Source organism: Hippocampus zosterae, chromosome 1, assembly GCF_025434085.1.
Source record: "Hippocampus zosterae strain Florida chromosome 1, ASM2543408v3, whole genome shotgun sequence".
Classification (NCBI taxonomy): Eukaryota; Metazoa; Chordata; class Actinopteri; order Syngnathiformes; family Syngnathidae; genus Hippocampus; species Hippocampus zosterae.
The window spans coordinates 8,449,875-8,567,532 of NC_067451.1; the positions used below are offsets into that span (position 1 = coordinate 8,449,875).

Genomic DNA, 117,658 nt, shown 5'->3' on the forward strand with positions numbered 1-117,658 from the left:
CAATTTCAAAGACAGATTTTTATGTCCGTGCACGAACTGAGAGAAGTTTTATGTGTGATCTCACACAAAACTGGACCTCACGGCGAGCTGCGGTGTGTCCACTCGTTCGTGTAAAGTTGAGCTCAATCACAAAAGGGACAGGAAACAAAGCGTTTGATTTCGGAAGTGAAATACAGTCATGAGTTGAAAGCACATTTCTCCGCTGAAAGGGGACGGTGAACATTTCGAATGTCATGTGTAGCGAAATCCATGTCTACTTGCAGCCTTGGTGGGCCAAGCTAAATTTTCATTGTTAGCGATTTGTTGCTTTACTGTTGTATATGTTAGTTGCTCCATGTACAGCACTTTGTATGCAGCCATGGCTGTTTAAAAGTGCTCAAGAAATACAGTTGAGTTGAAAATTGCTGAAGGTCCGGCCGGGCCAGTTTTGCTCTCTCGAGGATGAAAAAATATGAATAGCCTGCGACTCATGTATTGAAGCCAAAAGCTCCGGATTTTCACTCACGGTGTCAACAGCGCATCAACTCCTAAATTCGCTTTCTCCGGACTTCTAACATTTGATGTTCCGTCCCGTTTATTGTCAATCCAGTGAAAAATTCAAGTATTGCACGGTTGTCCCGCAGAGCCTGCAGCCGTATTTGTACGAAATCAAGTTTATCGTTACGAATTGTACGCGCCTCCCTCTTCTTCGTTCTCTGACTAATTATTGCAAATATTACAGAAGAGCCAAAAGAAGACACTGGAGAAGTGGCCACGAAAGATGTTCGTAAGTTAAAACGTATTCATGTTGTACTTTTGCGGTCGATTTTGGTTGAAAGGATTCTCTGTCGTCACACAAAACAACCTGCGTGCCCCCCCAACCTCCTTCTCCAGGTCTTAAGCTCATCCTCAAGCCCTCCCTTCCTTCCCTTTTAGGACCACATTTCAACCTGCCCGCCCACGTTAATGTCTTCTGTCTGTAAAACACTCAACACGCAACAACATTGGAAAAAGACACATCCTTCTGGGGCTCTGTGAAAGCCGATACCAGCCCAAAGTCACGGCTAATCCGTGAACTCAGTAAAGTGATCCGATCTTGAGACATGCTGAGGGAACTCTTGCCAGATGCTGACTGGCCACGCCGCTGTCCTCGGTGCTGAATGCCATGTCAGTCAACATGCTTCCCTCGCCCAGGAACCGACGCGTTGACGTCAGACGGATGCGATCTTTCGTTTCCTTTGGGTTGTCCGGTTGTTGCTTTTACAGGAAAAGGTCCAAATGTGCTTGAAAGATGGAACTTAATGACGCTATCAGATCATTCCACACTCATGGCCTCGTCCGCGAGACAGGCTTGCTTGAAAAATACCGTATTGGCCCAAATATAAGACGGCCCTGATTATAAGACGATTCCCTCTTTTTCAAGACTCCAGTTTGAAAAAAGACTTTTTGAACGCCAAATTAATTTTTATACAGAAAATAATTGCAGTACATCTGATGCAAATGATTCTAACAATATATTTGAGACAATAAGCATGTTATTTTGCCTCATTCAAATCTTAATATCTGAACATTTAAATATGTAAACTGAAGTGCAATCACATTCGTAAGTGAATGCCTTCCGGCATTTGGAATGTAAATGACATCATAACTTCTCCTCAGCTGCCGTTTAACGTGGCCGATCTTTGACCCACTTTTCTCCATTTTCTGTTATCTCTATTATTATTTTCTTCTCTCTTCTTACCGCTATTTTTATTTTTATTCTTCATGACAAGGGTTCACTTTGGCCTGGGGAGTCAAGTTCAGTATTCGCTTCAATGATATCTGGCGCCATCTAGCGTTGTGAATGGGTATAATGTCTAGACCCCGAATATAAGACGACCCCGTCTTATTTTAATGCAAAACCACCCAAAAAACTCCAAAGTATATTCGGGCCAATTCGGTAAAAGGACCTTCCTGCACTGCCGCCATTCATCTAATTGTATACCCCCCCCCCCCCACACCGATCTTCAAAGAGATGCTACTCCTGAGAAGCGCCCGGGGGGCCTCGAAGAGGGTTTGACTGCGTGCTCCCGCCACATGGTTACAGCTCCCGCCATGCCCCCCACCCCCCTTCCAACCACCAAGGTCCTACCTGCCCAGGCTACACGTCACTGGAGGCCCGTGGTCTGAGCGAGAGGTTGGACGGGACGCAGCCGCAGCAGGCCATCCACAGCGACTTTTGGATGTCCGGGTTTCGAAAGGCGTAAATGACGGGGTTGATGACGGAGCAGCAGGTGGCGGGCAGCGCCGCGGCGTACGTGTACACGGCCGGGTAGCTGGAATCGGCCACGATGGAGTACATGGCAAACGGCAGCCAGCACGTGCCAAAGGCACACAAGATGGCCGACAGCGTGGAGACGCCCTTGGTGGTGGAGATGGCCACGAACTGATGCTGCACGGCGATCTGCTGCGCGTGGCGGAAGGCGATCTTGCAGATCTGCAGGTAGAGCTGCGTCATGAGGCCGAAGACCAGCAGGAAGGCCACGGCGAGTGCCACGGCGTTGCTTTTGGTGACCGGCCTGCAGATGCTGCACGCCGACTCGTCTCTGAGGCAGTTCCAGCCCAGTGCCGGCAGCAGGCCCATGGTCACGCACGACAGCCAGATGAAGAGCACCATCACGTAGGTGAAGGTCAACGTCCGCTCGGTGTGGTAAGTCAGCGCGTTGTACAGCGACAGGTAGCGGTCCACCGTGATGGCCAGGATGTTGAGGATGGACGCCGAGAAGGCCGAGAGCAGCAGTCCCGCCGACAGGAGGCCGAGCAGCTCCGGCGAGCCGTCGGCCAGGTAGGTGAAGACGAAGTTGAGGATGAGACCCAGGCCGGCCAGGAGATCGGCCGTCGCCAGCGAGCCGATCAGGATGAACGTGGGCGCTCTCAGCGCGGGCGTGTAGAAAAGCACGGCGATGACCAGCGCGTTCTCGCAGGAGATGAGCGTCCCCGCCACGCACAGCACCACGTCCCACGAGCTCACCTGCGGGACGGCCGGCCGCGGCCCGGGGCCCATCCGCACCGCCGGCTCAGAAGAGTTGAAGGGCTCCTCCGCGAGACCCCACGACCACGATGAGGAGGACGTGGATGAGTCCGGCGGGGAGGAAGAGTTGAGGTTGCTCATGGCCGCCGCCGCCGCCGCCAGCGACAGGGTCACGGCTGGAGGGAGAAGCCGAAAGGAAGGATGGAAGCTCGTATGGCGGACGCCAAAAACACGTCGGGCTCGGCGCGTGGAGGAAAAAGCCCAAAAACGACGCGAGGAATGCAGAGGGGAGGCTGACGACGGGACCGTGCCATCCCCATCCTCTCATTCAGTCAGTCGTGCATTCACTCATTCACAAAAACAAAACAAAAAAAAAAAAAGCAGCGCACGTAAATCATTCTTCATGCAGTGGAACACACGCGGCGAATCAACATACCGACAAAGGCATCCGTCGGACGGCTTCTATTCCTCATCCTGAGGAATAAGTCCCGGGCATTATCAACAATTGCTATTTTTAGAGCGCCTCTAAAATTGGTGCATGACGTTCTGGGGCAGGCACGATTCTCGAGCTGCGCATATGGGCAATTTATAGAACCGCTTCTACAGCATCGTTGTCTGATGATGATGATGATGATGATGATGATGCAGTCTGGGAAAAAAAAAACAATCCTGCTAATTTTAGCTCAGCGAGCCGCAAACTATCCCGAGCTCCATTCACAAAAAGAAAAGGCATTGAAAAAAAACAGAAAAACGGCTCCCAGCTCACCCCCCCGCCCCTCCCTCAAACCGCTCCTCCCCCTCCGTGTGATTCTGGGAAGGTCACCACGGCCGACAAAGACCCCCCCCCCCACCAACCCATGTCGGTTGCGCGGTGCACATCACTGCGGTAAAAAAAAAAAAAAAGAAGAAATCCCCCCCCTAAAAAAGTAAAATATTCTTCCAGACTTGCCACCCCCCACCCAAGCATTGGGCTTCATGCAGCGGCAACAACAAGCGTGATATTGATAACGAAAGGAAAAAAAAAATCACCTGTCATTCAGCTGCAGCAGTGCGTGAGCGGGAGTACGAGTGGATGGGGGGGGGGGGAGGCGCACGTCACAGCTGAGGGTGGAGGGGGGGGCGGAGAAAATGACCTGCTCACTGTTTGGTTGTCGTTCCCTGCAGGGACGCAGACTTGTTGTCCCCCCCCCCCACCCCCCGCCCCCTCCTCTTCTTCCTCCTCCTCTTTTATTTCTTCTTCTTCCGCTCCCTCTTTCTCTAAGCAGTTCGCATCACGCTGGCATGGTTAGTCGGCTGCCGTCTTCACGTCGCATACGCGTCCTCCCTCCTCCACACGCGTGACGTCACCCAAGTCTCCTCCTGAGCCGCCGGCGTCATCTTGAATCATACCAGGTGCCATGAAAAGAGAGAGAGTTTGCGTGCGCGCTCCTTAGGACTCATTTGTCCCGACTGGTGTGGTTGGGGCACCATCTTGATGATGATGATGATGATGATGATGATGGTGGGACTATTCAGGGTATGCACCACATGCGCTGCGATGTCACAGGACATCGCAGAGGTTACTGGGAAATTCCTGATCCTAGAAATGTAGCCGTGACAAACCTTTGCATCATCAGGACGACGATGACCTTTCCGAAAGGTCGCCCGCGCGGGAGTTTTTGCAGCGCTCTCCACGTAGCCCAACTTCAATGCCATCAATTGCTTGATGTTGCCCAAGTCAAACGCTGGAACATTTTCAGTCGCCAAATCAGTCAAGTGCACGATTTGTTTAAGAAAAAAAAAAAAAAAAAAAGGAGTTTTGAACCATGAATGCCAACATGGGCTGTGATTAACACAAAACAAAAGCACTTTAAAAACATATTGTTCTTTAGCCATTTTGGAAACATCATCTTTGTCTTTCTTTCTTTACTTTCAAGTGTTTTGTTAAATGTTGTGTACGTTCTTTGAGTAAATTTGCAACGCTTTGTTTTCTCAGCTTTTTGGTTGTCTTTGTCAATGCTTTTCGGCGTCGCGTCTGCTCGTGTGAAGCGACCTTGTGTTGCCTTGTGCTGAAAAGATGCCTTGGCATCACATTGTGGAGTTTGTGGTCATTGTTTCATTTGCATTTGCCGACGCTTTTCGGGAGTGAGAATCTGTTCTCAACTGAGCTTTTGAAAGAAATTGCTCTTGGGAGATTTGGTGAAAAACATTTCAATGATGGCTGATGAACGGCTGATGACTTGAGCATGACGCTGATTGCCATTTGCATCGACCATCCATTTTCGAATCCGCTTATCCTGACCAGGGTCACGTGCTTACTGGAGCCTATTCCAGCCATCTTCGGGAAGTAGGCGGAGGACCGGTTGCCAGCCAATCGCAGGGCACACATAGGCGAACAACCATTTGTGCTCACAATCACACTTAAGGACAATTTTGAGTGTTCAATTAACCTGCCATGCATGTTTTTGGACTGTGGGAGGAAACCGGAGTACCCGGAGAAAACCCACGTGGGCACGGAGAGAACATACAAACTCCACACAGGAATACCGGAGCCGGAATCGAACCCTTAATCTCTACAATGTGAGGCTAACGTGTTAACCCTCTTCGACCGTGCCGCCCATTTGCATCAACGTTTTAGGAAAATCATAAGAAAGTCTCGGTAGGACACATCAACTACGCCGCACAGTGCAAAATGTTAAGTGACGAAGAATCCCCACGGCGGACAAAGGCAGAGGGTTTCCCTTGAACCCGTGACCGCTGGGCTTCCCTGCACATTTGTCTTGCACTTGCCATGCAGGCAGTCACGTGACAAAGGGGCTTCGTTTGGCAGTTTTACGACCACCTACTGGCCCCACTATGGCGTTTCCCATGCGTGCTCCTCATGCATGTTCATCAGCTCCACTAGTTGCTGTACGTACAGTTGTAGTAGCTGTGCGCAGCTGCCAGACTGCCGGGGGGTTGTGGGGTCCAAATGTTTTGATTTCCTTATTCTTTTTTTTTCCAGTTGTACTTCACCCCCCAAAAAGCCAGATAATGACACCGGGACGCTCGCTTTGTCTGTCAAAGTTGTACCCCGGCAAAGAGAATGTGCTGCGTCACTGCTCTGATTTTCTGACACTTGCAGCAGTGACTCATCCCTCGCTCCCCGAGCATCATTTAGTGCCACAAACACCAAAGCTCTCTCAGGGGCCCCCCGCCGGATCACGGTCCAGACGTTTGCAGGAACGTGGCGACCGCAGCGAGTCGTATTTGGGATTGATGAAAGGTCTCTAGAAAAGGGCAAGAGGAAGGCGCTGTCGTGGATGCTCAAAAGGAAAACTGCTGGCCTCCTCAAAAGTCAACTTTAATCAGGCTGTCATCGGCGCCCGTCCGCCCTTCTTTCCTGAAACTGAAAGTCCTCAGGATCAGTGCTGCAGTCTTGTCACGAAAGCGCATCACACTCTCACTGGTCCCCCTCGATTTTGTCCTCGTTTTAATTTGGACTGTCACCCGTCATGTTGCCGAATGCCACTAGGGGGCACTATGATTTACTGCGATGCATCTAACCATTGTCCTTTTTTTTCCCCCTTTGACCTTTTTATTAATTTGTCTCCGTAACACGGGATTTAAGAGGGCTTTTTTCCCCCCCTCATGTCCGTATCGCGGACTTTTGAGGGTTCTAAGTCATGAGTCCAAAGAAAAGCGCGTCCGCGCTTCCCATGACCTGCTGTCATTTTATGGTGAGACAAGCAAGAGCGAATGTGAATGCGTGTCTTATCTTGAGACGCGGCTGCTGGAATTCCCTACCGAGAGCTCCTCCGACGCTTTGTCAGCAGTGAGTTAAGTGTGCAATTCGTATGTCTTGCGTCTTATCCCTTTGTTGACAAAATGAGGTCACCTGCTGTTACTTTCTTGACTCCAAGAGGCAACAAAAAGGACGAAAGGAGCGCCATCCCACAATGTACAGGAAGTCAAATGCGGAGAGTAAGTAGAGACGGCAGCTTTGGAGCCGCGACCGTGGACTCGTTTCGTGTCTGCCTTGATGGCTGCTTTCCATGTCACATGACCTGACCAGCAGTTGTTGCCATGGAGGCGAGTCAAGGCCTCCGTTTGGGACAAGACTCGATGGTGATATATTGCAGTAAGACGACGCAGACAGAAGCTTGGATTCCGTCCTCTTCCATTTCTGGAAGTGACCAAGCGAGGTCCCGTGTCGAGATCCGCTGCCCTACTGCGCACGCAAGTGGACAACCAGTCCTTTGCGGTCCATCGTTTGGGAATCTTCCGGAAGCCTTTTTTGTGTTTAAATTGCTTCGAAACACAACGGCTGTTGTTCGTAAAAACCTCGCTCTCACCTTTTTTTGTTCCTTCAATCTCGTGTTGTCACGGTAACCGATTCAATGCTGACCAGTCCGGCACACAGCAGCCTCTTTGTCCCCCCCGCCCCCCTCTCCTCCCTCCTCTGCCTTGCACGTGTGCCGATGTTGCGTTATTGTTTTGGACTTGTCCTCGCGGATTCCATCAAGTGCTGACGTGCAGCCTGGCTGGCACTTGTGGATCAACTTAAGCGCTGCAAGCAGATGACTCAAAAATGCAGCTCATCCGGCCGCCTCACGGCGATATTTATAGCTTGAATAGATGACACGAGAGTGGGCGTCTTCCTTCCCCCCTCCTAGTTTTCAGCATTTCCACGGATTCACTCTGACACGATCGACACACCGACCGTTGCGAAATAAATGCAAATCTACCGAGCAGACTGTCCTCTGCCTCACGAGCGTTCACGGCAATTATCCCGTCCCCTCTGATCAAAAGGGAAAAACATGTGACTTCTTTTAATAATTGATCCGTCACTTTCGCTGTGTTGGTGCCCTTTTCAAACTTCTCCACGCTGAGCGGAGTGACGTACGGCGCCACTAGGTGGCAGCACACGGGGGCCACATCACAAATGAGTTCTGTTGCTACACCCCTTCATCTTCTCATCTTTCACCAAAATGCCAATTAGCTAATTGATGAGCCCTCGTTGCCTGTGGCCTACGAACGACCTTTCAAAATGTACGTGCAAAGGTCACTCCTCCGACTTCAACTGGTGCTTAGCTCCTTATTTACATCATACGCGCTTGCTAGCTATTAGCGTGTTGGTATGTAGCGTGCTTTAAAAATATCCCCTCCAAAGGAAATGTCGAAATCTCTTTGGGGTTGGTTTTGTTTCCCTGTGAGTTGATCGTTATTGCTGTGTTTTTACTTGTGTCCTCCAGGTGGCGTGCCTGCCAGAAGAAAGGAGGAGCTAGGCAGGTTGTGATCAGCCTCCAACGCCAGGACATAAGGTAAAAGTTTCCGAGCACACTGTCATTTTGAACGACTCCTTGTTCAGTACTTTTTCCTTTGCTTGTAGTCCTTGTTCCTTCATCATAATCATGTGAAGCCAAATCGCTTTTTTTTTTTTTTTTTTGGTGGTGATTTTTCGCTAGTAGCTTAGTTTTCTGACGCAAATAAATTACATTTTGGTCGACCCGGTGGCAAAGGTCAGAGCAAGCCTGGCCTAAATGCGACATCACAAGCACGGAACTACATTTTGACACCTAAATTCTTTGTCATTTGTTTTGATTGAAGTTTTTCACAGCAGTTGGTTTTGTTTTTTTTAATGGATCACGAGGCTGTACAATTTCTAGTCCATATTTGTCCAATCAAATTTCAGCTTCTACGTCTTGTGATGTCAATTCAATCTCCCCCGGCCTTCACGCTCAGTTGCGCTAGCCTATGGAACTTGAACCACACACGCATAGACAAATATGTGCATTTGGAATAACAGGAGCATCAATCTACTTGCAGATGTTCTTCAAGCTTTTACCTTTAATGTTCTTGAAGATCATTTTCTTCCGAGTCTCCTGACTTTATCCTTTCCTTTCACCGCTCCGTGTTTAGTGCGGTACGCATACCACGTCACCAAACATCCCAGTGACTACTTGTCATGATTTAAATAATAATAAATTTTGACATCACCTGTAATGCTCCTTCGAGGACGCACCTTGGTTGAACACTTCCCTAGAGTCAAATTATTGTCAATTTTTTCACGGTGCACCATTAAAAAAAAAAAAAAGTAAAAATAATTCTGTTGATCCACAATCCAAAATAAATGTCAAATTTTCATTTATTTATATAATATTACATTTCTCGTATGCAATCTATTTCTGTGACCACTGTGAGTTTTTCCTTCATTAAAATAGGGCTACCGATAATCTTGTCCACGTGTGCATTGCGCTGGTCAACACATTTATATGATTTTGATTTATTCTTTAAATCAGAGATACAATTAATCTTTCAACAATAATAATATAATAACAAAATATACAACACGTAATAGAGTAAAATATTCGGTATTATTTATGAATGAGGGGTTATGTACAGTACAATGCCGTTATTGTGATACTGGTGCTATTAGGAGATGTATACAGTCGGGCGAATCCCAACTGGAAGGCCCACGTACCAAACGCATGGTCCAAGGAGCTCAGCACCCCTAAACCTCTGATCCAAAAATTACCCCTAATGGAATCCGAATAACCATGACAGTTCATTGTATTCGTTAGCAGTGTATACATCTGCAAAGGACTACGGTTGTTATTCTCGCTAGCTCTGCACCAAAAGGAGGACACCTTGGAATGCTGTGAAAATCATCACCTCCTCCCGCTGCTTACGTCATCTTTTTGTTGTTAAGGGCAACCACGGGATGGAGTAGAATGGAGGAACGCTGTCACCTGAGCACAGTAGGTGTATGTTTGTATGCGTGTGCATAACGTGTGTGTCCTCGCGCGAGTGAGTAGTATCTTGCAATTTCACGAGTTGACTGTATGCCGAATGGAGGCGAACACAACAGCCACATAATTAACTCTCACACGTGTTGCAAATGCTGATGTTCAAAAGTCTGCCTAATATCTTGAAGGAATGCGTGTGACAAATTTAGTCTTCGCGAGCAGCCAGAAAAGCGAGTGAAGATGCACGGCGGGGCCTAGTAAGTGCTGTTCTGCTTTGACACGCAAGAGTGCTGAGCTCCATTGACCAAATTGAAGAAGCGTGGCACTCTTGACGTAGACCAAGGGATGTCCAACTCATTTTTGGGGGCGACCTTGTTGTTACAGTTTCCCTCAGAGGGCCGTTAAGACTGCGAAAGCATATAAATGTTTCATGGTCTCGTAGAATTTTAAATGCACACAACAAATTGACGGACCAGAAGCGTGATAGTTTGTTGAAATTACCGTAAATAAAATCCCGACGTCATTGATGACATGTTCACATTTCGGTACAGATTTGGCAAGGATCATGGAAGTTGACGCGATTGTTTGTTTGCGGGCCACATAAAATGATGTGGTGGGCCGGATATGGCCCCCAGGCCTTGAGTTTGACACCCTACCATAGAGGTATTTCTTTTAACCACGAGAGGGAGCCCCGGCGCGCTGAGGACGTGCAGAGCGAGCCGCCAACTTGAACCGAGAGTCCCGGGACACCTTTTGTATTATGTTGCGGTAACTCGTGTCGATTTCGTGACCAGTTTTGACACGGATCGGTTTGCTGCTAACATCAGACATGTAGTTATGATACCATACTTGTAATAATCTCATAATTGGGGTTTTCATAGAATATTAAATCTTAACCAATGGTCTAGTGCCGTTTTAATTTCATATAAGAGCGATCAGCAATAAAGCGACAAGAACGAATTTGACTTTATATGAAATATTGTTTTGTTTTTCTTGTCATCACGGATGTGAAATTGAGCAGGGGTGTCAAACTCGGGAGATGTCAAGTGGGCCGGACCATTAAAATTATATTAAGACCATACTATGCTATAAATAACCAAAATATGTCCTTCCTTTGTTTTGGTCTGAAGAAGCAGAAGAACATAAGGAAAATTCTGACATTTAATGAACATACAGTATCTTTTCCAAAACATGTCATGAAACACCTTAGATTTCCTGAGACAAATGTGCAATTTCCTTTTATCATTCACATATATGCATTGCAACTGATCCCACTGATTGTACAAAGGTACAAAACTTTAACAAGTCGTTGGTATTGAAAAATATAGTCATGCACTTTAAGATTAAACGAGATTTATAAAGAAAGGAATTTTTAAAGCACTTACACATGTGCATTTGAAATCAAATTTGAATTCCTGCCTGCACCTTCCAAACTCAGGAGAGTGCTATTAAATGTGTAAAGAATAAAGTATTCACATGTCCTTGATAGCGTCTGTCTCAGTGACTGCTGTTGTCTTCTACTGTACTCTGATCAAAGCAAGGTTCCCCCTAGTGGATAATCCACAAATTGCACCGTATAAAAACTATTCATTCCGTTTCTTTTATGCATTTTTTCACTTTTAAATGGTCCTGCGGGCCTGATCGAACCTCCTTGGGGGGGGGGGCGGGTTCCGGCCCGCGTGCCATATGTTTGCCACCAATGGATTAGAGCAATAATGCTTTGGAAACACACATTTCAGTGAAGGTCAGCACTGAAATACATGCGGATCTTCCACAGCGGGTTCATATTTTCATCTCTCAACTTCGAAAAGAACTCAGCCATGAACCTCACCTCACCGCATGCACGTCACCGCGAGCAGTTCATAATAATTGCTCACCGCACAATCCTTCCCGTTTCATTTGCATCTGATCGCTGTGCTGCGCGGGTGCGCGTGCGCTCTCAACAGTTTAACCTCGGAACCGCAACTACCGAGGCTTTCTGATCTGTCTCTCACTCCTTCCTCCTCCGCCCTGCCGCCTCGCTGTACTGTCTGTAGAGCCACTCCGTTCGTCCCTCTCTCCCCTCCCGCCTGCCTTCTCTCTGCCTTCCTGATCCGACTCATTTCTGGCACCGCGAGCAACCGCCGCGGCTGCGAAGCCGAGCGCCAGCGCAGGAGGAGGAGGAGGAGGAGGAGGAGGAGGAGCTGCTGGTGGTGGTGTTGGTGGTGGAGGAGGAGAGGGCCGGCCCGGCGGCGAGAACTCGGAACCGGCCAAGGAGCGCTCGCGCGCGCGGCAGGCCGGCGGGAAGGTAAGCCGGCCGACTGCGTCCGCTGTTCCGCGGTGTGTTGTCGAAGTGGAAGGATCCCGTTCGACGGACGGTGGCGGTTCCGAAGCGGCGGGCGGGCGGCCGGGCTTGATTCCGCCACTTTAACCGAGCCCGCTTGCCTTCGAATGTGCAGGGCGGGATGGGGGATCGAACGCGCGCGCGGACCTGCCGCGCTACATCGCAACGAGCGTCATTTTTCTCCCATCTTTGACCATCGTCATCATCACCATCATTGTCATTACCGCCGCGCATGTCGCCATCCCAAAGGACCGTTCTGTAGATCAACAAAGGAGGAACTTGCTGTACAAAAAAAGGTTTGTGTGTGTCTTTGTATGCGTGTGTGCGTGTGCGCATGTGTGTGTGTGTGTGAGCGAGACAGGGAGAGAGAGAGAGAAAGTAAAAGTGAGATGCTTGATTTGATCACCTCTTCTGCAGTCGGTGAGGGATCGAGCTTGACCGAGCGGACCCCATCCGGCGCCATGGCTTCCAAACTGAACCCCAACGTCCTGTACGTGGCCGAGCCGAGCGAGTCGGCCCAGGCGGACGCCGAGAGGACGCCTCTTGTAAGTTGAGATTTGGATTTCAAGGAGAAAACTCAACGATTGCTTCCTCAAGAAGCGAGAAATTATTGTAACACTTAATTTTGAATGACGCTCGCAAAGAGGTAGTCGCTGTGTTTCCAGTTTGGCTGGCGGTTAATTTTTCAAGTCTGTGCATGTAGAGTAAATATTCGAGACAGTTTTCTATGATGCATGATGAAGGTTGAAATTGGCCTCCCGTAGCTCTACAAAAATGTTCTTCAAGCCTAATGGGAGACCACAGCGTGATATAATTCTTGAACTTTTATTTTCCCCAAGTAAAGCAGAACAAATGTTCATTTTCTGGCATTTGACTGCAGAATAAAACGACAACAGTGTTATAGTTAAATACTAAGAACATGACATCGCATCGGCATATGATGTAACAAATGAAAGGTGCCAATCGGGCTAATAACATGGTGCAGATGCTTTAGCCGAACTTGAAAACCGCAAATGAAATGTTGTTCGTGCCGGGCTCAGACGTAGCGTGTGGCAGCCAGAGCCAAAATGGCAGCGCGTCATCTGCACTTTCTTGTGGTTACGCAGGCCGGGGACGCGGGAGACGAGTCGTCCGACAGCGACGGCGAGCAAGAGGAGACGTCGCACAAGCTTATCCGCAAAGTTTCCACCTCGGGCCAGATCCGGGCCAAGGTAGGCGCGTTTTGCATTGGCGATGCTTCCAAGTCATTCTTTTGCCACGGGAGGACGTTCGACTCGCTCCGTTGTCTGACGTGTGGCCAGGTTTCCTCCGGTTTTTACTCTCACGGCAAGGTTTTGAGTGTAAAGCAGGACCCTATCGTTAAATAAGAGAAGCGCCGTTCCATCGGCAACACTCGGCCCAGCTCGGTGTCATTGTGAAATCCAGATCATTATATAGCGCCGCTATCAAGCGTTTTGACTGTAAATCATATTCAGATCTGCGCTATGGACTTCCGCTGCCCTGTTGCCATGGCGATAGCCTCTCATAATAACGACCGCGTCCAACGGGCGGACTGGATAACTTTCGGGGACGGACGGTGAGGCTGTACGTGCTGGAAAAATGAAAAAATGCGAACCTTTGGCATGAAGTAAAGTTGGTGACCCAACGGCAAAAGAGGCTTAGATACGCAGGGGCGGAGCTACGGGGGATCCAGGGGGGGGCAAGACCACCCCTTGTCATTCTGCGGAGGGGAACATTTTGATATCTGTGATTTTTCTCCCATTTTCACATGGATGCAGTGACCTTTTGACCCCTTGATACGCTGCCTCAAGTTATTATTAAGTTATTATTTTTTAATAACTAGGTTTAAAGAATCAATTGTTCTGAATGCTAACGGTAAATAATCTGTAAATTCTCGGTCAATCAAAATCATTATTTTCTCACCAGAGTAAACAAACAACATGGCAGAGAAGTCATTGTTTATCATACCATCCACATTCGCGGTTTCATGACAAAATAAATGCGCACATATACCAATCTTGCGCATGCACTCATAATAATAATAATAATAATAATAATAATAATAATAATTAAAATGCATCTTTTAGGATAGCAAATAGGACTAGCAAATTTCCGGTTATGCCCCCACAGATACACCTCGGTGATGTCACGTAAGCTCCATGAAGAGAGTCGCCATGTTTTGTTCGCGTTTCCTGCTCGGATGTGCGTCATACGCGTTGGTGATGTCACGTAAGCTCCATGAAGAGAGTCGCCATGTTTTGTTCGCGTTTCCTGCTCGGATGTGCGTCATACGCGTTGGTGATGTCACACAAACTCCGTGAAGGCAGTCGCCATGTTTTGTTTGCGTTTTCCCGTGAGGACGCGTGTCATAGCGCGTCCTCGACCTCTTCCGCTGTGCCTCGTTATGTCGGCCGCCTGTTAGCTTACTCGTTAGTGTGCGCCACTTGTTGAGGATGTGCTAATTCCTCAACGCATCCTCGCGTCTGTCGGATTAACGGGCCCGCCTCACGCAACTAGTTGCGAAGCTCCTCACCGATGCGATCTTACCCCCCGCTCGATTGTTCATTTCATCGGCTGAATCCTTTTTACACCGGGCAGGCCCCGCCCATCAGCGGCATAGACTCTTGGCACCGTATGTCAGGTCGTCACCGCGCTCACCTTGACGTGACCTTGAAGGCTCGCGCAGCCTCCTTGACGTTTAAGATGGCTGAGTTTGATTCACACTTCTCGTGTCCAACGAAATCGTGCCTCGTTCTCTTCCCCCTTTGCTCCACAAAATTTGGCTTACGTTACATAAGGTTTCACATTCTTTTGTTTTATCAGTTCTCATGTAGCGTAGGTGTGCCTCGGGCCTTTATTCGCGTGCCCCACACTTGTAAACCGGCATGTCCCTTAATGATGGTGACACATGATAATTACGATATCCCTTAAGCGGGCACGCTGTTTCGTTTTCCGCTGCCCTTCACCTACTTCAAACAAATGATTGGCACGGTATGAAAAGCATCGACGCAGCTATTAGCATGACTCAAAGTTTTCCGACGGCTGGAGCTACCCGAGGTTGAGGTACGCGAATGGAGTCAGTTCCAAAGACGCCGCAGACGTGCGCGTCGGAGCATTTTGGCTTCGGGCCAGATGAATGCGGAGATTCTGCTGGCAACAATGAGCTGGCATGTCGCATTTGTACCAAGACCAATCGCGACACGACAAAGGCCAAAGTCAATTTGAAACGCAACCGTGACCACTCAATTTTTACAGCTGGTCACCAAAGAAAAAAAAAAAACCACAGGTCACAGAGGGCTGTTCGTTTCTCAACAGCTTGCAATTGTAATGCTCCGGATCAATGAATTATACTACCAGTGGTGAGAAAAAACAAAGAGCAAAAACAATATTATCGTCAAATGTGTTTTTGGGAAAATTAATCCCCCATGCAAAAAAAACACAACAAACGAGCAAAAAAAAATAAAACCCCCTCGCCAGGCCTCCATAGCTTCCTCTCCTGGATGATTTCCCGCTTGCCTCTTGCGCCCTTTCTCCACTCTGCCCTCCTTCAGCTGAGGAACGACTCATCTTCATCTATTTGGTTTCGTTCTTTGCCCTCCGAGCGACACAGTTGTATAATTGCCTGGCGTCCGGCGGAGCTCAGAAGTGTCACACTGAACCGCTCTGAAATCTTAGTTGAAATAAAGTCCACTTTCCAGGAGCCATTAAGAATAACTGCTGTTATCGGCCATTTTTTTTTTGGGGGGGGGGGGCGTTGAAAACTTCCCTGCCGCAGATACGCCGCTACGAAAGCGCTATTTTTCCCATCTATGTTTTGGCCCCATCGCATTTATTCACGTTCATCCGCCTCTCGCTTGCCCTGCAGAGCGCCGCACCACTCGATGCGTGTGGGTGTCGACTGCAGCCAACACGAGGACGAGTTCTAGGTGCGCGTGTGGGTTGGCGAAAGAAACGCACCCGCCGTTGTGTGGGATTGCCGACGTTGTGCCCAAGTATCGTTTTGTGCGCGCATTTTTGATTTATGCCCATGGCTGGATGCGATACCGTCGCGGCGCTAACGCTAGGGTCGACATTGAGAGAAAGGCGAGCCGCGGAGACGAAAAGCTGAAGCTGGGAATATGTTGTCGGAGTGGAAAGTACACCGCAAGTCTCCTGATGTTAATTCAACACCCCCCGGGGTGTTCATTTTAACATGAGAACTTGTCGGGATGCGGGAACACTATATTGCGTTACCGTAACATTCGGGCAAGTGTTACATGTTCAACGCTCAATAGTGTGTTACGGCAACAACAGCCCTCCTCAAAACTCACTTGTATTCTCAGCATGACTTAGATTTGTTCTTGATTTTACTGCTTGGTGCTTTCTACCGCCTTTATTACGGATTCGTCTTACTGTTTATTGTGTATGTTAAATCGCTCCATGTACAGCACTTTGTATGCAGCGATGGCTGTTTGAAAGTGCTCGAGAAATACTGTTGACTTGACTTGACAGTGCAGTAATAATGACACAATTGAGTGTTAAATTAACACTAATGAGTGTTATAAAAAAAAAAAAAAAGTTCCTGAAAGTTGCTAATTCATTTCCAGTGCCCACACATGCAAAAATTCCAGCATTTTTCCTCACAGGAGGCAGTGGCAACGCTAGACATGACATATTTGACAAGACCCCCCCCAACACCATGTCTGGATCGTGTAGCTCAGGGGTGCCCCAACTTTTTGGATCAAAGATCTACTTTTCGATCAACTAACCTCACGGGATCTACCCTTACCGGCGCGTGCACGCACACACACACACAAATTTAAGATTTACCTGCTTTATTTTATTTTTTAAATATTTTTTTGTGTGAAAATGAGACTGATTAGTGTGCAGTGTATATTAACACAAAAAATATATTACTAACTTGTACAAAGACACACAAATGGTTGTTTGTTTTTTTTCTTCTCGACACTCCTCGGATCTACTTGGGACCCGTCTTAGATCTACCGGTAGATCAGGATCTACCTAATGGGCACCCCTGGTGTAGCTGGTTGGATGCATTGATCATCGGGTGGATCTTTGGACCACCATCAAAATCAGATGGCAGCAAAACAGAAAGAAGAATATGGACACAAGACGATTAACGTGACATACTCAAGGCCATTTCCTGTCGGCCTAGATAGCCAAATGACAAAAGACCAAAAGTTTGCATAATTTGGCACTCGGATAGCAAGTTGGTGACGCCTTGTCGACGAGATTGGAGAAAGAACGCTTGGCTTTTTGTATCATCTAATTTTTGTTTACATTTTGCAGAACAAATACATGGTTTGGGTGCGGTAGAGGGCTCCGACAAGTTCACACATACGCGGGATTCGGTATCCATCCATCCATCCATTCTCGGATCCGCTTATCCTCACGAGGGTCGGGGAGGGTGCTGGAGCCTATCCCCAGCCCGTCTTCGGGTAGTAGGCGGGGGACACCCTGAACCGGTTGCCAGCCAATCACTGGGCACACACAGAAGAACAACTATCCGCGCTCACACTCACGCGTAGGGACAATTTTGAGCGTTCAATCAGCCTGCCACGCATGTTTTTGGAATGCGGGAGGAAACCGGAGCACCCGGAGAAAACCCATGCAGGCCCGGCAGGATTCAGTAAGAACCATAATTCAAGGCGAGTGAAAAGCAAAGTTTGAATCAACATGCAGCTCATCGCTCTTAAGATGCCGACATCTACTTGGACCAAAACATGTTCAACACCGCGTTAAATGAACCCGCTTGGCCGTGTGGCCCATGTGGCATCACAAAAACTACAACGATGATTGGCCAAGTGGCCCATGCGACTGGTCAAGATGTCCACATGATACGGAATTGGAATTATCGGCTAATTAATGTGGCGGCCCGGTAGTCCAGTGGTTAGCACGTCGGCTTCACAGTGCAGAGGTACCGGGTTCGATTCCACCTCCGGCCTCCCTGTGTGGAGTTTGCATGTTCTCCCCGGGCCTGCGTGGGTTTTCTCCGGGTGCTCCGGTTTCCTCCCACATTCCAAAAAACATGCGTGGCAGGCTGATTGAAGGCTCTAAATTGTCCATAGGTGTGAGTGTGAGCGTGGATGGTTGTTCGTCTCTGTGTGCCCTGTGATTGGCTGGCAACCGATTCAGGGTGTCCCCCGCCTCCTGCCCGAAGACACCTGGGATAGGCTCCAGCACCCCCCCGCGACCCTAGTGAGGATCAAGCGGTTCGGAAGATGAATGAATAATTAATGTGACCTGTTATCTCACTGGTGAACTTTGATGACATTAAGGGCGTGATTTCATTTCCAATCGAGGGTTGAATCCAGGCGACAGCGCTTTTTCACAACGTATCAGTTGTGAAAGCCCCGGGGTGATGTTACAGCAGCAGTCCAACAGTCCGTTTTGAACACCGTCCACAAACTTTTAGCACCGGTCGATTTGCGGCGTAGTGTTTGCGATTTCAAGTGGAAGCAAGTAGCCGCTCGCTGTAAAGAGGAACCGAGGGAGGAACGTGCGGAGCAATCAAAGCAAATGCGGGAGGATGTCAAACAAAATGTTTCAGTGCAGCACCGCGCACGCCTCCATGCCGCTTTTGTGATTTCCGTGGACTCTTCCTGTCACCAGCCCGGGTTGTTCTGCCTTTCAGCCTCAGCGTGTTCCGCTCGCGCTCCTTTTTGTCCTCTTCTTGTCCTTCACATCCTTATCTTGTATCCTGTCTTGTCCCACCGCTGCTGCTGCGACATCCCTTTTTATTCATCTCTTGTTCTCTCCTTGCCTCCCCGGGCGTCACTCTCTCTCTCTCTCCTTTTTTTGTCTTTTCCCTCTCCGTCACGCCCTGTCCTTTCTCCTCCCACAAGGCCTCAGCCTGCAACAACCCCATTAACGAGAGCGCGCGTGTCACGCGCCTGTGACCGCATGAGACCAAAAATACAGCTAATGAGCTGATCTTCAGCGCCGGTGTCAAACTGCTGTCACTCACTTTGAAATTGGGCTCGTGACACGGAAAGAGCAACGTCTCTCCGCACGCCGGCGCGCGGCTTGAACTGAAGACGGGTGCTCTCAGTCAGTCGCTGTTGTGCGTTTGTGTGTTCACTAATGAGCCTCGGCCTGACACGTGCGCTTGTGTTTTTCGTAGCCGTCCGAATGAGTGTTGATCGATAACTGCCGGCCGTTTGTGTGTGCGTGCGTGCGCCGTTGTGGGCGCGCGCGTGGATCGATCACTCGCCATCTCCTCTTTGATACCTAATGGAGACTGACAGCACAACTTTGACCCGCGTTGTGTGTTCGTAATATGAGCTGCAGCGCACAAAATGCCGTGAGAGAGAGAGTATTTGCACGCTTTTCAAATTCTTTTTCTGCAGCGTGACCACTTTAATGTTTAAGGTGATGAAAGAAATGTAAATGCTAGGCAAAGACCACCCAAGTAAATATGAAATACACGTGTTTCGTGTAATACACGTGTAATTAATATTAAGAGGGTAAAGTGTTCAAAGCTATTGCTCACTGTGTAAAAAAAATAATTAATTAATTAATTAAATGTACTTGCAATGTTTCAAATGAATTCCACTCCACTTTTCCCAACCGACATCATCACACGACATGCAGCGAGTATTGATGACGTCAGTCTCGAGCCGCCTTTCTTTTTCCTTTTACCCCATGCACATTTCTGCATTTTATATTTTTAGTTTTTTTTTTGCTTTTTTTTCTGTGCGGATCATCTTTTACAAATGAATGAGCCTGGCAAAAGCTGCAGCCCAACCACACTGAATCAAATTGTAACCCCGCTGAGTCAAACCGAAGCGAATCGTTCCACTGAAAAAGTACTGCTCTTGAATTGAATCTTTTCATACCCCAGGTATCGTATTCATGTCTTTTATCGGCGAGATACGCCCCCCCCCCCCACCCTCTAAGCGAGAGCAAAGAGTCTTCAAACGTTTGTAGGCAAATTCTTATGTTCACAAGTGCAGGTTTCCTTATATGCTGTTTTGTACTTAAAACACTCCCTCTCTCTCACACACACACACTTGCACACACAGACACACACACACACACACACACACACACACATACTGTGGTCTGGGGTTCAATTCCGAGTTCGGGCCCTCCTGGGTGGAGTTTTCATGTTTTCCTCGTTCTTGTGTGGGTTTTCTTTGGGTGTTCTCCCAACATTTCCCAAAACATTCTTGACTTTGACTTGACCTTGACTTTGACTCTAAATCACAGGTGTCAAAGTCAAGGCCCGGGTGCCAGATCTGGCCCGCCACGTCATTTTATGTGGCCCGCAAAAGCAAACCAAGCAAGTTTTCCATGATGCTTGCTAAAGTCTGAGCCGAAAATTTCAAATTATCACACGTAATCCACAATAACAGTCGTTATTCGTGACTTCTGATTTTAAAACTAGTCATCCATCAATTTATTGTGCGCTGTGTATGTAACATGTGGAGGCGATTAAACATTGATATGGCTTCCCAAAATTCATAACGGCCCTCCAAGGGAAACCGTAACTACAATGTGGCCCGCGACAATATTTATTTTGACACCCCTGCTCCCAATTCTGCCTAAGTGTGATAGTGAGTGCAAATGGTTGTTTGTCTGTGTGTGCCCTGCGATTAGCTGCCAACTGGTTCAGGGTGGTACCCGCTTATTGCGCGACGGCTAAGATAGGCTCCACCCCGTAAACTCGCGGGTAAATGTGAGTAATACAGGACATCTCCTATCCTTTAGTAAAGGTTATTCCGGAGTTTGCTAAAGGGTGCACGGAGGCACCTTTCCAAAGTGCATTTCGAGTTCCGACGTACTTCCGGGTCATCTGGTTCATTTAGGGAAGGGAAGTTGTGAAGCTACGAGCAGAATATAAAGAAGCCCAGTGAATCATCTTGCAGACAGGCTTTGGCGCAGCCCCCCCACACTCGTTTTCCTTTCGAGTGTGCAAGCTGGGTAACGAGGCCGCCGTGTGCACGATTCGCAAAGCGCCTGCAGTCCGCCGGCCGGGCGACCACATCCTTCTAAAGCGAGGCCTCTGCTCATCAAATATTTGTAATGGGGCAGGTAGCGGCTTTTGACAGAACCTTTACTTGCATTTTCAGGGGTCTAGGCACCAAATTTACTTCACATGGACCACGAGGTGCCCTCAACTCGAATTACCCACGGTGCACATAATCCTGGGCCTGGCCAGACTGCGCAGAGATGAATTTTATCGGCGAAATGGCCGTGGTGAAAAGGCACATTACTTGACAGAGCCCGTTGGTGATAAAAGGGGCGGCCTTAGCGTGTGCTCCTTTCCGAGAATAACCCATTGGGCTCCTCCTCCTCCTATGTGGGAGTGGGGGTTGCTCTTAGGAGCTAATGAACGCAGAGGCCTAATAAATCTGAATGAGGTCATGCCTGGTCTCGAAGAAATCTCCAAAAATGTCTCAAAATAATGTCGCGGCGTAAATGAATGTGGAATACAAATGGCAACGAAACGAGCTCTTCTTTATCGAGCGGGTCAGAGGTCAACTGATGGTTCAAATGGCCGAGTGGAAAAGGGATGAGCTGAAAAATTCTTCCTCTCATTTGGGGATGCTTATGAAAGATGTAGCCAGTTGCGGGAGAGCCACTGCGCGCAAATCGTGTCATGCCCGATCCCACCTCGGCTGATGACTATTTGAAACCACCGCTAGCTATTCGCAAAATGTTCTTTGCATCGCAAATGATTCAGTAGCGTGCAGGTCTAAAATTTCCATGACGTCTGAGACAATGCGACGGATTTTGAGGCACTTGCTTTTTTTTTTTGGTTGCTTTTTTTTTTTGCAGCATTACAAACACAATTCATGTAGCAATCAACAACAACATGCTAATCACATCAGGACATTCGAGACAAGCGGCTGTCATCACTCTCCTTTTCCTGTGCGTGCGTGCGTGCGTGCGTTCGTGCATGTGTAAGGATTATCCAGCAGCGCACCAGAATCAGATTTGGTCCGTATGCTCCGACGAGCCACAAACCCGCTTCCATTCACCCTCCTCCCCGTCACTAGCAGGAGATTAGGTGTCCTTTCATGCACAAACCCTTACAGGCAGAATCCCAAAAAGGGGATGATAGTTCAAAATGACATTAACAGTTTAAAAAACGTGCGTTGCTCTACCCGAGTAGACACTCATCCGTTTCTTTTCCTGTACAAGTCATGTGTGCTATGTGTGTTGGAGTGTCTATAAATAAATACACGGGGGTGCATGAGACAGGATGTGGTCGCCATGGTGCAAAGTCCTCCCACGCCTTGCTTTAACTGTGCCTCCGTGCTAGCGGTCAGAGCTACATGTTTGCGCATGACGCCCCGATGCGAGGGTGTGTCTATTTCAAGCCTCCCAAATATTTATTTTCTCTCTCACTCTCGCTCTCGCTGCCCCCCGCTGGGCAACGTGCACAAGTGCCCCTTCGAGGTCCGGGCCTGGCGCGATGGCAAAAACATGAGCAAGCGTGTGTGAAAAGGTCACAAGGTGCCGGCGTGTGTGCCTGCATTTTGATGACTAAGCAGCTAGTGAACAAAATCGCCGGCAGCTATTTACGAGATTTATACAAAAGCTTTGTGGTGTCATCAGGCGTTTGATTTTCAGCTTTTGTTTGTTTGTGCTTTTTAGTCGTCCTTCTCAAGGATGTTGGAGTTGAATGGTCTTTTGGGGGGTGGAGGGGGTTCCCGGGAGTGGTTGATTTTGGGGGTCGTTCAACGCGGGCGTAGATCCGTCCAGACGTAGCTTTTTTTTTTTTTTTCCGGTTTTGATTCAAGACAACGTATCAGTTTGTGAATAATGCTTTGCCGGTGCCGCTGATCAAATCTGATGGTGATCTGAGTAACCGCACAACAACAATATTTGATATTTTTGTAACAAATGACATGGAGACACTAATGAGTAGTGTTGGGGATTATGTGTTAACCCCCCAAAAATTAATAATAATAACATGTTGCAATAATATATTACATTTAGGTGGCAACAAAGTAGTAACATAATGAGTTATTTCTCTTTTTGTAATATTATTACAGTTGCTGAGTCCAGTAATTTTGTTACATTGTCGCAACACAAAACTAGATGCAAAAAAAAAATAAAGACATGAAGAGAAAGCAGCCCATTGAGAACATAGATTGTACAATCGAGATTTATTTAATTATTGGACCAAATATCAGTTCCAATATTTGTCTTTAAAAAGAAAATCTTGATCATTGTAGTTAAGGATTAATTAGACGACGTAGTTAACTAGACGTAGTTAAAGATCCTCATTACAAGTTAACTTCATCCGGCTACTGTCATAAAGTCGGCATTTTCCTTTTAACTCATTCAGGACCAGCCAATTCTAGACCAAGTCTAAAAAGACGTTTAAAAACGTCTTTGGGAGTGAATGAGTTAACCCTTTCGGGGACAGCGGCTACTGCAGTGGACGGCGTAACGTGTGATCAGGTTGCAGGGTACATGAAAGGGTTCAAATGTTCAAATACATAAATCGCAGATCCTTTTTTTTTTTTAAGTCACTTGAAAATAGTGAGAAACTCAGACGGTAATATCGTAAAGAAACGTTGCAAGTAACTGATAATATGAATTGTATTACATTGCAACATGTCAAAAAATGACGTCATTTGAAGAGGCCCCTACAGAAATTCCACTTTGTCTATTTTTTTTTAACCTTTTGTTTTTAATCGAGTAAAACTGGCCGAATAAAACAAAGGTAAGATCGTTGATTGATATGAAATGGCGCGATTGTTTGATTGAAGTCTAAGAGCGAGTCACAGCGTTGAAGCTTGGTTAAAAAAAAAACCCCAAAAAAACAGAAGCGCACGTGATGTGCGTATGTACACACCGACGCACACGCACGCACGCAAACACACCAGAGGGGAGTGGTGCGTATGCGTGTGTGTGTGTGTGTGTGTGTGTTCAGGTAGGAACAAGCCTATTTCCTTGTGGCTATAAATATATTACTCGTGGAACCTGTCTAACTGGCACCGATAGTAAACACACGCAGACGCTAAAATGAGGGGGAGGGGGGGGGTCCTTTGAGCACACCTGCAGGGGTGTTGCCAACTAACAAGGTGTGAGAGGCAGGAAGTGACCGCGTATTGTTTGAGGAGCCGCGAGCGTGGAATGCGAGTTGCGGGCTGGTCCGGTCTGGCAGCAGCTCGAGAGCTGTCATGCCTTGCTTGACCTTTTTCTGTTAGTTTCGTTTGTTACTTTTTCAATCATTTGCTAAGTAACTAAAAAAAAAAAAAAGGAATAATTAATCCACTGAGGTCCATGCCGCGCATCGCCCGCCGATGCTGGCCCTCTGCCGAGCGAGGTGGTGCTGCTTGTCTCCCGCGTGGCTCGGCGAGGATGAGCAGCTAAGCCAAGAGGACCGACCGGAAGCCAATTTGGTTCAGAGCTTCTATTGGAGCCACTCTGTGGAAGAGGTCAGTGTGACCGCGGAAAGGAACGCATGCTTAGTTCGGTTGTGTCGGGTGCAGGAATAGCAGTTCTGGTGGTTCTGATTGCTCACTTTGGACTTGGCCCTTGTGCGCTCGTGCCGCTTTTGGAACAAAGTCCAAGCAAGCCATAAATGGGAATGCCGCAAGATAGCTTGCGGTGCTCAACTCAGCACTCCTTGACAACCTCGCAAGTGTCACTTTCTGAGTACTTTGGACCCCCCCCCCCCACACACACACACACCTAACTCATTCAGTACCAGCCAATTCTAGACCAAGTCTGAAAAGACGTTTAAAAACGTCATTGGGAGTGAATGAGTTAACTAGCAGCCTCCATTATTTGCACGCTGAGTCGACACGAGTGCCGGTGATGTGCAAAGAAAGCCCCCCCCAGGAATCACATCCAAACATTGACGGCAAGGGCAGATTCCAGCCCGCGTTGTTGTTGTTGCTTCTGGAAACTGCTGTCTGTGTTTGTCGAGTATGCTGAGACAGAAACCGCTTCTCAAGGCAAACAAGCAGAACAGTTTCGCCATCCGCCTTGCTCGGTTGGTCGAGGAAATCAAACCCGGTGTTTGGCTCGAGTAGATGTAATTACGCATAGTCTCTTGACGAGAAAGTGCTCCGTTGTGCGTTCGCCGGCTGCCTCATGTGCGTTGTCTTCCCTTATATGTGCTTGCGCAGAAGAGCGTGAAAGAGGGAAACCTGTTGAAGCAGACGAGCTCCTTTCAAAGGTGGAAGCGCCGGTACTTCAAGCTCCGTGGAAGAACGCTCTACTATGCCAAGGACTGTAAGGTAATTGCCTCTGTCAGCCGCCAAAAAAAAAAAAAAAAAACGCTTCCCCGTTCAGAATTACTGCCAAACCGTCGTCGTCGCTGCCCATTTTTGTCAACGTGTTTTTTTTTGTTTTTTTTTTAAAGTCTCTTATTTTTGACGAAGTCGACTTGTCCGATGCCAGCGTGGCCGAAACCGGCACCAAGAACATCAACAACAGCTTCACGGTGAGCGTCACCTCAAATGATGCCGCCCGTGACTTCTCGGTGAGGCTGCGTTGCTAATGCCTCACCTTTCCTCAGGTTATCACTCCTTTTCGCAAATTGATGCTGTGTGCTGAGAACAGGAAGGAAATGGAAGACTGGATCGGGGCCCTCAGGTCTGTCCAGAAGTGGGAAATCTACGAGGTGAGTGTTTTTTGGTGGTTTGGGGGGGGCATTTGGACGGACCCTTCGCGCACGCTTTCTTCCTCCCGTTCTCCGTAAAGCAACGTCCTTGTAGCGGCAACTTACTATCCTTTTGTCGCTATGTCACCAGCGCATGTAGGTTTTGACTCGTGCTTTTCTTCGACGGGCTTTTCCTTTCCACGGCGACAACAAGGAATACACTAGGCCGCCATCGTTGATCCAAAAAAACCCCCGAATCTCTTTATTTTCTTGAACACAAATTAAGGCTTTATCAAATGGATTAATAAAACTTATACAATACACTTAAACGAAATACGAAATCAGTTCCCATAAAGTACGAATTAAGCAAACATGAAGTACGAAATAAGCAAACACGAAGTACGGTCAAAAAAAGGTGTTGCTCCATGCCCTACTGTCTTCCTAAAGATGTTTACATAAATCTAGCCTCTTAACAGACTAAAAACAGGACAACCAATGGAGCCCAGATACTTCGATGTTCTTAATAAATTTGTTCTAATAAAATATCAAATATAAACCAAACGCCTTGCATCTATTAAATTCTAATTATTCAAAAGGCTGCATTTATAATTTAACCAAATTTTCCTTATGGCTCTAACAGTCCTTTTCAAGGCAAAGCACGCGTTTGTGACGGCTTCCTTCTCCGTGCAGGCCAGCCAGTTCAACGTGGAGCATTTTTCGGGAATGCACAACTGGTACGCCTGCTCGCACGCCCGGCCCACCTTCTGCAACGTCTGCAGGGAGGCCCTGCCGGGCGTCACCTCCCACGGCCTTTCCTGCGAAGGTACGCTTCCACGCGCGCGCCACGTTTTCCAGGAGACGTGAGCGCCACTTTTGACTTGCCGTCTTGCCAAAGTCTGCAAGTTTAAGGCCCACAAGCGCTGCGCCGTCCGCTCCACCAACAACTGCAAGTGGACCACGCTGGTCTCGATCGGCAACGACATCATTGAAGATGAGGAAGGGGTGTGTGTTTTGTTTTTTGTTTTTTTTTGGGGGGGGGGGTGATATCCTGACACTGTGGTGGGTTTTTTCCCCCAGGTGTCCATGCCCCACCAGTGGCTGGAAGGCAACCTGCCCGTCAGCGCCAAGTGCGTGGTGTGCGACAAGAACTGCGGCAGCGTTCGGCGGCTGCAGGACTGGCGCTGCCTCTGGTGCAAAGCGATTGTAAGAGCGACTCGCGGTTCCATCGACTCTCGCTTTGCCGATGCCAATTAGAATGAAAGAAGATACGAGATGATGTCAACTCCATCCCACGCTTGGACTTCAAAAGGCACGCGTCGGTGTTTTGGTCCGATGAGACGGCCGTTCCTAGCGTACACAAAAACACACGCACTAAAAGCACTGGTATTTGTAAAGGTTAGCCGAGTGTCATCGGTTGCATTTCACATTTGCGCCGGAACACGGAATTACTCTGGAGACCGCTTATTTTCCTGACGTGCGTGTATTTGTGTTTGGAAACACATCAGGTCCACAGTAGCTGTAAAGAACAAATGGACAAAGTCTGCCCCCTGGGTCAGTGCAGAGTTTCCATCATTCCTCCCACTGCACTTAACAGCATCGACTCTGATGGTGAGAGCCCCCCCGCCTTCCACCCCCACACAATGTCTTACCGGCCTGTGACCCTCGCCGTTTTTTTTTTTCTTCGAAATCAACTCGCTGCTCGTTAGGCTTCTGGAAGGCCACGTCTGCGTCCTGTTCCAGTCCTCTCCTGGTTCTCGTCAACTCCAAAAGCGGGGACAACCAGGGTGTCAAGTTCCTGCGCAAGTTCAAGCAGCTCCTCAACCCGGCTCAAGTCTTTGATCTGATGAACGGCGGTCCGGAACTCGGGTAGGGGGTTCTCGCTCTGCTGTCCGTGCTCAACGTTAACGTTTTGCACCACGGGCGTTTCCCTCATCTCGTTTTGTGTTCCAGCCTGCGCCTCTTCCAGAAGTTTGTGACGTTCCGAATCTTGGTGTGCGGGGGCGACGGCAGCGTGGGCTGGGTGCTTTCGGAGCTGGACAAACTCAACCTCCACAAGCAGGTGAGAGCCGAGAAAGAGAGCGATGAGGGCGGGTGAGGGCGTGATGTCACAACATCATCAGCAACGGTCCGTTTTGTCGTTCGACGAGCTTTTGGTTTGAAAGAACCATATGCTAATATGCTATATTAGCAAGGTAGAGCGACACGAATATAATTGTCAAGTAGTCGCCTATAGGACCCGAGACTAAATGTGTTTTCACACCTGCACCGTTTGGCCGACTTGATGAATATGAAAATGCCAACATGTTTCCTGTTTGATTTTTTTTTTAAATGCACTTTATACATTTGCGTGTTCCGAAAGAGTGCGACCAGTGCGCAATTGCACACACGTACTTCTTAGCGTGAATATTTCTATTCCCTTTTTGCATGCCCTCATTAGGGGTGTTCACACGGCACACATATTTGCACCGACGTCTTTTGTTGCGATATTTCTTACGCCGGAGCAAATTTTGTGGAGCGTTCACACGTAAAAAGCTGCTGACTAAAGCGACGCGTGTTTACCCCGGTGCAGCCGGCACTTTCTGCGGCCATGCAATACGATTAATACGACTAATTACAATTAATACGATTAATACGGAAATAAAACAAAGAGCTGTCGTGTCGGTTCCTTTTACAACATACACTTTATTCATTTGTTTAACTCAAGCAACGACAGGCACGTCCTTTTCCTTCTCGGTCTCTGTGCCTTCTGCTCGAGAGGCATTCAATGACCGCCCCCGAAAATCAACGATGACTTCAATGACACTCAGAAAAGCAAACATCACGCACCAAACAGAAAATCAAGAGAGGAAATCACAAAAGAAATTCTACACAAACAACTCTGAGACAGTCCAGTCCCCTGCAAAAGGAAAGATGACGGAAGTACAACAGAGAACGAAAGCAACGCATTCTCCCCGTACGTAATCAACTCTTCTCATGCGTAGCGAGGCTACCGCTGTAGCGTTCACACATCCCATTTTTTACATCGGTGCTGCCCCGCAAACGAGCATTTGCTCCGGAGCAAATGTTTAAACCACCTCCTCAAGCAGTGTTCAATTTGCTCCGGTTTAAGTCAAGTCAAGTCAAGTCAACAGTATTTATAGAGCACTTTCAAACAGCCATCGCTGCATACAAAGTGCTGTACATGGAGCGATTTAACATATACAATAAACAGTAAGACGAATCAGTAATAAGTAATAAGTAATAAGGCGGTAGAAAGCACCAAGCAGTAAAACCAAGAACAAATCAAAGTCATGCTGAGTCGAATGCCAAAGAATACAAGTGAGTTTTGAGGAGGGCTTTGAAGATGGGCAGCGAGGAGGCTTGCCGAATGTTCAGTGGGAGGTCATTCCAGAGAGAGGGACCAGCAACAGAAAAGGCTCGATCCCCTCTGAGCCTCAGTTTAGTTCTTGGTACGTCTAGCAAAGACTGGTCCACAGACCTGAGGCGCCGGGCAGGGGTGTAGGGGCGTATGAGCTCAGAGAGGTAAGGTGGCGCGAGATTATTCAGAGATTTGAAAACAAAGAGGAGGATCTTAAAAATAATTCTAAAATGAATGGGGAGCCAGTGAAGGGATGCCAAAGTAGGAGTTATGTGCTCCCTCTTACGAGTACCAGTCAAGAGGCGAGCAGCGGCATTCTGTACCAGCTGAAGGTTTAAGCCGTTTTCAGGGGCTACACCGGAGCAAAAGTTGCCGTGTGAACCCCCCCCCCCCCTATTAACTGATGAACCTTTTCATGCACCAAGAAAAAGAGAACCTGTAACCTGATAACTTGATGGGCTGTCCCTGAAAACGGTTCGTTTCGTTGTGCCGTCGATGTCATTCAAATAAGCCTGTTTGTATTTTGCCCCATTAGGAAGCTCTCCAAATCCCAACAGCTCACGATGGCATCTGGTTGTGGTCGTGGTGCCAAGTCAGCCGCAGGGCCCGCCGGCCCACAAAAGCTCATAAGCTGCTGTTTTCCGACAGCCGCGCATTCTTGTTGCGGTGCTTAGTCCTTGATACGGGGCAATGTCAGCCGTCTCTCGGGGCGCCCTTCAGTTCTGGCCCCTTGGGAGGCAAGCCTGGCGCTTGCCTCCCCCTGTCAACTAGATGCCCCTTTGACGCCAGCCTTCCCCCCCCCCCCCTTTTTACTGGTTCACTTCCCTGTGCGTGCGCACCTTTGGAGTGAAAGTAATTGTAAAATAAATGTTGTCATTTCATCTCATCGGCACTTTGGATGAGTGTCCGGCCGGAAAGACTGATTACATTTCGGCTCAACTTTCACACCCGTGATGTGTCCATTTACCGGGAATGCGCTTTGAGATCATGTATGACGCAGGTTTTGCTCACGCACGCTTGTGTCAACATTTCCGGGCATATGTTCATACCGTGGTGTGACTTCCCCCCTCTGTCGCTCTTCCGCCTGGGCAGTGCCAGCTGGGAGTGCTGCCGCTGGGCACCGGGAACGACCTGGCCCGAGTTTTGGGCTGGGGGGGCCTCTGCGATGACGACGCTCAGCTGCTGCAGATCTTAGAGAAGCTGGAGAGGGCCACCACCAAAATGCTCGACCGGTGAGCAACATTGTACTCAAAAAAAGAAACTTCCTGTCAAAAACTGGACTTATCCTTCCATTGAATGCAATTTTGAGGCCATCCTTCCTCCTATTTTTGACCTGTGTGTGTGTGTGTACGGTCAGATGGAGCGTGATGACCTACGAGGTTCCGCCCACCTCAAAACGCACGCGATCGACGAAAGAAGAGGACACCCTCGATTCTCCTCTGCAGGTGATTGAAACTGATGCTGATCAGCAGCGTCGCCATCATCCTGAATATCATCTCAGGAATATCTTTTGCTTTTTTTTTTCTTTTCTCTAGGTTCATATCACTCAATATGCCGATTCTGTGGCGTCCCACCTGGCCAAGATCCTGGATTCAGATCGACACAGCGATGTCATTTCCTCTGCAAAGTATGCGTCCAATGCATCATCCTGCGCCTACTGTGTCACATGACCACCAACCCCCCCCCCCCCCCCCAATCCTGCCTCCATCGACAGGTTCCTGTGTGGGACGGTGAATGAGTTTGTGGCGGAGGTGGGCAAGGCCTACGAGAGAGCCACGGAGAACAAGGAGGAAGCGGACGCTATGGCAAAGAAGGTTCATGTTATGCAATGGCTTTTATAACAGCCACATGAGTGTGTGTGTGCGTGTGTGTGTGTGTTGTGTTCAAAGCTCAGCCGTGACGCCACAAGTAGGTAAAAAGTCAATATGCCCTCGAGCAGAGTTTCAGCATATTTGCGGCTACGGCTTTTACTCTTCTGGAAAGATCATCGAGAAGCTTTAGAAATTTTTGCACATTCATCAAGAGGTCCTTATCCAAGCGTGCCTCGATGGAGCTGGTTTGGTGTATTGGGAGATAAAAAGAATCTTTCTCCAAACTGTTCCCCCCAAAAAGCACAGTGGGCGACTGGTTAGAAACGTCGGCCTCACAGTGCAGAGGTTCTGGGTTCGATTCCGGATCGGGCCTCCCTGTGTGGAGTTTGCATGTTCTCCCCGTGTGCCTGCGTGGGTTTTCTCCGGGTGCTCCGGTTTTCCTCCCACATTCCAAAAACATGCGCGGCAGGCTGATCGAACACTCCAAATTGTCCCTAGGCGTGATTGTGAGCGCCAATAGTTGTTGGTCTGTGTATGCGATTGGCTGGCAACCTGATCAGGGTGTGGCCCGCCTACTGCCCGAAGACAGCTGAGATAGGCTCCAGCAACCCCCGCAAGCACTTGTGAGGATTAAGCGGATTAGAAAATGGACGTTTCCCCAAAATTGGAAGCTGAAAAGATAAAGTGAAGACTAATTTTCCTCTGTTCTCCCAGTGTGCTTTGTTGAATGAGAAACTGGATTCCCTGGTAAAAGCCTTAAGTGAAGAAGCTGAAGCTCAGGTAATAGAAGGAGCAACTCCAAGCGCTACCTTTTGTCAAGGGCAAAACAAAGACAAAAAAAAATTAAAAAATCCTGATTTTTTTATTTTCCAGGTTGTTCCAGCGGGTTCCTCCCAGGCCAGCCCGGACGGTGATGGCTCAGGCCTCGAAAAAGATGCAAGCAACGTAAGCTCAGATGCTCAAACTTACCGCTCGAAGGAGCAGCTGATGCTGCGGGCCAACAGTCTGAAAAAGGCACTGAGGCAGATCATCGAACAGGCTGAGAAAGGTGAAAGAGGAGCGGGGTTTGTTTGGGGGCGGGGGGGCGGGGGAAGGGGCAGCCCGCTCACTCACGTCTTTTGGGTTGTTTTTTTTTTTCTTTCAGTGGTGGATGAGCAGAACCGACACACTCAGGTCCACAGGATGTGGTCGTCTTCTTCCATCAAGCGGGAAAACAGCGAGGAACTCAAGGATGCGGACATGCGTACGTGCAAAGCCAAATCTTTTTGTCCACCAATGACCGTCTTGTGATTGGCGGCGTTGGCCTTTGGGACAGTTGGAGTCCCCCACCTGTCGCTTCCCACATGCGATGCTCTCATGAGCATGTTTGTTTGGAAGAAACGGTTGAGCCCCCACCCTGCATGACAAATTACCACTGAGCATTTTTTTAAACAAGCCTGCCTCCTAATTTAAGAAAGAAAACCTTTATTAGTCTCGCAATGGAGAAATTCCGGATTCACAGCAGCAAAGTTATGAAAGGAAGAAGTAGAACAACAAAAAAATAGGAGCTGCTGGAAAGGCAGCCACTCTCGCGGCGCCATTTTGAAGTCAAAATAACAAAAATAACACAAGACAACTTGAGTGCTTCCCAAGAAAAAAAAATCACCATGTATATAAAATGGGACTTAAAAAAAAAAATCAAGTCGTTCTCTCCATTCTCAAATGCTGCGGCCATGGCCGCTGAATGTGCCGGCTATCAACGGAATTCCAATACTCACTCTGGGAAAACGAATGCGATTTCGTTTCGCAATCTTTCCCCGATGCCGAGCCGCTAACGACAAATTGTAGCTGCAAAAATATTCCCACTTCGAGCCTTTGGTGGCTGGAATAAAATCAACCCCCGCACATTCGCAGTGCAGCAATCGCACAAAAGTAACGCAGAAAACCCCCCACCGATCTCAGTTTTTCTACGTCATGGTCAAAATGTCGGAGAATTATTTGGTTTACTTTAACGTTATTTGCGTACAGTATCTACCGTACCTTTGGAGAACAGTGAGTAAGTTAGCATATAAATGTCCACTTGTGTTGGGGCTAGTCTGCGGTTTATCGATTCGGTCATGTCGCGAAGGCTACTGCGGGAGTGGAGTTAGCTAGCGAGTTAACTAAAAGGCGGGATTTTTCGGGATAACCACTGATGCGAATGATGGCGCTGAAGTGGGTCGTTCGTGGCTGAGGGGCGACTCGCACTGGTGTCCAAAGTTCATCACTCGGTCTATAAGGGAGAACTACATACAGTAGCTGTCCCAAAACACAACAAAGGACTTCATCGGGCGGGTATAAATACAAAAAGGTCTCAGACTGGCCTAGGCAATTGCTGAGCATGCATTTTGACCGGCTGAAGAGGAGACGGAGGGAAGAGACTTGACCTGAAACAAACAAGAACTGAGAGAGGCCGCAGAAGAGGCCCAGAAAAGTGTTTCCAATCAAGTCAATGATGAATGATCAATGAGTCGCGGGCCTGATGTGGTTGTATGATACCTTTTTTGGCTTTTACTTTTACTTTGGACTCAGCCAGTCCTCCATTAAGCGCCTTCAGCTGGTCCAGAATGCCGCTGCTCGCCTCTTGAAGGGTACTCGTAAGAGGGAGCATATAACTCCCACTCTGGCATCCCTTCACTGGCTCCCCATTCATTTTAGAGTTATTTTCAAGATCCTCCTCTTTGTTTTCAAATCTCTGAATAATCCCGCGCCACTTTACCTCTCTGAGCTCATCCGCCCCTACACACCTGCCCGGCGCCTCAGGTCTGTGGACCAGACATTATTTGAAGTACCAAGAACTAAACTGAGGCTCAGAGGGGATCGAGCCTTTTCTGTTGCTGGTCCATCTCTATGGAATGACCTCCCAGTGAACATTCGGCAAGACTCCTCGCTGCCCATCTTCAAAGCCCTCCTCAAAACTCACTTGTATTCTTTGGCGTTCGACTCAGCATGACTTAGATTTGTTCTTGATTTTACTGCTTGGTGCTTTCTACCGCCTTTATTACCGATTCGTCTTACTGTTTATTGTGCATGTTCAATCGCTCCATGTACAGCACTTTGTATGCAGCGATGGCTGTTTGAAAGTGCTCGAGAAATACTGTTGACTTGACTTGACTTTTGCTCACTTGAAAAGTGGAGGCTGCGCTGTCCTGGATTGTTTCACACATCAAGATGTAAATCCTGTGCAATCAAAGCCGGAATCCTGAACTTTTTGTGTGATAGTCACCTTTGGATCTGAAACCCGAACGTCTTCAAGAGACAAGAAAAAACTAAAGAAGTGTCTTTGCCATTTGCAATACATCTGGAGGGGGACTATCGTGTATTTAGAAAAAAAAAAATCAAACTCTGAATGAATGAATGAATTCACTGTACGGGATCTTCAAAATTGCTCATGTGACTGTTTTACTTTTCCACGTAAAAGTAGAGTGCGGGTTGGGGTTTTTTTTCTCTTACCCGAGCTTCCTCCTCTGTCCAGGCATCAGAAGTCTCAGTCCATCTTCGCCCATCGTCTTGGAGAAACCGGCGAGCCTCCACACGGTCAACTTCAACGAGGACTCAGTGTAAGCGCTCATCCACTCATGATCCGCCCGCCGCCGCCGCGCTGTTTTTTATTCTCCTCACGGTAGCATCGCCCCGTTTGCGCGCAGGCAATGCTGGGAGAAATGCGTCATGAACAATTACTTCGGCATCGGCCTGGACGCCAAGATCTCTCTGGAGTTCAACAACAAGCGCGATGAGCATCCGAAAAAGTGCAGGTAAGCAAAGAAGCCGTTTCGCATCCCTCTTGGCGGGGTTCACAAGGTGAACGTTAGCAAAAGAGTCGACCTTTTGAACCGCGCCGTGCCGAAGCGGCTGTTAGCCACACAAAGGAAGGGAGCGTCAACAATGACAACAAGAGGGACAGCAGGAAAAAAAAAGTCCGCATAGGACTTTTTTTTTTAATTATTTTATTTTTTAACTTTATGAAGAATACAAAGTGTGGAGTCTGCAAAGAGAAAAAAGATTAACCCTTTGAGGGACAGCTGTTACTCCAGTGGACAGCTTCTCATGTTATCAGGTTGTAGGGCGCATGAAAAGGGTTCAATTTGTTTAGCTTTCAAAAAGTTAAAATGTTCGATTATTAAAACGTCAAAATCGTTTCGTTGTGTTTTTGTGCTTTTTTTTCCTTTTCTTTTTTTTTCTTGGAGCTGTATGTAGAGCAAGTCACTAAAGGCATAATTTGTAATAAATCAATGTTAGAAAATGACATTGCAGCAGGGGTGGGGGGTTCTATTAAAAAATCGATTTATCTTTGCTTCTAGACAAGAAAAAGTTTGCAGTGAAACATAATGCAAAGTTAAGAAGTGAAAGCTGCTGATTCGGTGAACAAAAAAATTGTTGATTTATTATTTTTATTGCGTTCATGAAAAGCCTTGCTTCAGTTCCCCGGGATTCACCTGTGGGGACCGGAAAAAAAATTGCTCCCTGAATGAGACAGACCATTAATTTGCGAGTCCGCCCCGCGTAGAAAATCATACTAATAATAATTTCGAGCCGTGCCATAAATGGGACATTGGAAGCAAAATTGTTTGCACAGAAACGGTCACGGTCCATTCCCTTTTTCAAGCAGGAAATGCAGATTGTGTTCATGTTTTTTTGTTTTTTTTTAATTATTCGATGGGGGCAAAATCAGCAAAATCAGCAAGTAATCGTCGTAAAGACTCCACACAAATGCTCGCCGATGATGAAAGTGTGTTGATTGATGTCCCGCAGCAGTCGCACGAAGAACATGATGTGGTACGGAGTTCTGGGGACCAAAGAGCTGGTCCAGAAGACCTACAAAAACCTGGAACAGAGGGTCCAGCTGGAGGTACGCCATTTCCAGGACGATACTTAGCTTTACAAGAAAGCCCAAATTCTGGTTCTGTTTCACACACGCACACAATCTTCTCCGTTCAGTGCGACGGCGTCGCCGTTCCGCTACCAATCCTCCAGGGCCTGGCGGTGCTCAACATTCCCAGCTACGCGGGTGGCATCAACTTCTGGGGGGGCACCAAGGAGGACAACGTGAGCACCTCTGGGAGTAGGACGATCGAAAACGGAAGGGCCGTCCGTCTTTGTTCACCCTTTGGCTTTTTTTTTTGTCGGCTCGTATCGCAGAACTTTGGCGCTCCGTCTTTTGACGACAAGAAACTGGAAGTGGTGGCCGTGTTTGGCAGCATGCAGATGGCCGTGTCCCGAGTCATCAATTTGCAACACCATCGGATCGCGCAGGTGACACGCACACACGCCGCAATTTTCAGTAGCAGTCTGAAATGGACCGAGTCTGAAAAGACGTTTAAAAACGTCTTTGGGAGTGAATGAGTTAAGACGGACCTTTTTTAGGTTTGCCTTTGTTGATTTTTCTGCTGACGTCGTCTTATTTTGCGCTCAGTGCCGCCAGGTGAAGATCACCATTTTGGGGGAGGAGGGCGTCCCCGTGCAAGTGGACGGCGAGGCCTGGATCCAACCACCGGGCATCGTTAAGATACTCCACAAGAATCGAGCGCAGATGCTCACGAGAGACAGGGTAGGTTGAGACGACACATGTATGTTGATGGTGCCGGGTTTTTTTTGGGGGGGGGGGGGTGAAAGCTCTCAGGTTAGGACGATTGCTATTTCCGAGTTCTCCTCACCTAACTGAGGTCATCTGTGTCCCAGCCGAACCACCCCCTCACATGTCCTTTTGAAATATCCTCACGGTCTATTGCTGTCCGCCTCCCACACCCCAACCGGCGTGCGGCCAGGCGTTCGAGAGCACGCTCAAGTCGTGGGAGGATAAATTAAAAGTCGACAGCGACCGTGCCAACAGACCCCGCCTCAACTCGCAGCAGTCCATGGAGTACCTGACGGAGGAGGAGTGTGCCCAGGTGCAGCAGCTGGGCATCGTGGCCGACACGCTCATCAGCAAGTCAGTCAACGCCCTTCCGCCCCCCACCACCACCCCACCCGCGGGGAGATTAGCGGTCTCGTCTCATGACAACCCAGTGGGAAAAAAATAAATAAAATCTTCATCCGCTCTCGCTCTTCGTCCCCCGCAGGATCCGCGAGACTGCAAAGACCCACAAGCTGGTGGAGCAGGAGCTGGCGCACGCCGTCAACGCCAGCGCCATGGTGCTGACTGAGGCCAAGCTGTCCAGCCCCGAGGTAGGCGTGCCAGATGGGGTCCAGACGGGGTGGACAGATGGCCCCCGTTGGACCCACGCGATGCACGTTTGTACATGACATGTGCGGCGACGCCGTCGGGTGGCAAGTCTTAACCGTCCTGCGCTCATTCCGAGACACATCGCGGGCGCGCCGGGTGGATTTCGTACCATATTCGAATGCACACGGGTGTCATGGCTGTTTATGTTTCCATTTTTGAGAACTAAAAAAATTTTTTTTTTTTGTGGCAGTTTCTGAGTCGCAGCACAGCCGTGGAAATCGTCAACAGCAGCAAAGTTCTCCAAGCGGAGACGACCATGCTTCTGGATGGACAACATCTGGTAAGCTCTCTGGCCGCACGCCGCCGCCACCTTTCGCCATCCGGTCGCTGACGCGCCCCGCGTCTCCGTCTGCTCCTCCTCAGTCCGATTCCCCCGAGGAGGCGGAGCTGCGCTCAACCCTGAACAGCCTCAGCGCGGAGCTCCACAAGCTGGTCGACATCCACTGGATCTGTCCGCTGATGCACTGCGCCGAGGGGGTAAAAAAAAAAGGGCCGCGGCGCATTTTGTCGCGGGTGCATCGGCGCTCCGATGACACGGATGATCGCGTGTGCGTGCAGGAGTCGGGGCGTCCCAGCGGTAAAAGCAGCATCAAGCTGAAGATCATGCCCAAGGCCAAGAGGGAGAAGGAGAAGCTCTACAAGCAGAAGTCCAACAGCTCACTCTCAGGTTGGAACGGCCGACGCAAGACACTCAAACTCATCTGTCAGGCGAATTGGGGAAGCCTCAAAGCGCTGCCGATATTCAATTGACGGCAATGGCTGCGGTCGCTGAAGTTGGACTGCTTTGAGCATGTTAATTTGCTTCCCTCTAGTGGCCGGGTGAGGTATAACGTGCGGCTACATCACAAGCTGCTTTGAGAGGCCAGGGTTTTATCCGCCGCTCCCTTTGGAACGTCAGCCTGCGGGCATCTGATGTCAATTTCAATATGACATCAAAATCCAATACTCAACATCAAATTGGGGTCACGTGCCCACCGGGGACCCAACAAAATGGCTACGAGCGCTTTGTGCAATCTACGATGGTATTCAAAACTAAGTGGCGGACTGTACGCAGGACTTTTTTTTTTCTAAATATCTCCCCAACAGACCCAATCAAAGCGTAGCGTTACTGTGTTTGGATACATACATGATAGATGGGCCATACATTGCAGATGTGCCGTTTTCCGCTATGTTTTAGCCCGCAAGTTTATATACCGTTCCTACAATCTGAGGCAATCGTTATGGAATCACCAGTCTCGGAGGATGCTCATTCCATTTACTTTTGTAGGGGTGGAGGCGTGCAAAAATGATTTCAAATGGCAACTTTCTGCCTTAAAGTCTTTCATACCACAAGACGGACTTGTACGTCTTGTGGAATGTGTATTTGGACTCTTGGTTCCAAATCCGCGTCGGCGCTCTGCGCAAACGCTCCTCTCTCCTCATCCTCAACTTCAGCAGCCATCCATCCAGCCGCACCAACGCCGACTGTCCAACAACGCCGACATATCCACTGAACAAATCGGGGTTGTGAAAAATGCTGCCCATTACAGGCGCAAAAAACACAAGCGCCCCAGGACAGTCAATGGCGCCGACATTGCTCCCAATCAAAATCTGTGCTGGTACAGGCGTGCTGCCGAGAAGGCGCAACCACCAAGCACTATGACGAATGTCGTGGACTAAAAAACGCTGAAAACAGTCCATATCAGGTCCACACGATGAAACAACAAACAACATGTTGACAAAACAAAAGACAAAAACAGCAAAAAAGAACAAAAAAGCAAAGCTCTTGAAGAGCACTTGCCGAAGGCTGCCTAGTCAGGCGCCATCTTGGAAATTTTTTTTTTAAATTGCTTGATGATTCCCCTTCTTGACAAAGTTTGACAATCCTCTCCTTTGTTTCAGTCGATGTCTCTCGTGTTGGAGCCACGATGCATGCCGGTCCACCCGTTGCAGCGGATCTCCAAGGTGCGATCACGCCTGTTGACTCGGACTAACGAGCAGCTCGCACCTGATGCGGGTGTTAGATTGAGTGATTCCAGTTTTTTTTCCCTCTGTTTTGGCGTGAAAAAAAATGTCACTGTTACTAAGGTGCGGCCCAGTGGTTAGCACGTCGGCTTCACAGTGCAGAGGTACCGGGTTTGATTCCAGCTCCGGCCTCCCTGTGTGGAGTTTGCATGTTCTCCCCGGGCCTGCGTGGATTTTCTCCGGGTGCTCCGGTTTCCTCCCACGTTCCAAAAATATGCATGGCAGGCTGATTGAACACTCTAAAAATTGTCCCTAGGTGTGAGTGTGAGCGTGGATGGTTGTTCGTCTATGTGTGCCCTGCGATTGGCTGGCAACCAATCCAGGGTGTCCCCCGCCTACTGCCCGAAGACAGCTGGGATAGGCTCCAGCACCCCCCGCGACCCTAGTGAGGATCAAGCGGCTCGGAAGATGAATGAATGAATGTTACTAAGGTCATGTTCCTGTTCCTGTGTGCATTTCCAGCAGGTGGCAGTGGAGGGCTTTTCCTCCAGCGTGCACACCCGCTGCCAATTTGATCACGTTAAGACATGTATTTAAGGATTTACCAAGACCCGCGTCGGCGTCCGAGTATTCTAATACAATTCGGGGGTGACTGCTGATCGCATCCCACGAACGTAGACACAAACAAAAATCTGGACAAAAATATTTATTGAATACAAAAAAAACGTACTGACAGAGTATAAACAAGAAATCACTTGTTAAAACGAACCAGGAGAAGCGATACATTAATAAAAAAGTGCTTGCAAAGATACCAAAATCGAAAATCCGAGATTGTACACGAAATGAGTCGAGTTCAGTTCCTCAAAACAATAACATGAGTGAAATCAAAGATAAAATAACAAATACTTACAAGGCGAGAGACAAGAGAGCAAAAAGGATTGAGCGGTCCAGAGCACAGCTGTCAAAGTCAAGGCACGGGGGGGCCAGACCTGGCAGGGCAGACCTAAGACGAACAACCGCTCACAATCACACCTAGGGACAATTTAGAGTGTCCCATTAACCTACCCAGCATTATTTTTGGAATGTGGGACAAAACTGGAGAACCCAGAGAACACGCAGGCACAGGGACAACAAACAAACTCTACACAGGAAGGCCAGAATCAAACCCATGACTTGTACAATGCAATATACAGTATATTTATTGAAACACTGAGTTGAAATTGATCATGTTAAATGTGCTTTCGACCACAGGTGTCAAAGACAAGGCCCGGGGGCCAGATCCGGCCCGCCACCTCACTTTATGTGGCCCGCGAAATCAAATGAAACATGGCAACTTCCATGACGCTTGCTAAAATGTGGACCCAAATTTAAGATTCTCACATGTAATAAATAAGAGAGACATTGTAAAAATTTTGTTGTTGCTAAACACCTCACTACAGTAACTTCAACTATAGTTGAATAAACTGTTATTCTTGACTTCTTGATATGATTTCAGTCATAATGGCCCTCCGAGGGAAATGGTAACTAAAAATGTGGCCCGCCACGAAAATGGGTTTGACACCCCCTGGTCTCGAGATAACACTTTAGCGAGAGCGGCGACAAGGTCAATAATCCGACGCCGACTTGGCGCTTGGGAAATCCTTCAAAACATGATTTAACATGATGCTCAAATTGACAGCAGGTGTGCACGCTGGAGGAAAAGCCCTCCACTGCCACCTTTCCGAAGACACTCAAGAACAGCAACATGACAACTAACACCTGATTTCTCCATTTCTTTTTGCGTTTCTTAAAGCCAAAGAGTTTCCATTTTAAAAAGACCTTAGTTTTGCGTTCCTTTCTGCGACCTGCTTTATTTCTACAAATTGAAACACCTCAATTAACATCCTCTAAGAGTTGTGATTCCATTTTTTTTCTTTGCCAGCGGTTTGTGGGATACATTTTTGGTTGTGCAGGAGCGAGCATCCATTTGGAGGTTCTAATTGTTTGTCGTCACTCTGCTTTAGGAACATCGGACGTCAAATGCGCAACTCCTGAAGCAGAATCTTCGGGCAACTGATGATCTTTTCCGGCCTCTCACCTTGACCGCCGCGGGTGGCGAGACACCTTCCTTCCTCCCGCCCGCTGGCCTGACCGCCGAGAGCCGCCGATGAGTGATGAGCACTACGTCTTGCGTTTCCCTGCTGTACATTTGATTTCGGAAAGGGTCTGCTAGTCTCGTGGTATCGAAAGCCTACAACGAATGTCTTTATTTATTTTATTTTTTTGTCAGAAACAAAAGTGTTTCTGTTGCTTGCATGCCGAGTGCAGCCATCTTTTTCTGGACCCGCTGAGAACGGAAGCGGCCTCAGATTCTAGTAAAGACTTTTGGGCACGACTTCCATGACAACAGGATCTTATGTGCGGAAAAATCGTACACGTTGCGGGTGAAGAGAATAAGAAAAAGGAAGAAAAAAAAAAGATGGTGAATGTATTTTGTGTGCTGAGCTGTGAACTTTACTACTGATAAGAATCCTAATAGTGATAACGTGCACATTCAAGGTTCATTCAAGTGGTTCTTAGTTTGTTTTGCTTGTCGTGGCCTCAGCAGGTACTCAAGAGGTCAATGGGTTGACTAACAAACAGCTGATTGTAGATGTAACGCGCCAAACGTGAGCCTTTTGCTTTGCCAGCGGTTCCCAAATTCTCTTGCGGCTTTTTGCTGCCTTCATGAGCGGGAGGGGAGAACTCATGAGGCCGAACAGTCAAACTAAACTTGCCTGAAGCGTGTTTCAGATAAGTAGATGCTTGTTGTTGAGGGGCGAACAAAACAAAACAAAAAAAAATCATACTGCGTGGTATTAATTTCTTATCAGGAATATGCTTGTTTCCACTCATGCTCGAGCGTTCCTTCGCTCGCTCTGCTGTGGTCGGATGCTGCGAATGCATCCATAAGTATGCTGCCGCCTTTTCGCCTTTCGAGGCTTTTGTGGTGTTGTGCCAAGTCGAAGGACGCCCTCCTGGCAATTTGGAGGGGTAACGTGGCGTTCATTTCAAGTTAACTGTGTCTTGCCTTGCACTTTACAGACTACTTCATGGGGTTGGGGGGGGCAGTATGCGAATGCATGCGTGTTTACATCCGTGTGTCAAACTAGGTGAAGAATATAAAAATGTATTTATAAAAGATGTGAGACGAACACACACGCGCACGCATGCCCGTTGATGACGTGTGATGCGTGTCGTTCCTCCCGCTGCTCCTTCGTCAGCTGTCGCACCGGTCCGACATGTAAACTAAAGGTTAACCATGTTCACCAGATGAAGTTTGAAGCCAAAGCTTGATTCATTAACTGTTTGTGTACAAGACCGTGTAACTTTTTTTGAAATGGTATCATCGACTTGTTTTGAATATATGATTGCAACGTGTGCGTTTGGTCTTTAAACGAAAGCTTATGCATATTTAATTTTGATAAATGATTGTTTTTATGTCATTTAACGGGGGTTGCAGATGATCCCGCAATGTGCGCGCGGCTGCCAGTTCTGTCTGCTCTGTAGTGCGCCACGGCGTGTAACAAAAAAAGAAGCTTCAGAGATTAAACGGATTTAATGGTGTGTGTGGAAAAAAAACATTGGTGCGTCTGCTTCTTCTTGCAATATGCCTGACTGAAAATTTCGCGTTATTAATTCTGTTCCGTTTGTCTAAAGATGTTGCCGGCACCAACAAATGTCATGTCATTTTCCCTATTGAATTATTAATTGAGGTCTTTAGAATAAGGAGCGACAAATGAGTTATTTCATATACAGTGCTGGTTAAGCCGCTTTCCCTGAGACAACACTGCCCCCTACATGAGCATTGGATGATAGGCCTGATTCAAACGTCTCATGTGTGTTTGGTGAGTCATCTGTGAATCCTTCAGGTAAGGGATTGCTGCCGCTCACCAATGAGTCATTGGAATATTTGCCACCAAAAACTAAACGTGAATAACTTTTAAATAGTTTATACTGAATTTGAATTACGTGAATTGAAGGTCAGTGGTTCGGATAATGGATGGATTTGTATATTTTACTCTGAATCATATTGAATAACTGAATCTGAATTGTACAATCTGAATTTGAAACGCTATACCTTTTTTTTCTTTGAAACTGTATTTGATCCTCGCTGAAAATTAAATTTTGTTTATTTTCATATTCAGTCTTACAAATACAAAACAACGTTTTTTTCAACGTCAGATTTTGTTTTTGAATTGAGATACAAAGTTTTAAATTAACTTTATGGTCAAGTATGAAGTATCCGGTTTGTGTTGCAGCAAACGGAATGAAAATTAATTTCATTTCAGTGCAGAAAGGGTTCTTTTTGGCAGCACCTCTGACTGTTCAATCACCTACATTTTCACAAGTGATGTGTCGGTCGCGAACGAGCCGGTACAAAGAGTCGGCTCTTTGAAGTGAACGATGAGCCGTTTTTAGCCGAAAAAAACGACCATGTATCGTCAGGCGTATTAACCCGAAAATAATGACCATGTATAAGATTAAGATTAAGATATCCTTTATTTGTCCCGCAATGGGGAAATTACAATCAGAATTCAGAAAGGAAAATTCTGAATTTTCGGCGTTTTAGCCGGAAAAAAACGACCATGTATAGTAAGGTGTTTTAGCCGGAAAAAAAAGACCACGTATCGTCATGCGTTTTTAGACGAAAAAAATTACCATGATTAGGAAGGCGTTTTTAGCCGAAAAAACCGACCATGTACAGTAAGGCGTTTTTAGACGAAAAAAATGACCATATATAGTCAGCCGTTTTTAGCCGAAGAAAACGACCATGTATAGTAAGGCATTTTAACCCGAAAGAAATGACCATTTATAGTCAGGCATTTTTAACCGAAAAAAAACCGACCATGTATATAGTCAGCCGTTTTTAGCCAAAAATCATGATCATGTGTCGTAAGGAGTTTTTAGCCGAAAAAAACGACCACGTATAGTAAGGCGTTTTAACCCGAAAAAACGACCATTTATGATAAGGCATTTGTAGCCGAAAAAAACGACAATGGGTCATAAGGCGTTTTTAGCCAAAAAAAACACGACCATGTATAGTAAGGCGTTTTTCGACGAAAAAAACTGACCACGTATAGGAAGGCGTTTTTAACCCGAAAAAAATGACCGGCGTTTTTAGCCGAAAAAAAAAACGACCATGTATAGTAAAGCGATTTAACCTGAAAAAAACGACCATGTATAGGAAGGTGTTTTTCGACGAAAATAACGACCGTGTATAATAAGGTGTTTTTAGCTGAAAAAAAACCAACCATGTGCAGTAAGGCGTTTTTAGCCGAAAAAAAGGACCATGTTTAGTATGGCGTTTTTAGCCGAAAAAAAACAACCATGGATATAGTAAAAAACGACCATGATAGTCAGGCGTTTCTAGCCGACAAAGATGACCATGTAGTGTATATAGTAAGGCGTTTTTAGCCGAAAAAAAACGACCATGTATATAGTCAGCCGTTTTTAGCCAAAAATCATGACCATGTGTCGTAAGGCGTTTTTAGCCAAAAAAAAAACAACAACCATGTATCGTAAGGCGTTTTTATTGGAAAAAAAGGACCATGTATAGTAAGGCGTTCTGAGCCGGAGGGGGGTGGTGGTTTCGGCTAAAAAGCGTTACTATACATGGTCGTTTTTTTTCCCGTCTAAAAACGGCTTATGAGACATGGTCTTTTTTATGGCTAAAAACGCCTGACTATGCGTGGTTGTTTTTTTCGGCTAAAAACACCTTACTATACATGGTCGTTTTTTTTCCCGTCTAAAAACGGCTTATGAGACATGGTCTTTTTTATGGCTAAAAACGCCTGACTATGCGTGGTTGTTTTTTTCGGCTAAAAACACCTTACTATACATGGTCGTTTTTTTCGTCGAAAAACGCCTTACTATATATGTTCGGTTTTTTCGTCTAAAAACGCCTCACTTATACATGGTTTTTATTTGGTCGAAATACACCCTACTATACATGGTTGTTTTTTTTCGGCTAAAAACGCCTTACTATACATGACTGGTGTCAAACTCATTTCACATGGTGGGCCACATTCGGGCTCGGTATATGTCAAGTGGGCCGGACCATTAAAATGATACCATACTTTGCTATAAACAACCAAAACAACATGTCTTTCCTTTGTTTTGGTATAAAGAAGCACAAGAACATTTGGAAAATGTTGAAATTTAATGAACGTATCTTTTACAAAACATTTCATGAAGCACCTTACATTCCTTTCAACAAATGTGCAATTTACTCTTGAGAGTGTTTCTAAAAGTCCAGTCCATGAGATTGTTTTTGATCTTGCTACGGGCATCCTTCACTTCATGGTGAAAGTCCTTGTGTAGCTATGAAATCCGTTCCACTTGATTTAATAGAGAACGTCCTTATTAGTGGCCCATTATTATTACCAGTCCATTATTTCTCAGCGACCTTGCTTGCACTGGTCACTTCCACGATTGCTTGTGAAAGACGGGAAATTCAAAGCATTCAAGAGATGACAAAAAAAACGGTGTATGGACAAAAGGCTTTTCAACTAAGTCTTCATCAATGCTGGTACGAGCATTTAGCGCTACCAACTAGCTTGTGAATTAGTCTGAAACGACTTAGGATCTTAGAGTGAATTTTATGCACGATTGACATGCGGGCAACTGGCACAAGGGTTCCTCAACACACTCCCCCCAAAGAATTAGGCATTTGGATTTCGTAAAAACAACAACAAAAATTATAAACGAAAACGCTTGCTGGCATATTATGCTAATCAAAAAAACAGCAGGTTCCTTGTGCATTCAAAAACCAACAAGATCCTTAAAAATTCGTCAGACAAAAAAGACCAGACAAATGTATTTTCTCTCCCTTCAACTTTATTAGCACATTTGGTATTGGAGTAATCCAAAAGTAATTACAAGTTAGATTACTTTGATATTTTGTTACTAACATTATGTGACCAACTATTTTTTTTAATCAGGTGTAAACCAGTAACTATTGGAATACATTTTGAAAGTAATCCTCCAAACCCTGATGGTGGAGGACTTAATTTTGGTTTGGGGCTGCTTTGCTTTCCCTGGGCCTGGACAAAAAAAAGGAAATGTTTGAGATTCGAGAGCATCCATTTGCCAAATGAAGACTGGACAGAAGACAGCCGAAACAAAGGGGGAACCATGGAGCGCTTTATGCAAAAATTCAAGCAATTACAAATGCTTTTTTTCTCTCTTTTTTTTGCAAGTGTTTCCGTGGTCGAGTATTTGAGAGCTTCAGTTCCTGAGCGGGTGACGGATAAAAGATTTACATTTGAAGGAGTGTCTGCCAAGTGGCTCCTTGTTCAGGCGTACGGGAGAAAGGAGTGTGCACGCATCCTCACTAAGCACGGGTATGAATGTCGACACGTGTGCGCGGCCATCCACTCCAAACTGGTCCACAAGTTGGAACAAGTTGAATGCTTCCAAAGTGGTTTCTGCGATGACGTGAGTTTACCTATGTGTGTGCGCATACATGCAAGTGCATTCGTGTGCGCTGTCTTTTTAAGCAACGATTGTATTTCAAGTTGTACTTCCTGCCCCCAAATTGGTCTTTGCAGTTGGGAAGATGAGAGGGGGTGGGTGGGGCAGAGAGGGGTGGTGTCTATGAGCATCTGCCAGTCTTCCGGCAACCAACCAGACACTCACGCAATGGAAAGCTCCACCCCACTGTCGCACACACCACTGTCCAAACGCCCGTCCTGTCGTCCGACGTCCACCTTGAGGTCCTCCAGCTGAGCGCACACCACGCCGTCACTGTCGCCGCCATCGCCGCCGCCATCGCCGCCTGCAGGTGTTGGCAGGAAGTGTCATTTCATGGTTGCAAAGAGCCGGAAAATGGGATGAGGGCGGTTGCCATGGAAATGCGAAAGGTTGAGCCACAAAGGCTTTCGCTCACCCGTCTTCTGGTCACACAGCGCCTCCTCCAGGACGCTCAGCGCTCTGCACGAGCCAACTGATTTGAGAGCAGCTCCAAGGTCTCGCACCGTACCGCCAGACACCTGAAACGCATGCGTGCGCCTTCATACTCCATAATCATGATGTGTACTTAACATGTATTAAAATATATAGACAGGAACCGGGCCAAACCATGAATAGCGAAAGTTCAGTTCTTGCTTGAATCATTCGAGTCATCTTTTGTTTGCAAATGTTCTTTGCGGCGCCACGGTTACCTCATAGGAGTCGATGAGCGTCTTGGCGGGGTCCGAGCTGAGTCTGAATGCGGTCTTGAGGATTCCCAGACCGAGAGCATCAGCCAGGTTTTCCCAGCACGCGTCGTTTGCCACGGCGCCGCAGAGCGTCGTCTTCACCGAGGTTCCCAGGCTCTGAAGGTCGCCTGGGTCACAATAATGGGTCGGGGGTGGGACCAAAACGCATTACGTGTATTCAGCCTTCATCTTTGTGTTGTTGTTTTTTTCTTTTTTTTTTAACATTCATTCATTCATTCATCTTCTGAGCCGCTTGATCCTCATTAGGGTCGCGGGGGGTGCTGGAGCCTATCCCAGCCGTCTTCGGGCAGTAGGCGGGGGACACCCTGAATCGGTTGCCAGCCAATCGCAGGGCACACAGAAACAAACAACCATTCGTATTCACACTCACACCTAGGGACAATTTCGAGTGTTCAATCAGCCTGCCACACATGTTTTTTTGGAATGTGGGAGGAAACCGGAGCACCCGGAGAAAACCCACGCAGGCCCGGGGAGAACACGCAAACTCCACACAGGGAGGCCGGAGCTGGAATCAAACCCGGTACCTCTGCACTGTGAAGCTGACGTGCTAACCACTGGACTACCAACAATTGCACCTTAATGCAGCCAATTATGTAACAACCAGACTTTGACAGATTAATTGTACAAGGACAGTACCGGACGCTCTTTTCTGTCAGTTGGTTCCCGGTCCATTAAATCATGCTCTATGTGTGTGTGTGTGTGTGTGTGTGTATGTTCAGAGTGAGTGATTAGGGATGGGTACCTTTCATTCTGTATTTCGGTTCAAATGTTAACGGTAGCAATTTAACTGATTTACAGTGTAGTATACACTTATGTTTACGCCACACCTGTGTGACAGACGTATGATGTCATGGTGATCGCTTACAAGACTGCAAGTGAAAGTATTGAATATGGAATAATTGTCGTAGATCAGGGGTGCCCATTAGGTAGATCCTGATCTACCAGTAGATCTAAGACAGGTCCCAAGTAGATCCGAGGAGTGTCGAGAAGAAAAAAAACAACCATTTGTGTGTCTTTGTTCATGTTAGTAATATATTTTTTGTGTTAATATACACTGCACACTAATCAGTCTCATTTTCACAAAAAAAAATATTTAAAAAATAAAATAAAGCAGGTAAATATTAAATATGTGTGTGTGTGTGCGTGCGCGCGCCGGTAAGGGTAGATCCCGTGAGGTTAGTTGATCGAAAAGTAGATCTTCGATCCAAAAAGTTTGGGGACCCCTGTCATAGATCAACAGGTTTCCATATGAATGAAGGCGTCATTTGCCTTCACCTTAGCATCCTACGATGCATAATAAAGCGGATATCGTTTGTTGTCCGAAAGATGTTGCAAAAGCACCTGAAAAAGAATCATCACAATCTTGACGAAAAACAAATTAATAAAATAAATTTGCAATGAGATCATTTTCCAAAATCGTTCAGCCCTAATTTGTGAGTGCGTTGGTATACACGAGCGTGCGTGTGCAACATCGCTCCACAAACTCACCGTGAGGTGGGAGAGCCACACTGGGACATTTGGGATGGTACTCATGACCGCTGAGAAGCTCCAACACCTGACAACACACAAAAGCGTGATCGTCTTGCCTCTTCCCTCTCAAGACATCATTTTACTTCTCCGGTATTCATTGCTCGTGTTTCAGCTCAAATCGAGTATAGCTGGATCCACTGGAATCTGCTAGTTGTAAACAACGTTTCATTCCTGACATTGTTGACATTGCACTTGTTCGGGAAATTTCTAATGAAAGTGAATATTTTCCAAATGGGTGTGAGCTGCGTACCTGCTCGGAGGCGGCCATGTTGATGGGGCTGGTCCCGGGAACGCAGCCCTCATCATCATCTTCGTCATCATCGTCTTCATCCTTGTAGAAAAGCGGCTCGAGGTTCTCCTTGTGAGGATCTGCGCCTGAACACGCACGCAAAAATGTCACGCTGAGCCGGATCATCAGTAAGCTAGACTGTGTGCGTGCGTGCACATAGGCGTACCCGCCGCCATGAGTAGCGCCGTTAGCTTGACGAGGCCCCGCCCGGCGGCAACGTGTAGGGGTGTGGTGCCGTCGTAGGTGCAGCAGTCCACCTTGGCATTGCCCTGTTGACCACAAAGGTGCGGGGTGATGACATCACCAAGCGTGGGTTGTTATGACATCATCAGAGGGCATGCGTTGCGACGACGAGATGAGCGCGCCGTCACCTCGAGCAGCAGGCAGCCGGCGAGCGATACGTTGTCGGCCTCGGTGGCGAGGTGCAGGGCGGTCTTTCCGCTGCCCCGCTCCTGAGCCTCCACGTCGGCCCCGCCCTCCAGGAGCTCCCGCAGCGACCGCAGCTGATTGGACGCCACGGCCAAGTGGATGGCGCACAAACCTGCTGACGACAACCAAAACACTCAACCAACAGCGTGTGTAAGTGTGCAGTCAGTTGCTTGTGTGTGCACGGGTGCGTACCGGCGGTGTTGCAGTCGTCGACGCTTCGTCTGACGGCGTGCTGACGCAACAGCAAGCGCAGCATGGAACCCCCCTGCCGCGCGGCCAAGTGCAGTGGCGCGTCGCCGTGGCGGTCACTGAGCGTGGGGTCGGCCCCGGCCGCCAGCAGCGCCTGCGCCACCGCCGGCTGCTGCGTTGTCACCGCCAGGTGGAGAGGGGTCTGATCAAAGTGAGATGGGGCGCACACATGATGACCTCGTATGCGATGGATCTTAACATGGCATTTTTCACACTGGCAACCAGCCTGTTGTTTGCCTACATGTGCCCCGAGTTGCGGCCATGGTTATTAAACATTTTCATTCATTAAAAAAAAAAAAAAAAAAAAAATAGAAATTACATTTTACATTTCATAAAACTAACAAAATAAAAACAAAAATCCTTTTAAAAATGGAAACTGAAGTGCATCTTACATTTTTTATTTAAAAAAACAAACTATAATTCCAGCCAGAATGAACTTTGCTTCATTTTTGTCAAATAATTTCATAAATGACAAGGCACAAAAGAACTTTCATTCTTTGAGGAGTTTTACTTGATTACACAATACATAGTGGCCTTCCGCCCACCCCCACCCCACCTTTCACTCAACAAATGGTTAATATATTGAGAGAAAAAACTAAAACTAATACTAAAACAAAGCATTTTCAAAAAAATAATTTAATACAAACTCATCAGCGGGTTACAAAAAAACAAACCTGAACCCGAAAAAAAAACGACACTGTCCATCATCCATTTGTTCCAATTATGGAAGCCCAGACTTGACTTTTCCCAGTCCATGCTGTGTCTACATGTGACCTGACTGTCACTGTCCAATGTTACATAACTGCCTGCCGACCACTGTTTTCTGTGGTTTGTATGTGCAGTTACATCGAGTGATGCGGTCTGACCTGGTAGAGATGGTTCCTCATGTCGAGAAGTCGGTCTCCCGGCGGCAGCGCTGCGAGCACCCGGGTGAGACTGTCCAGTGCCCCCTGCTGGCCATGCAGGACTGCCAGGTGGAGTCCCCTGACACACACAACACGCAGCGGCCACGTTCAACGTTCCGACAAACACCTGAGCGGAGATGACATCAAGGCGCACTCACGTGTCTCCGTCGTCGTCTTGCGCCGCCATCAGGGGATGCTGTGAGGCCAGCAGGTACGCCGCGTCGCCAGTGGCGGCATACAGGAAGACGGCCGATGCGTGCTTGCTGGTCGCCTCGTCGTCGTCGACATCTTGCTGCAGTTGCTGTTGCTGCGGTGGGCGCGTCACAGCGCGGGCTCCTGACCCGTCATCGGGATCTTTGTCGGTGTCATTGTCATGTGCCATGTTGCCAGGAGAATTCTCTAAAAGATAAAAAATGTCCACAATTGAAACCGGTATCTTCTACATGTGTCTTCCTCAGACTTCAAGAAAAAAAGTGTTGAGATCTGACTGCATCTATGAGGCAGCATTTCATCACCATAGGATGCTTCAACTATTCCAACTCCAGACTGTTCAACTGATACACTTTCCCAAAATTCATTCATTTTCAAAATAAAAGCCTTAAAAAAGAAAAACAGTTTTCTTGTTCCCCAGTCCAACTTGAAATTCAATTGTTGTTCCATGGCTTTTCGCAATAAATTCCTTCAGTGAGGGCGGGATTACATAAACCATCCCAAATGTGGTGTCACAATGAATCACGACGAGACCACGAAAGTCCGCCGTTTAATTTCCCAGTGGGCAGGCGGGCAACTCGCAGCCGAGCACGTTTCTCACCATTTTTGACTCCGCCTCCTTCAAGACTTGTCGCATAGCCGGTGGGACAAGCTCCGCCTCCAGCTCCTCTCCCGTAACTGAACGCGGACAAACCCTGGAAGTAACCTACTGGAACAAAAGCCGTGGTCAACACTGATGATGTCACGGCTAAGCCCTCGTTTTCCACACCTGGCAGTGACACATGCGATAGGGGCTAAAGACCAGCGAGGTAGGTTTTACCGCCTCCGGCGGAGCCTGGCCCTCCTCCTGGTCCCGGGCCTCCTCGATACAGATTGCCGCCGACTCCTCCGCCGCCGCCGAGGCCGCTGAAGTCCTGGAAGTTAGGTAACGTCTTCTGACGCTTCCTCTGCACCTCCTCTTTGTCTACACACGCACAAGACAAAACTGCGCTCAACACTTGTGTGCTGTATGATGGTTTTGTGGCACCGCTGACATTTTATGGCATTTTTGTTTGCCGGCGTCGCGGCGACGGATAGGACGTACCGATGATCTGCGGGTGGTACGTGAAAGGCTTGGGCTCGCTGGTCTCGCTATCCGACTTTCTCTTGAGCTGCACCATAACCGGCGTCGGCTTCTGCAGGTTCTGGTCACGATACTTGGGCGTCTTGAACACGATGGCAAACTGAGGAGGCGAAGTATGTCGCCGCGGTTACCGGGGCTTCCAATGGCTTGCGATTTGTCATTACAGGTATTTATTTATTCATTCATTCATTTTTGTGAGCAAGTTTCTTATTTTAAATGTGTTTTTATTTTTTCAAAAATATTTGGTGCATTGTTGAGCACAAGATAAAAATTAAATTAAATTAAATAAAAATTAATGAAGTATTGTGTAACTACAATACTTCAACAAAATTTCTTCTTTGAAATGGAAAAACATTTTTGGTTTATTTTATTTTGTTCACAAAATGCTTTTTCAACCATTTTGCTAGTTTTTATTAACGATAATAACCTTTAGTGGTTACAACGGGTTGCGTGTAAAGGCGCTAACCTGTCTGTGCACGTCCGTGGGAGAGAAATCTCCCAGAGCTTCCCAAGTGAGACCTGAGTCGTCTTCCTCGAAAAAGCGCACCAGGATGTCATCTGCGGCACACACACACACGCACACGTTCGTCACGTGACACTCGGGGAAAGCTCAACGTGCACTTTTTGTGCGTGCGCAACCTTTCTGGACTTTGTCACACAGAAGGTAGACCTCCTCTCCACCGCTCACGCAACCTGCCGTACGGTCCATGCGAACTATCTTCAAGTTTGATGCGTTGGGAGCCTCTGAGGACAAAAACAAACAAAAGAAAACAAGTCAGGTCTGATTATCATCTACCAGGAAATTATTGTTTTCCTTGTAAAATCACTCGTTACTCTTAATACAGCTTTCTTCTTGAATAAATACTTTAGTCTCATATACGGTTTTTTTTCCGGGGAGGGGAGGCTGGGTGGTGGGGGGGGGGGGAAGGGGGGAATACATAATTGTTGGAAAACAAGGACTTCTTTTTTATTTTTAAACAATTTAAAACAAATTATTTTCATCTTGAGAAATGATGACTTTACTCTTAGTCATAACTTTATTGAAAAAGAAAAAAAAATCAAGTCCACTTGACAAAACATTCTCACAATGACTTGAAATAGGGACAAACTTGATTTTTAACTCTTTTAAAACTATTGAGTCACAAGTAACAAAGACTTTTTTGGGGAAAATAAACATCTATTTTTGTTTACTTCTTTTTTTGATACTTTTCTATTTTACTATTCACATTACAGATTTTTTTAATTGGAAAAAAAAATCATGTAAACCTAAAAAAACAATTCACATTTTTTAAAATAAATCTGTGATATTTGTTTTCTAGAAAAAAAACATTTGTGAATTTTTTTTCCAGCAACTCAAAAAGTACGACTTTCCTAATATGATTATTTTTCTTGAAAAAAGGTACTATTGTAAAATTAGGACTTTTTTTATGTAAACTTTCTTGAAACTGGCTTTTTTTCTTTTCTTAGTCTATGTGTGTATGTGGCTTTGTGCGTCAATGTATGTCTGTGTGTGCATGTTTGTGTGTGGCGGAAGTACGGCTCGTGGAGCCCATGTGTGCATGGTGAGGTTATTAGGTGAGTGTGTGAACTGACTGCTGTCGTAGATGGGGTGCGAGAGGACGGGGTGCAGCGGCCGGGTGAAGGCGCCGTCGCTGTCGGGGAGGAAGGCGCTGAACATGAGGCGCACCACGCTCAGGTCCATCTCTTTGGCCTGCACACATGCCGCGCCGCAGATCGCGCCACGCTGCTGCTCTGCACACGCCACAACACAAGATTACGCTCGTTTGCGCCGCCTGCGAGAGGCGGTGGAACTCTGCGAGAAAAGCGCTGACACTTGAGAGGCAGCAGAAGTCAAATGTGTGGATCGGGGAACGCGGAAAAGCTTGTCTGGCTTGTCCAGTCCAAACATAAAACAGTGAGAATCACACATTTAATACAAGGAAATTCCTTCAGAACAGCCTGCTCGTTCACTCCTGACAAATATAAAATGCCATTGAGATGCTAACAGTGACCGGATATTGGAACATCCATCCATCCATTTTCCGAACCACTTGATCCTCACTAAGGTTGCGGGGGGTGCTGGAGCCTATCCCAGCCGTCTTCGGGTAGTAGGCGGGGGACACCCTGAATCAGTGGCCAGCCAATCGCAGGGCACAGAGACGAACAACCATCCACACCCACACTCACACCTCGGGACAATTTAGAATGTCCAATCAGCCTGCCAAGCATGTTTTTTGGAATGTGGAAGGAAAGCGGAGCACCCGGAGAAAACCCACGCAAGCCCGGGGAGAACATGCAAACTCCACACAGGGAGGCCGGAGCTGGAATCGAACCCGGTACCTCTGCACTGTGAAGCCGACGTGCTAACCACTGGACTACCGGGCCGCCCGGATATTGTAACATATATGGTGAAATGACGCCTGTTGACAGATAATGGAGCATTACTCACAGACGTATATTCTTTACCGTCTGTAAAAAGCAAGTATTAATACAGCATTTTCGTGAGGGTTAGCAGAAGTAGAAGTCTGTTCTTCAACTGTGTCTGTATGACTGGACGGTGTTATACTGGCCCTCAGTGGCCAAGGTGAGTACACCAGAAGTGGCGGCATGAAATTATCAGTGCTTTACATTCGATTGAATTCTTTTTTTGACAATTTACCGGCTCATGTTGGAACAGATGACAACACTGATGTCATCACTGGGTGATGCGAGCTCTCACTCTTGGCACTTTCACGCTGCAACTCGGCATCTCGCAATCACTTCCTTTCACACAGACAACATCCCACCTATGTTCGCCTTGGGAAGGCATCAAATTACAACCAATTTTGCCTTTCATGCAGAGCACAGCCAACATTGCAGCAACTGTGTGCACATTCACATACGTCAGTAAAGTGACGATCAAGAGATGATGTTGACAATTGAGACGTTCCGCTAACGCCTTTCATATGGCTAGTTTTGCAAACTGGAAATTTGTGGGTTGAATTTGCCCCATGTGCTGTGTCAGCAGCTTTCACATAGTGACACGAGAAAGAAGAGACGCACGCGCGGACGGTTGGACGGACCGGAGAGCTGTCGGGGCACGCGGGCTTCGGCGCATGGGGTGTCGACATCTGGGTGGATGGAAACCCCGAAGTTGTAGCCCATGCGGACCGCCTCGCACATGCGCTCCTCCAACGTCTTGGCCACATTTTTCTTTGTCACGTGCTGGATGCCCAAGTTTTGGAATCTGAACACACACAACAAACGCATATGTACCACTGCGTGTGTGTGTGTGTGTGTGTGTGTGCGTGTGATGGCCATCCCTACGCGTTATTCTGCTTGGCTCTCGACGAAGGCGGACGATTTTTGCACTGCTCCTCCTGCCCTCACCCCACCCTTTCTGTGCTCGCCACTTAGTCCTTGTGCTGTCTTTGTCTAACTTTTTTCCTAGCCTCTTACCGTATTTTTCATCCGAAGAACTAACCATAGAATTAGTTGGCTGGTCTCTCGATGTAATTGACAATTTTTTTTCGACGAAAACAGCGGGCAGTGGGGAGCCTGCTTGCCCTCCGGGGACACTTACAGCCGGATACGCCCTGGATCCATAGAGAAAGTGGAGACCGGTGTGCCTGGCAGTACTGACGACATCTACATTATTGGCCTTTTGATAACAGTTATTCTGCTGTTTGGTGTTGGCAGCTTTCTGTTCTATCGCAAAATTCAACTGACGGGAGCTGCTCTATTGGAAGTGAAGAAGCTGCCGGTCACTCTGGATGGCTTGGCGCGAATGTCCAACACTCAGACTCAAGCGGTGACTGAGCTCAACCGCAATATTGTTGCGGTTTTGGAGCGACTCCGCGCGATCGACAACACCATGGAGAAGTTGGAATCCGCGCTGTGGAAAGAATTTTCGGATCCGACTGATCGGCGCCAGTGAGGAGATACAGACCAAGGACTCAAGGCTGTCTGGAATTGTTGGCGGCCGTCCCTCCAAAACAAACAACGCTATCTGGCCTTTCCCCTAGATGGAAGTACGCATGGAGTCTAGGGGCCCCCACCACCACCCCCCTCCTTCTTGGCCATGGACTGATAAGCCGGGACTGTCTTCATGATGAGCAGACCTCGACGAAGCAGCTATGACCTGTACACGCATACACCTACACAACTGGACAACCACACGCGCATACACATCCTTGTTATCACTGTCTTCATCGCTCCGATTCTTTTTTCCCCCGTGACGTGGTTCGATATGCGGAGCGCAACGGTGACCGTGCAGTTGGTCATTTCGGCCGCGTCGCGGTTAACCCCCCCCCCCTTCCCATTCATCCTCCCCCCTTATTACATTTTATGTCTTGTGACTTGTTGTAACTGTCATATGCTTATTTATGTGCAAGGGTCTTTTTTTATCTTGGACCTTAAATTATCCTCGGAAGAGGATAGTTCGAGCGTGTTTTTTTTTTTCCCTCTCCCTACCCAGCGTTTTCCTTTCTGAAATCTGATTGTAATTTCCCCATTGCGGGACAAATAAAGGATATCTTAAATCTTACGTGATGCTGTCGTCTTTGGGGGCCACGTCGAGGATGCAAACGCCCTTGTCGCACTGCTTTCCCACTAGACTGTGCGCATGCAGTCGGGGGAGAGGCGTCAGCGCCGTCACCAGCTGGACCACCACGCGGGCCGGACCCTGGTAGTGACAAATCTACGCAAAGCACACCCACCAAAACTGTCACTCGCTCATCCGATGTAATGCCATGACAACCAGGAGAAAGCACGTTGTAAAAAAAAAAAGGGTTGCGTTGCATAGAACTGGGATTCAGATTAACCCCTCAGCTCAACGGTGCGGCACAAATATTACTCATTCCACGCAGAGGATAAATAATACATATCTGGGAGCTTTGTTATATTGTTCACGTAGTTGCTGCACTTTGTTTCCAATCTGTTGCTTAAATGACTGAAGCAATGAAAAATAGATTTTATCTTCGCATTAAGATAGCAGACTGAAAAGCATAGCTAAAAGATTGTTTCAAATATACAAGATGCAATTGTTACCTTGACGGCGGGATACGTTTTCTTGTTCTTCTCGCTGGTGGCTCCAGGCAGGCCGCCGTGAGACGGACCCTCGCAGCCATAACGGAAGCGGAAGCCTCGCTGACAAAACGCAAACACACAACGTTGGCGGTCCGTCACGTGACAACATCATGCTCACGAATGAGCGCCCTCATCTTCCAATATTTACACAACATACATACAACAGTAATACACATGACCTGTACAGGTGTCATATACATCTGTATGTTATAAGGAATACATGTTTTGTATCCAGTGGAAATTGAAAATGTGAAACATCTGGAAAAAGGAGTCGCACATCTGAGTGTGTAACATGCGTAACGTCTGCATGTTGCCAATATTACGGAGCCCGCTAACCCTTGTGGCAATCTCGCCAAACGCAGGGAAAATCCACCTTCAATATAAATTGAATCCATTCTCAGAAGTGACACCTGAGGGACACCCTCAGGGTAATTATAGTGACAAACATTTTATAACTGCAAAAATATCTGGTTAACACTTAAATGGAAAAGCTGCCAAGGATTGAAATGTAAAGCAATGTCTAATTAAAATGAACACAAATTATGCTTCTTAAAATGTTTTTTATACATACATCAAGCTAGCTAGCTAGCATTTTCCTGCGTCAATCAAACCATGGCGGCATTCACTTTTTATCCTTTGACAGTATACAATCACATTTTTAGTCATGTGTTAACCTTTAAATTGTCTAGAGTAGGGGTGTCAAACTCATTTTTGTCGCGGGCCACTGTAGAATTACGTCTTCCCTCGGAAGGCCGTTACGACAGTGAAACCGAATAAATGTTTAATCATCCCATCATATTATGACTTGTACACAAAAAACAAAAAACAATGGCTCACTAGTTTTAAAATCAGTCAAGTATTTGTTCAATTATTATCCAAGTGAGTGTAAACCGGGTCACAAAGTTAGTGCGAAATGTCAGAGTTATTTATTACATATGACAATTTGAGATTTCAGTACAGATTTAAGCAAGGGTCATTCATGGAAGTTGACACATATGATTTGCTTTTGCGGTTCACATAAAATGAGGTGGCGGGCCGGATCTGGCCCCCGGGCCTCGTCTTTGACACCTGTGGTCGAAAGCACATTTAACATGATCAATTTCAACTCAGTGTTTCAATAAATATACTGTATATTGCATCGTACAAGTCATGGGTTTGATTCTGGCCTTCCTGTGTAGAGTTTGTTTGTTGTCCCTGTGCCTGCGTTTTCTCTGGGTTCTCCAGTTTTGTCCCACATTCCAAAAATAATGCTGGGTAGGTTAATGGGACACTCTAAATTGTCCCTAGGTGTGATTGTGAGCGGTTGTTCGTCTTATGTCTGCCCTGCGATTAGCAATGATGTTTAAAACCAAATTATCACTTGGATTTGTGTTACAAGCGTATGCGAAAGGCCAACAGATGGTACGCCACAACGAATGTCACATCGGGAGCGCCAGCTTTGTTGTAAAATATAGATTTTGTTTGAAAAGGCACTTTGAGATCGAGACTCATCTGCAATTACAACTCAAAAGGCCTTCCGACCAATATGACGGGAGACGGGTGTTGTGTAGTTGACGTATGCCGAGCGCGTACCTGTTTTGGCTGCTCCAGAATGTGGAGGAAGGGGCCGTCCCCTGAAAAGCAAAACACAACTTCTTCAAAACGATGAAGTCAATTTCCCCATCATGGTGCAATAGCGTAATGGAGACTTGGATTGTTTGTTACAGCGCTTGGGTCTTTTAATTGTTTTTTTGTATTTACTGATATCTTGAAGGCTAGCCGCAAATCGGATGCTTATTTTTGATTGTTGTTGCAATCATAAAGATTTAAAATATATATTTGGATCTTCACATGATCACTGTGAGACATTTTTTTTTAATCGGATTAATTGCACAAAAAAAATAAATAAATCAACAGTTTCAATCACTCTCCTCAAATAAGTGTTATTTGAAACGATCATGACACAATGCATAATTGGTGGCTACTTGTCAAATTTCCTCTGTTGCAAATTTGCTGGACCAGGACGCAACCCTGTGATCAAGCAGGCGTCGCTGTACTGAACGTTTCTGGGGAACAGGAAAAGGTGGTCTCCCTGGAAACAGTCAACTTGAGTGAAGGTGACTGTCGTAGTTTCTGCGTGGGCTCCAGTGATGACTTTGCATGTGCAACTTTTTTTTTTCAATATAAAAAGTCGCACTGTTTCGTCAACATCCAGCGTGCATCACGTCAACGCCAAAGTGTGAAGGCGGCCTGGCGTCAAGAGCGACAAACAGGAAGTGAAAGCGTAGGGACGCCGCCCGCTGCTGTCACGCCACGAAACTTCTTTCACCTTCCCACCACCACAAAGTATCGCTTGAAACTCAAACTTTCATTTTGTTTTCTTTTTGAACTAACTTCCTCTCTTTCAAGTGAGTACGAGACAAAAACAGGATTTCATGTTCAGGTTGAGAGTTTCCGCACTTCATATATGATGAACTAAGAACGAGTGAAAATGTCTTTCAAGCTTGTGGGAGTGCCAAAACTATGAAATAAAACATTTTATTTATATTTTAAAAAACAGTTGGCCGATTGTATCGTCTGGTATTGGACCTTTCCAGAATAATCCTATCTGCCTGATAGGATATTCGTACTTTCTCATGAAACGGTAAATGCTGTTTAGTGCGGGAGTCACTCCAAATTATGTCCTTGAGTTGTTTGTCCACTAGATGGCGCTCCAAACCCATTGCGCGTTCCAATACACGTCTGAGGGAGCCAAAGACTCAGTTCTAAAAATCCTCATGGGAGTCGTGCGCAGGAACATTGACACCAACAATGAGGAAGTTAATGTGTTCCGTTGGTGCCAAAGAAGCTCTTGAGCACGACTTTGCTTTGACAGCAAAATCTTCCGCTTGTTGCAGTCAACAACAAGTGGAACAATATGGAGCTGGTCTTCTAAAAACTACCGCATATATTAGGAAAACGTGTTTTCCTAATATAAGTTGATTTTTTTCCCTGCAGGCAAATATTAGACTCGGCCTCCCAAAACTCCAGACAGGTTGGCCACCAGTCTCCGTGCGAGTGGGGATCACGTGTTTGAGCGAAGACAACAACTTCTTGTGTGGGAGGAAGTGATGCGCTTACCCATCCTGGTGGACGCCGGGTGCGACTGCAGCACAGGGAATTGTGGAATGTCCCACGAGGGATCCATCATTAGCGAGTCCAGGATCTGACGCCGCAAACAAATCCAAACATTTGAAATGAAAAATTCAAGACATTGTTTACTTTGATGTAACATGCGTGCACACCTGACTGCCGACAGGAAGGAAGTGCTCGTCTGCCGCCATGTTGCCTGAAAAGAAAGAATAAAGCGATTGTTTATTAACTTGGTTGATTCTGTCGTACTATGTTGATGACTAAGAAAATGACACACAATCATTTCCAAAAGATGTTCAACCGATATTGAATTGAACATACTACAAATACAAGATATTTAACATTCAAAAGGATCAACTTTGTCTTTTGGAAATAATCATTAACCGATTGTTTTGGTTGGCCCACAATTTAATGGGAGCAGCCCATCAGTCCATTTACAATATGGACAGCACACTGAACTAATCAACATCACAGGCAAATCTATGTGGTAGCCAGGTGTGGTCAAGAACAATGTCCATCTATACATTTTCAGAAGAATTTCTCTTCCAAAAGAATACATCTGATTCTTACAGTCAACTCTGTCCAACATTTTCACAACAAAGCAAGCAAATGTGACTGAGAAGTGATTGTTTATCATACCATCCACAGTCATAATTTCATGAAATAAAAAGCACACAATTCCACAACTTTGCTGAACACATTCATAATATACGCAGGAAGCTCAAGTTAAAAAGTAAAGATAATAATTGTGAAGAATGAAGATGTTGTTCTTTTTAGATATGATTTCAATGAAATGGCCATTAAACACAATATGCAAAATACATGTTTCCTTTCAGAGGTGGGGAAACTTAAAACATGCAGGACACTGGCCTTGGAGAACAAAGGTTTGACACACAAGCAAAGCAACGGCAAAGAAATTTTGTCAATTAAGATCAGCAAAATATTATTACTTAGACTTGATCATGCTTGGATTATGTATGTGTCTTGAGCAAAGGTTCCGGATGTGTGTGCATTATATTTCATGAAACACTGACTGTGGATGGTATGACAATGATTTCTCCGTTAGATACAAGGTCGCAAGAATGTGCAGGTGTCCGTGTGGGCTGGTCAAAGTCAAAATACCAGGGTCGATTTTTTTTGTGCTAGTCCAGTTCTGGCTGTAGATGCTCTCCCCACCCCGTGTGGACATCTCCCCCCCCCCCCCCCCGCCCCATTGGCCCCACCCTCTGCACGCCCCTGAATACAATCCATGTCAATTCAGTAATAATAGCTTGAAAGATTTTAAAGTACCTTTTGAATACGTCGGTATTTGTAAGCCAACTACATGCCAAGTATGAGTGAATTCAAGTATTGCTGACTTGACATTGAAGTGAAATTGAATAATAACAAATTGGCACTTGCGGGTTCCAGCCCACAGTTGAGGAGCCCAGCAATTTGCTTGCCGTACATTTTCATTTTGTACAAGTGGGTCTCAATCAACCTTTAAATCCGAGCAAAACGACGATGACGAAGTGAACCGAATTGAGTTGGGATCGACGCTGCCTTCCCCAAACCCTTTCAAACTTCTTGCCGGTGGGAGCGAGGGAGCTAAATACGCACAATGTTGTCCCTTCCAGTCTTCCCGGGGACCCTTTTCAAACCCGCGCCCTATCCTTTTGCGATTGACCAACTTTCCCGAGTGGTCCGCCTCCAGACATGAAAACGTTTCGTGGCTTTTGGACGAGTTGGAGCGCAGCAATCGACTTTCAAAGCGACTTGAATGAGGAAGTGAGCGCGCGACAAAAGGACGCTTGTTTAGCGAGGGGACTTTGGCCAACGTTCGTCAACATTCGCCGGTGAAAGTCGCAGATGAAAGCGTGTCGTTACCTTGTAGGTGGACCGGATTCGCCTCACTCGCTTCTTGGCATTTGTGTCAAATTGACGACTTGATTGACACGCGCAGCGCCGCCATTGCAGTCACAAGCCGCCGTGACGTCATTTCGCACAACAGCACGGAAACCAGGAGAAAGAGACAGAAAAAGATTTGGGCAAATTTCTACCAGAACACTTGCTTTACTTGTTCTTCACTGAAAAAAACAAACAAAAACGAAACAAAACATGCAAATCCCCGGCATTAAAGCTCAACTTGCTTCCCGTCGGGAAATTCCCCGTGCCTTGACGCGCTGCAGAGATTCACACCAATGTCGACGTGTCACTCTGTTTGGCCACAACAAACGTCTCGACTTGATCTCATCATTTGGGGTATTTCTTCAGCAAAGTAATTTTAGGTCCATTATCAAGCCATCCGTCGATTATCGTTTTCAATTAATCGGATTTATAAAAATACCTTTTTACAATGATTTTTGTAAAAAAAATAAAAATAAAAAAATCTAATGGATATCGCGTTCATGAAAACAGGACATGAATTTTACCCGATTGCTAATTGGAAAATGCACGAAGAGAAATTATTGTCTTTCAGGTTTGGTTTGCAATATCTGTCTGAAAATCAGACGAAGCACTTTTCGTTTTGTGGAATCAAAGCAGATGTTTGCACGTCTCAAGATAACCACGACTCCAGAAATCTGAGCTTCCCCATTAAGAGCCTGAACTTCTAAATATTTCAGTTACAAGATCACGAAAAGAAAAATCAACTAAGTAGGTGTCTATTCATTAATTAGTTTTCAATTCATTCATGAATAGTTGCACTTCTAATAACAGTCCCATTTACACTTATAAAAGAAACAAGTACGAGGTGGGAGGAAATCCAATCTCGAAGGACGACCAAATAGGTCAAAGTGGACCAAGCGCACATGACGACATGAAATAATGTCGCAAAAAGTGGCAAATGTTGATTTCCCCCGTTTTGCACTTTGTCAAAAGTCCTCCACTTCACATTGGTTTGCAATTTGCCATACAGAGTGAGCTCTCTTCGCACGTTTTGAAGATCTTCACTGGGGGAACCTCCTGCACCCTGCTGGTCAACTATGGCAGCACCGCAACTTCTACTTTTTTTTTTTTTATTAAACAAACTCACGATCAGTTTTCAAGCAAGGTTAAGTTTTAAAATTCAGATTTCACCCCCGGATAAACAAAATTCAAGTCACGGTTAGGGTTTCAATGTGGAGTCTTAAGAGTTCTGCTTTCAAACAAGGGAGCAAGCAAGTTATGGTTTTCAGAGTTGACGTTTCAAATTTCTAATTCATGTCCCGGTTTTGAAGGTTAGGGTTTCAAAGTAGGCTTTTAGGTTGCGGTTTTAAACAAGTGTTAGGGTTACACGTCAAGGCTATTCTGAGCAAGGGTTTTAAACAAGGGTTATGGTTTGAAGGAAGCGTTCAAGATATAAATTGGGGTTTCAAGTCAGTGTTAAGATTTTAAAGTAGGGGTCCGGTGTGAAGGTTTCAAAGTAGGGTTTCAAGTGACAGTTCGGGTTTCAAATTAAGATTTTAACCCTGGGCTAGGGATTTAAACAAAGTCAGGTTTCAAGCCTGGCTTAGTGCTACCTGATATCAATCACAACAAAAGTGGTGGCTAAACTAACATTGTTGTTTATGTTGCCGAGCTGAAAGACAACTTTGACTTTTGACGCCCCGGGTGGATAACAACATGAAACAGACAGGCATGCACACGAATAATTTTTTTATTTTTAATACTTCCAGCAACATTCCACAATGTCGAGACAGTAAAACAAAGCAAATGTGACGCCATGAGCACACTATGACGTCATCGGTGGTTTGGAGTGAGTTGCTCTTTATTGTTGACAAATGTTCATGACAATTTGCATCGGTCAGGCACTGCTCACCAGTTGTTGAGAGCCCTTGCAAGCATTGCTTCCATATCACTTGTAAGATGTAGTTGTCCAAGTATGCCCAGTGCCCAGTATGACATTTCTGCATACTGTTATGGGGGAGTACGTTGAACACAGTTGTTCTACTAGTCCGCTGAACTGTCTCACTAGTGAGGCCGAAGAATGTAGTAGTGGATGGATCTGATATCAAGGCAGTTGAATGAATGCTGTGTTCATAATAGTCATCATACTAGTGCAGTGTTTTTTTTTTATCCCACGAAATAGATATGATGGGGGTGGGGCTTAATCACCACAACCAGGATGGACGGACAGATGGATGGACACTATTATCCTGTAGTCTTCATTACGTTATGAAAGCACATGAGCAACAAGATGTCAGCAACACAGCGGCGGAGTGCGCCACTTTAGTGTTGGCGGACATTTCCAACAACTCGCAGTTGCAAACATGACACAACCGATTTAATCCGCCGATATTAGCTTTTAAAATTGGCATTTTTTTTGATCGAGATAATGATTTTGTTTTTGCCAATTTTTCTCTTTTATGTACTAGAAGACAAAGTATTGTCAAATATTCTGATTGTAATGAATGTTTATGGTTATGAGTGTTAAGGGGTAAAAAAAAAAAAGCTATTTGGTTGATTTATTTTTAAATTAACCGGCAGATTAATTGGTTATCAGAATTTTATAACACTCAATATCAGAATTCCCCCCCCCCCAAAGAAAATCCATATCGGCCAGACCCTAAAAAGAACAATTACGACATTTGTTGAGGTCACGTGATAGCTAATAAACGGGACAGTGTTCAAATAACACTTGTAAACACACTACCACTTTTCCCGCTCCCATTCACGTGTCACCACTTGGCTAACGCACTAAGCGACATGTAAGTAAAACAAAGGTAAACAAGATGACCATTTCAAGTAAGGGGGGAGGTTACAAATCCAACGTGACCTACGCTCATCTTTCTTCTTGGAAGTGTTGGCACATTTCAATTACACACGCTAATAACTTGCTAAAACCAAAAGCCCGCACATTCGTTTAGAGGGGCCACCAATATTCCCAGAAAATATGTAGAATGTTAAGATAAAATGAAATTCAGTTTTAAATTAATTGAAAAAAAAGTTGTAAAGTTATGAGTATGGTCCTATTTTTAAAAAAGTCATGTTCGAGGAATAGGAATTCCAAAAAGTTGGAATGTTTTATATATATATATATATATATATATATATATATATATATATATATATATATATATTAAAGTCAAAATGACAAATTAATATTTTCTTGTAAAAAGAAAAGTTGCAGTCTTATGAGCACAAAGTTGTGTTTTGTCATGAAATTTGATCAAGATAAAAATTTGTAATCTCACGATACGAATTTTTCTTTTCGTAAAAGATTACAATATTCCAGAATAAAATATATTTTGTAAAAAAAAATCATTTTTCCAACAATAAATTCGATAAATGTAATAATTAAATTGAAATAATTTTCTAAAATTTAATTGTGACAATTAAGTTAAATTCAAACTTTACCAGGGGAAGAAATTCACTTTTTTAAGAAATGAATCTGAAAAATAAAATTTTATTCTGAAAAATAAAATTTTATTCTCAGAATATGATGTGCCTTTTTGGAAAAATAAAATTTTATTCTCAGAATATGATGTGCCTTTTTGGACATTTATTCCTGAAAAATCTGTTGTTTGTTCTTGGGGAAAAAAATAGTTTTTCCAATTTACATGATGGTAGGTCCCAATCATATCAGAGCTTTCTATTGTGAAAGTAGGGAAGCATCTTTGCTTAATCTGTCTTGTTAACGGGCTGGCTGGTACCCATCAGGGGGTGCAAAGCACCAAAATATGTGTGTCATTCACGTCCACATAATTGCAAAATACAAAAAATAATAATAATAATTACCGCCCCAAAATTCTTCAAGGAATATAACACCAAATATTTTTCCCATAAAAAAAAATAAAGGATGGCTCCTAAAGAATAAAAGAAAATAAAAGATAAAAACAAATCTAGAAATTGGTGAACTCAAGTGTGCTGAAAGGCGAATATGCAGGGTTCGCTCGCATATGAACATTTTTAAAATGCAATTACTTCTTGACATAATTTTGTCTGAGGACCCCAGTCTGAGAATCACTGCGAGTCGACATTTTCAAGTAAACATTTTACAAAATAAAAACATCTCGTCTTACACCATTTCTGACTTCACACATGAAGAACTTTTTTTAAATTTAAAAAAATAATTAGCACAACATCAGCAAAGCTATGTTAGGATCAACCAAACACATCGTCATGACAACAACATCCAAATAAATGTATGAGTAGTCGGTCACCATGGCAAGCGCTCCTTTACAACAGAGTTTGCAGTGAGCGTTTCCAGCGTTTCCAAAGCGACGTCGTCATCGTTTTGTTTTGTTTTTACCTGAGCCACGTTGGCGTTGTAATCTGACATCACAGTGGGACGCCACCCGAGGAGACGGAGCTTTCCGAGGATCCGTCCCAGGAGGCGGAGCTTTCCGGACGCCCGTCCTTGGCACCGCCCGCCGACTTCTTGTGTTTGTGTTTGGACTTCCTCAGCATGCGCACCTGCGAGCCAGCAAGAAAGAGAGCCCACCGTGGTCACTTCATTAGGTACATCAGATATAAATTTTTATTTTTAGAAATATGACTTTTGTTTTGAATTATTGACTTAATTAAATGTAATCAGTTTGATTTGCATTTGCCCCAAATAATAAAACTCAGCTCATTCATCTAACAACAGAAGCTACAAAGTTAAAATAGGTTTTTAACTTGCGGGCCCAATTAAATATCGCTGGCGTCAGGCCAAAACCTTCCAAAACCAAATATGGTCGAAGTCCTAATTTTTTCCCCCTCCCCACAAATAGATTCTGTACGTCAGTCCCCATATTGAGCTTTTATTTTTGACAAGTACTTGACCAATCTGAAGTGTTGAAAATATTTGCTCTTGCTGCTAATTCAACAAAAGTGCGTTATTTATTTATTTTTGTATTTTTACGGAACAGAGACGTTTGCATTCCCCCGCCAAAGGCAGCTCAAGAGTATGTCGTTTGTGTTTGTTGACCTTGGGTCCAGCAGCGGAGATGATGATGTGTCCTGGAGGTTGCAGCCACGGCTCTCCATCCACCTGCACGGGGAAAGCTTTCCTGAGCGCTATACGCACGTAAGTCCCTTGGGCGATCCGAATGCCGGAGCGCAGGCCGCTCTGCACCTGACCCTGCGGAAAGGACGAAGCGGCACATTAACCTTTTCAGGGACAGTGGTGACTACAGCTCATCATGTTATCAGATTACAGGTGGTCACTACTGATGCATGAAAGGGTTAAGCTGCGCCGGCGGCCGTATAGTAACCCATTGGTGGCTGAAGAGTACGTCTGCTCACCATGTGAACAACGCCAGTAACGCCCACCACCTCCAGCAGGCCGTCATCCACGCTTTGTTTGTTGTAGCGGGTGTCCGCATCGGACCCCCACAGGTCGGCGCCCGAGCCCCAGCTACAGGCGCACAAGACACGGGGAGGGTGAGGTCACGGTGAGGGTGAGGTCACGGGGTCGGCGTGGACCGAGCTCGTCCTCACCTGGGAATGTTGAGGAAGATGAGGCCTTCGATGTTGGGCAGTGCAACTTGGCGGCCATCTACTTGCAGCTGCAGTTCCCTGTGCAGGCTGCGGGTGGCGCTGATCTTCTGCAGGCCCACCTTGACGTACACGCCCTTGTTGTGGAACCTGGCAGCCCAAGAAAATATATAAACACACAAAACAGCGGCTGATGGGGAAAGTCCGCGGTGAGTCACGTGTATGTTTTATTTACCTCTAGTGCTATTTTCGCTTCACGTACTACACTTGCAGTACAGGAAGCAAAGTGGAAAAAATGTGATGCAGCCACACTGCATGCTGGGAATTCCCTGCAGTTTTTGGTTTTGTTTGAAATTACAACAAAGCTAAGTGTAAGATGAACGTTTGTGTTATGTTGACAGTTTATAAAACTCAATTTACTGTAGAAAACTTGAGGGAGGGAATTATTTTTTCGACTTTTCCTGCAGCTGTGCTGAGGAGCTGCTTCTGCTCTTGGTTTGAGGTTGACAACAATGTCTTTTGCCTAAGATTAAAAATATAAATATATTTTTCAAACGTTTTCAATCATGTCAAGTTTTTGAGCTATAAGAACCCAGTTTTCTTAAAAATATATGAAATAAATGTTTGTGTATATAAACAAAACACTACAACAAGCAACAAGCTTTGAAAACAAACCCAAAAAAATGCATACAACTCAATAAAACTTATTCCCATCATTACAAGCTTAAGAGAAAAGTCAGCACTAATTCATTCCTCTTAATTCCTACCTTGCTCGCTTTCTGTTTGCAGATACTGTATTGATTGTGCTGGCCTAATGGGAGCTGCACACACCTCTCACCACACTGTCTCAATTTAATATTTGTGCATTTTCTACAGTGCCAATTTGAAATAATGTCCTGGTTCAGAATAAAGTGATGGAAACATTTTTTCTTTTTTAATCAAGCTGATGTTGACGATTGCGGCGTACCTGCTGGTAAACTTTTCCGGGTCGTCTTCACGGGCCTGGTGGAAGTCGAGGCTCAGCTCGGCGTCAATGCCCACTCCGAAGTAGTTGTTCATGTGGACAATCTGGGACAATGATGGACGTCAGCTGACACTGGAATTATTTTACTCCCTTCTGCGGAATTTGGGCTTTGACACGGACAAGAAGGCGCACCTTGGGTGCTTCCAGGAAGGCGTCAGCGCAGTTCTCGGCAAGGTCCTGCGCGTCCAGCAGGATGGTCCAGCGGTCCATCAGAACCTCGTCCGCCTCGTCCACGCAGGCTAGAATGTGAGACGGGTCTTCGCCGCTGTAGCCTGGGCCCCAGCGCAGGACACGTGACAGGTCGTTACCTTTGGGAGGAACGTTCGTAGTTGGACATCGGCGTAACGTAGACCACACTCATGCGCTCTGGCATTCAGTCTCTCTCACACACCCACACACTCGTAGTCTCTCACAATGACAGCCACAGGCACGCACAGAACACTTGCCGTCACGCACACAGAGCCATAAACACAGAGCGCGCGTGACCTGTTCCAAGCGGCAAGATGCCAACAGGCGGCTCTCGGCAGGCCAGCTGGTGCCGAAGCGCCTCCAGTACGCCCAGCACCCAGCCCACTGTGCCGTCACCCCCGCACACCAACACGCGGAAGCTGGGAATGTCTCGGAAAGTGTGGAGGCTGCGCACACACACACACACACACAAAGCAATCCTTATAATTTGCTTCCTGTCTCAAATATAACGCTGGTCACAATGGTACGAAAGTCACCCTGGCAGCGGTCCTCCATTGGAGAGGTCAAAGACTTGGTGCGGGTTGAGAATCTTGCGGAAGCCATACAGAAGATCTTTGCCCTTCAGGCCGCCGCTCTTTGTGTTGACAAACACCAGCAGGGGGCGCACGTCGTCACCCAGCAGGCTGAACTGCAGTGACACCACATCAATAACAGGGATAAATGTTAGTTGCAGCCCTTCAACAGCGACAGAACACCTGACCAACATGTCTCATGTGTGTTGTGTTGTTGTTGTTCCCTTTTTTGTCCACCAGAGGTCACCCAGTGGTCACTTGATTAGGTACAGTACATAAACTACAATAAGAGAGCAGGAAGTTACAAAACCTAGACACTCGCAAGGGGTCATGATGTCTTCCGTAAACACGCAACGATGCGTTTCATAAGCATGTGCGTCATTTACCATTCAAGTCACATTTTCTACTGGAATGTAAACCGGTACATAAAAAGATTGGATTGAAAAAAAAAAATACAAAAGGGCATCATGCCCTACAGTCTGAATCTATTTTTAGGCACATTAAAAAAAAACAATAATAATAATAATAATTTAGATGGACAGGTTGATCATGTGAGCAAGTTACTGTGCCCCCAGTGTACCTGGATGTCCGGGATGACGAGTGACGTGAGCGACTTGCCGTTGACGGTCACGTCTTTGGCCAACATGAACACGCGCTCGGCTTCAGCGAAACAGGACAATTTCAACGCGACCGCGCCTGCATGCACACACACACACACACAAACATGTACCGCACAAGAGTGATATAATTTGTGGCCTGGTCAGTGTCGACCAGCGCACCTTGACTTGCATACACGTGGCTGATGTCCGCCAGGTGACCTGCAGACAAGACGAAGATGAAGTCATGTTGACCCTGGTACCATGACGTGTGCATGCACGTATGTGTGCGCTCACTCTTAGCGCTCAGCTGTTCCTGCAGGAGCTGCCAGTACTGCTCTTTGGACAGCAGGGGTGGCATCCCTCCAATCAGCAGGCTCACCTGCACCGTTTGGCTTCGCCTCTCTGCCACGTAGAAGCGAGTCTGGTTCATCTGCCACAAAGACGTCTGGGGAAAAACCCACGGACGCACACACAGGCGATATAAGTGCCCACAAAATAGACGTCTCTTTCATCGATAGAAGACAATCTATGCTCATGCAATGGCTACCTGTCCCTGACACGTGACTCATTTTAATCACATTATGTGACAAAATTGATATATAACTGACATGACTTACAAGCTATTGACATGGGCATGGATATTAACTCCTGACACATTTCATGACGCAACTGACATTTTAATGGCATGTTTCCTGATGAACTTGTACTGACACATTTGCTGCCAAGTGGCTCATTGTTTGACTGAGACATCTGAAACCTTACTGACATGTTTTCTAACATGTGCTTAACATTTTAGGGGCGTGACTTGTTTACTGAAACACGATTGACTTGATCTTTCTGACTCAGATAGGTTCACGTTAACACCGATTAAAATATATTTTATGTATTTAATGACGCATGTTCAACATTTAGCTAACATTTTGCTTGGCATGTCAACATTGACGTGGCTGATGTGACTGACTTGATTGACACCGGTGGTCACAGTTTCATTCACTGGCAAAAGTCAATCCGTGCTGATGCTATCTGATGGTAACATCAATAATAATTGCTGCACGACTGACCTTCCTGATGTCATGCAGTTTGGCTAGAATGTTCTGCTGCGGTGTCAGCATTTGCTTCTGCACTGAGGACAGACAGAAGTCGAGACCTTTAGTGTACTTTGTACCTAGGAAAAAAGCCAGAGGCCAGGGGGTCACTGACCTTGTTTGCTGCTCATGAGTACTTCTTGCAAGTCAAATTGTGTCACGCCGTCTTTCTGTAAGGTATAGCAGGACTTTGTTGTTATCATGTGATCGCTTCCTTCTTGTTGCGGAAGGTTCTGTGCTGAAGGTGCGTACATTAAGCTCCAGCTGCTCGAGGGCCTCGGTGAGAACAGATGCCGCCGTGCTGTCCTCGGACACGGACACGCTGACGTGATCCGATCTGGGGCTAAAATGCACACCCGCACACTGTTGTTGACTTTTTTTTGTCAGAGGCCGGCGAGTGCGCGCGCAATCTTGAAAAAGAAGCAGCCTAACCTGGTGACGTCGCCGTACACCTTGATGACCTCAGGCCGGCCCCGTTTGGCCCTCAGCATCCAGGCGTCGCCTCCGTCTTTCAGAGAGCTGCTGTTCCGGTTCAGGACGTCGTCGCTATGGAGACGCTCAAGTCCGCCCACCTCCTGCAGCTGGAACTGCCGAGGGTCATCTGGCAGGTAGAAGGCCCGCAACGCCGCCTCCTGTGCCGTGATTCCAACACATCTCAGTGCATGCACATGGCACCTTTACTGACATCTCATTGGCATGTGACTGACATGTTATTGCTAACTCTTCAACACCTTCAATCAATTGTATTGACGTGTGGCTAACACCTTAATTGACATTAGGGAAGTAACGGAGATCTTACTGATATGCGATTGAAATGTTTGTAGACGCGTTACTGGCACATGACAGACAAACACTGGCACGAGGCGTTTGCTGAAATGACATCTCCGAGTGAAATGTGACTGAAATGTAACTGACTCCTTTACTGACATGATGAGCATCTTATTGATATACAATGGATATGTTTGTAGACACGTTTACTGACACAGGCCTGTCATCTTGATTGTTCCCCGTCATGTGATTGATAGGTTGTTGACATGATTTAAGAGCAACTGATATCCACCTCAAGTGCCCGACTTCTTACTGGCACCTTCACGGACGTGTCCGTGATGTCTTCACAGCTTTAAGGAAGGGAAATTCAACTCGCTGGTGTGATGAGCATCTTACATATTTGAATTGGTTGTTGACAGGCCTTATTTGTGATTGAGATTGGATATAAAGTATTTAATGAGACTGTTATTGTTTGTTGATCTTAGTGATGATGACCGACATGCTGTGTTTCATACCAGAACTTCCTGGTTCCTGGTGGCTCTGACGAAGGAGACGAGACGGAAGTGACCGCGCCGGAGGCCTTCGTCGCCGTCATAGACCTTAAGAAACTGTTTGCCTGCATCACAAACCGCACGCCAATTAGCGCAGTTGCTTTTTTTTTCAACTCACAAGAGCAGTCGTACGCCAACCGACCATGCTCGGGCGTTGCCGGTTGACCGTCTTTAGATGCCACAGCACTTGTGTCCACACCATCGTTGTCATCTGCAGGGCGAGGTCATGAACATAACTGAACAATATTATCAACATTGTGACAATTTAAGACACGGGTGTCAAACTCATGGCTTGTGGGCCAGATGAGAACCCTTGGGCCTTTTTCTGTGGCCCTGCGGGAGACGTCTGGTCCAAACTATTTAATCATTATAAATATTGGCAGGCAGTCGTGACGAAAGCAGAGATGCCAGGCAGTGAGGAACTACGACGGGCACATACCCAGCTCGTGGCCGCCAGTCTCTGTGATGCGGAAGCAGTGATGCTTGCTGAAGTTTCTAGATTGGAGGCGCACGCAGGTGGGATGCAGCAGCATGCGGCGCAGACGGCCCAGGGTGCACTGCGGCGCTACCCTGAGATAGCACGCCGCGTGACACTGCGGGGTGAGAAACAAGTGTCAACACAGATGGCGGCGAACGCTACGCACAACGGGCAATGGTTCTATCTGTACTTAAGTTGAAGCAGGGAAAAATAAAAGTAATCCGCCTATTTTGAAAGTGCAGAAGTCAAATGCAGGGAGGGAAAAGTGAAAGTTGTCAGAAAGAAAAAACTGTTTCAAGTACTGTGACAAGGTACTTGCACTTTATGACATTTCCCGACCCCCACGGGCGCAGCGACCTCCGCCTATGGCAGGAAGGCGCTTCTTACCGTGATGCCGCACCACTCGCACCTCATCCCCGCCAGAACGTCGGATGAGCCGCAGGAGCGCCGGCACAGCTGGCAGCGCGCAGCCGACGCCAGGTTGCCCTCCCGCCAGTGGTGGTGAAACGTGTCCTGTGGGCACACGCAACCGCCGTGGGCGGAAAACACTCATTTTCCAAATAAAATGCATCGCGGGAAGTCCCCCAGGTGAGCGGCGATCACTGACCAGCTGTCGAGTGCCGTCCACGTGACAAGAGCGGCAGTCGGCGCACGTGAAGGCGGCGCAGTCGGCGTGCACATGCAGCTCGCACACTGAAACCAGAGCGAGAGCATCCCTTGTTTGAGTGTGCTCTTAGCATCCAGGACAAATGAAAATCTATCTAGAGGTGGAACAATTCATCAAATATTCAATAACCAGGGGCGGATCTAGACAAGTTTACCGGGGGTGGCAAAGGGGTGCCTGGAGGTTCAGTTGAACATTGAACTCAACAGCCGATGGGTCTTGAAAATGTCAAAATGCCCTAAAATGGCTGGGAGTGAAGGAGTTTTAAAAGGAGGATCAGTGCGGGAGTAAATTCTGAACTGGTGATGAAAAAGGTTATACAGTGAAATTCCTCTACAACGAAATCCTCTACAAGAAATTTTTCTAAACAGGGGGTTTTTCACTGTAGCAAATTTGATCTCAGATGTAAACACACACACACACACACACAAACGTATGTGTACTCTTTATTTTTAGTCCAATATGGCATAAATATGAGCATACACTTATTTGACACTTCATAGTCAGTCTAGAAAGAAAAAAAGGGAAAGAAATTGCGCAATTTACGATCAGCATTCACTTACACTTACATCAATTTCTTGGATAATGTATTTTATTTTGCTTCCTCCGTCTTTCATTTTGATCACTTCTACCCTCTCTTCCAGCGTCAGAGCGCTTCTTTTCTTAGCTGCTTGACATCCAAAGGTCCGTTTTGTAGCAATGTTAGCAATGCAACGTTCTTGCTGCGTCTGAAACTAACAATAACAAATACTTCCTGGACTACTGCGCATGTGTAAACCAGTGTGGTGGTTGCTGTTGCCGTTTCCGAACGAAGCAGTAGAAGTCACTGTTGGTTTAGACTTTGTTGTAGTGAATCTCATTGCGAGGCAAGAGCAGAGAAAAAGATTTTGTATAACGCAACAGGGTTGTTTGTTGTTGTATGGGGGGGATGAGAGTGGGAATGCTGTTAATGCATGAAGATTTTTTCACACTAGGGTCTATTTTCGGCCATGTAGGTTTCGTTGTAGAGGAGTTTCACATTGAAATTTAGAATTTGCTAATTTATACTTGACAGATTCATTGATGATAGCGAGCAAGACATTTAGCAAAGCTGGCAACTGCCTATTGTCTCAAAGAGAGTGCCTGCTGGCTGCGGAACCACCAGCATTGGGCTGACCTTCGCAACGGAGAGCGCCGTTTCCCTCCGTGTGTTTCCTGCAGACGCTGCACATGCGCCTCTTGTGAGTGTCCGGACCGAAGCAGTGGGCCACGGGGATCTGTAGGCGTCAACGTGAACACTGCGGTGTCATCGTGTGAGGTCATCAACAACGATAATGACGACAATGTGTTACTCACCCGTACGGCAGAGGGTGCCATACTGGAGCACAGCGAGCGAAGCGTCTTCAGACATTTCTCGTGACACATCAAGTTGCACACTGAGGAGAACATGCAGTACAGTATGTCTAACCATAGAATCAAAAGACACCTTTGACATAGACCCACATCACCATGACAACAGAGGGCACAATTCAAACGAGACACATTTTGCCAGAGCAAGGCAGATTTAAAAACAATAGACATCACCAAGCCAACAGATGACATTTAATGATTATTTGAAAATAAAAAAGTTGATAAGTTTTCACATGTATTCAATTAAATACAGGTTTCACATGATTTGCAAATCATCGTATTTTCTTTTTATTTATCTTTAACACGACTTCCCAACCTCATTGGAATAGGGTTTGTATTTAAGGCACAACACGTGTTAATGATATCACCATGGCAACAGAGAAGTTTCAACAACAATTTGGTATCATGTGACAAAAGACACATTTACATTGGCCAAGGACACACACACACACACACACACATGCACACGCGCACACACGCACACACACTCTAAGACTTCTGTTTCCATGACGACCAGAGGATCCAAGAGAACTGCTTCTGACGTTGAGAAACACAAGCACACATTTTCACCTTCTGCTCCTCACACGGATGAAGGACAACGCGTGTGTTACTGGGCAGAACATGTGTGTACATGTTTGTCTTTGTGAGGACCACTTTCAATGTGCAGCAATTGTAGCAAAACCTGCTTACAGTGCATTGAGGATATTTAAAAAGACGGTGAGGACATTTAAAGACATGGAAGCATAGTAGAGATATTTGGAGACATTGATAGAGATCATAAGAAGGTTTTGCGTGTATGAGCCACCAGGCATCTGTTAGAAGTGGCCGACACACTCTCTGCAGCGCAAGCAATCGCCATTTTCCATGTTTGGCTTTCTTGGCGTTTTTTACCTTGGCACTACATGCCACAACTGACGACATGGAATGCGCATCCTAATTTTTAATCACAACTTGGAAATTGCTACGAAGAGCAACAAAACGTTACAATACTCACACAAATAGTGTGTATGGTGGTGTGTCACACAAATGCTAACCATGTATAGCAGTGTTTCTCAAATAGTGGGGCGCGCCCCCCTGGGGCTGGGATTTTAAATCTTTTCTGTTACAGTTAATAAAGCTATTCTTTGTTATAAGTTGGTCTATATTTCTTTTTTTTAATCTCTTATACATTTATAAGGATACAGTGTTATGCAGAGATGTCCAGAATTTATAAGAATTTTATAGACAAATGATACTACAGGTATTTATAGTCGGTGGGAGGGGGGGGGGGTCTTCTTCTTTAATATAATAAAATAATTGAGAACCACTGATGTATAGTATCAGGCAAAACAATGAAATGCTCTTCCACTAGATGACAGATGGTACAAAGGTAACCTGTGAATTCACTTTTTGTGAATTGTTCTGACGAGTGGTGATTTTTTTTCTGATATGAAATGTGTGCCTTGGCTCAGTAAAAGTTAGGAAACACTGATCACATCAATGGGGCTAATTTTCAAAACACTGTGTGCACTCGTGTATAATAATATTCCTCAATCTTTAATGATTTCCTCCAGCAGAAAATGTGTTATTCTCAATAATAGCTTCTTTTTCATTGAAAAGTCAAGCTTACACTTCAAGAATGAAATTTGTATTATGACCTATGATTAAATCAGCTTACGAAAAGCCTCTTGAAATGCATTGTTCACCTCATTAAAGAAAGCAAATCTGCAGAAATTCCATGAAATCGGTTAACTGCTAATTTCCTCATCACTTATGAATCAGACATGGGCTAATCCTTATACTATTTTCAGAGGTTGAATTGGGCATAAGTAGAAATGTCCACATACATTTTGGTGGCAATTGATCATCGTTTTTCGAAATTATGAGCTATGTATGTACAATGATTTTAAAAATTGACAAATTGTGTCCGGTTCCTCCGCTGACTCCCACCAAGACGTTGGGAAGTGGAAGGGAGGCACGGCTATATTGCTGTCGAGAAAGGACCGTTTTTGAGAGTAGGTCGTTATTCATCGATTTCTCCCAAACTATTTGATAACATTGAAAATGCAAGCGGTTGTCATTGCCTGATCAAAAACTACACACGTTTTTGAGTGAGAAATAGCCCATCCTAGACGGATGATGCCTTTAAGCTATTTGAAGACACGATAAGGACGTTTACAACAAAATTAACAGATTGATGGATTCACTTAAGTCTCGACATGCAAACACAACGGGAAGACATTGATAACATTTGAAAACACAGCGAGGAGATAGAAGGAGGCAGTTAAGAATCTAAATCAGAGTAATGACATTTGACGAACAAATGTAATGGTGGTGACCGTTGACATGTTGTTGACATGTTGTTGACATGTTGTCGGCATATTGTGCTGTACCTTCACACAGGAAGCCGAGCAGCCCCCACAGGAAGTCGCTGCAGTGGTGGCAGAAAGTGGGCTTGGTGAGCGTCACTCTTTTGAAGCTGTGACCAAGAGCGCAAGAGTCCTGCTGTCGTTTCTTGGTCCCCAGTGGACTCTCCGTCACGTTTCGACTGCTGTCCACAGATTCCGCTCGAGCCGGACTGTCGTCCGCCATGCTTGACGTCACGGCACGTCACGTCACGTCACAAACATCACGTCCACTTCATGTCAACCATGACGTTTTTAACAAAAATATAAAACGTCCATGCCCACCGCGTTCGAAGCCCGACAGTTCAACACGAGAGCGTTTGGGTCCACGAGGGTACCTTCGAGCAGTGACGTCGCGAGCCGGCGTGGGTCCCGCCCAATTTGCTTCCACAAGATCCCGATCGCGTTCACGCGTCCGGGTCTCTCTCGCGCGCGCAGTGAATGGTCACGATTCAAGACTTCCGCCTTGTGGCCGGAGGGTGGAGGAGTCACGTGATATAAAGCGCGTGCACGCTGCTAGTGTTCACGATTGAGCCCCGCACGTATATACAGTATATGGCCTATTCATATATATGTCCGTGTATGGAGTACGAAAATAAAAAACGCAGACGGTAACAAGTGGAGAACGATCTGCTTCTTCCGCCGTCTTCTCCGCGGCGTTCATTGAAAGAGACTAAGTGCGTCACGTCCTTCCTGCCTTTGCCATTACATACTTTCGTTTCCGACACGATGACGTCATTTCGTACTAAATATACTGTATTATTGAAGTGTCTGTCAAGAGCATTTCCTTGTAATTTCCTATCACCAAGCGCTGAGATGCACTTACAGAATATGGCCACGTGGTGTCAGTGTGACTCCGCAAAAGTCAATGGGAGTGTATGAATCGCGTGTGCATGTGTTAGTTATGTACTGTCGTCGTATGCGTGCGTGCCAATGTAAGTGTGTGTGTGTAGCAGGGGTGTCAAACTCATTTTTAACGCGGGCTACATCTTATGGTTCCCTTCAAGGGCTGTTATACAAACCCATATAAATGTCTGCTAGCCTTTTGTTCTCATACGTGCAAAACAAAATGATGGACAGCTAATTTTGAAATCGTAAACCAGTAAATTGTTTGATCAACAAATTTTCGATGTATTTTATAGAGGGCATTAATGACAAAAAAATCCTCATATTCCATATTTCCGTGTGTATGAGGGTGCTGTCCACACTTATAACGACTCATTACCGCAATGGCACAAAATATTCTGTCAGAAAATGTATGTCATCTTAATTCTTGACGAACGCAAGCCAAAAAATTGTGATTACACTTGGTGAGTGTTGTTAATTGGCGAAAACAAATAATAAAGATGGGTTGACCAGAGCATGCTATTGTTTCTTGTGATGTGCTGTAATTTACAATTTAAATCAGGGCTGAATCCTCGAGAAAAGTAAAGTGCAACCTAGCAAAAGATTTTAAATAATTGTAAGATGAACATTACTCTTTATAAATTAGCATGTATTTTATTGTACATGGAAAAGAGAAGTCAACATGAAACACAATACTGTACAATAAAGATAAGAAAGTGCAAGTGTCATTTTGCGACGTTCCAAAAATGACACACTCAAACATCAAGTCTCAAACATCAGACAAAAATCCGCTTCAATTCGTAGAAGTTGCGTTTGCGGCTAAAATGTGTTTGTTAGTTCGTTTGTTTTATTTCTTTAATGGACGTGAAGTGGACGTACACGGCTAACGTAGAAACCACAGAAGACATACTAAAACCAATCGACGTCCGCCTACCTGTTTTGTCCCTCTCAGGCTCCTCCCTCGCATCTATCTCCCCTCCTCTGCTGCGCTTTTCCCTCCCTCCCTCGTCTATCGTCATTCTCGCGGATGCTGCCTCCACATCAACACCTCTTTCTCTTTCGCCCCAACTCGCTCTCCAATCTGTCTACCCGTCTCTCTCTCTCCTCCTCCACCTCTCCTTCCTTGCATCTTTGCTTCCCTTCGTCCCTCGCTCAATCGCTGCCCCCCTTCCACCCTTTTGTGACCCGCCCCCCTCTCGGTGCGGACATGCTGAGGTCGGTGTGGAGATGAGGTTCCGCAATGTGTCCTTCTTGACGCTCTTGCTGTTTGGACTGTGCGGGCTGGTCTCGCTGTCCTGGTACACCGCCTTCAGCTCCTCCAGAGGTAAGAACCCTTGCGCACACGTGACACGCGCACGCACGCCTGCACGGCTCGGGAAGAAAACAGAATAGAAGATGGTGCTGATGATGATGAAGAAAAAGTGAGGCTGCTGACGAGGGAGGGAGGGAGCGCTCCATTCACGACAGAAGAGGACGGGGGAGCGCTCGGATTTTTGGTGTCAGGTGAGGTAGGGGGAGTTGGGGGTTGGGGAGACATGACGCTCCACGCTGGGCCGACAGTGGGGGCGACGGGGGTATCGGATCCTTGTTTGGGGGCGTGGCAAGTGCCATTGAGGTGGAGATGAAAAAATGCATCCTTGATCTACAATTTAAGTTCCATGTCTTGGAACCCTCTTTGTCCTCAATAGTAAACAATTTAGCACAATCAAACGAACAAATTTGTCTTCGGGACAAATATTTCGCCTGTGTCACACACGAGAAGCCTTCAGGAGCCTCATGTAGCATCTAAATGCCAACTTGTTGTTTTGCCTTATGTAGTAGTCCTAGAAGTATGAAAAAGTTGTCGACTAAGTCACATCAAAAAACATCATACTTTCCATAAAGCACGCTACTAGAACAACTTTGTTTTAATATTCATCTTCCGAGCCGCTTGATCCTCACTAGGGTCGCGGGGTGCAGGAGCCTATTCCAGCTGACTTCGGGCAGTAGGCGGGGGACACCCTGAATCGGTTGCCAGCCAATCGCAGGGCACACAGAGACGAACAACCATTCACGCTCACACTCACACCTAGGGACAATTTAGAGTTTTCAATCAGCCTGCCACGCATGTTTTTGGAATGTGGGAGGAAACCGGAGCACCCGGAGAAAACCCACGCAGGCCCGGGGAGAACATGCAAGCTCCACACAGGGAGGCCGGAGCTGGAATCGAACCCGGTACCTCTGCACTGTGAAGCCGACGTGCTAACCACTGGACTACCGGGCCACCCGCTACTAGAACAACTTTGTTTTAATAGTACAATATTTTTTTTCGCCGCTAGTGCCACTTTTGGCTTCTAGAATCCAGTTCAACCGCACTGGTGTAAACTACTAGACTGTACTATTGTTGCACTAGTTGGCATGTGTCACAAACTAGTCGCCTCAAAATGCGCACTTACAGTATTGCCTCATTCGTAACATGTCCTACTAGTAGCCCAAAGTTGTCCATTTTTTGAAATCAAAAAGCATTTTACTACAACGAAATCAGATCAATTCTCAACTGTCTCTCCGTAAAGAACAATAGTAGAATGACGGAGGCGCACTAGTAGAACAACGGTCACTTCGTAATGTACATGCCGGACTTGAGGACAAGAAATGACCTTGGAGGTCATTATTGAAGCGCTTGGTTTGCCCCACAGCACGCGCCGGCCTGCTGCAGCATCTGTGTGATTGTCTGTGTTCCAGAGGAGCTCTTCCTTTTGCCTCAGTGGAGAAGTTAAAAAGCCCGGTAGGGCGGCAAGGGGGTGCGCTTGTTTTGCTCCACTGGACAAAATGCGTCAATGTGTGGAGAGAGGAACAACAAGTGCCTACTCAACAAAGATGAAGCGTTTGATTTGTGGTGCTGCACGTGACAGTTGGTGCTTTGATTGAGATGCAACCAATACTATCGTCTCCAGGGATCACTTTGGTTATTCGTACAGCAACTGGCTGGGGGGAGGGGAGCTCACACCGTTGCTGTGACATCAGCTGGAATGGAGAGTTGGCCATGTTGTGGGTGGCAAGACTGGAGCATTGTTTTTTGTGTGTGTGTGTGTGTGTGTGTGTGTGTGTGCGTGTGCGCACCCATTTATGTCTATCTGTGAATGTGTATTTGTAAGAGAGTGTGAGAGAGAATGTGTGTGTGTGTGTTAATGTTTTAATGTATTGTATTTTTGTGTCAATCTTTGAATGTGTTTGTGTTTGTGTTTGTGAGTATTTGTGTGAAAAGAGAGAGGCAACTGTGAGTGTTTGTGTATTTCAGTGTATTTGGATGTAAGTGCACACGTGTGAGAGAGAAATTGTGTGTGTGTGTGTGTGTGCGTGTGCGTGTGTGTGTGTGTGTGTGTGTGTGTGTGTTTGCTGCACGCAGATGTTTCCGGCTGGGATAGCTCCAATGTGCGCAACATGTCAGGGGACGTGTTTTTCCACGGGGGTGGGCTTGTTTTGGGATGTGCCACATACCATCCGGGTGGTGACAGATGTGTTTCTTGGCGAGCGTCCATGCATGACATGACATCACGTGAGCGAGAACGTTGACACAAAGACTTTTTTGAAAAGCACGTGACACTTCCACACCTGAGTGTCGCGACACCACCGTGCTAATGGCTTGGCACGTCAAGATGGCTGCCAGCTTCAAAATGGTAAGCAGTGTTGGGGTAGTGCAATCTGTAAACATTTACGCTGCCTTTCTAATTTGGTTGGAAAAGGCAAGGCTCTTTCAAATGATTTCGACTCTACTCTTCCTGTCCACAGGAAGGACTACAAAAAGCCTGCTTGACGTATTCAGTTTAGTCAGAAAATCACTGAAGAAGCCAAACTTGCACTGTTGTTGAGTAATCATTCTTTTGATGGGGAGGGAATGATGAATGATTCCAAACGTAGGATTCGCTCATTTCCGAGACTCCTGATTCCATTGATTGTTTCTATTTTAGAGACAACAGCATAGCCCACTATATCAAAATCCCTCCTTCATGATGATTAGGGAGTACAATGAACCCCCACATATCATCCATGCATCCATTTTCAGATCCGCTGATCCTCATAGGGGTTGTGTATAAATACTGGCGCCTCGGCCTCACACTGCAGAGGTGCAGGGTTCGATATTCCTGCTCTGGCCTTCCAGTGTGGAGTTTGCGTGTTCTCCCTGTGCCTGTGAGGGGTGTAAGAATAATAATAATAATGATGGGCATCAATGATAAGTGATGATTTGCTATTCACAAGAAGATAGCCAGGTTCCTATCCACCGCAAACAGTGGGAGTTCACTCGATTCAATTAATAGTGTGATTTCCAGTGATGGAACGGTGGAGGTCCATTATATACAGTCAAAATCCTTATATAGGGAATAAGTAAATGATTCCCAGCATAGCCAATATACTATATGTGTATTTTGTGTATGGCAGCCTTACATTTCAAATGTCAATGTGTGTGCGTGTCTGTGTGTGATGTTGACAATGCTGTACTGTGTTATACCTTCAGTGGCTGCCCTCCAAAAAGAAAGTAAGCTTGACTTGTTAACAACACAGACTGTGTTTGACTGGGGGGTGGTGGTGGTGGGGGGGTTAGCAGGCTTGTGGAAGGTAGAGGCGAGTATTGGGGTGAGGTGTGTGGGTGTGTGTGTTTGTGTGCGCTCAGCAAGTTCAGACAAGCTTGCTTGCTTTGGTCTCAAGTGCTTTTTTTCCACTCTCCCTGGCTGCAAAAAACATTGCGTGAGTGCGGCACACGCCAAAAACGTAACACCTTCTTTCTCCAACGTTCCTAGGAATCTGTTCTATTGAGTTGTCAAACGCTACAGTGGAATCTCGACTGAGTTTGTCCAGTCACCTGCAAGTTTTCTTCTTTGTGTTGCAAGGCAAAATATGAATTACTAGCTGGTTCGCCGCCCTCCGGGCGGCTCATCAGCTAGTTCCTGCGGAAGGCTAGTAAGGTGGGCCTTCGGCCCACAAAAGTGTTGTTGCTTGGTTCAACTTTTTGTTCATCTTCATTGCTTATCGCGAAAATAAAGAGATGTTTAGCTCTACTAAATAACTAACAATTTTATTGCAATGCTTGTGGGTAGACAACATTTTTTCGCTAAGATGCTCGCGCGATCGTAGTGAGCCACTGCCTGAGCGGCGCAGTGGCGGCGCGCAGCGGCACGGTGAAGTAGGTACGTTTTGAAAAGGGACGGACGGAAGGACAGACCGCGTGCGGGATGACGCGCAATATATATAGATGAGTGAGATTCAGTTATGACGTCCCTCGAATGTAATGTCCTGGCATGCAGGCAAGGAGAGCAAGAGTCGCCTTTTTCAGTCGTGTATGGCAAAGGACAAGTCAATCAAACATCCAATTTCAAAATGGCAACACTTGCAAGGAGCATGGAGCCGTTGCAACTGAGTCTGACTTGAGTTGGCCACACGACTAAAAGACACACATCAATTCATGAATGCTACAATACATTTGTTTCTATATCTTTTGTGTTCTTGTTGTTGATTAATTGCAATGTGACTCCACTGGAGGTGATTGACACCAAACGTGAGCTGGAAGTGCAAAAGTCAAAGTCCTTTTTAAGGTTGTGTGCGTGTGTGTGTGTGTGTGTGTTTGTTGAAGTATATTTAAAGGCTCTTCACATGATCTAAATATAATCAGTGTTGTGATGCCGTATCCAGGGGCTGTAAGAGACCTGACACTTCAGCTTATAACCACATTAAAACCAAAGCTCCACATTGTTCATGTACACACCAACTTAGTGTAGGTGTACGTGTGTGTCGTGGAAAGAGTTTTGAACACGTTGATTGTTTTATGTGGATGTTTTGCTGCATTAAATGACTCACTTTGTAGTGTTGTGTGTGTGTGTGTGTGAGTGCAGTATTAAATGGAAAGTTGTAATTGTCCTCCGGAGGCTCATCAGTTTCTATGACAACTTGTTGCTTCCTGCATCCATTCTTGTTGTTACGCTCATAAATGCCTCATGACAACAAACAGACACACACACACACGCATGCACACACTCACAAATTAACCAACACGCCCCACTGTACGTGCGCGTGAGTAAGGAGTGATAAATATTTGACGAGAGCTCAGCTTTCATCTTGAAGGTTTCACCTCTTTTATACGGGCAACAAATCAACTTTATAAGCGTGATTGAATGACACCTCAGCAACGCGACTTACTGGTTCTGCGTGTGATGATGACACCGCTAATGCCGAAAGAAACATTTGTTCGGCTTGAAGAGACCAACTCAAGATGAAAAATCAGCTCCTCTTCCTCCCACTGACAAACCATCTGTGTGTATGTGTGTGTGTGTGTGTGCGTGTGCCAGATGGTGACACACACGCTTGTGTTTGTGTGTTGGTGAGTAGCCAGACGAGACTGGGTGAACGGTTCATTTTACTTGAGAATGTGACACCCCCTTGAGTGTGTGCACACGCAGTAATCGATGACCATGTTAAAGCTCACACGCGCGCACACACACACACCCACAAACACACACACACACAAATGGAATGACTGTCCATGATATCAACATCCGTTTGTATTGATTAGGGAGAATTTGAATAATACATTTAATGCCTGGGTGTCCAATTGTTTTTGGGGAGGGCGGGGGGTCATTTTTAACCTCGGTTAAAAGTGCTAAGAATTACCGGTAGGCTTTTTCCATTTTTAGAGGCGGGCCGTAGGCCCATATCTAGCTAAAATAGAGCCACGCCGGCCTTTGCCCGGAGCAGATCACCACATTCCGAAGCAAAGCAAGAGTCATTTGTAATAAGATGACCATTTTTAAAGCAGTGTTTACTCGAGGGTCTTCATGATTCATTCACGTGATCCGACCCTGACGTAAACAGCAGCAAGTGGAGGAGGACATTTTTGTCCACTGAAACAAAATTATTTTTATTCATGAGGCAGTAGAAAGCAAAAAGTAGAACTCTTGCTTCATCGCTGGATTCATAATCGCTATTCGCATTGCGAAGGCAGATGTCAAAACCGGCCCACTTTTTCAACACCCGGGTCACGTGGAAAGTTATTTTTCTATATGCTAAGGGCTGCTAGGGATTGGTTTATGGGTTGCAAATGACCCCTGGGTCACAGTTTGGACACCATTGCTGAATCATTTCTGCCTGAGACAAATGCACCATCTCAAGCCCAGTGTAAGAAAATATTTTGTTGTGATTCAGGAGTAAGGAATTAAACTCAACAACATGACTGCCATCTGGCCCGAGAGAAGAAGGAAGGTCAAACAGTCATTTGAGAATTGTAGTTGACTTTATTACTCTATATCATACTTAATGACTTTTTTTTAATCTTACACTCAGCAAATACTCTATATGTTAGAAACAAAAAACTGGAACTAATACTAATAAAAACTCAACTAAAACAAAAAACTTTCAAAGAAAATGGACGCAAATAAAAACTTAACAAATCTGCCCTAAACACTAATTAAAATGAACGGAATGACAGAAATACAAGTCAAAATGAAATAAAAACCAACCATAATGAAAATTCCTCAGATTTCAAGCAGCGAAGGTCTGACTGAAAATGTTGATTAGTCGCCGCTTATTGGAGACACATGTCACTCCAGCTGAGTTGAATTCAATCCACTTTGATCCAGTCTGGTCCAGTCCAGTCCGGTCTCGTCCCCTCTGAGAGAAGGTGTTGTGGAATATAGTGACTGGCAGGTTGTGACAGGCGTGGCGCTTGAGGCGGCCTTCAGGCGTCTGCATGGACTTGAGACGTTTGGAACAGTGACGCTCTGTTCGGCGTCTCGGCTCGCTTCCTGTTTAACAGCCTTGACACACACGGCAGGCACACAAGGGGTGCAGTATAACGGTGGGCAGCTGTGTAGCGGGCCGTGTGGCTGTGGAGAAATGGACTGGTCGCCAGTTAACCTCAGGAACTGTCTAGAGAAATGGCAGAGGTGGTCGCCACACAATATCAGGCCACATATACACCCTCCATATTGACTGGTCCCCAGCTCATTTCAGGGCACCTAGACAAATAACGAATTGACCTCCCCTTTTGTTTGTTTGGGGTTTTTTTCCCCATTCTCAAATCACCTGCTGAAGACGAGCATCCCCAAGTATGCGTGCGTGCATCATCGAGGTGCGGTCACCATGGCAACCGCCTCTCCATCAACCAATCAGATGGAAGGTCACTTCAGGGTCAAGTGCTGTCAACCGTCACCTTCAAACGCTTGAACTTTGATGCCCTGGGCATGCTATGCCGCCATCCTAGATGCCGACATGCTGGTGATCTGCCTACCGCCCCTCACTGGTCACTCGGCAACTCAACCCATGTTGATGTAACTGCGCGAGCGCGCGAGCATAGGCACACAGGAAAGCATGATCTTATAGACAGGAAGTACAGCCACGCTGGAAATGGATGCTTGATGCAACAGGAAATGGATGCTTGGTGCATAGAGGAAATGAGCTGTCCCACCCAGCTACACAATGCTTTTTAAATTCCATAGAACACTTCCGAAATACTTCAGAAATGTGTTGAGGGTCACGGTAATAAAACTCCAGTTGGTCAGCTGCAAATATTGAAAACCTTTCCAGCTTGGCTGCTGTCCACATGTTGGAACCACATTTGAATCTTTGGCATGACAATCATCCCTTTGGAAACAATGACCTGATGTGTGTGTGTGCGTGCGTGCGTGCGTGCGTGCGTGCGTGCGTGCGTGTGTGTGTGTGTGTGTGTGTGTGTGTGTGTCTGTGCGTTTGTATTCATGACATCTCAGGACAATTTCATGATAACACACCTTCACAATGAGGACCTGTGGAAAAATGAGGACATTTTTCGCGTCCTCATATTTCCACGCAGTCTACACTACTCTAGAGCTCACGAGGATACTCCCACACCAAAAATAAGTGATGTCCTGAAAGAGCACAATTTTCAGAAATTGTGTGTTTAAGTGTGTTTAACTTTCGACTCACTTTTCATTTGGAAAACTAGTGGCCAACTTCGGTACTTAACACACTTTTAACACACTTTCAGTGACGTCATTGTGCAGGACCTCAAATGTCATCTTTTTCGGACTGACTCACACATTTTCCCCGCCCTCGTCCTGATAAGTCACATCAATTAGCAGTCACACAAAATCCAACATGTGAAGCAGCCAGACAATCCTACTCTCAAACACGACCACGCGTGGATGACCATCGGGTAAGCAATTCCTTTTCATTTATCTTACCGTAACATATAAGTTGTTCAATATAACCGTGTTTAACAGTGCCCACCAAAGGTAATATCATTCAATAAGACAGCTAGCTAGCTAGCTAGCTCGATCGTTAGCATGCTAATAAGCTTCCAGTAAAAGTAATGTGGACATGTCCTGCAGGCAAGGTTCTGGAAAACTTTTCTAAATCTTTAACAACACAGTCTGTGGAACTTGGTTTTGGTACCATATGTTTATTTCAGTGCAGTATTTGTTTTATTCGATTGCAGTTAATTTAAATTAGTTAGTACAGGTAGCCTAATGAAAGTGGGCCATGCACTTCTAGCATTTACGCTAAGCCCGGTGTATTTACACTGTTTATTCTTGTGCTGATTCAATTGTACACCGTTTCAATGAAAAAAACAAACAAACGTTTGCAATGAAATTATAGCAGAATTCAGCTTTGTTGGTACATTTGGTCAAGACAATATTGTGTTACTCTATTTTAATTTTACATTGTTATCTGCCTGACAAATGGTTTGCCCGAATCTATTAGTCTGACCAGCAAATGTTTGATGAAATGAATTTTTGTATTTTTGAGGAAGAAAATAATATTCCTTTGGCTCAGTACTTTTTGAGCCAAAATAAGTGCTGCCATAATATTGTGCTTGCTTGTCTGGCTGACTTCTTCTCACTTTCCATTGTAGATGTTTACTGGTGGTGATAATGTCACAAAGAAGAACCAGACTGAGCCCTGAATCTGAGGCTGCTCCTTTTATCTGGAGTCAACAAGCCTTGTTTGAAAGCCCAGTGGATCAATGATTATAAAGGTATGCTATCAATCTACCTGCTATCTAATTCTTATGGCTACCGCAAGCACATGACAAGAGCTGCAACCAAAGCCTGTCACAGTGACAGATTTTATTCGTACATTGTATTTACCCCAAAAATGTCACAATAAACAGCATATTTTTTATGCCATTGATCATATTGGAGCAAAAATAATTGAAGTACTTTTGAAGAAAATGTTTAGCAGCCATTATCATTCAATTATTGAGAATATTGTATTGCCATGTAGAACTAGGAATATCTTGGAATGAAAAAATAGAAATAGAAATTATTCGGCTTCTGTTAAAATATTGTGCTTCACCAAATATCACAATTCATAAAAACGCATACCATCCGTAATAGTCGAGGAAAATTAGATGCCTTTAAACTTGTTTCATAATGCTTATTTCACCTGATTGAAGAAGGCTGTGGTAGCTGTTTGACAAATCCACATTTTTATCAGCAATTTGTACTGCCCATCAAAAGTCTTTACTTAGTTGAAAACAACGAATGGTCACCGGAATTATTTTTCAGTCATTACATTGTTTTAGTCTGAAAGAGTATGTTTCGGGTGTTGTCTTTATTATTTGAACTCAGTCATGTCTGTTGTCCTGAAATTGTTAGCTATAAGAGCTGTACAGTGGTAACTACCATAAAGAGCCGGCTTGTGCTGTGTATGAAGTTTAATTTATTCAAAAGTCATGTAACTACGACATATTTCTGACACTCTATGGTTGCTATAATGTTGATTTTCATGATTTCAGTCATGCCCTCATACTTCCCAGTTACTGTAGAATACTTTTTAGAATATTTCTGATACTGTAATGTTGCTGAAAAACCTGAGTGTGATCAGGTGAAATGACTTTTGTCTGGACCTAACACTGGAGAGCCTGTGTTCGAATGTCCCGTAATGGCACCGTAATGGTGTTATGTTGCAGACACCAAGTGACGGGATCTTGACTGAACCTTCTGGAGACCAAGAAGGGAGTGAGAGGTCCACTTCATCCTTACAACAGGTTACTACTTCTTATCATGATATACTAGGTTTGAGTTTTCAGCTTTCTTTGACAAACACAGGAGAAGTTATAAATCAGAAACATGGACTCTCCATGATTTCAGTCGTCATGTCCTCATATTTCTTGAGACCTGAAAAACCTGAGTGTGTTTCAGGTGACATGACTTTTGTCTTAACCTAACTCTGGAGAGCCTGTGTTCGAATGTCCCCATATTGCGGTTCCACAGAACTGAACAGTGTTAACTTTCTATAGTGTGGTATATTCATCCCAAACTCTCCCGTGAGCAATGTTCAATGATATCCATCCATCCATCCATTTTCTGAACCGCTTAATCCTCACTAGGGTCGCGGGGGGTGCTGGAGCCTATCCCAGCCGTCTTCGGGCAGTAGGCGGGGGACACCCTGGATCAGTTGCCAGCCAATCGCAGGGCACACAGAGACGAACAACCATCCACACCCACACTCACACCTAGGGACAATTTAGAGCGTCCAATAAGCCTGCCATGCATGTTTTTGGAATGTGGGAGGAAACCGGAGCACCCGGAGAAAACCCACGCAGGGCCGGGGAGAACATGCAAACTCCACACAGGGAGGCCGGAGCTGGAATCGAACCCGGTACCTCTGCACTGTGAAGCCGACGTGCTAACCACTGGACTACCGGGCCGCCCTGTTCAATGATAATTAATATTTATTCATTTCTTAACTGGTCAGAATGAAGAATGCTGAATATTTTGACACCGTAATGTTATGTTGCAGACACCAAGTGACCTGACTGAACCCTCTGGAGACCATGAATGGAGTGAGAGATCCACTTCATTCTTACAACAGGTTACTACTTCTTATCATGATATACTAGGTTTGAGTTTTCAGCTTTCTTTGACAAATACAGGAGAAGTTATAAGTCAGAAACATAGACTCTCCATGATTTCAGTCGTCATGTCCTCATATTTCTTGAGACCTGAAAAACCTGAGTGTGTTTCAGGTGACATGACTTTTGTCTTAACCTAACTCTGGAGAGCCTGTGTTCGAATGTCCCCATATTGCTGTTCCACAGAACTGAACAGTGTTAACTTTCTATAGTGTGGTATATTCATCCCAAACTCTCCCGTGAGCAATGTTCAATGATAATTAATATTTATTCATTTCTTAACTGGTCAGAATGAAGAATGCTGAATATTTTGACACCGTAATGTTATGTTGCAGACACCAAGTGACCTGACTGAACCCTCTGGAGACCATGAATGGAGTGAGATATCCACTTCATTCTTACAACAGGTTACTACTTCTTATCATGATATACTAGGTTTGAGTTTTCAGCTTTCTTTGACAAACACAGGAGAAGTTATAAGTCAGAAACATAGACTCTCCATGATTTCAGTCGTCATGTCCTCATATTTCTTGAGACCTGAAAAACCTGAGTGTGTTTCAGGTGACATGACTTTTGTCTTAACCTAACTCTGGAGAGCCTGTGTTCGAATGTCCCCATATTGCTGTTCCACAGAACTGAACAGTGTTAACTTTCTATAGTGTGGTATATTCATCCCAAACTCTCCCGTGAGCAATGTTCAATGATAATTAATATTTATTCATTTCTTAACTGGTCAGAATGAAGAATGCTGAAACTTTTGACACCGTAATGTTATGTTGCAGACATCAAGTGACAGGTACCTGACTGAACCCTCTGGAAACCAAGAATGGAGTGAGAGATCCACTTCATCCTTACAACAGGTTACTACTTCTTATCATGATATACTAGGTTTGAGTTTTCAGCTTTCTTTGACAAACACAGGAGAAGTTATAAATCAGAAACATGGACTCTCCATGATTTCAGTCGTCATGTCCTCATATTTCTTTAGACCTGAAAAACCTGAGTGTGTTTCAGGTGACATGACTTTTGTCTTAACCTAACTCTGGAGAGGCTGTGTCTAAATGTCCCCATATTGCTGTTCCACAGAGCAGAACAGTGTTAACTTTCTATAGTGTGGTACATTATTCCCAAACTCTCCTGTGAGCAATGTTCAATGATAATTAATATTTATTCATTTCTTAACTGGTCAGAATGAAGAATGCTGAATATTTTGACACCGTAATGTTATGTTGCAGACACCAAGTGACCTGACTGAACCCTCTGGAGACCATGAATGGAGTGAGAGATCCACTTCATTCTTACAACAGGTTACTACTTCTTATCATGATATACTAGGTTTGAGTTTTCAGCTTTCTTTGACAAATACAGGAGAAGTTATAAGTCAGAAACATAGACTCTCCATGATTTCAGTCGTCATGTCCTCATATTTCTTGAGACCTGAAAAACCTGAGTGTGTTTCAGGTGACATGACTTTTGTCTTAACCTAACTCTGGAGAGCCTGTGTTCGAATGTCCCCATATTGCTGTTCCACAGAACTGAACAGTGTTAACTTTCTATAGTGTGGTATATTCATCCCAAACTCTCCCGTGAGCAATGTTCAATGATAATTAATATTTATTCATTTCTTAACTGGTCAGAATGAAGAATGCTGAATATTTTGACACCGTAATGTTATGTTGCAGACACCAAGTGACCTGACTGAACCCTCTGGAGACCATGAATGGAGTGAGATATCCACTTCATTCTTACAACAGGTTACTACTTCTTATCATGATATACTAGGTTTGAGTTTTCAGCTTTCTTTGACAAACACAGGAGAAGTTATAAGTCAGAAACATAGACTCTCCATGATTTCAGTCGTCATGTCCTCATATTTCTTGAGACCTGAAAAACCTGAGTGTGTTTCAGGTGACATGACTTTTGTCTTAACCTAACTCTGGAGAGCCTGTGTTCGAATGTCCCCATATTGCTATTCCACAGAACTGAACAGTGTTAACTTTCTATAGTGTGGTATATTCATCCCAAACTCTCCCGTGAGCAATGTTCAATGATAATTAATATTTATTCATTTCTTAACTGGTCAAAATGAAGAATGCTGAATATTTTGACACCGTAATGTTATGTTGCAGACACCAAGTGACCTGACTGAACCCTCTGGAGACCATGAATGGAGTGAGAGATCCACTTCATCCTTACAACAGGTTACTACTTCTTATCATGATATACTAGGTTTGAGTTTTCAGCTTTCTTTGACAAACACAGGAGAAGTTATAAATCAGAAACATGGACTCTCCATGATTTCAGTCGTCATGTCCTCATATTTCTTTAGACCTGAAAAACCTGAGTGTGTTTCAGGTGTCATGACTTTTGTCTTAACCTAACTCTGGAGAGCCTGTGTTCGAATGTCCCCATATTGCTGTTACTCAGAGCTGAACAGTGTTAACTTACTATAGTGTGGTACATTATTCTCAAACTCTCCTGTGGGCAATGTTCAATGAGAAATAATGTTTATTCATTTCTTAACTGGTCAGAATGAAGAATGCTGAAACTTTTGACACCGTAATGTTATGTTGCAGACATCAAGTGACAGGTACCTGACTGAACCCTCTGGAAACCAAGAATGGAGTGAGAGATCCACTTCATCCTTACAACAGGTTACTACTTCTTATCATGATATACTAGGTTTGAGTTTTCAGCTTTCTTTGACAAACACAGGAGAAGTTATAAATCAGAAACATGGACTCTCCATGATTTCAGTCGTCATGTCCTCATATTTCTTTAGACCTGAAAAACCTGAGTGTGTTTCAGGTGACATGACTTTTGTCTTAACCTAACTCTGGAGAGGCTGTGTCTAAATGTCCCCATATTGCTGTTCCACAGAGCAGAACAGTGTTAACTTTCTATAGTGTGGTACATTATTCCCAAACTCTCCTGTGAGCAATGTTCAATGATAATTAATATTTATTCATTTCTTAACTGGTCAGAATGAAGAATGCTGAATATTTTGACACCGTAATGTTATGTTGCAGACACCAAGTGACCTGACTGAACCCTCTGGAGACCATGAATGGAGTGAGAGATCCACTTCATCCTTACAACAGGTTACTACTTCTTATCATGATATACTAGGTTTGAGTTTTCAGCTTTCTTTGACAAACACAGGAGAAGTTCTAAATCAGAAACATGGACTCTCCATGATTTCAGTCGTCATGTCCTCATATTTCTTTAGACCTGAAAAACCTGAGTGTGTTTCAGGTGACATGACTTTTGTCTTAACCGAACTCTGGAGAGGCTGTGTCTAAATGTCCCCATATTGCTGTTCCACAGAGCAGAACAGTGTTAACTTTCTATAGTGTGGTACATTATTCCCAAACTCTCCTGTGAGCAATGTTCAATGATAATTAATATTTATTCATTTCTTAACTGGTCAGAATGAAGAATGCTGAATATTTTGACACCGTAATGTTATGTTGCAGACACCAAGTGACCTGACTGAACCCTCTGGAGACCATGAATGGAGTGAGAGATCCACTTCATCCTTACAACAGGTTACTACTTCTTATCATGATATACTAGGTTTGAGTTTTCAGCTTTCTTTGACAAACACAGGAGAAGTTCTAAATCAGAAACATAGACTCTCCATGATTTCAGTCGTCATGTCCTCATATTTCTTCAGACCTGAAAAACCTGAGTGTGTTTCAGGTGACATGACTTTTGTCTTAACCTAACTCTGGAAAGCCTGTGTTCGAATGTCCCCATATTGCTGTTCCACAGAACTGAACAGTGTTAACTTTCTATAGTGTGGTATATTCATCCCAAACTCTCCCGTGAGCAATGTTCAATGATAATTAATATGTATTCATTTCTTAACTGGTCAGAATGAAGAATGCTGAAACTTTTGACACCGTAATGTTGTTATGTTGCAGACATCAAGTGACAGGTACCTGACTGAACCCTCTGGAAACCAAGAATGGAGTGAGAGATCCACTTCATCATTACAACAGGTTACTACTTCTTATCATGATATACTAGGTTTGAGTTTTCAGCTTTCTTTGACAAATACAGGAGAAGTTATAAGTCAGAAACAAAGACTCTCCATGATTTCAGTCGTCATGTCCTCATATTTCTTGAGACCTGAAAAACCTGAGTGTGTTTCAGGTGACATGACTTTTGTCTTAACCTAACTCTGGAGAGCCTGTGTTCGAATGTCCCCATATTGCTGTTCCACAGAACTGAACAGTGTTAACTTTCTATAGTGTGGTATATTCATCCCAAACTCTCCCGTGAGCAATGTTCAATGATAATTAATATTTATTCATTTCTTAACTGGTCAGAATGAAGAATGCTGAATATTTTGACACCGTGATGTTATGTTGCAGACACCAAGTGACCTGACTGAACCCTCTGGAGACCATGAATGGAGTGAGAGATCCACTTCATTCTTACAACAGGTTACTACTTCTTATCATGATATACTAGGTTTGAGTTTTCAGCTTTCTTTGACAAACACAGGAGAAGTTATAAGTCAGAAACATAGACTCTCCATGATTTCAGTCGTCATGTCCTCATATTTCTTCAGACCTGAAAAACCTGAGTGTGTTTCAGGTGACATGACTTTTGTCTTAACCTAACTCTGGAGAGCCTGTGTTCGAATGTCCCCATATTGCTGTTCCACAGAACTGAACAGTGTTAACTTTCTATAGTGTGGTATATTCATCCCAAACTCTCCCGTGAGCAATGTTCAATGATAATTAATATTTATTCATTTCTTAACTGGTCAGAATGAAGAATGCTGAATATGTTGACACCGTAATGTTATGTTGCAGACACCAAGTGACCTGACTGAACCCTCTGGAGACCATGAATGGAATGATAGATACACTTCATCCTTACAACAGGTTACTACTTGTCATGATATACTAGGTTTGAGTTTTCAGCTTTCTTTGACAAACACAGAAGAAGTTATAAATCAGAAACATGGACTCTCCATGATTTCAGTCGTCATGTCCTCATATTTCTTTAGACCTGAAAAACCGGAGTGTGTTTCAGGTGATATGATTTTTGTCTGGACTTAACTCTGGAGAGCCTGTGTTCGAATGTCCCCATATTGCTGTTACACAGAGCTGAACAGTGTTAACTTTCTATAGTGTCTTATATTAATCCCAAACCCTCCTGTGAGCGATGTTCAATGAATAACAATGTTTATTCATTTATTAACTAATCAGGATGAATAAATTTGAATATTTCTGACACTGCACTGTGGCTATGTTGCAGACACCAAGTGTTCCGATCCTGATGAAACCTTTTGAAGATCAAGAAAGGAGTGGAAGATCCACTTCTTCCTTACAACAGGTTACTACGTCTTATCATTATATACTAGGTTTGAGTTTTCAGCTTTCTTTGACAAACACAGGAGAAGTTATAAATCAGAAACATGGACTCTCCATGGTTTCAGTCGTCATGTCCTCATATTTCTTCAGACCTGAAAAACCTGAGTGTGTTTCAGGTGACATGACTTTTGTCTTAACCTAACTCTGGAGAGCCTGTGTTCGAATGTCCCCATATTGCTGTTCCACAGAACTGAACAGTGTTAACTTTCTATAGTGTGGTATATTCATCCCAAACTCTCCCGTGAGCAATGTTCAATGATAATTAATGTTTATTCATTTCTTAACTGGTCAGAATGAAGAATGCTGAATATTTTGACACCGTAATGTTATGTTCCAGACACCAAGTGACCTGACTGAACCCTCTGGAGACCATGAATGGAATGAGAGATAAATTCTCAAAATTCTCAAATTTTCAAAATTCTCATTATTTCCTGGAATATCTTATTTTGATTATTTTATTTTTCCATTTTTAATAAATAATGCCTTCTTTTACAGGTGGGAATAAGAGACGCACGTGGACAGATTATGAAGTGAAGGCTGTTGAGCGACATATGTTTGATTTCATAACAAGCCATAAAGTTTCAGGTAAAACGAGCTGTGAGTCCTGTCTCCACGCAGAGCCAGCAGCTCTGAACGACAGAGGCTGGGTGTCCATCAAAAACTACATCCACAACAGGATATAACTGCATTAAAAAGGGAAATGAATGGCTAGTCCATTGAAATGCGAGCACGTCTGGGTACATTTCAGTTCAAGTTAACTAAAGCAATAGCAATGGTGCATTTAGGGTGGGATGGTCAATTATGGATTTCATATTTGTTGTTGGATACTGTGTTTCACGTTTGTTGTTTCATGATCTTCAAGAGCAATTTGGAAAATCCTTGAAGATGTATGAACATGTAAATTATACTGTATATCAGGCATGTCCCGATCTGGGCCTGGAGGGCCACTGTCGTGCCTGTTTTCCAGCCCTCCCGGCTGCATCACACCTGTTTCAGATGATCAGTTCATCAGTCAGCTCTGATGCAGCATTAGAACATCCTGGGAGAGCTGGAAAACAAAAAGACAGCGGCCCTTGAGGACCGACCTTGGACACTCCTGCTGTATATAAACGTACGTACGATATACAAACTTCTCACAAAAGATAGGCTTATTAGGTTTGAGGTGATATTTCGGAAAAACCCTAAAACATTTGAATTCATCCTATTTCAAGAATTTCAATACTTTTTGAAAAGTTGCTTTTGTCTAACGGTAGCTAAAGAAGTTGCTACACACATGGCACAATATATGGCCAGATTCATTAAAAATTCTTCATCGCAGTATTCACATTTTGACATAATCTTCTTCAGTTCAAACAACCCTCATCTATTGCAGTGCTTTGTGTCATGGAGAGGAGGTGGCATGTTTTCTGTGTTCATAATTTCATATTGTCAGCAATTAAAAAATAAGAAAGTGGACTGACCACATATTTAACCGTCTCTTCTTCTTCACAGCTTATTTTACTATCTTGTATTATTAATGTGAATATTTGAGGGATGACGGGTATAACGACTGTTTGGCACATTCGCCTCACAGTTCAGCAATTGATATTTGAATGTTTGAATCTGGGCATCCTTCCTTTGTAGAGTTCTCACCATGCCCGAGCATGACAATTGGACACATGTGCCTAACATATACTGTTGTTATGTAACATGAGTCAATTTAAAAATACACACTTTACTCTTAGCTGGTCTTCATAAGTCATATATACTTGAAAATGATGTGTATCCAGGGGGCTCAAAATTCACAAAAACATGAAATGGTAGTGTGTTTGAGGTGACTGTCTCCATAATACACAAAAACCTGTCAATGTCCTCATATGTAGTAGTTTTGTCATAAATCAAAAAAAAATTACGTCCTAGCCAAAATCTGAGTAGATGGCTGTCTTCCTGATTTTTTTTCATGGTTACCATATTTTTTTGGAGCCTGTAGGACCACAGGAAAGGCATGTACCCATATGTCGGGTGAACAAACGGACGTCCTGAAAATGCACCAAAACACGTATGTGTGTGTGTGTGTGAGTGTCTGTGTGAGCTATGACTGACTTTTGCCATGAGCAAACCTTGCAACCAGACCTGTCCAAATTTTGATTGCAGATCTCTGCATTAGAGCATGTGCAATATTTTTGATGCTTTGCTCTTTCATGGTCCTATTTAACAACGTTTGCCTTTTCTGGAATCATTTTTTTCTTGATATTTGATGACATGAAACCTGCTTATAAGATTCTCATGTTAGGACCACTTACTCACATACATTCAGTCCATACTGTGCATAGTAAATATCATGTAATCCACTAATTGCACTTATCCTCATAAATGGACTGTCATGTCAACTCAGTGTATTCACTTTAATCCACATGGCAAAACAGATGTTAGTATATGTCACATTCTTGTTTATTTTGTACTACTGACAACTGCAAAAAGTCTGGTCCATGGTCTGCTCTGTGTTCTGTCCTATGTTTTCATCCCTATTTAGGTCTATGAACACGGCAACGTTTAAGTCTATCTGTTTTATGATTTGTCTATATTCTGTTTCATAGTCTGGTGTATTGTCTGGTCCAAAGTCAGGCTATCTTTTGGTCCCTGGTATGGTCAATGTTCTGGTCCATGATCTGGACTATTTCCAAGTCTATGCGTCTATGAATTTGGCTAGATTCTGACCTAAAGTCTGGTAAATGTTATGGTCTACAGCTTTGTTTAGATCTATGTTCTAGCATAGGTTTGGCGGATACTCTCGTCTACATCCTGCCACAGGGTCTTGGCTATGTTGGGGCCCACTTGTTTTTTACTTGTGTATAGCCAGATCCATAGTCTGGTCTGTCGTCCTGATTCATGGTCAAATCTACATTTTGGCTCATGATCTGGCTGATGTTCTGGTCCCAATGTTGTGGTTCCTGGTCTGGTCTTTTTCCTATTGTCGAGCAGGGTCCTGGGTCATATCCTTCCTTAAATTCTTGTCTATGTTCTTGGTTATGTTGGGATCTGTCTATTCTGTAGTCTTTCTGGTCGATCGTGTGTTCTGATCAATGCTCAGGTGCTGATCTTTGTTCTATGGTCTTCCATATGTTCTGGCCCATAGTCTTGGCTACGGTCTGACAATGCTCTCATGCATAGTCTAGTTAAATTTTTGATTAATGATCTTGGCTTTTGGCCTTGTGTGTATTCTTGTTCACACAGTGGTTAAAAATGTCTTTTGAATATTGTTATATAAAACATACATATGATGAAAATGTGGTGGTTTCTTTACTTCATGGACAAGAGGAGAAAGTGTCATCAGTTGAAAAAATTTGAATCATGGGCGACCAATGATGACTTTTTTGAGTGCTCTCTGGCATATATTTTAGTCCATAATCACGTCTAAGTTTTGGTCCATGGTGTAGTTGATGTTCTGGGCCTGGTCTGGTATTTGACTATGGTCTGACACAGTTATCGTCCATAGTCTGTTCTACATTCTTGTCGATATTGGGTTGTATGCGTCTATGGCGTAGTTTGTATTCTAGTCCATACTTAAGTCTCTGTCCTGATCTATCGTCTGGGGTATATTCTCGACCATGATCATGACCATGTTGTTGTCCATGTTGCAGTCTTTCAGGCTGATGCTATGTCCGGCACCAGAGACATGGACACGGTACCCTATTTATGATTTGGGACTTGACTTGACATGTTGTTCATGTTGTGTGGCTCAATTAGGAGATGTGGTGGACATCTACCAGCGGGAATTCCTGGCCTTGAGGGAGCGCCTGCACTCGGCCGAGCAGGAAAACCTGCGCCGTTCCAAAGAGCTCAACCTGGTCCTGGATGAGATCAAGCGGGCCATCGCCGAGAAGCAAGCGCTCAGGGACATCAACAGAACCTGGAGCAGCCTCTCCGGTATGGAAAGTCACACAATCTCACTTCCTCATGACCATTTTCGATAGTGCTTTTCCTCATTGGGGTCAAAGGTCAACTGGGGCTGCCCCCCAGCTGACTTTGGCCGAGGAGGCGGGGTCGCTGACCGATGACAGGAAATCTATAGACAAACATTTAACTGGTCGCTGGTTAATATAATTTCCAGAGGAAACCAGGATGAAGTTGTGGAATGTGAGCATCAGCAAGAATTACCTTCAGCTTCCCTCTGTCCTCCATCATCTTCCTCACCTCATCAACAGAGAAGATAGCCTTCAACCCGCCATCCACGTGGGACAGGGACGCACCGGAGGTCCGTTAAGCCTTCTGTTGTGACAGCGTTTGTGTGTGTGTGTGTGTGTGTGTGTGTGTGTGTGTGTGTGTGTGTGTGTGTGTGCGTGTGCGTGTGTGTCCAAGCTGGTGAGGAAGTCCCTCAGTCTATCCATCTGCCTGTCGGTGTGCTCATGTTGCGTTAAGGAAGGCACGTCCTTTCTCCACAGAAAACGAGGAGTGTCTTGAAACTAATTAAAAACAGTTAACCAATATACTGTAGCCTGTGTATTTTGATTCTGTTGCATTATTGAATGTATCGAGTCACCTTGTTGTTTGTGTCTGTGTTTGTGTGTGTGCGCGCGCACGAGCACAGTTTCCATAGTAATGGGCGTTCCTAGCGTGAAGCGGGAGGTCCACTCCTACTTGACGGACACGCTCAACTCTCTGATGTCACAACTCAGCGCCGCAGAGATGGACGACTGCGTCATCGTCGTCCTGATCGCCGAGGTCAGCTCACCACAGCGGCGCCTGTGTCTGCGCGGGCGTGAGCTTGCGTGCATACTTTGTAAAGGTCAATTATTTGGCTAATGAACCAACACACACGGAGTGTTAATGTCCGTATTTAGTGGATGTGTTAATGCTAAGAATAGGAGAAAGGAACCAAAAAAGAGAAGGAAGGAACGTAACTAGGAATCAGGCTATGAAAGAGAGAATAGGAAGGAAGGAAGGAAGGAAGGAAGGAAGGAAGGAAGGAAGGAAGGAAGCAGATGAAGATGCAAGGAAATGGAGAAAAGAGCAAAGAAAGAGGGAAGGAAGTTATGTTGACAAAGAAGTTATTGTTGTCGGGTTTCTGGGATTTTCATTTGTCATATGATGACACCATGTGACATGGTCATGTGACCCTTTTGGCGGCTTTTTTTTCTTCCTTTAGCTAATAAACCAAACCACCGGACACAATCCTTTTTCTCTCTACCACATACACACACACACACACACGCACGCGCACACACACGCACTCGAACACTCGCACACAATCTCAGCCTTGAAAAACAAGTTGATGACATCTTCATTTCCACCTCCTGTTCAGCCAATCAGGAAGTGAGCAGTCCTGTGACTTGGGCGGGATCCAGTTTTTGAGGTCACACTAAGGTCATGCAGCTGAGTCACCGCCGGTTGTTTTGGTGTACTGGACAGCCCAAAGGGGTGGAGCTTGCAGTTTCGCGCCCCCATTGCTGGCACCGCAGTCGCTGCTGCCCTTAATCAACGACACATGCGCTTGCTCCTTATGAAATCTTTTTACAACTTTTTACTGACCATTGTGAGAGAGTTACTGTGTGTGTGTGCATGCACGTGTCCCAATGCATTGTGGGCGACCCTTCTTAAATGTGTGTGTGTGTGTGTGTCCTCGCAGGCAGACCATCAGTACGCCGTGAGCGTGGCAGACAACCTGAAGCTCCTGTGAGTGGTCTGCATGATGGGATGTTGTTACCATGGCAACAAACTCCTTCACATCCTGTCTGCTCTTTCATCTCAGAGTGCATGTGTGTGTGTGTGTGTGTGTGTGCGCGTGTGTGCATGCGTGTGTCTTTGCGTCAGTGGTGTGCGTGTGTTTCAATGTGTGATGTGTGTAAATTTGTCAATGTGCGTGTCCTTTCCTGCTTCATCTCTCTGCGTGTCCATCAGGCCACATCTTCCTCACTGTCCATCCAGCTCGTCATCTTGCTCGTCCAAAACTCTCCTCCTGTTTTTCCTCAAACGTTCCCTCGAGGTTCTTTTGACCAGCAAAGACGATTCAATCCTCTGTGTCAGTTTCCCGTCAGAGATCCGGTCGGGCCTGTTGGAAGTGGTCTCGCCGTCGGTCAACTTCTATCCGGACTTCTCACACCTGCGCGAATCTTTTGGAGACCCGAAGGAGAGAGTCAGGTGGGCTGCGGCCAAGCACAAAGCTCTGTCAAGCTCGTTGGTTTGTTTTGATGAGAAGCTGCCGTCTCTGCACTGCATCCACTTGCGATGCAGTTTTCATGCGATTCCAAACCACTTTGTATCCAATGTATTCCACCTGTGGATTCTGCTGTTAATCCACTTTGAATCCAATTTTAATCCACTTGGAATGCGATTTGAATTCCCTTTGAATCGATTGTTGCCATCGAAATTGAGTCCACTTGGACTTTTTAGAGACACAAATTGTGAAATAGAATGACAACTTGATGTGAATGGAAATGTCGTAAGAAGCAACAGGGAATGAAGGGAAGAGAAAAGGAAGAAGGGAAGGATGGAGGAAAAGGAAATGAGAAGTGATGGAAGGAAGAAAAAAGAGGGCGAGAGACGAAAGCAAGAAATGAAAAAGGAAAGAAAGAAAGAGCAAGAAAATAAAAGAGTAAGGCAAGGGATGAATGAAGTAAGGAGAGGAAAGAGAAGGAACCAAGACAAGAGTGGAATTAAATGAGTAAGGAAGCGTGGAAGGATTAAGGGAAAGCAAAGGCAGGACGGCATGAAGCAATGAAGTAATGTTGCTCTAAAAGATGAAACCATTGCCGCACGGTGACATCACATGACATGATCACGTGACCCTTTTGGACTTCTTTTCAGTTGTTGTTTTTCGTGATCTTCAGGTGATCATAAAAGACGATTTATTTCCCTCCTTTGATGTCATATGGCTGGGTGTCAAAGCGACAGCAGTACACCTTACGTGACGTTTTGTGGAACAGGTGGCGCACCAAGCAGAATCTCGACTACTGTTTCCTCATGATGTACGCGCGCTCCAAAGGAACCTACTATGTGCAGGTACACACGTATACTCACACACACATACACACGGACACCCGCGGATGCACCCTCACTTCCGCCCGTGTGTGTGTGTGTGTATCAGCTGGAGGACGACATTGTAGCGCGGCCCACCTACTTGAGCACCATGAAGAACTTTGCCTTGCAGCAACCTTCCGAGGAATGGATGATCCTGGAATTCTCGCAGCTCGGCTTCATCGGTAAGTCTTGATCAAGAAATTGGCAGCAGTAATCATCAATCCACATACCCGCGTCAAAAATTAATGAAGCTCAACTGACGCCACAGCCAGTTCAGGGTGTACCCTGCCGACTGCTAGAAGACTGCTGGGATAGGTTCCGGCACGCCCTCAATCCTCTTGAAGATAAGCAGCTCGGATAATGGATGGATGGATGTTGTTTATTTGGTACTGCTAATATGATAAAACAAACAACTTTACCACAATCAAGGAACGGATTGAAGGGTTTGAAGCAGATTCAGTAACTGGTTGGGGCTTTTTTTCCAAAGTACTAACAGATTTGTTTGTAAATGTATTATTTTGTTTAACGCAAAAGATAATCAGCAAGCTCAGAAATCCGAATCATAACTGTTGAGAGGCTGAAATCAAAGGATTTGGACAATTTTAAGGTTAAACAATGGTTCTGAACTTTTATTCGATTGTTCAAATAGTTGTCCATTCATTTGACAATCGAGATTTGTCGATAGATCAATTAATATTGACAATTCTGATGTAGTGAGAGAGAGAGAGAAAGAGAGAGATGTGTAGGCATGTGTATTGATGATATACGTTAATGCATATGGAGATATGCAGATGTAATATATATTCATATGGAACAATGCCAGCGGGACACTGACTCTGTAAATTTGCACGCGCGCAGGTAAGATGTTCAAGTCTTCCGACTTGTCTCTGATCGTGGAGTTCATGTTGATGTTCTACAAGGACAAACCCATCGACTGGCTACTGGACCACATCATGTGGGTGAAAGTCTGCAACCCGGAAAAGGACGCGGTCAGTCCCCCGATTATTCAAAACCTCCTCACCTTGACCTCACACATTTTCCCACGTGCCAAAAAAGCTTTCCACGGGTAGAGGAAAACTCTTCCATGTCATCTGGCAAAGACAACATGACAAATGGGGTAGTTATATGAGGTCTATTTTTTATTTTTTTGGAAGGAACACAGACCAGCAGCCATAATTAACACTTATAGCAAGTGAGCTAGCAGCCGAATGGCTTGAAAGATTAATTTGTTCTCCTCTACTGTCTTCACTTGAATGTGTGAAGGGTCTGTTGAAAAGCTATTTCTGTATGTGAAATAAATACCTGACATGGCTGAAATTCAGAAAGAGCTCAAATGAAAATTGGCTCGAGTGTCGCTAGGGTTTATGGCGCACATGTTGTTTTGATGCGCAAACATCAAGCTAGCACATTGTAGCCTCTTCAAGGGTGTCTCGCAAAATGACTCAAAGACAAGCCAAGCAAACACGTTCTGTCCACCTGTAAGGAAAATTAAGGCGTTCCACACATCCGAGGATGGAGTTTTCTGTCACAGTGTTTCCCTTTAGAATAAGCTACTACAGGGATCCCTCTGTATTTCACGGTTCGTTTATCGCGGCTTCACTGCATCGCGGATTTTTTCAAACCTATTCATATAAAAAAATATATATATACCTGTACATGGAGTACAGTACTGTATATATTGCTCCATATGACTCGCTATTGTTTTGTAGCTTCTCACGGACTCGCAGAATTATTATTTTTTTCTATGTTTATTGGTCACTACTTCGCAGATTTTCGTTTATCGCTGGTGGTTTTGGTCCCCATTAACCGCGATCAACGAGGGATTACTGTATGTCTGGCGATCGTCTCCGTACAACTTTGTATGACATCCACTCCATTTGTCCTCCTTTGCCGCGGGTTCTGCTGGATTCATTTGGATTTCCGTGAAACTAATATACAATTTTTTTAAAAACTTTTTGGTACACCTGTAAACACAAATGGTTTGCTGTCATTTTCAGTTCGATTCAAGTAAGCCCTGGTACACACATAAGGATTTGGTACACACATGCTTAAAGATTGGTTTTATTCACCAACGCTTCCTTCTTGGTCAGTCGGGTGCTTCGTTGTTTGGCGACATTGTGTTCACGTGAAATGGCTCGAGTACCGTTGGCTTTCCCCAGACATGTGAAGATTTTTGGTCCCAAATATTGAACACATTTCGTGTCTCAGATTTTTGGCGCTCAGTGACTCATTTGGACCAGATCATCAATTCAAATCCACTATGAACTCATTCATTCATTCATCTTCCGTACCGCTTGATCCTCACTAGGGTCGCGGGGGGTGCTGGAGCCCATCCCAGCTGTCTCCGGGCAGTAGGCGGGGGACACCCTGAATCGGTTGCCAGCCAATCGCAGGGCACACATAGACGAACAACCATCCACGCTCACACTCACACCTAGGGACAATTTAGAGTGTTCAATCAGCCTGCCATGCATATTTTTGGAATGTGGGAGGAAACCGGAGCACCCGGAGAAAACCCACGCAGGCCCGGGGAGAACATGCAAACTCCACACAGGGAGGCCGGAGCTGGAATCGAACCCGGTACCTCTGCACTGTGAAGCCGACGTGCTAACCACTGGACTACCGGGCCGCCCTCCACTATGAACTGACCTCATATAAAAGTATCATCCTATAGAACAATCTTAGAAGCCAAAACATAGTCGGGTGTTTGACGTACTTGGTGGCGAAGGGGCAAAATTGGCACAAAAGCATCCCGATTGTCTTAGATGTGTATACCGGGCCTAAACTTTCAAATTGGAAGTCTACCACCGCCTATCTTTCATTGACATTATGAAAATGACCGTCCCTATTCTTGTTCCAAATCAACCATCAAAGCCTTGCAAACAAAGCTTGTCGTCTTGTGTTTCCCCAGAAACACTGCGACCGTCAAAAAGCCAACCTGAGGATTCGCTTCAAGCCGTCACTCTTCCAACACGTGGGAACGCACTCCTCGCTGGCCGGGAAGATACAGAAACTCAAGGTGACAAACGTGGCCATCAACAGAAACGTGAACGTCAACACCAACGTGCCGGTTTTGCCTTCAGGACAAGGACTTCGGGAAGCAGAGCCTCCACAAGGGTCACGCCAACCCGCTGGCCGAGGTTACCACCAGCCTCAAGACGTACCAGCACTTCACCCTGGAGAAGGCCTACCTTGGCGAGGACTTCTTCTGGGCCTTCACACCAGTGGCGGGCGACTTCATCCGGATACGCTTCTTCACACCCGTGCGCATCGAGAGGTTGGTACCTATTGGGGTCGGGGGGCTTGCTTCGAGATGTTTATTTGTCACTTCCAATTGAAGTTGACTGGAAAACTGACACATAAAATAAAAGAAAATTAAACATTGGGCATTTAAACAATGACCAAAGTACACTGGGAAGAAAAGCTTTGACGTGACATAAGTTATACATGTACAGTACATCGATTGCACATGATTAAAATGCTCTACAATCACATTATTTATGATGAAAAAGTGTGAGAATTTGTAAAGAAAAAATTATTTATATTTTTCTCTTTATTTTTATGAGACTCGTGTCACGTCATCTCATACAATCACAAAAAAGACGATGTAGCTATAGAGTTGTGGAATGACACTGTTGTGCATCTGTGTGCCAATGAGAATATTGAAGAAAGAAAATGTGTTAATCACATTTTAAAACTTTCACGGACAGCGGTTACTACAGTGGACAGCTAATCATGTTATCAGGCTCCAGGGTGCATGAAAGGGTTAATCATATGCAAAAAAATATAATAATAATAATAATAATATTAATTTTAAACTAAAAGGACTGCTCTTTCAGTGCATATGATTCCACCTACCCAAAGTATGCTATCGTCAAACCCCATAGACAGGCAAATGGGCATTAGCATAGACTTTAAAGCTTCAAACAACGGCCACTGTTACACACACACACACACACACACGCAGCACCAAAAACATACAAATGGAGCTTACAGAAAAACTCACGTGTGCCCTGTGGCTTTCAGGCGGACGCAATCCTCATATCTCCAAAATCATAACTTCTCAGGAAATTCAAACCAAAGCCATCTTGCATCTTGTTACACTCCAAAATGAAATTTAATCCCTATTTCAATACAGTAACAAAAAAAATGGTGATAATTTCATTTTGGATGTCTGTGTCATATGTTGATGTTGCTAAAACGTCGTAAACGTTGCAGGTATTTCTTCCGAAGCGGGAATATTGAACATCCGGGAGACAAACTGGTCAACACGTCGGTGGAGGTTCTCCCGTTTGATGTGAGGCTTTCAATTCATCTTGCAAACAGAATAAATGAGGAATCCAGAGTGTGATGTGGCATACTTTGGCTGTTTTCTAGAACATTCAGGTGGACAAAGAAGCTCTGACAGATGGGAAGGACAAAAGTCAGAAATACCATCGCACACAGGATGGATTCATCCGGATTGGTCAGTCAACATCTCCTCCTCCTCTTCTTCTTCTGCATTTGCTGCATTCGGGATCATTCACTGATTTCCTACTTACGAATCACCACAAAGAGATTTTAAATTGACATTTTATGGAACTTTCCAAGTCCCATATTTAAAAAGTAGCCTAAAAAGTGAAATACAACTGAACTGTTCTTCTTTTCCGATCACAACTTTGATATCCCATGAGGACGTCGTTGACCAACATATGACATCATAAACAACATGATCCCAACGTTTGAATACTTCATGGATTGAAAAATGATCCTTGCGGGACTCCTCCACTCACAAGTAGCATCACACGAAATCCACTATTGAGCCCCTAAACCACCAAAAAGCATCAAAACCCACCGAAAACCATCAATATGCTCTCTTATTGAATCAGACAACTGCATGCGTGCATGAGCGTCAAAAGCAATAAAACACACACATCCCAGCCGCAGCCATCAAGGTAATCCCATTAGTGCTCACATGCTTCCTGGAGCGGGAAGACGACCTCACACAGGGAAGCACGTGGATTATGATGAATGCTGACCCTAACCTCAGCCGCCCACACCCACCCACCGCCATTACCACCATCAACATCAGCCCATCCCCAGAACGGCTGAGCACTAATCACACATAAGCATCAGCTTTGCTTTAATGGACTCGCATGGAATACTACATGTAAGGTCTCCTAATGACACACGCAAACATTATACTCATGACAACCTCAACTCAGCGGTGGGTGGTGTTTAATTCGACTGTCCGTTCAGATTTCTCAATCACAACGGAATCTTCAGTTACTTCACGATCTGGTAGCGCACGAACCGAGTAGTCGACTTTATCACTCGGCCACGGCGATTGGAGCTTGAGCTCGATTCAACATTTGCATGTTTTGGCAAGAACACAGCCCGCCACGCAGGAATTAACACGTGGTGGGTTTGTGCGACAGGGGTTCTTCAGGACTCTGACAATATTTGACTAAAAAAAAAACGAGACCCATAGCATGTTCGCTGCGATGTTTGCAAATAGTAGGAGGAGCGCTTGACATGTGCCGGGATAATTTCAGTGTGTGGGATAGTGTATTAAGAATTCAAGAGATGGCAAGGCCGATTCCACAATGTAAGCTTTCATTCACAACCGCAGCGCCTCCTGGCAATACTCGGCCATCATTAGCGTAAACATCCTGGAGCTGCTCAAGTCAGGCCTTCAAAATAAAAAGCATGCCAGCGCCACCTGATTGAAAAATCCAACTTTTTTGATTTTTTTTTCCATCTTGACTGGTTCTTTCTCACGCATTCAAAAATGGAAGACAATTGATATGGACTCTTTCATTCACGCATCATAAGCGACCAGTCAAGGTCACGCTCCGAACATCATTGCGGAGTAGTGAAGTCAACGACATCCTCTGATTGGTTGTTCAGAGAAAAACTTTACTCTCCTCTAAAATGTCACCCAATCGCCATTCTTTGTAGCCTGCTCATCCTTTCTTCTTTGGTTTCTTCTTTTTATCCCCCAAATGAGGTTTTCCTTTACCGAATGTGGTTTTAAATTTTAAATTTTGGTCAACCGTGATCCTTCGAAGCCCCCCAACACTCTTTTGTGATTAAAGCACTCCTATCCCACTGAGCGGCAAACAATTGTGAGTGTTTTCGAAGGCAGCGAATGTTGCGTTCATTTCAGTTTGTCAGCGTTCGTTCACGGTCGCAAAAGTTCGCAAAGAGGTCGCCAGACGTTCGCCTGTACTCTTTTTTGGCGCAGGGGAAATTTGAACATGTTCAAAAATTCCTTGCGGCAATCACGACAACAGCATTAGGCGAACGTTTTGGTGAGCATTTGCGACCTTGCACGAGCCCTGACGACCTCTCACGTGAGCGCGCATTTTTGTACCTTTGCCAACAGTCGCCTTTTTTTCCCCTTCAGCGAGAGAAGGGTTAAAGGGCCATCTAAACAAACTTGACTTGCAAAGCCAGCTGCACGCTTGAATGCATTTCATCATCAGCATCTCTGGTGGCTAATCTTTGTACTTGATTGAAAAGTTTGATGTCTCTGTAATGTTCGAAGGTAAATATTGATTGTGAAGTGCTCCAGATGATTTTGTACACTCCCAATGGTTTGTATTATTACCTTGGCATGATAGTGAGGCGATAAAGAGGTGGATTGCGTTGGGTAAATCCCCACTCACAGCCCAGGCATCAAGTGTAGCATAGCCCGCCGCTGTCCCTGCAGCAATCAATAGATATAGTGAGAAATCCCCCAAAAGGCTTTTAGTCTGCTCATATTCCAACGTAGCGTATCGAACCCATTGATCCTCTTCTCACTGTGTCGTTTTCTCTCAGGAATGTTCCAGAAAGGCATCGCAGAGGGGGAAGTGGATCCCACCTTTGGACCCTTAGAGGCCATTCGCCTCAATGTCATCAGTGACTCTCCCGTTTGGATCATCCTCAGTGAGGTCGGACTGCTCGTACCTTGATTATAGAATGCGAAGGACAGAAATCCAATGGGTTCATTCCTGGAAGTCAACATCTTCCTACCTGGAATCAAACATTTTGATCAATTAATTTCCGGAGTACAAATGCTCAAATTGAAGGCATTGATTCCAGGGATGTTCCAGGAAGTGAACATGTTGATTCCTGCAGATCTCTCCACACCCAGAATTGATCTTGTTACAACACCAGGGATTGAATTTGTTGGTCCCATGAATTTGGCCCGTTATTTTTAATTTAACTAATTAACTTAATTTGATTCCCTGGAATATAACTCATTCATTTAAAGAGTTCATTCTGGAAATTGTTGTTCACATGTTGAATGCAACATTTAATTGCAATGAAAAAAAAAGTCCTTTGAATTGACTTCATTTGAACATATTACACGAAGGGAAAATTAAATTAGTACATGATCTAATTATTCAAGGAATTGGATGTGATCACGTGTGAAATTTAATGCTTTGAATCATATTCAATCTGTTCATGCTATAAAAGAAATCCCTTTTAAGACCTAAATTAAAGTCCTGGAATTAATAAGTCTCTTCCTGGAATCAACATAGTCTACGCATGTGGAATTTACATTTTAATTCCTGAAATGTAAAGCATCAATTTCTAGAATGTATGATTTTAAGTCTGCATGTGTTGATTTGAAACATTTTAATCACGGTGATTCCTTTCATAGTGTGATGATGATGATGAGGATGATAATGACCATGAATGTGATTGTTTGTCCTGTGTGTTGTCTGTTGTTTCCATCAGATTTTCATCAAGAAAGTGGAGTGATGAATGAGCGGGGGACTCTGGGTCTTGAGGTCTCTGTGTCTTGGGGCCTTCCTTCTTGCTCAGTCAAGCCTCCCAACTTCCACAGTGCCACAGCGCCACCCTCTGGTTGCGTCTGGCCCCTGCAGGTAGAAAAAGCTCAGTCAAATGACGCAAGGTCACGTGACAAGAAGTTGAAGTCATGTTGAACGTTCTGACACCCGAATGGCGGTTGGGGAAGGACCGACGTCGGATGATGATGGTAACGTTGATGACGGTGCCATTTTCGAGGTCTTATTCTCAGACCGAAGCCACTTGGGATGTCACGCGTAGCCGATAGTCGCAATCCTTTTCTGAGACTCACACTGACGGAGGTGACATCCTGCGAAGACGTTCCTTGGCTTCCTCGTCGAAATGTTGAGAATGACTTCCTGGTTGCCTTCACAAGGCTGTACACTGGACAGTCGGATGCACGGACTGACTGACATGCAATTCCCACTGGAAGAGCGACGGTACACATGACATCAGATGACAACCTTCTCTGCTCCAGTCACGTGACAGATGAGAGATGTTCACATGACAGCAACAACACACACAGTTGGAAGGATGCCATGGTGATCCCCGCTCAGAATGAACTCTTTGCTGTACTTTGTTGGAAATTACTTTGTACTCCCAACTGTTACTTCAGAAGAATTACTTCGCTTTAGAGAGGTACTTTTCTGTACTTGACACTTTTCTACTTTTATGTCACGTCTAGTTTCTTGTCATATCAGTAGCTGATGAAAGGATAAATTATTAAAAGAATCATCAATAAATATGTTTGAATTTCATTGTCTTCTTGTTGAAATATAGTTTGATTTACAAACAACTAAGTCGTTTATTTCAATTAATTTTAACATTTCACTAGCATCATTACAATCATTTTTAATAGTCACTGAAATACTTTTTTGTAATATACCTTGAGTTCAATTAAAGCAGGGGTGTCAAACTCAATTTTGTCAAGGCTCATCAAGTACAACGGATTATTCAAATATTGTTTAAATTGCTGTAAAGAGGGGTTTGGTAACAAGAAAATGCTGACAATATCTCTATTACTTATGAGATTTGAGAGTTAAAAATTTTGGTCGAGATTTTAGCAAGCAATTGCTAAAGAAATTGGCATGTTTAATAAAGGTTTTCGTAATGTTTGATTTGCTTACATGGGCCACATAAAATGGTGTGGTGGGCCAGATCTGGCCCCCGGGCCTTGAGTTTCACACCTGTGTACTAAAGGCACAACTACTTCCACTGTACACAGATATCTCTGCATGTGAGGTCGACAAGCTAACCATCGGACCACTTCTTGCTTGGCTCTCGACGAAGGTGGACGCTTTTGCTTTCTGCTCCTGTCCCCCACCCCACCCTTCCGTGCTCGCCACTCAGTCCATATGCTGTCTTTGTCTGACTTTTCCTAGCCTCCTGTTGTATTTTCATCCTAAAAACAAACATGGAATTGGTTGGCTGGTCTCTATGCCATCAACAACATTTTCTCGATGAGAAGAGCAGGCAGTGGGGAGCCTACTTGCCTCTCGGGAACTTTTGCTGCTGGGTACACCCTAGATCCTTGGAGGAAGCGGAGAATGGTGTGCCTGTCAACACTTTCCGTTGAGGATGTGGACGACATCTACATTTTCGGCCTTCCGATAACAGGTATGCTGCAGTTTGGTGTGAGCAGTTTCCTGATCTATAGAAAAATTCAACCGACGGGAGCGGCTCTACTGGAAGAGGCTGCCGGTCTAAGGATGGCATAACGCGGATGTCCAACACTCAGACTCAGACTGTGCTCAACCACAAACTGTTGCGGTTTTGGAGCGTCGCTGCAGGATGGACAACAACTTGGAGAAACTGGAATCCGTGCTCAAATATTGACTGAAATCACGGATTTGCCTGATCGACGCCACTAAAGAGACATAAGCCACGGACTCAAAGCTGTCTTGAATTCTTGGGCAGCCTGCTACCAAAACAACATCTGCTATCTCGACCTTCCCCTGATGAAAATATGCACGGAAGCTAGTCCCCCACCATCACCCCCTCCCTCATACATTCCCTTATTTCACCGTCTTCATTGTTTATGTCTTGTGATCTATTGTAACCGTCATATGCTTGTGCAGGAGTTTTTTGCCTCACTCAAATTATCCTCAAAATGAGGGTAGTTCGAGCATGTTTTTTTCTCCCCCTCCTCCCTCCCTTGTGGTTTCCTTCTGACTTTCGGGTTGAGTGAACGCTGGCGCGTTTTGGCTGCCGCTGCCCGTATTGTTTAGTGTTTTTTGTTATTGTAAAGTGTCCTTGGGTGTCTTGAAATGCGCTTGTAAATAAAATGTATTATTATTATTACTTAGCCAGGGGTGCCCATTAGGTAGATCCTGATCTGACGGTAGATCTAAGACAGGTCCCAAGTAGATCCGAGTAGTGTCGAGAAGAAAAAAAACAAACAACCATTTGTGTGTCTTTGTACATGTTAGTAATATATTTTTTGTGTTAATATACACTGCACCCTAATCATCTTATCAGTCTCATTTTCACTATTTTTAAAAAATAAAGCAGGAAAATCTTAAATTTACGGTGGCGCGTGATTACCTCACCGGAAGTTGTTAGCGCTCAGCAGTTTGCAATTGCAGCTTGTGATCAGAGCTGTTGCGCTCGATCTTTTATCGTGATGATTCTCATTCAGTTTGCGTCTTGTACAATTCACAGAGGGCACGAGCAAAGAATCGGAATCTAGGAGGGCCCAGGGAAGCAATTTAAAACGGTACGTGTGAGCTACGATAGTTAACAGGCTGAAAAAGTGCGTGGCATGCCTGTTTCAGGCTGTTTCTCACCATGGCGTGTGTGTGCGTGTGTGTCTGTGCGCGCGCGTGCGCGTGTGTGCGTGTGTTTTTATGCGCATGCGCGCCGGTAAGGGTAGATCCCGGGAGGTTAGTTGATCGAAAAGTAGATCTTCGATCCAAAAAGTTTGGACACCCCTTACTTAGACAAACCCAATTCCAATGAAGTTGGGACATTGCGTTAAACATCAAGATAAGAAAAGATAAGAAAAACCTTTATTAGTCTCACAATGGAGAAATTCCCAATTCACAGCAGCAAAGGTATGAAAGTAAGAAGTAGAACAACAAAATATAGGAGCTGCTGGAAAGGCAGCCACTCAAGCGGCGCCATTTTGAAGTCAAAATAACAAAAATAACACAAGACAACACATAGGACACAGACAGTCGTTCAATCTTCACCAATTTTCTGCATACACGTTGTTGTCTGAAGCAGTTCTAGATGAAAGAGGAGAGGATCAAAGTGTCCTTTCACCAGTGGATCAGAGACGTCATGCTGAAAATGTGCACACGTCTGCTACAAGCTAAGTTTTGAAAGCAAACACAAAGCTGTAGCATCAATAACAATAGAATGATTTGCAAATCATGTACAACATTGAATAATAATACAACAATAATTGAATACACTGCAAATACAAGATATTCAATGTTGAAACTTACATAAGGGCCAATGAAGACATAAAAGTAGAAACCGGTACTTTCTTTTTAGCAAATAATAGTTAACTTTGAATTAACGCTTTCTGTAAGTAATATTGCAACTTATTTGCATGTATTCATTTTTTACATATACATAAACATGAATAAAACAATTACCGTGCACTCCGCTTAATAGAACACCATTGGGCCGAAGCGCTTCTGTTCTACTAAGCGGAGTTTCTATTAACCGGAGATGGTCATCAGACACGTCGACGACCAAGTTTTGCACGCAGAAAAACCCCTGCTGACGAGTTAGAAGAGATATTTCGACTGTGGACGTCCATATCTTTAATCAAACAACACTGCTTCAGTCAAACATCTCAAATCACGAGAAAAATTTCATTACTTTTGTCTGGAAACAGGAGTCCGTAATTTTGCGGTTGACTTCCCTCTCAATGCGCTGGATAAGAGGGAAGTCCTGGAAACCGCGGCCGTACAATCCTCGTTTCAGGGTCTCGAGGGCGACCCGCATATCCTTATTGGAAGGTGGTTCCTCAATGGAAGCAGGCTTGTCGTCCTCTGGCTCAGGATCACTGTCTTGGCTACTCGTTCCTTCCATCACTTGGTCAATGATGTCTTCGTCAGTTACCTCCGCGCACGTCAGAACATCTCTGTCGATGTCGATGTATTCGTCAAATTGCTCTGAAGATAATATGGCACCCACTTCCTCAGCGTTATCGTTAGTTGTATCCGTGACCTCAACTTCCGTGTCGCATAGACCTCCTTTACGCCAGCAGTTACGTATTGTTACATTTGTGATGTCCTCCCATGACATAACCAGAAGTTCGATGGCATGAAGTAGATCGATTTTCTTCGCCAGTACGCAAGCGGCGGCTGAACCGTCACTCTCATCCATCTGTTGGACTATGCGCTGGCACATGTAGCGGCGGTAGTGCGCCTTCACTGCGCGGATCACGCCCTGATCGCACGGCTGCATGAGGGCCGCGATGTTGGGAGGAAAGAAGGCAAGCCGTATGTTGGTCAGTTGAACATTCTGTGGGTGCGCCAAGCAGTTGTCGACCAGCAGTAGAATTCGCTGATTCTGACCACGTAATTCTTTGTCCCATTCGGCCAGCCACTTTCTGAATAGATCACCGGTCATCCACGCAGATTTATTCGCTTCATACGAAACAGGGAGTGACTTCAAACCTTGAAAGCACCACGGATTCTGACTTTTGCCGATGACAAACATCTTGCGTTTCTTTCCTGTCATTGAACAGGCAAACAGAACGGTTATCCTCTCCTCAGGTTTTTTCGCGCCCTTTCTCTGATCATTTCTGAAAGTGAGTGTGGCATCTGGCAATGCGCGAATATACAGTCCTGACTCGTCTGCATTCCAAATTTCATCGCAGTTATATTGTTTCTTCAAATCAGGCCAGACTTGTGCTAGCCAGTGGTCTCGTGACTGATTGTCGGCGGTTTGACGTGCACAAAAGTGCACGATCCCTTCTCTCTTCTTAAAGCGATCGAACCAACCTTCAGTGGCACTGAATCCCTCCACCTTCATTTTTGATGCCAGCTCCTCAGATTTAGCTTTCATGATCTTCCCAGACAAAGGCGCATTCTTGTCTCTGGCAGCGTGAATCCACTTTACGAGAGCTTTTTCCACATCAGGTGCTTTGCCCTTTCGCTGTCGCTTGCGATCAGAATCCTCAAGTTCCAAAATTTCTTTCCTGTTTTTGAGTATCCGATTCAAGCTACTCCGGGATACGTCTAGATGAGAGGCAGCATCCTCTTGTGATACCTTCTGAGAATACGGCAATGCATCGTATCGTCTGAGTATGTCCTTCTTATCCGCAGGTGATAGCCCTCGTCTCTTGAATGAAGTTGAAGCCATTGTGACGTGCGTGTGTCTATGTGTGGAGTGACGCGTGCTACCTGTTATACGGCTAGAACTACACGTTGCGCAACATTGTATGGCGTAATCGTAGGCGCAACAGCATAGCAGTGGTATCGCGTTTTCTCGGAGAACGATTGCTACACTTCGAAAACCACTAGTTTACAATTTTCATTGCTTACGGCCTGTTCTATTAAGCGGAGATCTGTTCTACTAAGCGGAGTAGGCAAATCCGTTCCAGAGCCTTTTGCTCTATTAAGCGGAGTTCTATTAAGCGGAGTGCACTGTTGTGCACTATTTCTGGCCTGAAACATAAAACATTAATATATTTTCTTTAAACGATACGTCGTAACGGACGCTTCCGACAACCCGCTGCAACGACCAATCAAGCCTTGACATCCGTCGCCAGCTTAACCAATCAGTGCCGTCCACGAGTGTAGCTCCCCGTCGACCAATCGGCCGGTGACAGTTGACAGAAAACGTCACTGTGTCTTTCTCGTCGACGAATCAGAAGAAGGCAGGGGCGTTCCAGACAACTCTCCAATATTCCCACGTGATTGTAGACGGCAGTTCCCAAGCAGGCGGCAGGGGTGAGTTGATTTGTCCAAATAAATGGTGGATGATTGCTACACGCGCTCAACGCGTCGAGTATTTTAAAGCGTTGTTTACGCTCTGCTTGTGTGCACTACATGAGTGTTTCGTATTGTTGGGAGAAAGGCGAGGTTTGGGCGTTCGATCGAGAAGCTAAGTGAGGTTAACCTTACTGGCCCGCTAATGCTAGTGTGCTACGTTATCAGAACATGTCGCTCGTTACCCAGCTAACTGCTCACGACTGGACGATGCAACTTCCCGACGTTCACTCGAGTTAGGATAACGAATTCAGCCTTGGCTGGGACGGTAGATGAGTGACAATAAGGCAAGGCCCGGCTAAGATCAAAGCTAGTCCTTTTAGTATCGGGGCGACTGCGTTGCGTTTTTCAACTATTCTTTTTTACTGTGTATTTATCAATCTAAATCATTTTCGTCCACGATTTTTATCTTTTTAAGAATAGCCCTTGAGATGCGAGGGGCTCCTTTCGACAAATAATTAGGGATGCAACGATAACGGGGCTATCGCGATATTTAAGTTTCCCGGATATCCTCGTCGTCATGTTACATATTAAAAGCATCACATCTCTGTCAAAAATGAATACAAAATAAAGCGTTATTTTAAACCCGAACACAGTATTGTGAACTGCGAAGACCCGGATACATTGCTCTGCTGAGTCAATAAGGAAGCATGACAATAAAATGACTGGGCATGTCTATTTTGTTGGTCACTGTTAATGGACAAAAACACATTATTTTGCTTTTGTTTCCAATGTTTTAATTTCATAAAATTAATTTTAACATCTGTGATTTCACTTAAAATGCATTTATTATGACATAACATTTTAAAATATTATGTTTCCATTGTGACTGGTTGAATATGTGTTTGTGGACCAGCAGACGTCCATGTTTTTCAGACAAACAAAACACTTTGTCACACACAAGTTCCAAACATTTACAGGTGTGTAAAGGCCTGTTCCTCCTACACATGGTAGGAGGCAGTGTTGCTGTCGCCATTGAATAGAAACAAGTCATCTCCGAAAAGCCTCTCCCAGAGCTTCTATTTAGTGTTGATTTAGCACAAGTCCGGAAACAAGATATGACATTTGTTTGCCTCAACCTTGCTTTGTCTTGACATTGAAGATCTGCTGTTGCTGCAGGGGTATAGAAGAAAAAACAGCAGCGGGTCTTCCATTTTGAATAAAGGGGTGAAAATTAAAACCGTTTATTCGATTTACTGATTCATTGACAAAATAGTTTAAAGATTAATCGATGATCAAATTAAATGGCAATTGCAACCCTTATTAGCCCATATGGTTAGTTTAGCCAAACAAAACTGCACAACCATAAATACAGTTCTCACGTTTAGCTATTTCTTGTTTTCCCTCCAACAGCGATACAATTTGGATTCCTTATAACGTTTGCAGTTTTTGCTTTCTTTGGCACCATACTGACTTTACTGTTAATTTAGAGGCACCAAAAAAAGCACAATTAAGCCAAGGGCATCCATGCCAATGTTTTTGAACTCAGGCCAAATTTCTTTGAAAATGTCGGTTTGGACACGAGGTTGCAAGGGATGTTTGGGATGAGAAGTGAACTTGGTACTGGGCCTTTGAGAAAGTGATCTGTGGCACCATTGACTGTTAGAATTTGTGAGTGGGTTGCTAGGAGACCAGAGACTGGTCCACATGT

At 45.3% G+C, this 117,658-nt stretch overlaps 6 protein-coding genes and 1 long non-coding RNA gene across 21 annotated transcripts; 3 read left to right on the forward strand and 4 right to left on the reverse strand.

Moving 5' to 3' along the window:
* Nucleotides 1-2,081: 2,081 nt before the first annotated feature.
* gpr185b (G protein-coupled receptor 185 b) lies at nt 2,082-3,789 on the reverse strand. Its single transcript, XM_052066057.1, has 2 exons — nt 3,426-3,789; nt 2,082-3,165 (listed from the first exon to the last, which is right to left on the reverse strand). The coding sequence occupies exons 1-2, from the start codon at nt 3,460-3,462 to the stop codon at nt 2,120-2,122; spliced, it is 1,083 nt and encodes a 360-aa protein (XP_051922017.1). The 5' UTR covers nt 3,463-3,789; the 3' UTR covers nt 2,082-2,119.
* Nucleotides 3,790-12,078: 8,289 nt separating this feature from the next.
* On the forward strand, nt 12,079-43,154 carry si:dkey-172j4.3 (diacylglycerol kinase eta). Of its 5 annotated transcripts, XM_052065848.1 has the most exons (32): nt 12,085-12,315; nt 12,437-12,564; nt 13,126-13,230; nt 25,117-25,227; nt 25,353-25,433; nt 25,509-25,613; nt 26,283-26,415; nt 26,488-26,594; nt 26,670-26,795; nt 27,098-27,200; nt 27,299-27,458; nt 27,543-27,651; nt 30,043-30,182; nt 30,308-30,395; nt 30,486-30,577; nt 30,665-30,764; nt 31,476-31,541; nt 31,635-31,809; nt 31,906-32,004; nt 34,255-34,339; nt 34,427-34,534; nt 35,532-35,628; nt 35,718-35,825; nt 35,919-36,032; nt 36,193-36,327; nt 36,545-36,708; nt 36,839-36,944; nt 37,193-37,282; nt 37,366-37,479; nt 37,561-37,669; nt 38,884-38,946; nt 40,950-42,546. In XM_052065848.1, exons 2-32 carry the CDS (start codon nt 12,481-12,483, stop codon nt 41,000-41,002), a joined length of 3,330 nt encoding a protein of 1,109 aa, XP_051921808.1. In that variant the 5' UTR covers nt 12,085-12,315; nt 12,437-12,480; the 3' UTR covers nt 41,003-42,546. The 5 variants fall into 5 exon arrangements, 4 of the variants coding, with proteins under 4 accessions (XP_051921790.1, XP_051921815.1, XP_051921808.1 ...); XM_052065830.1 differs by having other exon boundaries at nt 12,079-12,315; nt 31,476-31,809; nt 40,950-43,154; XM_052065855.1 differs by lacking the exon at nt 38,884-38,946 and having other exon boundaries at nt 12,080-12,315; nt 40,950-43,154.
* A 1,954-nt stretch (nt 43,155-45,108) lies between these two features.
* On the reverse strand, nt 45,109-62,283 carry nfkb1 (nuclear factor of kappa light polypeptide gene enhancer in B-cells 1). 2 transcript variants are annotated; one of them, XM_052065901.1, is made up of 23 exons: nt 61,966-62,283; nt 60,252-60,295; nt 60,088-60,172; nt 58,561-58,601; nt 56,950-57,048; nt 56,448-56,599; nt 54,984-55,147; nt 53,515-53,673; nt 52,561-52,665; nt 52,388-52,479; nt 51,883-52,021; nt 51,619-51,762; nt 51,400-51,504; nt 50,747-50,987; nt 50,550-50,667; nt 49,627-49,825; nt 49,377-49,546; nt 49,172-49,274; nt 48,967-49,091; nt 48,675-48,741; nt 47,130-47,293; nt 46,856-46,958; nt 45,109-46,744 (listed from the first exon to the last, which is right to left on the reverse strand). In XM_052065901.1, exons 2-23 carry the CDS (start codon nt 60,288-60,290, stop codon nt 46,602-46,604), a joined length of 2,757 nt encoding a protein of 918 aa, XP_051921861.1. In that variant the 5' UTR covers nt 60,291-60,295; nt 61,966-62,283; the 3' UTR covers nt 45,109-46,601. The 2 variants fall into 2 exon arrangements, with proteins under 2 accessions (XP_051921861.1, XP_051921870.1); XM_052065910.1 differs by having other exon boundaries at nt 45,109-46,731; nt 46,855-46,958.
* Nucleotides 62,284-65,457: 3,174 nt separating this feature from the next.
* Nucleotides 65,458-78,301, reverse strand: LOC127600975 (diacylglycerol kinase theta-like). The gene is made up of 23 exons (XM_052065923.1): nt 77,171-78,301; nt 74,745-74,824; nt 74,566-74,665; nt 73,353-73,438; nt 73,133-73,258; nt 72,707-72,860; nt 72,410-72,478; nt 72,232-72,332; nt 71,381-71,580; nt 71,201-71,291; nt 71,064-71,118; nt 70,925-70,986; nt 70,158-70,308; nt 70,044-70,082; nt 69,845-69,960; nt 69,229-69,380; nt 68,990-69,138; nt 68,636-68,811; nt 68,447-68,547; nt 67,483-67,629; nt 67,288-67,399; nt 66,971-67,123; nt 65,458-66,474 (listed from the first exon to the last, which is right to left on the reverse strand). The coding sequence occupies exons 1-23, from the start codon at nt 77,367-77,369 to the stop codon at nt 66,340-66,342; spliced, it is 2,754 nt and encodes a 917-aa protein (XP_051921883.1). The 5' UTR covers nt 77,370-78,301; the 3' UTR covers nt 65,458-66,339.
* Nucleotides 78,302-78,947: 646 nt separating this feature from the next.
* mgat4b (alpha-1,3-mannosyl-glycoprotein 4-beta-N-acetylglucosaminyltransferase B) lies at nt 78,948-110,814 on the forward strand. Of its 2 annotated transcripts, none has more exons than XM_052074079.1 (15): nt 78,948-79,352; nt 99,005-99,184; nt 99,369-99,512; nt 99,846-99,979; nt 100,884-100,930; nt 101,282-101,395; nt 102,181-102,256; nt 102,342-102,456; nt 103,133-103,263; nt 105,186-105,293; nt 105,358-105,551; nt 106,493-106,571; nt 106,652-106,739; nt 109,079-109,203; nt 109,985-110,814. In XM_052074079.1, the coding sequence occupies exons 1-15, from the start codon at nt 79,256-79,258 to the stop codon at nt 110,006-110,008; spliced, it is 1,656 nt and encodes a 551-aa protein (XP_051930039.1). In that variant the 5' UTR covers nt 78,948-79,255; the 3' UTR covers nt 110,009-110,814. The 2 variants fall into 2 exon arrangements, with proteins under 2 accessions (XP_051930039.1, XP_051930878.1); XM_052074918.1 differs by having other exon boundaries at nt 78,950-79,352; nt 109,079-109,191.
* On the forward strand, nt 88,508-95,872 carry LOC127607230 (cell surface glycoprotein 1-like). 6 transcript variants are annotated; one of them, XM_052075755.1, is made up of 10 exons: nt 89,723-89,848; nt 90,224-90,295; nt 92,018-92,089; nt 92,465-92,542; nt 92,918-92,989; nt 93,365-93,436; nt 94,268-94,339; nt 94,715-94,786; nt 95,163-95,240; nt 95,616-95,872. In XM_052075755.1, the coding sequence occupies exons 1-10, from the start codon at nt 89,768-89,770 to the stop codon at nt 95,667-95,669; spliced, it is 723 nt and encodes a 240-aa protein (XP_051931715.1). In that variant the 5' UTR covers nt 89,723-89,767; the 3' UTR covers nt 95,670-95,872. The 6 variants fall into 6 exon arrangements, 3 of the variants coding, with proteins under 3 accessions (XP_051931715.1, XP_051932549.1, XP_051933319.1); XM_052076589.1 differs by lacking the exon at nt 94,268-94,339; XM_052077359.1 differs by lacking the exons at nt 92,918-92,989; nt 94,268-94,339.
* On the reverse strand, nt 89,930-95,617 carry LOC127609447 (uncharacterized). 4 transcript variants are annotated; one of them, XR_007964876.1, is made up of 3 exons: nt 95,371-95,617; nt 91,773-92,672; nt 89,930-90,878 (listed from the first exon to the last, which is right to left on the reverse strand). It is a non-coding gene; the product is annotated as an uncharacterized LOC127609447 (long non-coding RNA). The 4 variants fall into 4 exon arrangements; XR_007964749.1 differs by lacking the exon at nt 95,371-95,617 and adding an exon at nt 94,470-94,717 and having other exon boundaries at nt 89,930-90,924; nt 92,266-92,672; XR_007964806.1 differs by lacking the exon at nt 95,371-95,617 and adding an exon at nt 94,023-94,249 and having other exon boundaries at nt 89,930-90,924; nt 92,266-92,672.
* Nucleotides 110,815-117,658: the final 6,844 nt, after the last annotated feature.

What these genes read in the sequence shown, in the direction of transcription:
- gpr185b (XM_052066057.1), bottom strand. Translation starts at nt 3,462, where the DNA reads ATGAGGAATAGAAGCCGTCCGACGGATGCCTTTGTCG. An exon ending in TCCGACGGATGCCTTTGTCG is followed by an intron (nt 3,166 to 3,425) that starts GTATGTTGATTC and finishes TTCTCCCTCCAG; the next exon opens with CCGTGACCCTGTCGCTGGCG.
- si:dkey-172j4.3 (XM_052065830.1), top strand. Translation starts at nt 12,481, where the DNA reads ATGGCTTCCAAACTGAACCCCAACGTCCTGTACGTGGCCGAGCCGAGC. An exon ending in GCCTCTGGTGCAAAGCGATT is followed by an intron (nt 26,796 to 27,097) that starts GTAAGAGCGACT and finishes GAAACACATCAG; the next exon opens with GTCCACAGTAGCTGTAAAGA. An exon ending in CATCGAACAGGCTGAGAAAG is followed by an intron (nt 31,810 to 31,905) that starts GTGAAAGAGGAG and finishes TTTTTCTTTCAG; the next exon opens with TGGTGGATGAGCAGAACCGA.
- nfkb1 (XM_052065901.1), bottom strand. Translation starts at nt 60,290, where the DNA reads ATGGCGGCAGACGAGCACTTCCTTCCTGTCGGCAGTCAG. An exon ending in AGGAGGCGGAGTCAAAAATG is followed by an intron (nt 50,988 to 51,399) that starts GTGAGAAACGTG and finishes TTTATCTTTTAG; the next exon opens with AGAATTCTCCTGGCAACATG. An exon ending in GCTGTGTGACCAGAAGACGG is followed by an intron (nt 46,745 to 46,855) that starts GTGAGCGAAAGC and finishes CAACACCTGCAG; the next exon opens with GCGGCGATGGCGGCGGCGAT.
- LOC127600975 (XM_052065923.1), bottom strand. Translation starts at nt 77,369, where the DNA reads ATGGCGGACGACAGTCCGGCTCGAGCGGAATCTGTGGACAGCAGTCGA. An exon ending in CCAGGAACCAGGAAGTTCTG is followed by an intron (nt 71,581 to 72,231) that starts GTATGAAACACA and finishes ATCACGGCACAG; the next exon opens with GAGGCGGCGTTGCGGGCCTT. An exon ending in TCGTCATCCCGGACATCCAG is followed by an intron (nt 69,381 to 69,844) that starts GTACACTGGGGG and finishes GTGTCACTGCAG; the next exon opens with TTCAGCCTGCTGGGTGACGA.
- mgat4b (XM_052074079.1), top strand. Translation starts at nt 79,256, where the DNA reads ATGAGGTTCCGCAATGTGTCCTTCTTGACGCTCTTGCTGTTTGGACTG. An exon ending in CGCCTTCAGCTCCTCCAGAG is followed by an intron (nt 79,353 to 99,004) that starts GTAAGAACCCTT and finishes TGGCTCAATTAG; the next exon opens with GAGATGTGGTGGACATCTAC. An exon ending in AAGGAACCTACTATGTGCAG is followed by an intron (nt 102,257 to 102,341) that starts GTACACACGTAT and finishes TGTGTGTATCAG; the next exon opens with CTGGAGGACGACATTGTAGC.
- LOC127607230 (XM_052075755.1), top strand. Translation starts at nt 89,768, where the DNA reads ATGTTGCAGACACCAAGTGACCTGACTGAACCCTCTGGAGACCATGAA. An exon ending in CCACTTCATTCTTACAACAG is followed by an intron (nt 94,340 to 94,714) that starts GTTACTACTTCT and finishes GTTATGTTGCAG; the next exon opens with ACACCAAGTGACCTGACTGA. An exon ending in CCACTTCTTCCTTACAACAG is followed by an intron (nt 95,241 to 95,615) that starts GTTACTACGTCT and finishes GTTATGTTCCAG; the next exon opens with ACACCAAGTGACCTGACTGA.